Consider the following 144179-nt stretch of genomic DNA (forward strand, 5'->3'; position numbering starts at 1 on the left):
TTTGAACAGTTTGAAGATTATCTGTCTAACTGAAATATGTCTCAATATATCTAGAAAACCTAACTAACACGACTACAAGCTTGACTATTATAAATGACTATCTTATTATTATCTTAGTATTTCTTAATTATTCATTACATTTCTAAATGAACTGCACAATCACAATACCTTAATCAAGAGCAGAAATATACACATAATAAAATTGACCTTAAATAAACCAAGATCCATACCAATTCAAAGTATTCACCTCCACAGCAGGAATCATTGACTGGCCAGTCCAACCAAAATCTTCAAAGTGAGTTCCTGGATAGCCAGGGTTGTTACACAGAAAAAAAAAAAAAAAAACTGTCTCAAAAGAAAGAGAAAAGAATGTAGAGCCATTGAGGAAGATACCTAAAGTTGGCCTCTGGCCTCCTTTATACATATTCCTCAACACACACACACACACACAGAGAGAGAGAGAGAGAGAGAGAGAGAGAGAGAGAGAGAGAGAGAAAGAGAGAGACTGTTCAATTGGAACGTCCAGCTTGCCCCTGCATCATCTGAAAAGCTCCATTCCTGTCTCTCTCCAAACCCCACCCACTCAAAGAGTCCTTTCCAATCAAAGGAAAGGCACCAAAAAGCTAGTTTTGCATTCTTGACTGCTACTGTAGCTCCTTCCCTGAAGTTGCCAGCTTCCCAAGCCCCCATCTAAGGTGCTCAGCTTTTGACCACACTTGGGTCCAAACCCAGGTTGCAGCAGACACATTATCACGCCACACCTACAACCTATAAAATCTCCCTGCTGCTGTTTGTGGGTTCAGATTCTCCAGCTTCAATGTCTAGAGAACCTATCCAAGGAGTTGTTTTGCTCAAGTAAACCTGTTGTTACACTTTTTTAATTCGGCTTGATCCTGCTTACTGCATCAATAAAGAAACCTATGATTGGGCCAGGCAGTGGTGGCACACACCTTTAATCCAAGTACTCAGGAGGCAGAGGCAGGCGGATCTCTGTGAGTTCGAGGCCAGCCTACAGAGGGAGTTCCAGAACAGGCTCCAAAGCTATACAAGAAACCTGTCTTTGGGGGAGGGGGGGTAATGATTGGGAGACAGAACAATCTCATTACTAATAATTAAAATTTTAAAATAAACTCTGAATTTAACAAAAGGAAGAAGGGAAGCAGCTGGGCCTCCAGGTTCCACTGTGAGTGTGTGAGAACACAGGCTAGAGTAATCTGAAGCAGTCCTTGGACAATGAAACTTCACCATTTGAACACAGGCAGGCTTTTTATTTTCCTTCTACCCCACATTTCCCAGGAAAGATTACTTATTAACTATCTAAATCAAAACAGGCCTGTTCTTTGAAGGCATTCCTAGCATCTTGACTCAGCCACAGGCATTGATAGCTCCTGTGCCCACGTTTTACCTTATCCCTGGGGCACAGCTCCTGTCCTGATCTTCATGAAGGCTCAGTGGGATCATATTGTCAGGTAACATGGAAGTATTTCCTCTGGGGGCCATGATGTGCCAGGCACTATACTGGCATGTCTGATTTCAGAGATATGAAAACACGCACACCCACTCACATTCTGGTAAATGCCTATGACTTGTCTCTCAGCCCCACCCTAAAGCCATCCCTCTTCCGCTCAGGGACCATTTGGGAGCCAATAAATTTGGTCCTGGCCCCATCAGAGCAGTTACAGGAAATATGCAGACACTTGTGGATAATGGACCTTCTCTGTGAGGCTTGACTTACCCACAGAACCACGAGGGAGAGATTGTTGCCAAGTGGAAAGAATCCCAAGAACAGGAAACGAGACAGGGAGTGTGGCAGGAGGTCAGATACAGGGTGGACAAGCTGCACAGGTGGCGAGGAGAGCTTTAGAGGAAGCATAAGGAACCCCAAAGTACCAGAAAATTCTGCTTAGGCTCTGACCAGCATCTGAAAGAAAGATATAAAAGAAAAAGAAGAAATAGTTACATCTTGCTGAGTCATAACTCAGAAAGACAGAGACACCCAGTTCCAAACTCATGGCAGCTCATGGGGACTGGTTTTGTAATTTTAAAATTACATTTATGTTAGACATAGTGGACCACGCCTTTAATTGCAGCACTCAAGAGTCAGAGGCAGGTAGATTTCTGTGAGCTCAAAGCCAGCCACAGCTACAGTGAGACCCTGTTTCAGAAGTAAATACATAAATAGGAAACAATAAAATTAATGTATCTGTCCGCTTGGTGTGTGTATATGTACGCATACTTGCCGCAGCGCAAGTGTGGCAGCCAAAGCACAGCTCTCAAGAGTCAGTTCTCCCCTCCCCCTCGAGGACCCAGAGGTAGAACCCAGGTCATCACGCTAGGCCCAAGGCACAAAGCACCTTCCCTCAGTGAGCCATTTGAACACAGGTAGGAGCCTGTGAAGGGGACTGCTGGGTGCCTGGATAGAACTCAGGCCCTCCGAGAGTGCAGTCCACCAAGAAGCCTTGGAGGTCACACAGATGAAGCAAGTACATCAATATGTGGAAGACAGAGGTGATAACCAGGGAAAGTCAGGCCCTGGGAGTGCCTGGGGATTATCAACTCAGTTTGGCGTGGAGCGGAGAGAGTAACAGCCTTATCTCCATGAGTCATAATGACACACTAGCTAACTGAAATAGTTATTAGATATTGTATTTCTCGCTAGAGAAACAGAACTTATAGAATGAATATATATAATTTATTATTAATTGTATATGAATCATATATAATGACTTGTATATATAATTTATAGTGGATTATGTATGTGTGTGTGTGTATATATATATAATATATATATATATATTATATATATATGAGTTTTGTGAAAATGGCTTACAAGCTGTAGTTCAACAACTAATCCAACAGTGACTAGTCCAAGAATCCAGTAGTTGCTCGGTCCAGGAGGCTGGATGTCTCAGTTGGTCTTCAGTAAATCCTGGAATCTGGAAGTAGACTCCAATGCCAGTGAAGGAATGGACTTTCTAGCAAGAGTGAAATCAAATAGACAAAAAAAAAGTAAACTTCTTTCTTCCATGCACTTTATACAGAATGCCACCGTAAGGTATAGTCAGCTTAAAGATGGATCTTCCCACTGCAAAGATCCAGATTAGAATTAGGTCTTCCCATGGCAAATGGTTTAATAAGAAAAAGTTCCTCACAGATGTGCCCAGCCATTTGTGTTTTAGTTAAGTCCACGTGTAGAAAGTGGACAGCCAAGAATAGTCCTTTTCTCCTGTTTTTATATCTACCACCTCTCCCAATAGCACTATCACCCCCATCATAAAGATGTATTTGCCATGTGTCCTGACACACAGTTCCTAAAATCCTTGAAACCTCTGGAAGGATGAGTGGCTTTTGCCTTTGAGTGGTGGATGAACGGTGGACGGAGGCCCTCGGCAGCTTCAGAGTGGAGCAACAGCTAGAAGCTTGGCTTACCCCTAAAACTCCAGTGCTTGGGAAGCTACTGCAGGAGACAGGGTGTGGAGGCTGCAGAAGGTCTGAGGCTGGCCTGGGCTACTGTTTTAGTTAGAGTTTCACTTTCTAGAATAAAATAATATGACCAAAATCAGCTTGGAGAGTTAAAGGTTTACTGTGCTTCCACTTCCACATTACTCTTCCCCGCAGAAAGTCGGGGCAGGAACTCAAGCAGTGCAGGAACCTGCAGGCAGGAGCTGATGCAAGGACAGGGAGGGATGCTGTTCCCCTGGCATGCTCAGCCTGCTTTCTTATAGAGCAAAGGACCGCTAACCCAGGGTGGTAACACCCACAATGGGCTAGGTCCTCCCACATCTATTACTAATTAAGAAAATTCCCCACAGGCTTGCCTGCAGCCCAGTCTTATGGAGGCATTTTCTCAGTTGAGGCTCCCTTCTCTCTGATGACTCTAGCTTGTGTCAAACTGACATAAAACTAACCAGCACAGCCGGGCAGTGGGAGTGCATGCTTTTCATGCCTCTAATCCCAGCACTCAAAGGCAGAGGTAGGTGGATCTCTGAGAGTTCAAGGCCAGCTTGGTCTACAGAGCAAGTTCCAAGACAACCAGAGCTATACAGAAAGACCCTGTCTCAAAAAAAAAAAAAAAAAAAAAAAAAAAAAAAAAAAGAAAAGAAAAGAAAGGGAGGGAGGGAGGGAGGGAGAGAAGAAAAAAAACAGTTCAAGGTTTCTCAGCCGTGGGCTCTGTTTAGCTTGGGGATTCACCTTAGCCCCCTGGCATCCATTTTTTTTGCTCCCCCCCCACCCCGGGAGTTGCCCCAGTCCAAACTCCACCTCCAAGGAAGCCTGGCAAATGGTGACCCCCACCCCAGGGAAGGTCAAGACCACTCCCACAGGCTATTTAAACTGCCCCCCAGAGAATGAACACGCAGTCTTCTGGGTTTCCGTGATCTTTCAGTTCTCTGTTCTCTTCTCCATGTTTCCCAGGAAGGGGGACACCCAGGAGTGCTGGCATCCATTAAACCTGGGTTCTTTTCTATTTCGGTCTGATCTGGTTAGATTTGGATTATTGCATTAGCAGATAGGTTTGTCGACCAAGGAAAAATACTTAACAGGCTCCAGTTAAATAAACAATAAATACTTTCTTATTTCAAGAGGAAGAACCAGGGCACAGTCACAATCATACCAAAGCAACACCAAACTCCAACAGTGTGAATAGCTGCACTGTCTGGGATTCGCTCATGATCTTCTGTGCTTCCCCTGAAGGGCTCAGATCACTGCTCTACCCTCCACAGCACAGAGGGCGCTGACTCCGCGTGAGTTTTACATACAATAACAAGACAAAGCTAGAGGTGTGATCTGCCCTGTTAGGAGCCTCCACCCCGTAAGCTGCAGCGGGAAGCAAATGCTGGAACTGAAAACAGCTGCCTCGCAGATCCAACTGATCTTGTTGGTTTCCACAGGAGCAGCGATAGCGGCGGCAGGAACAGTTTTAAGGAAAAGCAGAGCTGGTGGGACACTGGCAGAGCATTCACAGGCAGGTGGCTGATAGTTTGAGGATTTATACCATAGCCGAAAATGTGAAAACCCGCGAAAACAGTGGACAAACACCGCAGGGCCTATAGAAGGCCTCTCTACAGGAGAGTGTTAAAGCCTGACCTGCTCCGGTCCAGGCAACTCAGAATTCAGAGTCTAGAGGCCACTCTGAGCTATCTCTCACAGCAAGAACCACTTACAAGTGATAGAAAAGAAAAGAAAAGAAAAAAGGAAAGAAAAGAAAAGGAAAGGAAAGAAAAGAAAAGAAAAGAAAAGAAAAGAAAAGGAAAGAATGAAAAATTGGAGGGACCCCAGGTCCCAAATCAAATGCACTGCACACCACACAGCGTGTGCAGTGCTAGCTCAGGAGGACCAACCTGGTTAGTCCCATCACGCTTTTAGCTATGGGAAGCCACCAGAGATGAATGTCAGTGAGGGGCTCAACCGTAGCCGTGAAGGCTGTGGTCAACTGACTGGAAGGGGAGAACTCACCACCGAAGCTGCTGATGTGCAGGCAGATAGAATACAGAGCTGTTGTGAAGAAACCTGGTTCCCTAACCCAGGATCCCACATGTCCTCAGCTGGCCCACCTGTGGACGGGAGGGAATGTGGAGAGCCTGGCCAAGTCACGAACACCAAATGTTATGGTAAAAGTAAAACGGCACTGTTGCCCAAGTGGCCGCAGCGGGCAGCAGGCCACAAGGAGCTGCAGTGGTAAAATGCTGTGGTTCCCCAAGTGGCCCATAGGCTACGAGGGCCAGTGGGTCCCAGGCAGGGAGCTGCGTAGTGGGTGAGAGATAGAGACATATCAAGCAGAGAAAGTGGGTGTTTATTTAGTGGGTTATGGAAGGGAAAGGATGTAAAGGGAGAAGGGGAAAGAGCAGAAAGAGGCAGAGAGACAGAAAGAGAAAGGGGGAACGGGGGAGGGAGAAGGGAGAGAGGCAGAAAGGAAGGAACTCAGACTGGAAGTAGAAGGAAGATCCACTTGCCTCTGGATAAGGGAGGGAGTGGGCGGGGCTTGTCTCTTAAAGGGACAGGACAAACCATTACAAGCTCTGTGTGCTGACTCTCATGAAACACTTTCAGATTTCACCACAGTGACACCAGTCTCTTTTTAATTACTGATAATTTCTCAGCTCCACTTTACTGGTAACTATTGTCTCTATAAAGCAGAGGTTTCACTTCAGTGGTACTGGTCTCTTGTTAATCATGACTAATTCTTCAGTCCCAGCTGACCAGAATCACAGCATCTTAATTCAAAATAGCAAACAACCCTAAAAGAGTCTTTAAGCTTCCCTCTGAAATTTAACAAGCCAGGCCTCCATTGTCAGAATTGCCTTCAACACACTTGTCTTCAAAGCACTCAATACTCAATATTTTTTCTAGCCAAAGTTCCAAAGTCCTTCCACAGTCCTCCCCAAAACAACATGGTCAGATCTGTTAAACAATATGCCACAACCCTGGAACAATTTCTGTCTTAGCTGGGGTTTCTGTTGCTGTGATGAAACACCATGACCAAAAGCAGCTTGGGGAGGACAAAGCTTCTTTTATTCACTTCCACAGCATGTCCATCATGGAGGGCAGTCAGGGCAGGAACTCAAACAGGGCAGGAACCTGGAGGCAGGAGCTGATGCAGAGGCCACGGAGGGGCTCTGTTTACTTGCTTGCTCCTCATGGCTTGTTCAGTCTGCTTTCCTTGAGAACCCAAGACCACCAGCCCAGTGATGACCTCACCCACAATGGACTGAGATTTCCCACATCAATCACTAATTAAGAAAATTCCTATAGGCTTGTCTACAGCCTCGTCTTATAGAGGCATTTTCTCAATTGAGGTTCCTTTCTCTTATGACTGTAGCTTATGTCACGTTGACATAAAACTAGTCAGGCCAGGAGGTGGTGGTGCATGCCTTTAATCCTAGCACTTTGGAGGCAGAGGCAGGTGGATCTCTGTAAATTCGAGGCCAGCCTGGTCTACAAGAGCTAGTTCCAGGACAGGACCCAAAGCTAGCACAGCCACTGGATTCTTTTCTTCTTCTTCTTACTTTTCTTCTTTTTTATTTTATTTTTTTTTGTGTGTTTTGCATTTCATTTTGTTTCATTTGTTTTGTTTTCAAGATAGGGTTTTTGTATAACAGCTCTGAAACCTCTTTTGTAGACAAGACTGGCCTGGAATTCATAGAGATCGACCTGCCTCTGCCTCTGCTGGGATTAATGGTATGTACCACCAACACCTGGCTATTAATTACTTTTCTACAGCCATAATAAAACACTATGAGAAAGGCAACTTTTAGAAGGAAGTGTCCATTTGGCCTCGTGGTTCCAGAGGGATAAGTGTCTGTCATGTCAGGGAGTCACTGCAGTAAGCAGCAGGCACGGTGGCAGGAGAAGGAAGCAGAGAGCTCACATCTTAACCCACATACCCAAGGCAGAGAGAGGAAACTTGAAAAGGCTGGAGTTATCAAACTCTCAAAGCCTGTCTCCAGTGCCATACTTCCTCCAACAAGGCCACACCTCCTAAGCATCCCCAAACAGCATTATCAAATGGGGACCAAGCATTCAAATGCCTAAGACTCTGGGAACATCCCATTCCAAACACCACAGCTACATAATAAATTCCAGACTAGCCTGAGCTACCAAGTGAGACCTTGTCTCAAAAACAAAACTGTTAAGTAGTGGTGGTCTCAGCACTCAGGAGGCAGAGGCAGACGGATTGCTGTTGAGTTTGAGGCTAGCCTGGTCTACAGAGTGAGTTCCAGGACAACCAAGGATACACAGAGAAACCCTATCTCAGAAGACAAACAAACAAACAAAACCTCACTGACTGCATAGCTCAGCTGGTAGAGTACTTGTCCAGCGTGCATAAAGCCCCAGGTTCTAACCCTGGAGTCACATATATCAGCAAGTCCATGATCTCCACACTCAGGAGGCCAAGGCAGGAGAATAAGAAGTTCAAGATCAATCTTCGGCTACACAGTAAGTTTAAAGTCAGCTAGACTTGGATATTCATAAAAGTAAAACCAATTCAGGATGGACAAGATGATTTAGCAGGTAAAGGTGCAGGCCAGCAAAGCCCATGACCTGAGTTCAATCTGTGTAAGAAGAGAACAGTCCCTACAAGTTGTCCTCTGCCTTCCACATGCGTCATGCCCCCAAGCACATCACACACGATAAACAATGTCATAACAGTTCAAAGCTCTGCTGTTAGATGGCACCTACAAACTGCCCATCATTCACATTAGCCCTGACTCTCAGCTCTTGCCCAGCTGGTCTGGTCCAACCCTGACCAGCTCTCCCCTCCCAACTCCATTTGGGTACCATTCTGTGGCTGTGATTTGTTAACGACCCTCTTTGTGGAGGGCTTTGTGCTTGGCATTTGTGGTGGTTTAAATTGAAAATATGAGCTGGGCGATGGTGGCACACGCCTTTAATCCCAGCACTTGGGAGGCAGAGGCAGGCGGATCTCTGTGAGTTCAAGACCAGCCTGGTCTACAAGAGCTAGTTCCAAGACAGGCTCCAAAGCCACAGAGAAACCCTGTCTCGAAAAACCAAAAAAAATAAAATAAAATAAAATAAATTGAAAATATGTCTACTGCGGGGTATTGTTTTGAAAGCTTGGTCCCCAGCTTATCGTGCTCCTTGGTAGGCTGTGGTGTTTTTAGTAGCAGCTTCTGGCTCCAGCTTGTCGTGTTTCCTCCTGCACCAGGCTACATGAATAACCCCTTCCCCAACTCCACTACCATGACTAGGTGCTCCACTCTGCCTTCCCAACTGTGAGTGGCTGAACCCCCTGAAACTGTGAGCCAAAGTCTTCTGTCCTCTGGAAGTTGTTTCTGCTGGGCATGTGAGCAGAGCACCAGGATAAGTAACAAAGAGAGTCTGTAAGGCCCGGGGACCAGTGAAATCTGGCCCTTTCCCAACACAAGTCACAGTCTGGACCTCTCGGTGCTGAGATTACACCTGACTTATGTCTCTGGGGATCTGTTTCAGAGCTTTGGGCATGCTAGGTGTGGTGATTTGAATGAAAATGGCCCCCAAAGGCTCATCTATTTAAGTGCATAGTCATCAGGGAGTGGCATTACTTGAGAGGAATTAGGTGTGGCCTTGTTGGCATAGTTATGACGTTGATGGAAAAAGTTTGTCACTAGGGGTGGGCTTTGGAGGTTTCAAAAGCTCAAGCCAGGATCCATGTCTCTCTCATTCCTGCAGATCTGGATGTAGAACTCTGAACTTCTCCAACATCATGTCTGCTTGTGTACCACCATGCTGAAAATGGACTAAACCTCTAAAACTGTAAGCCAGCCCCAATTAAATGCTTTCCATATTAAGATTTACTGTGGTCATGGTCTCTTCACATAAATACAACCTTGACTAAGACACTAGGCAAGCACCCTTCCGGTTGAGCTACGACACTATCAGGTTTGTTTGTTTTTGAGACAAGGTCTCACTTGGCGCCGGAATTTACTATGTAGCTGTGGTGTTTGGAATGGGAATGTCTTAAGCATTTCAATGCTTGGTCCCCACTTGATAGTGTTGTTTGGGGATGCTTAGGAAGTGTGGCCTTGTTGGAAGATACAGAACCCAAATCATAGTCATAAAGTCAGAGATTCACAGAAACAGACCCTGAAATCCGTGATGGGGATCCCCAAACCAGCTTAGGATGGAGAATGTCTGTGGATATTTTATTGGTGGTGGCCACTCCTAAATTTTAAAAAGTCAAGGGAAAAAAATGGAGCACCCCCTATAATCCCAGCACTCTAAAGGAGGAGGTAGAGTATAAGAAATTCAAGGATGGAGTTGGAGATTTGGGTCAGTGCTTAAGAGTATATAGCAAGTTTGAGGCCAGCCTGGTCTACAGAGTGAGTTCTAGGACAGCCAGGGAAACACAGGGAAACTCCAAACACACACATACACAAATAAAAAAAAAAATCAAAGACCAGGGCCAGTAAAGGCTCTTGTAGCCAAGCCTGATGAGAAGAGGGCAATAAGAACTGAAGAACTGACTCCTTCAAGCTGTCTGACAACGCCTGACACACATGCACGCACACACACACACGCTTGCACACATGCACACACTCACACACATACAGACACACACAGGCACATGCACTAAAGAAAGCTAGACTGGTATAAAGGAAGATGTCTTTCATCCCAACACTCAGGGAGGCAAAGGCAAGTGGATCTTTGTAAATTCAGGATCAGGACCAGCCTGGTCTATATGGGATCTAGTCTAGCCGAGACTATTTAGTGAGACCCTGTCTCAAAATAAATGAGTGAAATGAAATAAAAGTAAATTTTAAAATGTAGTTTTAAAAAGTGAAACCACTCTTGAGAAGACTTATTTTTTTAATTGATTGGACAGTGGTGGCGCACACCTTTAACCCAGCACTCAGAAGGCCGAGGCAGGCAGGTGTCTTTGAGTTAGAGGCCAGCCTGGTCTACAGAGTGAGTTCCAGGACAGCCAGGGCTACACAGAGAAACCTGTTGCTTTTTCTACCAGCTTAACAGCCGCACCTGAATCTACTAATATTTTAACTATCGTCTGTGCCCTTAAGCTCAGAACACAGCCTGGTGGGATTTCCAGTACCACCTGTAGGCACCTGCTTAGGCGTAGCTGCCAAATGTAGTTTTAACTAAGTCTCTATCATTCTATTTACCAACAAAGACTCGGGAGTGAGATGTTGGGATGAAAACCTGCTAGATCAGAGAATCTGGGAACAACCAGCTGACCTTCCTTTTTGCCTGAGACCCAGTAAGAGAAGTGTCTCTCCACTTATCCCAAACCAAAAAGACCGCGAATCTCTAAATCCCTCACTCCTCCTCCCTGTGTGTCTCTCTACCCATCCTCCTGGATCCTCCATCCTCTCAATGGCTCATTCCTGTCAGCTAGTCACTGGCTTCACCCCCTGATCCAAGGTGAATTTTATTAATGCTGTCTCAAGAGTTTCACAGTGCGATCAAATACCCAGCAACAGAAACCCTGTCTTAAAACACCAAAAAAAAAAAAAAAAAAAAAAATTTATTGTGTATGTATCTTGAGAGTGCATGTGCCTGCTGAGGTTATAGGTGTCAGGTCCTCCTGAGCTGGAGTTACAGACCATTGTAAATAACCTGATATCTGGTGTGGGTTCTAGGAGCCAAGCTCTTGCTGCACCATCCCTCCAGCCCCAATGCATTTTTAAGTCAAAGACCAAAGGAGAAAAGGTCAAGGAAGATAGTTCAGTTGGTAAATTGTTGGGATTTTTTTTGTTGTTGTTTTTTTTTTTTTTTTGGTTTTTCGAGACAGGGTTTCTCTGTGGTTTTGGAGCCTGTCCTGGCACTAGCTCTTGTAGACCAGGCTGGTCTCGAACTCACAGAGATCCGCCTGCCTCTGCCTCCCAAGTGCTGGGATTAAAGGCGTGCGCCACCACCGCCCGGCCAAAAGTGATTTTGCCATTAGTGGTTGCCAAGAATTAAACTTTTGACCTTTGGTAGGGCAGACAGTGCTCTTAACCACTGAGCTATCTCTCCAGCTCTCAGTTGGTAAATTGTTAACCATGAAATATAAAGTTTTGATTCTGAAAACCTACAATTTTAAAACAACCATCATTAAGCCAGGAGTGGTAGCACACCCCTTTAATCCCAGCACTTGGGAGGCACAGACAGAGGGCAAGTGAATTCCTGTGAGACCCAGGCCAGCCTGGTCTCCATATCTGGCCATGGTTACATAGTGAGACCCTGACTTTTAAAAAGTATAAATAAATAAATAAATAAATAAGCCATTATAGTGACATGATCCCAGCATACATCCCCAGCGATTGTCAAGTTCCACATTGGGGTGGGAGTGGGGAGGCTCGCTTGGGCATGGACCACTAAGGAGCCTGAGGTAGGTGTGCCTAACCTGTGCGCTGTGCTCAGCACGCAGGCCTCCTTACTTCTCCCTGGACCAGGATCATCAGCTGCTATTCCCACCTCTCCCGCCCTTTCCCCAGAGAAAGCTCTCCAGAGCTCAGGTCTGACTTTCTGCATCCCGCTTACACCATTCTGATGATTCCTCCCCCTGCTCCACAGCCTCCCCCTTGTCCCTAAACTTCTTAATGTCTGTGGTCCTGTTCACCATCCCCAGGCCTTTATCCCTCCCTTTGGGCAGCCTGGAATTTCCGTCCCTGTTTCTGAGTCACTCCGAGGTGACTCAAGAGTGACTCATTCCCACAGCCCCTCCCACTTAGACCTACCTCTCCTGGGTGTGGCTCCTGCCGGTTCACTGGCTGCAGTCCTCCTTCTGAACAACTGAAGGGACACTCCGTCTCCATCGTGGGGACCTGGCCTGTAAGGGACCCTCAACAAAAGAGAAGCTAGTCAGTACCAGTTAGACCATAAATGACAGACATCCATTGCAGTGCTGGACAAGAGGGAGCTGAGCTGGTTTCTCTGTCCCCACCCTCAACCCTGTCTCCAGCTACAATCAAGGTTCCCTTCCTGTCTAAATACCCAATACGGCTGGGAACAGTGTGGTCACAGACTGCATTAACAGTGATTAAGATTAGAGGTATTCAATTTTAAGTAGTATACAAATTATGTACCAGGCAGACTCAAAAACACAACTCTCACCTCAAAGGGTATAAGAGACAGTTTATTCTGGAGCTAAATCTGAGTGATCATGGCCCAGGAACACGAATTTAAGCTCCCACAAATTCCATGTTCCGATGTGGTAACAGCCAGGTGAGGTTTTTTATAGGAAGAGAACGAAGCTGTAAATCAAGGCCTTGTTTTAAATTACATCAGGAGAAACATTAAAGCAGATGACTAAGTGAAGTAGAGAAATCTCAGCTGTAGGTTTGGGATGCCATTTGGTGACTCTTGGCCTTTTGGTTGGCAGAAACCAGAGTTCTAAAAGGTGTTCTGGTCTTTTGAGACAAGGTCTCCCTGCATCCCTGACTGGCCTGTAGCCTATGCTGTCCTCTGACTTGGCACACTCTCCTGCTTCTACATCCCAAGTGCTGGGATTACAGGACTGAGCCACTGCATCAAGTTTGCTATCTTTGTTTGTTTGGGGTTTGGTTTTTTTGAGACAAGGTCTCAGTCTTAGTCCAGGCTAGAACCACAGGGGAATGAGGCTTGCTTACAGGTTACTCTCTGACTGTCAGGCTCTCATTTAGCCAACCTTGTTATACAGCCCAGAACCACCTGATTAAGGAAAGGCTCTGACCACAGTGGGCTGGGCCTTCCTACAGCAATCATTAATCAAGACAGATTAATTAATTCCGCAGACTTGTCCATAGGCCAATCTGATGTCAGCAATTCTTCAGATGAGGCTCTCCTCTCAAGTGACACCAGGCTGTGTAAAGTTTACAATTAAGATTCAGTAGGACATTTTATCTCTGAGACTGCACAGCAACAGAGCTGAGAGGTCATAATCGAGACTGCTCCAAGCCGATGAAAAAATTTACTGTCTGACATCACGGGAAAAGAGTGCCACTGCTGTCGTTTGGATTTGGGGATGTGCCAGCTGGGTAAGGAGCCTGTCTAGCGTGTAAGAAACCCTGAGTTTGATCTCCGGCATCACACACACCTGGCTTGTTGTGCACACCTATAATCCCAGCACTTGGAGAGCAGAAGCAGGAGCATCAGGAGGTCAAGGCTGTCAACAATAACCAGCAGGTTTAGAGACAGCCTGGTTTACTCAGACCTTGCTTCAAAAAAAGGGGGTGGAGTAGGGTGGGGTGGGGAGGGGGGCTGGAGAGAAGACTCGGTGGTTAAGGGCAGGTTCCTTGCGAAGGATCAGCCTTCACAGCACCCATACAGGATAACTCACAGCTGTCTCAGTGGGCACCTGGATGTATGTGGCAGACCACACATATGCACTGAAAAAAAAAAGCCCACTACATTTTTAAAAGAAAGAAGAAAAAGCACGCCACCTGCTGCCTCTTACTGTCTTCATCACTCCCCCTGTGTGTGGATACTCAAACATTTCTAACTCCTTAAACAGTCCTTTGGGGGCTGGGGAGAGAGCTGAGGAAGGAAAGTGCTTGTTCTGCAAGCATGAGGACCTGGGTTTGGATCCCCACTGGCCACACAAACCCCAGGAGCTCTCTGCCTAGCCAGTTTGGCAAGATGGAGACTCCAGGCTCAACCCACTAAGAGAGCCTCTGTTTAAAACATAAGATGGAGAGAGAAAGAGAGGAAGACACCTGACATCCATCTCCAGCCTCTGGAGCACACCTCGACGTACAGACACCACATTACACACTGGATGGGGGGGGGCATGCGCACACACACACACTTTTTGGTTTTCTGAAATGCTTTTGAGCTAACACGCTAGTTCATTGACTGTCCCTGTGTAGCTGGCTCTTGGTACCTGATTATAAATCAGAGGTTACAGAACAGCAGCCAGGAGCTGGGGGATCAACCTGGGTTAAGACAGCTGAGCCTGTTCTCCAGGCTTTTGCTGAAGGGAGCTGCAAGGCAGGATGCTGGAGAGGCTCACGGGGTAAGGTTACTGGTGAGTCCAGCCGTGCAGTCTGGTGTCAAGCTGGGGTGGCTGTGAGAAGCCAGAGGCAGGACCAGAACTATAGGTGTCCGGGCAGAGCAAGTGTGTTCAAAAGCAGAGGAGAGACGCCTAGGGAACCCTCTCTGAAATACTGATGTGCCGCCGGGCATAGCTTCAGGGCTCGGGGGAAGCTCAGTATGAGAACACTTGCAGGTACTGAATGATCCCTGGGTTTGATCCCCAGCTTAACAGATGGCTTTTATGTCCCTGCCCCAGGTAGGTACTAACAGAAACAACACCAAGACTGAGGCAGCTTGTAGGTCAGAAATGAGGTCTCCAGAAAAAAGCATCACCTGTGCTTAAGAACCCAAAGGCAGCCCCATGGGAACTGTGATTGCGGGGGTGGGGGAGATGGGGAGTGGAATGTTGCCGGTATAGAATCAGCTTAGGCCATTTTCGGCCCCTTTGATAGTCCCTTTCACACCCCTGGGTCTGACCCAACATCCTTATTTATTACCTGGTGAAATCTTTTGAGATATACTAACAGGCCACCAACTCAAAGGCTAAGAATATCATCAGATAGCTTCTGAGGTTTCACACCGTTGCCGTAAGCTGCCGTTTCTACTGATGTATATTAAAAGTGCCTTGGTTTCTGACTTTCTTTGTTCTATTACTATAAAAGCTTGAGGAAATTGGGCTGCAACGCAGTTGGTAGCATGCTTGCCCAGTGTTCACAAAGTACTGGGTTCTGTCCTCAGCACCACGTAAACTGAGCTCTGTGCTCTGGCACTGGGAAGGTGGAGGAAGGAGGGCTGGTACTTCAAGGCCATCCTCAGCTACACAGGGAGTTTGAGGCCAGCCAGGACCATGTAAAACCCTGTCTCAAATGAATGAATGAATGAATGAATGAATGAAACCATTACCATTGTAACATGGTATCTGAGGTAACTTAAATTTGATTTCTTGAGCCAAGATCGCTCATATTTGTCTGCAGAATAAATTCTCTTTAAACACATGTATTTGTTATGTGTACATGTATGAGCCGTAGCATCTGTCTGTGTTCCACATGACTGCAGGAGCCCTTGGAGGTCAGGAGAGGGTGTTGGACGCCCTGGAGCTGGAATTGTAGGCAGTCGTGAGTTGCCATGTGGGTGCTGAGAAGCAAACCCAGGTCCTCTATGAGAGCAGCCAGTGCTCTTACCCACTGGCCCATCTCTCTAGCTCCACCATAAGTTCTCTTCCTGCTTTATAAGAACTGTTTTGTGTGGACACAGGCTGTGCTTCTGCACTGTCCCAGGAAGCAGCAGATGACCCTCCCACCCAGGCCGCCAGCAGCCCAAGGAATGGCTCTAATTATAGCTCATCTTTAAAGACTTTCTAGTCTTTCATCACAGTCCGCCCTTATACAATGACTTACCAGCCACGTCCTCTGCAGCAACAGGCAAAATGCAAGTGTCTGTTAACAAGGCAATGAGGCACGAGCGAATTACAAAGAAAGGAATAGGCTGGGTTTTTTTTTTTTCAATTTTTATTTTCTTTCTTTTTTTTATTGTTTTTTATTTTTTGGTTTTTCAAGACAGGGTTTCTCTGTGTAGCCCTACCTATCCTGGAACTCACTCTGTAACCCAGACTAGCCTTGAAATCAGTGATCCACCTGCCTCTGCCTCCTGAGTGCTGGGTTAAAGGCCTGTGCTACCACTGCCCAGCTTTATTCACTTCTCGAGAGGAAGGAAAAGACACACACTCCCTAAGTCCTCCAAAGCACCTGGCACAGCAGCTTGCTTCTGAGTGGCCCCTAGGTTAAAATGTTTTCCCTTGTGGTGAGTTTTGAACCTACAGCCCTTGTGTTTGCTAGGTGAGCTTCCGGCCACGGAGCCATACCCTCAGCCTCTGTGTTAGATGCGTTTGTGTTTTTAAGGCACTGAGATAACTTCCCTGATACGCAACACCACAAACGCAGGTCAGAACAGGTTTCCCCTGGAAAAAACTAAAAAGGCAAAAGTGTTTGCTTATCCCATAGCACCAGTGCTCCGGAGACTGAGGCGGGAAGAGAGGCACAAATGAGGGCAGGCTGAGATACTTATAGAGAATCTGTCTCAAAAGTACCACACACAAGAGGTGAAGCATGTAGCTCAGTGGGTAGAGCACTTGACTACTATGCATAAGGACCTGGGTTCGAATCCCAGCACCACTGTTCAAAAGAATAAGAACTCCGGCCTAACATTGCAATTGGGCCGGGTCAATCACGTGGCTAAGGGACCGCCCCTAGGAAGGTGAGCTCACCTTAAGCCTGCTGAAGAGATGGCAGAATAATTAGTCCTGTGGTGAGGTACTGTGCTTTTCCTTCGCAGAATCCCTGCCCCTGTGCGGCCATCTACCCAGCTACACTGTGTGGCTAGTAATCTACCCGGCTATACCTTGTAGCTAGAAGTCTGTCCACTTTTCTGAATTCCTCAGGAAGGCAGGCTTCTCCTTTTCTCCTTTCTATCTCTCTTCTTTTTTTCCCCTATCTCTCTTCTAAACACACTTCCCTAACTTAGGGTTTTCCCTCTTGGGCTTCCTTGCTCTTTCTCTGAAGCCTCCCGCACTGTGTGGCTGCCAGCTTCAGCAGGATAGCTCTTTCCCCTCCATCCTACTCCTGGGTTTTTCTACTAAACCCTAATAAAATTGCCCTTGGGCCTGTGGTGGTAGCAGCAGCAAGACACACCTTTTAATCCCGGCGCTCCAGAGATGTAGGTGGTGTGTGTGCGTGTGAGGGGGGTGTCTCTGTGAGTTCAAGGTCAGCCTCGACTACAGAGCTAGTTTCAGGACAGTCAGGGCTACACAGAGAAATTCTATCTTGAAAAAAGAAAAAAACACTTGCCCTTGGGCTTGGGCTTCCTCTTGAGTCAATTCTTAAATTATTAATCAGACTAAGGACCCCCAAAATCCCAATAATGGTGCAATACTGCACACGTATAATCCTAGCATTCAGGAAGCGGAGGCAGGAAGATCAGGAACCTAAGTGGTCATTTTTGTCTACTTAATCAGGACAGCCTGGACTATGTGACACCCTCTTTCAAAATTTAAAAAAAAAATTCTCAAAAAAAAAAAAGTCTCCATAAAACAAGCTATCGAAAGCTGAAGAGCGCTTGTTGCCACTGCAGGGTCCCTAGCCCTGTTCCTGGCACCTACACAGTGGCTCACAACCATTTGTGACTCCAGTTTCAGAAAATCTAAATCCCTCTTCTGACTTCCAACGGCACCAGGCACACACATGGTGCACGTACATACACTCAAGCAAAACACTCAGACACATAAAATAAAGTAAATAAATCTAAAACAAAGCAGAAGGAAAGAACAAGCCATCCAAAATTCCACCCTACAACTCCTCAGAAGCCTGTATTCACCTCTTGAGCATCTGCCTTTGCCCTGTAATAAACTTCCCCCTGGTGACTTTGTCTCGTCGAATTCCTTCCTTGGTGGCGATGAGGATGAAGACGTACAGGGAAGAACACTCGTCTACTCTGTCTTTGAGATGGGCCAGCTTTCACGCCCTAGTGATATTCCTGCTCTACCCTGTGGTCAACACACGGTCCACAACAGACCACAGGGCTGCATGGTCACCTGTCTGGCTCAGTTACTGAGTCCCTGACCCTCCTCTGAAATGTCCTTTTCTTTGTCCTCTACCACTTCAAAGCCTCCACAAGCCCTTACCCCGGACAGTGTCTCATGGAGCCCAAGCTGGCTACGAACTCACAATACAGCCTGAAGGAAACATTGACTAGATCCTCCAGCTTCTGCTTCCTGAGGGTGGGAATTACAGACATGTTCCAACACATTCAAACTACAGACTTCAATGAGGGGGAAGGAGGAGTATTATTCATGAGTTAAGGTGGAAGAGAGGTAAAGAATTCCAGGAATGGGCTGGATTTTCCCAGAAAAGCTTACTCCACTTCTCTGTCCTTGTACGGCTTTTCTCCTCTGGATGTGGCATGGCATCCTGATGCACGATGGGAAGGGGCACTTTTACAAGGCTAAGGATATGGAGCTGCCATTAGAAAGAAATCTGGGGTAGTTAATGGTCATGTCTGGAAAAAAAAAAAAAAAAACACAATGTTAGCTGGGCTTGGTGGTACATGCCTTTAATCCCAGCACTCGGGAGGAGGCAGAGGCAGGCAGATCTTTGTGAACTCAAGGCCAGCCTGGTCTACAGAGTGAGTTCCAGGACAGCCAGGGCTGCTACACAGAGAAACCCTGTCTCAAAAAAACAAAAAACACAAAACACAAATAAAAAGGAAAGACAAACAAAACAATATTTTCCAGTCAGAGGTGATCAGGTTCCCCAAGATCAGTATTCCAAAACCTCCCCACCTTGTAAAGCTTGTGTTTATGTAAGGGTCCCGATGCATTTCTAGAACTTGACAGAGTAAAGTACTCCTTCCCCCTTTCCTTCACTTTCCTCATACTCCTTTCCAAATTAGTCAGTTAGGAGTACACTGTGAGGTTGAACTTGAGTCAGTGAGGAACAGCCAAGCTGCCCCTTACATTAGGGATAAAAGACAGAGACCGTATTGGCCTGTATACAGAGACGGTATGAGGGTTGCCTGCTCCCTGGGTTTACGTCATGGTACATCCTTCTTCCAAAAGAAACTGTCTTGCCAAGGTACTTTCACTTTGTTATGTAGTTCTTTAAGTGACAGTAAGAGTTTTATTTTCCAGTATCTCTTCAGCCATGTTGGCCCCAGCTGGGTTGGAGTGGAGTCGTCCCATGGTGTCCTGCTTAACTCAGCTCTGAGGCTGCATCGCCCTGAAGCCATGTAGCTTGCCCCTTCCCTATGTCTTCACAGGACAATACAGAGGAAGGCTGAAGCCACAATGTTAAATCCTAAAAACTACACTAAAGAGATGGTGTGGTAGGAGACACCTACAATCCCAGCATTTAGAAGACAGGCCTAGCCAAGCAGTGGCCTTTAATCCCAGCACTCAGGAGGCAGAGGCGGGCAGATCTCCGTGAGTTAGACGCCAGCCTGGGCTACAGAGCAAGATCCAGGACAGGCTCCAAAGCTACAGAGAAACCCTGTCTTGAAGAAAAAAAGAAGATGACAGGCCAACCTGGGCTATAGGGTGAAACTGTCTAAACCACTCACCAACCACACATATGGAGAGTGCTCAGTTGGTAGAGGCTTGCCTGTCATACATGAAGCCCTGAGTTCAGTCCTAGGCTCTATCCCCACTGTCATACAAGCTGAGTGTGATGTTACATGCCTGTTACCCCAGGACGTGGGATGCAGGGGGTCCAGGAGTTCAAAGTCATCTTTAGCTAGGTAGCATGTTGGAGGCCATTTGGGATACGGGCTATATTAGACCCTGTCGCAAAGAAAAAGAAAAGAAAGGGGTGGCAGTAGTGAGATGGCTCAGCAAACAAGACAGCTGGTCTAAGCTGCTCTGCATTGAAAGCCACAATGAAAGAGATGCTTCGTCGGCTTTTCTCCTGGTCCTCATAACAATCCTGCAGTAAGCCGGGCGGTGGTGGCGCACGCATTTAATCCCAGCACTTGGGAGGCAGAGGCAGGCGGATCTCTGTGAGTTCGAGACCAGCCTGGTCTACAAGAGCTAGTTCCAGGACAGGCTCCAAAGCCACAGAGAAACCTTGTCTCGAAAAACCAAAAAAAAAAAAAAAAAAAAAAAAACAATCCTGCAGTAAGATGCTATTGGCTCCTTTTACAGACAAGGAAACCGAGGCGGAAAGATCTTAGGCATTGTGGATGGTATTCAGCAAAGATGGGTTTCAGACTCAGGTTTAAGTCTTCCTGCTGGACATGGTCAAGAGGAAGGGAGTGGGCAGGGGATGTAGCTCACAGAACCCTGGCCTAGCAAGTGTGACGCTGAGGATTTGATCCCCAAGAGGAATTAGGAAGGAAATACAGAAGACTCAGGATTTTATAACTGAGAGAATTCACTCACAATCTCACCCACCCATTCCTTCAACATTTTACTGATGTCATATGCAAAAGGGCTAAGGAACAGAGCTAGAAACCGGTCAGATAGGGCAGGGCCCCAAAACAGCTGTTCTGAGTGGGGACTTACCAGAGGCCACAAACCTGAAGACAGCTCTGGTTCTTGCTTCTTGTTATCTCCTGAAAAAGCACCTCTGCCTAGAGGCTGTAGGGGAATAAATGGCTGAAACTAACCAGGGCCTCTCATGGCTGGGCCAACTGGACTGACCAGCCTACCCCCTCCCTCAGCTTCACTCTGAAAGGTTCCTGGATGGTAGCTCGGAGCTCCCCTGGGGACAACCCCCCTACACCGCCAGCATCATGCAGGAGCTCTGCCCTCTTCCGATCCTAAGCTGCCACTTGTGAATCTGTAATAAACTTAATAAATTTCTTAATAAATAAATTAATAAATAATAAAACTTAATAAATTTCCCAAACCCATCCTTTGTGATCTATGAATTTCGTTCTTTGAATTCTTGAGACAAGAACTCAAACTCCACCGTTTCAGGACACTTTGGTGGCTTTGTAAACTTCAGGGACCACCTTAGCCCTCTTTCCCCCAAGCCTAACTCATCAAGAGAAGGGCTCTCACTGTCTCAAAGTCTCTCCAGTATTTCCATATCAGTACTAAGGGTTCAAATCCTTCAGCAGCTCAGAATTTGGCAGATCTCTAAGTGTTAATCTGGAACTCTCTATGTAGGCCAGGCTGATCTGGAACTCACAGATTCCCCTGTCTCTGTCTCGGCTGGCATTAAAAGCATGTGCCACCACAGCCAGCTGTGCGTACTTGGTGCTCTTGCAAAGGACCCAGTTTCTGTCTGCAGCATCCTCATGGTGTCTCACAGTTCCAGGGATCTGACCTCCTCCTCTGACCTCCAAGGACACCAGGCCCATGGTCCACATATGAGCGTGAGTCAAAGTTCTCATAGTCATAAAACTGTTTGCACCCTCTTTCCTCCTTTCAGGCGTTCAGACAGCACTCTCTGGGTCTTTGGAGAGGTATTGTCAGTGTCACGGGCTGGTCTTCTGTGCAACTGTTGAATATTTGTTTACACTGTGTGAAGATGTGTCACTGTGATTGGCTTAATAAAGAGCTGAACGGCCAATAGCTAAGCAGGAGAGAATAGGCAGGATTTCCTGGGAGAGAGAGAGTGTGCACTGGGAAGAAGTGGGGGGTGGGTATTATATGGAGCAACTGAAGAGGTCAGATGTACAGTACAGAGTAGAGGTAACGAGCCACGTGGCAGACCATAAATTAATAAGAATAGGTTAATTTAAGTTCTAAGAGCTAGTGGGACAAGCCTAAGCTAATGCCACGCTTTCAAAATTAAGAAGTCTCCACGTCGTTATTTGTAAGCTGGCAGTCCCAAGAGAAAGCTTGCTACACTCTAGCTTCAGGATTCTTCACTTCCCAAAACAGGACTTCAGATCCCTCCAGGGTCACCAGTCTCGGGCCTAGAGATGGCTCAGTGGGAAAAGGCACTTGCCACCAAGTCTGATGACCTGATTTCAGTCTCCAAAAGCCAGGGTAGAAGAAGAGAAACATAAAGTTGTCCTCTGGTCTCCACGTGCACAGCATGGCACATGTCCTCTACCATGCATGCACACAGTAAATAAATGTAATTTAATTTTTTTTAAGGAGCACGGGTATCCATAGGTAAGCTTTGGGCTCAAGGTATTTTTATAGCAGGTCCAGAATACTGACCCTCAGGCATCTTTTCCAGAGAAACTAAGAAGTTACAGCTGACCTCATAGTTCATTACAGGTTCAGCCAATCCCAAGCTGGTATTCCATCTGTCTCCTCTCCTCTACTTGGCCCAGTCAGTACTCCATCTTCCTTTAGAACACAGTCCTGGACTCTGCATCTTCTGCCAAAATGAGTTCTCTGCAGTGAAAATGCTCAGGTACCAGGGCTCTAAGAATCCTCCCAGCCACTTCTGTGGTGGGGAGCCATTCAAGCACCAAAGGACACATACAATCTTAATGGAGTCAGGATGACAGAAGAGACATACAAGAATAATGATGATGGCCGGGCGGTGGTGGCGCACGCCTTTAATCCCAGCACTTGGGAGGCAGAGGCAGGCGGATCTCTGTGAGTTCGAGACCAGCCTGATCTACAAGAGCTGGTTCCAGGACAGGCTCCAAAACCACAGAGAAACCCTGTCTCGAAAAACCAAAAGAAAAAAAAAAAAAAAAAAGAATAATGATGATGGAGGCCATGCACTAACTGGAAGCCCGCTGAAGGCAGGGTGTTGGTTTCAGCAGAGAGGGGATGTCTTGTTAGCATAGCAGCTAGCCCAGCTTCTTACCTTGTGTCCAAGGAGTCCATCTCCAAGGAAACAAGCTGTAAATGATTCAAGCTAGAATGTTATTAATGTGAGGACAGGAGGTTTGACTGCAAAATAATTGGCTTTGGTTATTGGCTCAACACACAATACCATGTCAGGAAAACCCACAAAACATACAAAATTACAGGCTGGCAGTGAGCAAGAATAACCTTGTGACTCCTCAAGAACAAGGTTTGTGCCTGTTTCGATCTTTTCCATATCTCAAACTACTAGCTAATTCAACAAATACATGGGGCATAGGTACTGTATGTCAATAATCCCAACAAGTGGGAGATAGAGGCAGGAAGGGACACCATAAAATTTAGTCCAACTTGGTCTGTATAGCAAGTTCTAAGCTGGTTAAAAATACACATGGAGACCTTGTCTCAACAAACAGGGCTGGAGAGACGGTTAAAAAGTTAATAGCAGGGCTGGAGAGATGGCTCAGTGGTTAAGAGCACTGACTGCTCTTCCAGAGGACCCAAGTTCAATTCCCAGCACCCACATGGCAGCTTACAACTGTCTGTAACTCCAGTTCCAAGGGATCCAACACCTCACACAGACATACATGCAGACAAAAACACCAATGTTTATAAATTACAAATAAATAAATTATTAAAAAAAGTTAATAGCAATTGCTCCTCAATCATGAGGACCAAAGTCAGATCTAGGCACCTATGGGACACATTGGGCATCCCAGGCATGTCTGTAATACCACTTCCAACAGGGACAGAGACTGGGGCTTGCTGGCTTCCAACCTACCTGAGAATACAAATCCCTAGGTTCAGGGAGAGACCCTGAAAGGAATAGGTAGGGAGTGATAGACAACATCTGACCCATTCTTGTGGCATCTGCACACAACAGATGCATACACACACACACACACGGTCATACACTCAACACAAATAGGAGATAGATAGATAGATAGATAGATAGATAGATAGATAGATAGATAGACAGACAGACAGATCTACACAAGCAGCAAAAATATTTGAATAATTAAAGAAATTAATGTTGTGGATATTTAATCATGCCATGTAAAGATGTGTCTCATGTCTTCCCTTGCCTGACTAAGGTACCTTGTGATTTCTGGCTACCACATTTAGAATAGACAACTACTACAACATGAATAATAAAAACTCAGAGACAGATATTGGGGTTCAACCTGAATATCAGAAAAACAAAACAGCCAATCACTAGAGAGACCTTTTACCTCTACCAAATCCTGTCTCCATGAATCTTCAGACTCAACACTCCATGAGTTCCTCTCTCCCCTTTATATTCCTCTCTCTGCCCAGTCATACAACTCCTGTCTCCACCTCCCTAGTACTGGGATTAAAGATGTGTGCCTTTAAAGGTGTGAGTTCACCTTTGTGTGAGCTCTGTTTTTCTTTTAGACAGATTCAATCTTGTGTAGCCCAGGGTGGCCTTGAATTCACAGAGATCTGTCTGTCTCTGTCTCCTGAGTCCAGGGATTAAAGGTGTGTGCCACCACTGCTTGACCTGTATAACTGACTAGTATGGCTACTTTGCCCTCTGATCTCCAGGCAAGCTTTATTTATTAAAACACAAATAATATACCATTGTTGTAATGTATTAATAAAAATTGCTGCAGGATCCCCAGGTAGCTTACTACAGGATCCCCACTGTTGGCAGGCAGTGAGCAGGGGGTTCCGAGAGCAGCCAGTCCTAGGCAGGGACTGCGCATGAGACCACATGACAGGTCTTTGAAGGTGGCTGGTCCCTGGCAGCTAGCCATGGGGTGGGGGGGCAAGAGACAGACGAATAGGCACACCATACAGAATGAGGTTGGATATTTATTTAGTGATTATGGAAGGGAAGGGAGAAGGGGAGAAGAACAGAGAGGAGAGAGAGAGAGAGAGAGAGAGAGAGAGAGAGAGAGAGAGAGAGAGAGAGAGAGAAGAGAGATGGAAGCTGCCTCTCCAAGAGGGAGAGGGGAGAGACTAAGCCTGCAAGCAGGAAGGAAGACCTGTCTGCCTCAGCAGATGGGGTAGGGAGTGAATGTGGCTTGTCTCTTAAAGAGACAGAACAATCATTACAACTGTAAACTACTACAGTAGAAGGTTTAGCTTAGTTTGCCTTAATCTTGAAAATCTCCGTGCTTCAGCTTCTCTAGTAGCTGGAATCACAGGTGCATGCCACTGCCTAGCTGTTTGAGTTGCTTTGTATGACCTTTCAATTATTTGTTGATTTGGTTTGAAACAGAGTCTCATGTATCACAGACTTGCATTGAACTCATTATGTAATCAAGGCTGGCTTTCAAACCTTGATTCTCCTGTCTCTGTTACAATAACCTATATCAGAACTCTGTTGGACTCCATAAGGGAAAGAAAACTATTTCTTTCTGGTCAAAATAATAAAAGTCTATGTCTAGCCTGGGTAGAAACATAACATTCCAAGTTATTCAAAACAGAATTGTTAAACCAGTTGGGCCTATTGTTCTTGCTGTGGATTATGCTCATTGTTAATAAAAAGTTGATTGGTTGGTATCTGGGCAGGAAGTTAGGTGGGAAAGCCAAACTGAGAATGATGGGAAGAACAAGGGCAGAGGGCTGGAGAGATGGCTCAGTGGTTAAGAGCATTGCCTGCTCTTCCAGAGGTCCTGAGTTCAATTCCCGGCAACCACATGGTGGCTCACAACCATCTGTAATGAGGTCTGGTGCCCTCTTCTGGCCTACAGATATACACACAGACAGAATATTGTATACATAATAAATAAATATTTTAAAAAAAAAGAACAAGGGCAGAGTCAGGAGAGATGCCTGCCAGGCACAGAAGGAACAGATGAATGTGCCATGCTAATAAAGGTACTGTCACATGGCAGAGCATAAATAAGGAATATGGGTTAATTTAAAATGTAAGAGCTAGTTAGTAATAAGCCTGAGCTATCCACATTCAGCCTCTGAGTCAGTTATTTGGGACTGGGCAGTCAGGACAGAAAACTGCTCTGGCTTTTTGTTTGTTTGTTGACAACTTGATACATACAAGTCAGGGTCATTAGAGAAAAGGGAATCTCAAGTTAGAAAATGACCCAATCAGATTGCCTTTAGGCAAATCTATAAAGCATTTTCTTGTTTGATGACCAGTGTAGGAGGTTCTAGCCAACAAGGGGTAGTCCTGAGTTATATAAGAAAGCAGGCTGAGCTGGGTGGTGGTGTCACATACCTTTAATTCTAGCATTCTGGAAGTGGAGACAGGCAGATCTCTGTGAGTTCTAGGCCAGCCTGGTCTACAAGAGCTAGTTCCAGGACAGGTTCCAAAGCTACAGAGAAACCCTGTCTCATAAAACAAACAAAACAACAAAACAACCACAACAACAACAAAAAAGAAAGAGGCTGGACAAGTCATGGGGAACAAACCACCAAGCAATATTCTTCCAGGCCTCTGCTTCAGCCTTGAGCTCCTGCTGTGACTTCCCTCAGTGTTGGACTGCAATAAAATGAAAGAAATCCTTTCCTCCCCCTACTTGTTTTCAGTCATGGTGTTTATCACAACAATAGAAAGTAACTGTGAGCCCAATGGTAGTGGCATAAACCTTTAATCCCAGCGCTCACAGGCAGAGATAGGTGAATCCCTCAATTTAAGGCCAGCCTGGTCTACAGAGTGAGTTCCAGAATAGCTGGGGCTACACAGAGAAACACTGTCTCAAAATAAAATAAAATAAACAAACGAATTAATAAATAAATAAACTAAGACACTTGCCAATCACCTGGAGGAGACCATGTCACGGGAAGGCTGATTCACATTAAGCCATGCTAAAGAGATGGGAGGAATAATTATCCCACTGCTTTCCAGAAGGCCCTGGTACAGTTGCTACAGAGCTATTAGGAGGTCCCACAGCATAGATGTGGAGATCAGAGGACAATTTGGGGGAGTTGGTTCTCCCCTTCCAACATGTGGGTCCTGGGATTTGAATTTGACTCTTCAGGCTTGGCTGTTGGAGGCTGTATCTACTGCACCATCTCACCAGTCCTTAAATTTTTCTATTAACAATACTAAGGAATCCAAGAGGGGGAATCCCAATTTCCCTGGTTGCACCTCTATTTCCTAAGTGCTGACATCACACTACCACACCTGGCTTCAGATCCTTATATTTTCACATAAGCTCATTTTCTAACATTCTTTTTCTTTATGAGTCTTTTTTTATTGAAAATTTCCACCTCCTCCCCTCCTCCCATTTCCCTCCCCTCCCCACTCTCCCCCTCCCCCTCCCTCTCCAGTCCAAGGAGCAGTCAGGGTTCTCTACCCTATGGGAAGTCCAAGGTCCTCCCTACTCCCCCCAGGTCTAGGAAGGTGAGCATCCAAACAGACTAGGCTCCCACAAAGCCCGTCCATGCAGTAGAATCAGAACCCAGCGCCATTATCCTTGGCTTCTCAGTCAGCCTCCACCGTCAGCCACATTCAGAGAGTCACATGCTCCATCAGTTCCAGTCCAGCTGGCCTTGGTGATCTCCCATTAGATCAGTCCCACCATCTCAGTGGGTGGACGCACCCCTCGCAGTCCTGACTTCCTTGCTCATGTTCTCCCTCCTTCTGCTCCTCATTTGGACCTTGGAGCTCAGTCCAGTGCTCGAAATGTGGGTCTCTGTCTCTATCTCCATCCATCGCCAGATGAAGGTTTCGTTTGGATGGAACTCCTCAGCCTTTTCTAACACACTTTAGGGTAGCCGTACATAGTCCTGTTCCCCGAAGGATCATTCTGTTTAGAATGTAAGGGGTTTTGAATTGTGATTTTGAAGTCTGATATGGGATGTCCTTCTGTATATGTGTTGCTTTTACTGAATAATAAATAAAATAAAGCTATTTTGGCCAATGGCTTAGCAGAGTAAAGATGGGTGGGAAATTGGAACAGAGATATAGAGAGAGTATAGGCAGAGTCAAAGAGCTATCATGTAGCTGCCAAAGGAGAAAGATGCCTGAACATCAGAGCCTTTACCAGTAGATCACGGTCTGTGGTGATACACAGATTAAGAGAAATGGGTTAAGATGTAAGAGTTAGTTAGTAAGAATCCTGAGCTAATAGGTCAAACAGTGCTGCAATTAATATAGTTTCTGATTATTTGGGTCTGGGTGGCCAGGAACAAAAAAGCAGTCTCTGCTTATAGAAGTATAGAAGTCTGGGTTGAAATAGGAAAGGGCTTCGTGAAGAAATTGGCAGCTTACTGAGACAGAGCAAAGTGTTGGTGTGGAGAAAAGGGCACCATCATTCACTCATTTTACAAATCATAATCCAAGGGGCACCGTGAACGTCAAGTGTAATGTTGAACTGTAGGTCTGTAAACAGCAAGGGCATAAATAAATGACACAGGGCAGCCCAGTAGGGGCAGGGACAGGAATATTGTGAAAGAGGTCCTGAGTGCTTCTTGGGAGTTTTTTCAACTTATTGCATTATCAGGTTACAGCTGGGGATGTCTCTTCAATTGTGGGTCCTTGGGCCCTGCCCTCAGAAATTCTGATAGCGCTGATCTAAGAGTGTTCAGGGACATCCAGTATTTATTTCCTGACTTCCCCCCTTCTCTGTCCTTCCTGAAGGTTATCCTGGAGGAAGAATTGATGAACACAGGAGATAGAAACTGGTTAAGTAGGGCAAGCACCCCAAAGAAGCAGGATCAAGAATGTCCTTGCTAGAAGCCAGCAATAGCAGAAGAGTTCCCATTCCTATTTCCTAAGTCTTGTCATGAGCACGCTGCTCAGGGGCTACACTCAGGACCACTGGAACTGAGACGGGGGCTGGACACTACCTGGCTGGGCCAACTGGATTGACCAGCTCATCCCCCATTCCATTCCTTGCCTCAGTTTCCTGATAAGCCCTTTAAAAAGTCACTTCTCTCCCCCCACGGTCAGATGCATGACCCAGCCCTTGGGAGGCAGCCTCAGGCAAATCTCTGTGAGTCAGAGGCCAGCTGGGTCTACCCAGTGAGTTCTAGGACAGCCAAGGGCTACATAATAAGATCCTGAGGTGGGGGAAGAAGTAGGGGCAGGGGAGGTGATTGGAAGAAGCAAGCCAGTGTTCCTTCATGGTTCTGCTTCAATTCCTGCCCCGAGTCCCCTCAGTGATGACTGTGATGCGGAACTGTAGCAAATCCTTTCTTTCCCAAGTTGTTTTCAGTCAAGCAGTTTCATTATAGCAATAGAAAGCAAACCAAAACAGGTAGGTCATCAGGCTATACCTGCTGAGCCATCCTGTAGCCCCTAAGTCTCTCCAGACTTCAATCCAGAACCTCATGCATGTTGGGCAAGAGCTGTATGTCCCAGCTACACCCCAGACCTACAGCGTAGTTTTCTTTCCTTATCCTTTTCTTGTTTCTTTATTTTTTTCAAATTTATTACATTCTATTTAAATTATTTGTTTATTGTATGTGTGTGCTTCTGTGTGCAGGCACATACATATGTGTGTCATTCTGTTGTCCAGGCTTACTGCAATTTCGAGATCCTCATACATCAGTTTTCCTGGTACTAGAATTATAGGTAGCTGTAGCAGCAGGCCACTTGGCTACTTGTTCATTTCCCACTCTCCCAGACCCTCAAAATAGTCACACAGGAACTGTATTAATTAAATCACTGCTTGGCCCAGTAGCTCTAGCTTCTTATGGCTAACTTTTTTTTTTAAGTTTTTTTTTTTAATTTATTTATTATGTATACAGCATTCTGTCTGTGTGTATGCCTGCAGGCCAGAAGAGGGCACCAGACCCCATTATAGATGGTTGTGAGCCACCATGTGGTTGCTGGGAATTGAACTCAGGACCTTTGGAAGAGCAGGCAAAGCTCTTAACCTCTGAGCCATCTCTCCAGCCCTTATTGGCTAACTCTTACATCTTAATTTATCTCCATTAATCTGTGTATCGCCATGTGGCAGTGGCTTACCAGCTAAAGTTCTGGCATCCATCTCTGGTGGTGGTTCCATGGCTTCCTCTCTCTCTCTGTCTTCCTTCTCCCAGCATTCAGCCTAGCTTTCCCTAAATTTTGCCCTGCTATAGGTTCAAAGCAGTTTCTTTATTCATTAATGGTAACCACAGCACACAGAGGGGACTCCCACATCAGGTAGCAGCATGTTCAACCTTCTGTGTGTGTGTGTGTGTGTGTGTGTGTGTGTGTGTGTGTATTGTTGTGTTTGAGACAGGGTCTCATCTCTCCCAGCCTTTAACTCCCTATGTAGCCAAGGAGAATTTTTTTGAAGAATGAAGGAAGGCAAAGAAGCCTGAAAGGGCAGGACTAGCCTTGAACTCTGAAAAGGTGGTCACAACACCACAACTTCCTGCTCCACCCAGACTGACCCTTGTCTCCCTGGCAATCTTCCCTTCAGTTCTAGGGAGGGGGAGCAGTGTCTTCCCAGTGAAAGGTGACCTCATCTACCTCCTTCACCCGACCCCACCCAGGCTCCTTCCCTAGGCCTCGAAACACACTGGACTCACCAATCTCGAAACAAGAACTATACCCTCACTCTGAGACCCCTCGACTAACCACCTCTAGCCCCTACTTGTTTGTTCTTGTTCCTTTCTCCTCCTTTTCTCACCCCTCCTCCTCTTTTTCTTTTAGACAGGCACTGAGCTCGTGTAAATAAACCCATACATAGATACACATATACACACATAATAAAAATAAAACAAAATGGCCAGGAGGTACACACCTTTAATATCAGCACTCAGTTGAGAGACAGAGGAAGGCAGATCTCTGTGGGTTTGAGGCCAGCCTGGTCTACATATTGAGTTCCAGGCCAGCCAGATCTATAAGGATGAAGCCCTATTTCAGAAAATAAAATAGGGGCTGAGAGAGGGCTCAGGAGTTAGAGCACTGGCCACTCTTCCAGAGCCAGGGCTTGATTCCCAGCATCCATATGGTGCCTCACAAACTGTCTATAACTCCAGTTCTAGGGGAACTGAAGGTATTTTCTGGCCAAGGCAGGCACCAGGCACCCATATAGGCAAAACATCCATATACATAAAATAAAAAGTTAAAAATAATAAAATAAACCAAAAACAGAAAGAGAAGGAAAGACTGAGAACATCGCTCAGTGGGTGAAGCAATTGCTCTAGAAACACAAAGAATCGAGTTTCGATCCACAGATGCACAGAGAAGCTGGACGTGGTAGAATGGATCTGGAATTGAAGGAGAATTCCTTCAGAAGCTCAGATAACCTGCTATATGTAAATAATGAGAGAGTAAATAATGAGAAAAATTAACTCAAATGATATGGAGGATGAGGGCTGATGCTTTAAGGTGTCCTATGACCTTCACAAGGATGCTGTGGTACACACATGCCTGCACTCACACACACAAATATATATGTGCACACACAGAAACATTTAAAAACTTGTCTTATAATCCTTCATAACCATATTGAGTCTAATATTAATCTAGTCATTATGTATTTACTTTATTAGAAAAAAATTGTTCCTTGAAATGTGGTTTCTCTGTAGAGCCCTTGCTATTCTGGAACTTGTTTTGTAGACCAGGCTGGCCTTGAACACACAAAGGCCTCCTCCCTCTGCCTCTGGAGTGCTGGGATTAAAGGCATACACCCCCACTGTCTGATTTGGAAAGATTTTAAAAGCTAGACATGGTGGCTATGCTTACAAATTCCAGCATGAGGGAAGCTAAAACAGGAGGATTTCCTTGAGTTCACATAACCGGTCAGGGAGCTTAGGCAACAGAGTGAGACTCTGACTCAACAAAACAAAAAGGGAAAATGAAACTGTAGGTTTAGTGCTGAGAGGGTGTGGGCCAGAGGATTTGAAACTCAAGGTCATCCTCACACAGAGCGAGTTCAGCCTCGACTTGGAGCAAGTTAGACGGCAGCCTGGACCCAGCGACAAAGCAGCTCAATGAAATGAAACAAAGACTGCTGAGCCCGATGAGATGGCTCAGTGAGGAAGAGTACTTGCTTTACAGTCATGTGGAGTGAGTTCAAATCCCCAGCACACACGTAAAAAGCTGGGCACACCTGTGTGTGTCTGTAATCTCAGCAGAGACAAACAGATTCCAAGAACTTTCTGGCCATCAGCCTAGCCAACATTGAACTTTTTAGCTCAGTGAGTCTCAGTGCAGGGAAGTCTCCATATGCATACCCACACACTCATGTAAACCACACCATGAAAGACCCCTGGAAGGGACCTTCCCTCAGGTGGAGACCCCGGACCCACAGACCAGGCCGAGACCACGAGTCGGATGCAAACTGCAAGAGGTTTATTAAGTAGACACAGGTACCTGCGGGCGGCAAAGTCTTTCGGAGGACTTGCGCGCCTGCAGACTGGGAGGAGGACTTTTTATAGGAAAGAGGGCAGCAAAAAGCAATTTACAGAAGCAGAAGCGTGGTTATCAGAATGAGGCGGGGGGCATGAATGGTTTTCTGAAGTCATCCTGCTTTGTAGATGTCCTATCTTATAGATATCCTGTTTTCCTCTCACGAGAGCAGGCTAGCTGCTGATCCTGAGAATCTTTCAAGCAAACAGGACGTTCTCCCGGGGAGCCTGCTAGCTGCGGGTTCTGAGGAGGGGGTCTGTAGGATCTTTCACACCACACACATAGCAAAAATACAATAGTAAGAATTGAAAGCCTAATTTTATTTTTTTGAGACAGAGTCTCATTATATAGCTCTAGCTGTCCTGGAACTTGCTATGTAGATTAGGCTGGCCTCAAATCCACAGAGATCTCCCTGACTCTGCCTCCTGAGTGCTGGGATTAAAGGTGTGTATCACCACTCCTGGTAAAAATTAAACATTTTATGAGATCAAGAAAGTAGAAAAGCTCCTTGCTATGGGTACAGTTTCCCTGTCCTGTAGCTACTCTCAAATAATCACTCAAAGGCTTATATTAAATATAAATGCTCAGCTAATAGCTTGTTACTAGCTAACTTTTACACTTTAACCCATATTTCTTTCTTTTTTTCCTAAACATTTGTTTATTTATTGTATATACAGTGTTCTGCCCATATGTTTGCCTACAGGCCAGAAAGGGGCACCAGATCTCAGTACTAATGGCTGTGAGTCACCATGTGGGTGCTGGGAATTGAACTCAAGAACTCTGGAAGAGCAGCCAGTGCTCTTAACCGCTGATTCATTTCTCCAGCCCTACCTATGTGTCCTATGCTTTGTCATGTGGCTCATGGCTTATTACCTCATTTTCTACACATTCTGCTTCCTCGGTGGCTGGTGTCTCCCCTGACTCCGTACTTCTTCCCACCGTTCTCTGTTTGGCTTTCCCGCCTAACTTTATCCTGTTCAGCTATTGGCATTTAATAATCAGTTTGCTTATTAAACCAATTATAGCAACATATATTCACACAGTGTACAACAGGATTATTCCACCACATCTTGCCAGAGGAAATCTACATGGGTGTGAAGGGATCCAGAGAATAAATAATAAAGCACCAAAGCAAAAATTATATCACAGTTTCAGAAAGTAAGGAATTAGAACTGGAGAGATGGCTTACAGGTTAAGACAGCTTTATTACTCTTCCAGAAGACCTGAGGTTGTTTCCTGGTATCCATACTGGGTGGCTCATAACCTCCTGTAACTCCAGCTCCAGGGGATCTGACACACACACACACACACAAAAAAAAAAAAAAATCTAGTAAAACATTTTGAGTAAAAGAAAAGAAGTGCTGGTGAGACTGCCCAACTGTTAAGACTGCTCAACAGTCCACGTCTGGTTGCTTTCAGATCAAAATGTAGTCAGCACTATCTGCCTGCAAGCTGCCACGCTCCCCATCATGATGATAATGGACTGAACCTCTGAACTCTAAGCTGCCACCTCAATTAAATGTTTTCTTTTGTAAGAATTGCCGTGGTGTCTCTTCACAGCAACAGAAACCTTAAACTAAGACAACCACTTTTAAAAGTTTCCTATCCTGGATCAACTGAATAATAATTCCTTCCCACGATCACTTGACCACACACTGAAAACTGGAAGGGTACAGAGTAGATCGGCATGGCCACTACTAGTATTTTGAACAGCGTTTATTTAGTATTTTGGACAATGTTTCATGTAGCCTGGGTTGACCTTAAACTCACTCAAGGTCATCAAGTGAAGATGATCTTGAACCAATCCTCTTGCCTCCATCTCCAGAATGCCGTGATTCTGGGCCTCTATCCCACTCAGCTTGCAAAGCGCTTTTAAACAGTGCTACCCTGACTCATAATGTACTTGAGGCGCAGAGCACAGAAGTTCAAAATGATGGGTGTGTAGTTCGGGACTGTTAGAAACACGCATGGAACCTCTGAGCTCTTTTTGCCTTTGTTAGCTGTACTGTTCTTAGATTTTTATTTAAGATTAAAAAAATCTGTGTATAAGGGTTGCCGCCATGTATGTGCCTACAGAGGCCACAGTGGGGGCATCAGATTCTCTGGAATTGGAGTTAGAGGTGGCTGCGAGCTGCCATGTAGGTACTGGAACTGAATACTGATCCTCTATACAAGCAGTGTTTTTAACCGTTAGGCATCTTCCCAATCCTTATTTAAGATTTTAAAAGTTTTATGTGTATAAATGTTTTGCCTGAATGTATATATGTGCGCAGCTATGTACCTAGGATAGAAGAGGATGTCAGATCATCTGGAACTGGAGTTACACAGACAATTGGGAGCCACTAAGTGGGTTTTGAGAATAAAATCCAGGTCCTCTGGAAGAGTAGCAAATGCTTTAAAACTATCTTTCTAGTCCCTTATGGGTTTTTTTTTCATTGTTTGTTTTTGTCATTGTTGTTTTTGGATTTTTAAGACAGGGTTTCTCTGTGTAACAACTTTGGCTGTCCTGAAATTCTTTGTAGACCAGGCTGGCCTTGAACTCAAAGACCCACATGCCTCCGCCTCCCAAATGCTGGGACTGAAGGCATTCACCACTACTGCCCAGTTTTCTTTTATAGTTTTTAATAACCCATCAGGTTCAGTTTGTGTTGTCCATATACTTCTAGGTGTGGGGCCATCCCCTGGAACTCGGTTGACCTACTGGGAGCCACACCCTTAAAGAAAACTGACTCTCCTTCCTGGAGAGCCATCAACTGTCCTTAGCTCCTCAATGAGGGGTGGAGCTTATGAATCTCTTTTTCTCCCTGCTGGAATGATGCCTGACTTGATCTTGGGCTGGCAATAACACCTGCGGGGGTTCCTGAGTGCACTACTACCGTCACAGTGAGGTTTCACTCCTGGCCTCTGACACTCTCTACCCTGCTCTGCAATCTTAGCTCTGTTCTCAGATTAAGACTTATTTTAAAGATGTGTGTGTGTGTGTGTGTGTGTGTGGCAGGGGGAATGAGTTTGGGTGCCCACAGAGGCCAGGAGTCAGAGTTCCTGGAACTGGAGTTACAGTGGTTGCCACCAGATTTGGGGGCTAGGAGCCAAGCTCAGGTCTTACTGCAAGCGCCATTTCTTTAGTCTCTTATTTATTTCTATTAAATAATGTGTATATTCATGTGTTTGAGTGTGGGTACATGAGCACAGGTGTCCATGAAAGTCAGAGGCATCAGATCCCCCAGAAGCCGGCATTCTGAGTGGTTGTGACTCACCCATACAGGTGACAGGAACCAACGGGTCCTCTGCAAGAGCAGTATACACTCAACCTGAGCCATCTCTTCAGGCCCTCTTATATTATTATATGTGGGGTCAAGACGATGGCTCAGTGGGTAAACCACTTGCCATCAAGTGTGAGTGGCAGAGTTCCAATCTCCAGAAACCCAAAAGTGGAGATGGGAATCCCCAGAGCAAACTGACTAGCAAGACTAGACATATCGGTGATCTCTGGGGTTTGATGGAGAGTCCTTGCCTCAATAAATAAGATAGAGGTGCCAATGAAGGAGATTCCTGACATTAACCTTTGGCCTCCACACACGTGTGCAACCACATCATACAAACATGCATATGTACACATGGGTGCCACAAATACATGTGAAATAAATGCAAAAAAAAAAAAAGTATTACAAACTTTGACCAATTATCTCTAGCTGATTACTAACTACAGCCCAAGGTGATAAGAAAAGGCAACAAGCAGGAAGCGTCCAAATAGACCTGTCCTGCCATCTCATGGTCTCACGGCATTCCAGAGTGGAAAGGCCCCTTTCTGTTTGTACCACCTCTGATAAGGATCCCATTCATCTGGGCTCCAGGTGATTTAATCCACTCACACATCACTATATATCCTGGTGAAGGAAGGGGGTTCTGTGGTCCCTGCACCCAGATGAGTCTACCAGGAAGATGAAAACATGAAAAACATCACACACAGCTTGGGCGAGCTGAGCAGACAGGATTCGCTAAGGATCAGGGAATATGAATTTGAACTTGAATTATCTGATCTCCCAATAAACAGAAAGGAGAGCAGGTGCAGCGGCCCAGAGGAAGAAATTAACACAGGACAATAAGGCAGAGTTAGGATACTGGAAAACACATCTGGCCTTACAGTTAACTACAGCCCACCCTACAGGTCACAGGAGCTGGCTGTTGGTTTTTTTAAGTTTCAATTTATGTGTGTATGTGTATGCCATAGGTGTTCAGGTGCTTGTGGAAGAGATCCCCAGGAACTGGAGTTGCAAAGAGTTCGCGAGGAGCCAGACCTGGGAGTTGTGAACTCATCTTGGCTCCTCTGGATCACCAAGCACTCTTTATATCAATTGATTGAGGCTTTTTATTGTTTTTGCTATACATTTTTTCCCACTCTCCTTCTTCCCTCCCCTCTACTCTACCCCTGCCCCCCACGCTTCCAATTTAGTCAGTTCTTTTTTGCCTTCCTAAGTGGATCCATTATGTCTCTTAGGGTTCTCTTTGTTGTCTAAGACCAAGCACTCTTAGCCACAAGCCAGTACCCTTGGTGCTTGTTTTTTGGTTTTTCGAGAAGGGGTTTCTCTGGCTGTCCTGGAACTAGCTCTTGTAGACCAGGCTGGCCTCGAACTCACAGAGATTTGCCTGCCTCTGCCTCCTGAGGGCTGGGATTAAAGAGATGCACCACCACCACGTGGCTCTTTTCCTTTTTAAAAAAGTACTTTTAAGACAGCTCCTTATGAGGTTGGCTGGCCTGGAACTTGCTAAGTAGATATTTTCTTCTTTAACAAATGTAGTTTTACTTATGTATGTGCAGGTGCCTGTAGAGGTCAGAAGAGGTCATCGGCTCTCTGGGAACTAAAATTACAGGTGGTTGTAGACCGTCTGATGTGGGCGCTCAGTACTGCTGAGCCATCTCGCCAGTTCTGCTTTTAACGCAGGATCTCATGTGGCCCTAGTTAGGCTGAACACAGGTAAATCTGACTGGCCTTGAACCCACAACTGTGTTGACTCAGCCTCTTGAGTGTTGAGATTATAGGCGGGAGCCACTGTGCCCTAACACTATGGGTTTTCTTGCTACAGGGCAGTTTTATTGTGGCATAGCTGACTTCTGACAAGCATATTCAGCAATGCGAGGAGCTGCAATCACAGAGAATATTCCCACATCTCCCAAGTTCTCCATAGACAATCTAGCTCCCCAGCCTCAGCTGCTGTAATTGCCTGTGTGATTTTTGTCCATATAATTTCATACTTTAGGACTCATGGACACTTTTCCCCAATCTTTTTTTTTTTTTTTTTGTAACAGGGTTTTACAATGTGGCCTTGGCTGTCCTGGAACCCTACATAGACTAGGCTGACCCTGAACTCAGATCTGCTTCTGCCTCCCAAGTGCTGGAACTAAAGGCTTGCAGCGCTATGTCTTCCCCCCAGTCTTAACATCTTACAGCCTTTATTTGAATCTCACTAGTATCTGACTGCTTGCTTTAAAGAGCACAACTGGGCGACCGAGGAACATAGGTTAGCTTGGGAAAGCCTTGTCACCGCTGGACAGACGAGAGACCAAGGACGGACAAGGGAAGAACAGTGTAAATAGGTAATTGTTTTTCTAACGGCATTTCCCACATGGCAGCAAGGCAAATAAATGATTTTACTTATATTATTTTTTCGAGGTAGGATCAGGCCTAGAATCTCATGCTGGCGCATGAGAATGGAGGGTGGAGGACAACGTTTGGAGTTCAGTTCGTTCTCTCCCTCCCACGTGGATCCTGCTCCAGTTACCTGGTCCAGGCCTTGAGCTCCTCCTGCCTCCATTTTCTCAGAGCTGAACTTAGCACCACCCTGAGGAGGCTGGGCTGTATAGTTTGTTTTGAACTTAAAGGCCCAACCTCTGACTGTATTTGATAAAACCTCACAACCATAGTCATGACCCAGTCTAATCTTACCGGAATAAGAAGTTTCTTACGCTCATTTTCTTACTTTTGCCCAATTGAAAACAATGAAATCACTGCCAGAGAACTGATGGTCATCCCTTGGAGGGCAGACAAAGCTGCATATTTGCTTCCATGAGCGAGACTAGCTAACCCTTCAACACAATGTCTTGTCTTTCCATGTTTCTTTTCCTTAGCAATATTCATGTCCACAACGCTGAGTTCCATCAGGGCTTTTCCGTGTACTCGGAGCACACCCCACCTCCAGCTCCCGTCCCATCCTCTTCCTAGTTTCCCATTTTCATGTCCATTTTTTTTTTCATACTTACTGGTTTCCTTTTCGGAGGTGTTGCTTTTGTTGGCCACCCTAACTGTTCCAGAGTTTTTACAGGACTGCCTAAAAACTGATGCAAATTTATATAAAATCATCATTCACTCAGGAGACGTAGTGAGCATTCTTAAGAGCTGCTAGCCTGATTTTCACAGCTCAAGAAGTTCAGGGATTGGACTGAGACCCAGAATCCCTGGTCAATAATTTAAAAATGCGTAGAAAGGCTCTTGCCCACTAACAGGCATCGTTGCTGGGCAGGCCAACTGCAAACCCTGCTCTACCTTGGTAATCCCTATTTTTGTTTAGCTTGGGCCTTTCTCCATCAGTGTGGGAATTCCATAAACGAAATGGGAGCATTTCTGGTGATCTAGTCCTCATTTAAATCTAAGTTAGGTGGGGGTGTGATGGACGTTGCCTGTAATGTCAGAACTTGGGAGGTGGGAGAAGGCAGAAGGATCTGGAGTTCAAGGTCATCCTCAGCTACTTAAGCAAAGCAATTCACAGACAGGCTTAGCTATATGAGGTTCTATCTCAAAACAACCCTCAAATTAAAAAACAAAACAAAAAAAACCCTGGTTTATTTCTCAGAATTTACAGCTATATACAGTTTCTTGGGTAGATAGGGGGTGATCGCATTCATATTTCCTCAAATTGAACCTTTTAATATTCTTTAAAACAGGCATATCTTAAATCATATTCTATAAAATATTGTTACAAACAGGGTCCTTCCTCTGCTAGATAGTTTACACGCTAAATTTTGGTACTGTACCTTTTCTTCTCCTCTATTGGTAGGCCCTTTTAAAAAGTCACAGAAGCCAAGGCAACGCTTGAATCAGGTCAGTCAGTGGAGGGGTGGGCAGATTCGGAAAATCGCCAAAGCAAGCAGTACTCTGGAACCCAATTTCAGTAAACTTAGTTGGGAACTTGGTCCAATTTCAAGTGGACAAGGACAAAATTAAGTACCAAAAGCGAACAAGTAAGAGCGGAGGCTCAGCAAGGTTAAGCCAGTTGTCCAAGGTTACACCGAGCATATCAGAAGCAGAATCCCAGGGCTGAACACATCTTGACTCCAGGGCGCGATCTATTCTACCTACGCCACGCCACCACTGACACGTGGTCAGGGGTAGTCTCAAGTATTTGTTGAATTAGTAAAGCCTGAAAAGAAAGTTGACTGTAAGAAGCCTGGGAGAGGTCGGGGGAAAAGACATACACGTGTACACACATACACACAAACACACACCCCACACCGAAAACCAGACCACGAGCAGAAAGCAAACCCGCCCCGAAGCCCACCAAGTTTTCCCGGCAGCGCATTCTGGCGGGCGGGAGCCCAGGAACCCAGCCTTCAGCCGGGGTAGCCGTCTAGGCCTGGGCCGTGGTCTCCCCGCGGGACCCCCGGGGCACGGGAGCCCCGGAGAGGCCCGTCCGCCCGCCTGCCTTTCCCTTCCGAGTCCCGGGCTCTAAAGAAGCACGCAAACACATGTCCCCCAGCGGTCCGCGATGGCCCGGCAGCCGCGCGCCCGGGCGCTGGGGAGCCACCTTCGGGGCGTTTCGCGTCCTCGTCCTCCCCACGCGCAGCGTGGCGGGCCGCGGCCGGGCTCGGGTGCTGCGGGGCCGCGGCCGCGTCGCCGCCGAGCACGGTCGCCCGCCGGCCGCGGGGCCTCGGGGCGGCGAGAGGCGGGGCGGGCGTGCGGGCGGAAGGAGGCGGAAGAGGAGGAAGAGGAGAAGGAGGCGGCGGCCCGAGAGACGGGCGGGGGGCGGGCCGGGGGAGGGGACGAGCGGGATTTGCGGACGCCGCGCCGCTGCCGGGAGCCGGCGGGGGCCCAAGAGTGACCGAGTCACGGCGGGCGCCGGCGGAGCCGCGGCCGCGTCGGACCCGCCTCCTGGAGGAGCTCAGCCCCGGCCAGGCCCGGCCCCATTCCCGCCCCGCGCCGCCTCCCCGCCGCCGCCGCCGCCGCCGCCGCGGGAGCGCTCCCCTGCCCACCCCGCCCCCGCGGCCGAGCCCGGGAGTCGAGTGGGAGTCGGCCGGCTGGGCGCGGGCAGCGCCGGGAGCCCGCGGTGGGGGCACACTGCAGCCGGGAGCCCGGGAGGGGCCGCGCCGCCAGCGTCTGAACTAGGATGTCCCGACATGAAGGTGAGAGCCGAGCCCCCGCCCCCACCGCCTGGGCCTCGGCCTACCCCGCCCGGGGTCCGGGCGCTACCGAGGGCAGCGGGCTACCGGCGGGGACGCGGCCCGGGCCCGAGTCGCGGGACTCGGGGCCCCGAGGCGACCGGAGCCCGAAGAGCGAGCGAGAGCGGGAGCGGCGGCCGCTACCGTGGCTTGCGGCGGCGGCCCTGAGCTGGGCCTGGAGCCGGAGGCGGGGCGGCCGGGCGGCCGGAGGCTTTGCACTGTCATGGGGCGGGAGAGGGGGAGGGGAGGCGGCGGGGCCCGTTACCGGCGGGAGCCTGGCTCTCGGGACGCATACCGGACGCCGAGGCCTGGCCGGCCGGGCCGAGGGGGAACCGCGGGGCCCCGGCGCGGCCTAGCTGCGGCGGCTCCCGGAAGAGCCCGGCGCGGGTGGCCGCGCCGGGTCGCGGGCTTGCGGCCGTGGCAGGGGAGCGGGTCCGGGCCCGGCGGACGCGTCCGGTGTCCTGGAGACCGCGGGTGAGCGGCGGTCCCGCTTGAGGGCCGCCGGCGGGAAGGCGCCGCGGCTCGGGCAGCTCTCCCTGACTGGAGCTCGCTCGGCCTCGCGGTAGGCCTCGGCGCGTCCCTGGGCTCGGGTAAGCCAAGTTCCCGGGGCGGATCCAGCCCGACCGCGGCGAGCAAACTCCCTGCTCCGTCACCCGGTCGGAGCGGAACTCGCTCCCGGCCGGCCCCGGGCCCTCGCCCGCGTGCGCTGCCCACCGTAGCAGCCTTACGGTCGGGGGGCATTTGGATTTCCGCGCTGCCCCGTGGAAACACGCTAGGGTTCTGTGGCTGCGTGTCAGGCCACTCAGGTCTCGGTCCCACGGTACAAAGGCACGAGTGTTGTAAGGCCGACGGACGGGCGATGAACTGGTGAAAAATAAGTTAACTTGAATTTACTACCATATGGTTTAGGAAGGGGGAGGGGGCTGTGTGCTCTTTGTTTCACTTCAGCAGGTTTTGCTTTAAAAAGTAGTCACCCGACTTGGTGAAAAGTTTATTTCACTACGGTTAATGGAAGCTTGTAGAAGTGACTTGAAAGTACGGTGTCCTTTAGATTCTCAAGTCCTGGGGAGGTGTTCGGGAGTGGAGAAAGTTTGTGGAGGATTGTAGGGTGTGCTTTACCCAGGGAAGGGCATTCTTAGGGAAATACAGACCGAGGATTTCCTAGGTTGTAAAACTCTGATTAACATATATTTCGTGTGAGTTTTAGAATTTGCATTCCTAATGGCAAGATTGAGATTAACTCTGAACATTTTATGTTCACGGATTCTGTGTAAAAAAAAAATAAAAGGGAAGAGACTTCTTGTCTCATTTTTGATTACTAACTGTTCAAGTGTTGGGGTAGCAGGGTAATTATTTTAGCCTCAGTCAGAAACAGAGAAATATTTGGAACTCTACCTGTTAACCCATTTTGTATGCTTAATGGGAATATGTTTCTTATCGCTGCAGTTTGAAAAAAGTTGTAATTAAGGTCAATAATCAATTCCGTTTGGAGATGTTAAGGTTAGCCTTAAATTGCAGCAGTAGGTGTATTGACCACCTTCAAGACAAAATGAAGGTTAGCATTGGCTGCTGTCTCTAACTCAGGAACTAGATTAAAATAACAGAATCCCAGTCTAGGGAGATGGGTCTCTGAGATCTTTGCCCCTCACCTTAAGGAAGCATCCAGATCCAGAATATTCATAATGAGCAATAGCCTGGAAAAAAGAGTCCTTTACCCTCAGATAGTGTACTAGAGTCATTAAAATGGCTTAGGTAGATATAATATCCTTCAATAAAAGACACACTGCAATTTAAGCCTGCCTTTCCCTGTTTGGGCCTGGAAAAGGTGCTTTTATAACACCTGTGTTGCCTTTTAGTTACTTGACATCTTGAAACTTGCAACACCTTTTTTGGCAACTTAATGCCAGATGTTTCCTAAATGGATGTTGAGGATATTGTACAGTGTTTAACACGTGATTTTATATTTCTATAATACATTAGTTAAATTTATTACTTTATTTACTTGAGCCAGGGTCTCACTAAGTAGCTCTAGTTGGCCTGGCCATAAATTGTGCTTGCCTCTGCCTTCCAAGGACTGTGGTTAAAGTTGTACACCAACAGACAGTTGTAGTCTAAGGCTCTAGTCTTCGGCCTAATGCAGGAATGATAGTTTTTTGAGAGATTTCTCTGTTTTGTATATTTCAGGCAGTGATTATTTTCATCAGGAGGCATTTGACATATCAGCAAATAGAGGTTATAATCCCAGGTTTTCACTTACATTTTTCTCAGCTTTGAAAACGCTGTTTGTTTTTTTCCAGCTTGCTTTGTTTGTTTATTTTTCCAAGGCAGGGTTTCTCTGTGTAGCCCTGACTGTCCTGGAACTTGCTTTGTAGATCAGGTTGGCCTCAAACTCAGAGATCTGCCTGACTCTGCCTCCTGGGTGCTGGGATTAAAAGTGTGTGTCACACTGTCTGGCCTCAGCTTTGTTTTTGAGACAGAATCATGATACCAATTTTTGGTTAACCTGAATTTACTATGTGCATTAGACTGGCCTCACACTCAAAACCACTCCCTCTATCCACCTCCCTCCAGTGCCATCATACCTAGCCTAGCATTTTTTAGTGGTCTGGTTTTTGAGCTCTTTAATCAATCTGCCCTCCAAATTCTCTGCAGTTTTTCCTCAGGAGTGTGACCCAGAACTAATGTAGTGTAGTACAGGGCAGAGCCGCGCTGTCTCTGTTGCTCTTGTCTTGCTTCTCCAGGCTTCTGTGCACAAGGAGTTTGCTACTTTGTCTTCTCTCGGCTCTAACCAATGGCTCTGTAGTATACAGATGATGATGTTTTGGACTACACAGCCCCAAGATGAACACCTGTCAAGAACAAGCACTGGACTGCTCTAAGAAAAATGGAGGCAGCCAAGGACAGCAAGAAACGGTCTAGGCCAGGGTTAGCATACTTTCTCCAAAGTGAAGGCCCAGGTAGAAAACACTGTATGTAGGCTGAGCCAGCTATGAGATCTGTCACTTCCACAGTGGTCATTTGAAAACCAGCTAATCAAGTGCTTGTGGCCATCTTCCAATTAAAACCTTATTTATGGACACTGACATTTGAATTTCATATAATTTTCATGTGTCATGAAATATGATTCTTTGAAACTCTGCCACCACCACCATTTAAAAACCTAAAAGCCATTCTTAGCTAGTACGGCCAGTCAAGAACTGGTGGTGGCCACAATTCATCTAAGTATTGGAGTTTGCCTGACTCTGCCCTTCATAGAGGTTTAGAGTTGGGCAGCCTGGAACTGTAGTGAGACTGTACCCTTGATATGCCAGTATTTCCACTGGGCCATGAGCAAGTGCGGGATTGAGCCAGCTCCAGCACCTCGTGAGGCAGTACCACAGAGATGGGAGAAAGAAATGTGTCTGTGGAGGTAGTTCCTATTTGCTATGTGACTTTCCTGAAGAGGATTGCAAGGCCTTTTTTCATTTCATTTTGAAATGTGTTTGTCATGTTAGCAGACATTTCCCAGGTACCAGCACCCAGTCACTATAGATGTTCTTTATATCAACAATCTCTAGTTCCATTTCTTACACACCAAACCCAGTCATTTTCTGTTTTTTCTGTTTAGCTTTTAAAATGTCTCTGCTGGGGCTGTAGCTCTTTTGTAGAGCACATGCTGCTGTTGTGGTCTCTTCCTTCTTGTTCTTTTTGAGACAGGGCCTTAGGTGTCTCTGGCTGGCTTTGACAGTGCTGTGACCAAGAGTGACCTTGAGCTCTTGATTTCTTCCTTCCACTTGCCTGCTTATGAGCCGTCAGATTAATGGAGTGTTAGGACTTGAACTCAGAGCTTCAGACTCTGGGTAAGCATTGACCAGCTAAGCTCCATCCCTGGCTTTGCAGTTCGTGGTTAACCTGCATCATAAAGCTCTGGATTCACCACCAAAAGAAAATAAAAGTCAGCTATGGTGTTACCTGGCTCTTAGCCCTAGTAGCTCGTCCGGTAAGGCTGGAGGAGCCTTTGAGCCTAGGAATTTAATGCCAGCCAGTTCTTTCAAAAGACAACAAAGCATTAAGGCTCATGCCTGTATTTCCAGCACCCTGTCAGGAAGCTGAGGCAGGGTTTAGAAGTCCAGGCCATCCCGTGTCACACACACACTATCTTAATGTCATGTTTTGCTAAACAGCATATTTGAAATGTATGCTATTAAGAGTTTATAAAAGTCAGGAAATAGCTTTGTAAATAAAAACCTGTCAGATTACTCAGCTCATTAGCTCAGTTATGAGTGTTGTAGTTGAGTGTGTGGACTAACAGATAGCTCTAAATCCTTGGACTATTTGCTTACTGTGTAAGTGCACTGTTAGGTACCAAGGAATGTGGGGAATAAGGAAACGGCCTTTCCCTTTAAGCTTGGTAGGAGAGGTGCTTTGTAGACAGTTTCCCAAGTGAGCACTGCCTGAGGTGGGCCCGAAGAAAGGCAATAAACAAGTGGATGTCAACTGCTTCCCAACTTTGCTCCTGCCTCTTTGGGCCAGTTTTCATTTATTTCTTGTACATGAGTGAGGGTGTGTGTGTGTGTGTTCTCCCCGTCTACTGTATGGATCCTGGGCTCACACTCTGCTCACTGTGCTCAGGTGGCAGGTGCCTTTACTTCCTGACACATCTTACCCTGTTTCCCAATTTTAGAGAGGGAATTTATTTTGATTTTAATATCTTGAGTGGTTTTTTCTCTTCTGTTTTTTTTTTTGTGGGGGGAGGGATGGGGCAAGGGACAGGGTCTCTTGTTGCACAGGCTGTCCTTGAACTCCTGTTCTACCTTTTTACAGGTGTGTTTGTTACTATATGTACCCACTTTCAAATACTTTTAAAGTTTGTTCTCTGATACTGTTTATTAAAAAGATATTGCGTGTATTTCTTTGTTTAGGAAGTGGGGTGGCACATACCCCAGTGTGCCTGTGGTCGTCAGAGCACAGCTCTCAGAAATGGGTTCTCCATCACCTTCCCAGGAGTCCCGGGCTTTGCACTCAGATTGTTGGGTTTGGTACAAGCATTTTATTTAGCTCTGCTACTGGCAGCCTGGCTACTGTGAAGTTTTCTGAGACAGGATCTCATGCAGTCTTTGTTTCCACCCCTAAGGCTGAGATGACAGGTGTGCGCCATCATGCTGTGTTTATGCGGTGCTGGGGATCAAACATGGACCCTCACGTATGCTAGACAAGCAGTCTACCAATAGAGCCACAAACCCAGCCCTTTCCTGTGCTGCTCTTGGCAAGAGGTAAAATTGTTAGAGGCGTCAAGTAGAAAGAAATCTGTTCCTTATATTTATTAATTTCCTTGGTTGTTTTGCGGTGCTAAGGATGGAACCTAGAGCCTCCTGCATTCTGAACAAGGGAATTACCACCTCGGCCCTTCTTATTCTGTCCCAGGCAGGCCTTGAACATGTGCTCCTCCTGCTTCACCTTCCATTGTAGCTGGGGTTGCAGGCCTGTGCCGCAAGGCTGTCTTTTTCTGGTTTCTAATCCACCAGCTTTTTGAAGATTTTTACTTGTGTAATAACAATGAATATAGATAGGACAGGTGACAAATTATTTGTTTCTCAGAAACACCTAATACTGTTAGCTTCCACAGTATGAAGCACAGACTGTAGGGGACGTCAGTCAAGTTAGTATCAGTTTATGTTATGTTTGTGCAGCACTGGGGATTGAACCCGGGACTCGTGTACTCATGCTGTAAGGGCTCTGCTGTGGATAACAGCCCTGGCCCTCAACTTTGGTTTTCTGAGACAGGATCACCTGTTGCCCTAACTGGGCTCAATCAAACTTGATTTGTAACTGAGGTTGACCTTGAACTCCTGATCTTCCTGCCTCTGCCTCCCAAGTGCTAGGAGTTTGTGTCATTATACCTAGCAACTTTTTTATTGGCAAAAATTATGTATTAACTTTTTATCATGTACAACATGTTTAAATGTGTGTGTTGTAGAGTGTTACAACTTTTAGAAAGTTGTGCTCATTTGTATATTTTTATTTTCAAAAAATAAAACTAAATAGCACTAAACACATATAAAGACAGAGTGAATTGAAATATCATTTTTTCAGAATTTGATTTTTTTTTTTTCAGAATTCTCAAGCCACACTTGATAATTGACATGCAGTTTTATTTCCTACTGAAAAGATGTGTGCCATCATGTCTTGGTTATGTTCAAAGATCGTGATAGGCTGGGCGTTGGTGGCGCACACCTTTAATCCCAGGCAGAGGCAGGCGGATCTCTGTGAGTTCGAGGCCAGCCTGGTCTACAAGAGCTAGTTCCAGGACAGGCACCAAAGCTACAGACACTTGAGTTCCAATAAACCATAGATTGTATTTACTTTTGACTTTTGCTTCTTTTTTTGCTATGTGTCTGGCCTAGAACTCATTTTGTAGCCAAGGTTAACCTTGAACTTGTGATCCTCCTGCCTTTTTTCTGAGAGTTGCAATTGTGGGCATAGCCATCAAGCTCAGCTTCTTTTTCTGTAAACAATAGATAAGAAGAACATAAATTTGTGAGAAAACACATTGTATTTTAATTTCTTTTTTTTTTAAATATTTATTTATTTATTATGTATACAATATTCTGTCTGTGTGTATGTCTGCAGGCCAGAAGAGGGCACCAGACCTCATTACAGATGGTTGGGAGCCACCATGTGGTTGGTGGGAATTGAACTCAGGACCTTTGGAAGAGCAGGCAATGCTCTTAACCACTGAGCCATCTCTACAGCCCCTGTATTTTAATTTCTAAGTTCTTCATATGAAGTTCAACTTGTTCTAAAATAGTACTTCCCCCCCCCCCCCCCCGCTTTGTTTGTTTGTTTTTAAGAGGCAGGGTTTCTCTGTGTAACTTTGGAGCTGTCACGGAACTTCCTAGTAGACTAGGCTGGCCTTGAACTCACAGAGATCCTCTTCCAAGTTCTGGGATTAGAGGCGCGCCACCATTGCCTGGCGTGCTTCTTGTTTTCATTCTTGGGATTTTACATTGCTTGGCATTAGGCTGTGTGTGCACTCAGAAGGCTGAAGCAGACAGATCAGGCAATTTCTGGCCAACTTAAGCTACGTGAGACCCTGTTTGAAAAAAAAAAAAGCATAAGAACCATAACCAACCAATTAACAATAATTTTGTAATTAGAAAGGAAGCTTTGTCATAGTGCAAACTTAGGAACTTTTTGATCAAGCACATCCATCCATTTGTCTTACATCCTTGTAGAAAGAAGCCTGTGTTTATGAATGTGACTTCATTTTCATAGCATCTGCTTTATAATATCTGTTATGTGCCTGAAGCTACCATATTGGTTTGGGTGGGTTGGTTGGTTGGTTGGTTGGTTGGTTGGTTGGTTGGTTGGTTGGTTTTTCACAATAGGGCTTCTCTGTATAACAGTCTTGACTGTCATGAAACTTGCTTTGTAGACCAGGCTAGCCTTGAACCTGCCTCTGCCTCCCTGAGTGGTGGGTTTAAAGGCATTCTTCAATGCCCCCACTCCCACCCTGCCATTGTTCCTTTTTAAAAATTTTCTATACACTGTCTTTTGCCTGCATGCATGTCTGTGTAGTACATACGTAAGCCAGAAGAGGGCAGTGTGTCCCCTGGAACTGGAGTTACAGGTGCTGTCATGTGGGTGATGGGAATCAAACCTAGGTGTCCTCTTTTTTTAAATTGTTGTTACCTTTTAATCCCCGACTGTCTGAATCAACAGCTGCAACACCGCCACTATCAGAAGCGGTTACTCTTTCAAAGCTTACGAAGGGAACTTAAGATTCGAGGTTTGAGGTGGAATTCTGCTCAGAGAGACTGAATAGCAAGAAGCTCCCTTCCTCTTCTCGCCTCTCCAGAAGCCCTCAAGCCCTCCTACTCTCCTTACCCCTCCTTAAAATCCCTTCTCCACCTGGCTTCTCCCTACTACTTCCTGTCAGCTACTGCTGACGCAGCCTCCTGACTGCAAGTGAATTTTATTTAATCAAACACATCTTTGCAGCATTAAACAAATGTTCCAGAACATAAATAAAAGTAACACACCTTAAAATAATATTCTACAACACTTAGATCTTCTGGAAGAGTAGCCAGTGTTTTTAACCACTGAACCATTTTATTTATTTTTCCCGTCTTGTTTCTAAACAGAGTTTGATGTGGCCCAGACTGACCTCAAACAAACTGTGTTGTCAAGGCTAGCCTTGAACCCCTGACCCTTCTACCTCTACCTCCTGAGTGCTGGGATTTCAGGTGGGTGCCACCATGCCTAACTCCACATGTTTAAGTATACAGAGTTCAGTGTAGGAGGAGGAGCGGACCGTGTCCTGCAGCCCAGCTAGCTTACACCCGAAATATCCACACAGAAATTGTATTAATTAAATTATTGCCTGGCCCATTATATCTAGCCTGTTCTTGGCCAACTCTCACATCCTGATCTAAGCCATTTCTACCAATTTGTGTAACACCATGAGGTCGTAGCTTACCAGGAAAGATTCTAACCAGCGTCAGTCTCAGGCAGGAGATTCATGGCGTCTGCCACACTGCCCTTCTTTCTCCCACATTCAGTTCTCTTTTCCACGCCTACCTAAGCTCTTCCCTATCAAAAGGGCAAGGCAGTTTCTTTATTCAACCAGTGAAAGCAACACAAATACAGAAGGACCTTCTATACCGGTTCAGCAATTTTTAAATGTGTCCGTTGCGATATTTTGGCCATGTACAGTACATTGGAGCGGTAGAATAAAGCAGACAGTTTCCAAGGCTTAGGTTGTACCTAAGAAAAATTACTTGGGAAGGACATGAATGGTCAAAAAGCACAGGGTACTCTTGGGATTGTGAGGACAGGAGAGGACACCAGACAGGTATTGGCATAGGAGAGAGCGTGGCTCTGTAACTTGGCAGTGATTATGATTATATAGCTGCAACAACAGAAGACCACCACCAGCCTGGTGCAGTGTCCTGAGACGCAGACAGCAGGAGGCAGCTCAGTGTCTGGTGCGCTTAGAAAGAGGTGAATTGCTTTGCGTGGCGTCCTGTGGTGCCATCCCTAAGTGGTTTGTGGCCCTCCCAGTGCCTCTTGGTGGGGGCTACAGCCGAGAGAATTGTTTTGAGTTTGTTAGAATAGAGCTTGGTGCAACCCTCAGTAATGCAAAATTGTCTCATCTTGTCTTTGGCTATGGTGCCCACCAGCGGTCCCACCAGACTTTGCCAGAGGTCACAGAATGTGGGGAGAAAGTATGGATGGATATGGACTCTTGAAATTTATCCTGTCACTAGAGAGGGATAGCCTGAAATGACAAGGTGGGTCAGGTATGTCACTTTGGGCTAGGAGGAACAGTGACTGAGTTCTTCACATTTGGCCTAATTAGGTTTGCACATTATCTTCCGCTGAAGTGTGTGTGTGTGTGTGTGTGTGTGTGTTTCTTTACATCTTACACTGAGCTGGCATGAACTGTACCCTTTTTTAGTAGCCGAAGGATTTTCATTTAGAAAAATCACTTTTTTTGTCTGTTATTTTTTGGTTTGGTTTGGTTTGGTTTAGAGACAACATCTCGCTTTGTAGCCCAGGCTGATCTGGAACTAACTATGGATGATGGCTCAGGCAGGCTTCAAGTTCACAGTTAGTCCTCTTGCCTCAGCCTTCGAATTGCTGGAGTTACAGTCATGAGCCATTAGGCTTGACTGAGAATCTTTTTCAAGTGCTAAGTTCAGGCTAGGGAGCTGGTTCAGTGGATAAAATACCTGCTAATAAGCATGCATGCGACCTGTATTTGGGTCCCCAATACCCACTAAAAGCCTGTAACTTAACCTTTTGGTTATGACTTGTTTATTGTTCCTTTAAAGACCGATATGGTGCCATCTCTACCTGGGAAGCTAAGGAACCCTCCAGGAGCATCTCCAGATACTTCACACGCCATGTGTACTTTTGGGCCTCCCCTCCCTTTGCTAGGTGGAATAGTATTACCCTTGAATTGTACTACCACCAGTGCCTGGCTCCTGAGAGCTCCCTGTGAGTTATTATTAGATTTGTTAGAGTTTATCTAAAATAACCAAGACTCCTTAAAAACAACCTCTCCTGTTTTTACTTGGGGATACCTATTAACTAACAGGAAAGGGGAATTGTGGTAAAGAGGACCAGGAACTTTCTTAGAGGAGGAATGAACAAACTACATAGAGCAAAAACAGTCGAGGGGAGCGGAGTCCTGGGGCGTGGCCTGGGATGGCACTGGGTTACATTTTGTTTCTCCTCTGCTTCTGGTTTCAGGTTAACTCTGCACTAATTGTACTGTGTATTTGAATTTGCTAGTCCTTTTAGTTGTTTCTTCGCTGATTATTTATGGAGCACCTACCCTGGTGCCACTCAAAGGCATCCAGTGCTTGCCACAACTTGTATGTGGGTCCTTGCTAGAAGATGGTACTATTCAGTGGGTCTGAAACACATGTTTGGACAGTAAATGCTTTCCTATTGGGCTCTCTTCCAGTGTGCTGGAATTAATCTTGAAGTTTGTATTTTACGACAAGGTAGTTAAACCATGTAAGTATTTTACTATTTTGTCAACAGTTGCATGAGCCTTCCTCCTTTAAGTTTACTTTCATTTACATTTCTAGTCTGATTCTGCCCAGCAGTCCATTTCTTTCCTTTCCAGTATTTAACTGCGGTGCATTCTGAGGTCTCGGTGCACGTTTGCGTGTGTGAAAGTATGTTAGATTATTCCTCATAGGTTTGTAATTATTGTTGATGCTTAGTGAGGAAAGAGCTCAAGGGATTAAATGTTTAATTTTGTGTTGAAAGCACTTAGTTTTTGCATTATAGGCTTTGTACAGTCTGTTGCTTATGTAACTCACAACTGCTGGGCTGAGCAGCTAGACCCTACTTCTGTCCTTGGTCCACCAGTGCCCCCATGCCTGGCAGTGCCTGGCAGTGCTGCAATTGGGATGCTCTCTGAGGAGCTAAGGACATTGAAGGAAAGCAGACGTGCACTGTGTAAGGGTTGATGTGGACGTGTCTTTTTTTTTCTGGCTTGATGGTGGAAAGGAAGCAGGTAGTCTTCATGTTCAGATACCCTGCTGATCAGCTGGCCTTTACAGGTTCTGATAGTGTTTCATATGATGTTTGTGTGGCTGTAGTTAGGAATAGACATAGTAGTGGCACAGGTCAGAAGAGGGACTGGTTGATGCATATATGTCTCTGTTGATAACCTAAGCTGGCCTCAAATTTAGCAGCAATTCTCTTGCCTCAACTTCCCAAGTGCTGGAATTATATTTGTATGATGTCACATGTGTACTTAAATTCTCTGGTAGCTACATTTAAATGAGATGCTATTAATTTTAATAAGTTAATAATACCCTAATATTATAATATGCTTCTCCTCAACATCAGAATTATGCAATATTTTTGTTTCGCATTTGTTTTAAGACCTGATTTTAGGGGGTGGAGAGATGATGGCTCAACAGTTAAGATAGACTCCATGGGGGCACCAGGTAGGCATGTGGTGCACATGTATACATGCAGATGAAACACATACACATAAAATAAGAATAAATCTTTAGCTGGTGGTAGTGGCCCATGCCTTTAATCCCGGTGCTAGGGGAGCATAGGCAGGTGATCTCTGTTAGTTCAAGGGCAGCCTAGCATACAGAGTGAATTCCAGGACAGCCAGGACTGTTACACCGAGAACACACACTGAGAAACACTGTCTCAAAAAACCAAAATAAGTAAGTAAATAAATCTTTAAACCAAAGACCCCAGTTTCATATCTTTCAGGCTAGTCTCAAATTCATTGGTAGCCAAAAATGACCTTGAACTCCGGATCCTCCTACATCCCCATGCCAAATTTGTGAGTGTTTGTTTCATCACATTTTGCTTTAAAATTATTATTAATATAATAATTAATTATTATTAAAAATTATTGATTGGTTTGGTTTGTTGGTACAGCTGGAAAATTGAACTCAGGACTTCTGTGCGGTCCAGGCAAATAGTCCACTACTGAACGACATCTCCAGCCGTTAATAAGATATTTTACATTTGTTTATTAAGTCTTAAATCTGTTGGGCATTTTATGTATCATGTTTTATTGCTGCCTTTTCATCAGCAGTACTACATCTCAGCGGAGTTCACCTGTAGATTCGTGCAGAGATTTGCGAGTTCGTTGACTCTTCATCCTATCCATAAGTGTACTTTTGTAGATTGCCTTCTGCTCATTGGGCCATTTAGTAACATTCTGGATTTTTCTTTTTTTTATTAAAAATGTTTTTAACCTGCATTAGCAAACATAGCCATCTTGGCAGTAGAAACTAAATCTTCGTGCGTTTCTTGAGGCAGTCTTACTGTGAGCCTCTGCTGGCCTTGAATTCGCTGGTTCCTCCAACCCAACTCTAAGGGATACGGGCAGGAGCTACCCTGTTGTTTTGTTTTAATTATAATCCATTTGATCACCTAAGGTCGGAAGGGTAAGGAGTTTGGAGTGAATGTTAATGTGTTGGTGGAGTTTTAATGCGTCTGCTCTGAGCGTGTGTAGCTGTGAAAGTTGTGCTACTCGGGACAAGTTCCAAGGCTCAGAGGTGCTGAGTTGTGTCTGATGGAGGCGACCTCTCTAGGTTTGGTAATTGATTGCCTATTTCTTTTCTTTTTCCTTTTTTTAAAGACAGAGTTTCTATATAATCCTTGCTGCCGTGGAACTCTGTATAAACCAAGTTACCCCAAACTCACAGAGATTCCACCTGTCCTTGGCTCCCACCTGGCTGCAGATACTACATTATAAAGAGATCTGATCTCAAGTAGCTGTCCTGTTGGGTTTTGTTTGTTTGTTTTAAAAAAAGACTTGCTTGCTGTCAACCACAGACCCTGCCTATACCCGTGCTCAGGTAGAGCTCACTAGAGCACTGTGACAGATAGCTCTGGTGCTTATCTGGGTGGCAGAGGACCGTCCTCTCCTTTCACCACAGGGCTGCTGGAGATTGAACTCAGGCCATCCTCCTTGGTGGCTAGTGCCTTAACACTGGGTCGTCCCACTGCTCCTCATCTGTTGAAACTTGATGTTTTCTGCCTTTGTTTCACTGAAGAAACGGTTCTGCCAAGCGGCTGGTATTTCCCAGATTCCTCCTTTTCGGTTCTGCCCCATCAGGTGACTGGAGCATCCTGTGTTTACTACATTTGTTTTCACTAGTGTAAGATACTACATTGCTCAGTTGTGATTTAAGTACTACCAGTATGGGCATCACTAACTGGGCATGTCATCTAAAAAGTGCACCCCCAGGAATCATGAAGTTAAGCTTGGGGTAGTGGTGGTGGCGCACGCCTTTAATCCCAGCACTTGGGAAGCAGAGGCAGGCTGATCTGCGTAGTTTGAGGCCAGCCTGGTCTACATAGTCATTTCCAAGACAGCCACAGCTATATAGATAGACCCTGTCTCTTCTTCCTCCTACCCCCGCCACCAAGTAATCATGCTATTAAATTAAATAAAAATAAAAAAACCCAAGAAACACAAATAAAAAAGCCACCCACCTACCTTAGTGATTTTCTGTGGGGTTGGATTTGCACTATCTGGGACAGTTGTAGCCCTGAAATGCAAGGTGGATGCTTGGTTGTAAAATTCGCTGAAAAGTTAGATTTTTAACTCTGCCTACATTTGTCTACTAGAGGAGAATTTGTAGAATGGGCCCAGTCTGTATTTTAACAAGTTTCTGCTTGGACCAAAAATGAACTGAAGTATTTAAATGGGGCATGATTATTGCTGGTGACAGACACACATGGTCCGGGGATCATTTGCCAACTAAAAATAAAGCCATTGGCCCTGGTTTTATTCTTTTTGCATCACTGTTGTATTGTCACCTGAGAAGGGGAGAAAGGTATAGCTCACCACTGTCTGTTCACCCGTGCTGCGAGCAGTTATTGACTTCATGTTTGGTGTCAGTCTGTTCTGAACAAAACAGAAGAGGATCTTACTATTCCCATAACGTTCAGACTGTGTCAGAAGTTCATAGGCCAAATGAGCCCATTCTGGTTTTGTAAATAAAGTTTTATTGGGAAACAGTCACATCTGGCCATTATATGTTATCTCAGCTGCATTTGTACTATAATAGCACAGTTGAGTAGTTCTGTCAACCACTGGAGAGATTTACTATCTGGTTCTTTAAAAAAAAAAATCATAGGTTTCTGCAATAAACCATAAAAGAATAAATATACAGTAGCATTTGGAGGTGGCAGAAAACCCAGAAAGCAGGTTAAGGAAATAGAACTCCTTGTAAATAAGGGTACCAGAGAGGGCCTGTCTGAAGATGGGGCTTTTAAAGAGAAGTCTGAATTAATGAGGACATGGAAAGGAAAGGGAGTAAAGGGAATACAGCAAGGCCTACAGGTCCTGAAACTTGGATGCTTTTAGAAAGGCCTGGTGGCTGGAAGGCAGTGATTGCCATAGGAAAGGGGAGGAAAGGAGGTTGGCACACCCTTCTGTCATGTCCCTCCTGGGGACAGTTTAATTGGAAGTGTTTTAGAAATGTATTTCTGTAGCTCTGCAGCCGAAGGGGTCTTCTGTGAATGGACGGCAGAGGCTGGGGTTGTCCACTGCTGTTCTTCACATAAATATCTCCCAGAAACCTTTGCAAAGTGTCACCCACATATATCATTTTAAGTCTGATTTTTTTTTCCTTTCTTTTTTTTTTTTTTTTTTAAACTCATCCCCAGTGTGTCTTATACTTAGCTGGTTTTTTTTTCCTAGAAGGTGGAAGAATTGGTGGAAAACGTATCTTCCTTAGTTAAATGTTGAGCCCTTGAGCCTAGAATTGGGTTGTCTTCCAAGATCTCCTGAGTAAATTGGAAGCATGGGGACCATGGGAGAGAGTTGAAGGCGAGGGGAGAGGCAGGGAGGAGAGCAGAGAAAAATGTAGAGCTCAATAAAATAAAACTCTCTAACCCTAAGTCAAGAAGGAGCAGAGCCACTTCTGTGGGCTCCACAATTGTTGAGATAGATAATTGTGGTTTTGATTGGTATTTTATTTATTACTAATAATTTATAGTATTTTTCTTGTATCTTTTGGCCATTTGTATATGCTCTTTTGAAAAATAGCTACTTATGACATTTGCTCACTTTAAATTAAATTTTTTTCCTATTCTATTTAGTTCATGTCATGTCTGGTTTAAGAACGTTAAATGCATTTTCAGCTTATCTCTATATTCTGTGTTTACCTTGCTGTGATAAAGTTATTTTAGTTTGAAAAAAATTGGATTGTCTTCATTAACTTTCAATGAGGAAACAAACATATTTTTACATTGTGAGTCAGTAGTCATGGAATCACATGCATCAGTCTGTCCCAAGCAAGAGTTTTACAAAGTAGCACTTACTGGCCCTTTGAAAAATGTGTGGTTTTCTTCCTTCTGTTTCATTAAAAGGAAAAATACTGTTGTGACCTTCTAGATTGATTTCCCATTCTACTCAGGATGTGTCTTGCTAGTTGAGAACCTGCCCTCTGCTGTCCAGTCCCAAGCATTGGGTCCTCAGGTAGAGGCTCTGGTGATGGGCATCAAGTTACAGAGGAAGTTTTTACACTAGAGGGGTGGGTGGGATGGCAGAAGCAGGAAGGGCCACAGATGTAAAAGAAGATGGCTGGGGTCTGCCGGGGATAATGAAAAGTGTCAAAGCTAACTGACTAGACTAAGGTGTTGTTCATTAGAGAGTGTATTTCCCAAAGGGTGTCATTTCAGTTCAAGACACAAAGAGATTCTGTGGTTGTTTTTTGTTTGTTTTGTTTTTCGAGACAGGGTTTCTCTGTGTAGCTCTGGCTGTCCTGGAACTCACTCTGTAGGCCAGGCTGGCCTCAGAGATCCTCTTCCTCTACCTTCTGAGTGTTGGGATCAAAGGCTTGTGCCACATCCCCACCCCCTGCTTGAAATTCTGAGTTTTGTTTTTTTTTTTTTAATATTTATATATTATGTATACAGTATTGTGTCTGCTTGTATGCCTGCAGGCCAGAAGAGGGCACCAGACCTCATTACAGATGGTTGTGAGCCACCATGTGGTTGCTGGGAATTGAACTCAGGACCTTTGGATGAGCAGGCAATGCTCTTAACCACTGAGCCATCTCTCCAGCCCCGAAATTTTGTGTTTTTATAGGAAGAGTTGGCTACAGAAAGAGGAGATAGCTGGCCAGTGAGACCAGTGTCTCAAACTGAGTGCCTCAGTAAGTAGGAGTGAAGCGTATTACAGGCATTGATGGACTTGCCTAAGGTTCCAAAGGGGAAGTGGAACAAGGACTCCCTTATTCAGACTTCTGGTTCTCTTCTGTAAAGAGGGATGGTCGTGGGAGCCTCTCTGAGGATTGCTGTGGGATGAAATGCTGATGTAAGTAAGGTCTGTGAATTCGAGAGCACAGCAGGAATGAAAGGTGGCTCTGTCTTTATCATGGGAGAAATGGAGGTGGGAGCAAGGTGGATAAAAGTGCAGGATTCCAGGTGCCACTTAAGGACACTTTTGTCCCAAAAGTTTTAAGTAAACCACACATGGTGACACACAGCTGTAATCCCAGCAGTCAGGGAGATTGAGGCGGAGTATTGAGAGTTCCAAGTCAACCTGGGCTGATATAAAAACTAAACAGACAGGTTCCAGTGAAAAGTGGCAAGTATTAGAAAGATTTGTGTGGTAGCATGTGAGGGATTGATAGGAGCCTTTGACAAGGATATTGCTTAAAGGCTTTTTGCTAAAATGAGCTTGAAATAAAAAGGCCTGATTTATCAGCGGCAGGAGGAACACAAAGAAAAAGGTGACAGGATTGAGTCTCATTGTAAGAGAGCAAGAGACAGACACAGGGTGCTGGGAGAACAGCAGATTCTTCTAGCAAATTGGGAACATAAGGACGTGGGGGGGGACCATGTTCAGCTTTTGACATTTTGAATTAAAGGTGGTAGTGGTCTGGACATCTGGTAGGAATCAGAGATTGGGAAATCCACACACTGCTCAGAGAAGAGACATCAGGACTGGAGGTTAGCATTTTATAGGCTTCTTCACCAAAGCCTAGGGATTGGCACTTTCTCAGGAAGAAAGCACAGGATTTTGTATTTAACAGCAAGGTACAGAGCTCAAGGACAAAGGGGTTAACTTAGAAGCTGACTTGTGTGGCAGCACCTGTCCTTCAAGTATTTGTTGGTGGACTTGCCCGTTTTCTTTACCCAGGGTTCTTGGCAGTGGAGATGGCAGACAGGAAGGGAAGAAACTGAAAATCATCAAGTATCTGTTCGGCCTGAGAATTTCACATGTGTTGACCCATTTAATTGTCATGTCAGTCATAATTTTATGCCTATTTTTATTACAATTTTATTTTCGTGTGTGTGAGTGTGTGTGCACGCACATTTGTGTGTGCACACATGCATGGCACAGCACATTTATGGAGTGAAAACCTGCACTCATGCAAAAATAAATCAATAAAGCCAAAATAACTCAGCAAATTCTGTGTTATAGATTAGGAAGCTGAAGGCTTCTTTGTCCTCAGTCACATGAATAAGAAATGCTTAAAAAAAATAGCCAGAATTTTGGACCAAATTTTATCAGAAACTGAAGCCGATGTCCGTTTCTGTTTAATTTGGAGGTCAGCAAACTTCTGTGTTTGGGCAGCTAGTGCATTTGGCTTTGTGGGCCACAGAGTCTAATTTATGGCTGCCCCACTCTGTGACTGTGTAATGAAAGCAACCACCGATGATTACAGAAGCAGATGAACACGCCTGTGAGAGCCAGTTAATCTTAGGGCACTGAAATTTGAATTTTGTATAATTTCCAAGCTTGTTAAATACTACATTTTTTAAATCTAGCCTGTCTTGTGGGTTGAACCTGAAGGCTGGAAATGGTAAACAAGCCCTCTGTCACACCCATAGCCATAAATATTATTCTTTTTAAAGCTTCCTAGTCATTTAAAAATATAAATACCATTGTTAACAGGCCAAATGAAAACAGATGTCAGGCCACATTGGTCCACAGGCTGAAGTTTGATGATCCTTGCTTCCTTATGTCTGTGAGTTGTTAGGTCTCAGACTCTATCAGACAGCTGAGGTGCCTATTAACATCAAAGCTGATGCTGGCTGCCTGGCTGCCAGGTTCTCCCTGCATCCCTCAGTCCTTGCCTGTTACAGGGTCTTCTCGGCGGGCATGTCCCCAACCCCTTCTCCAGCCCATGAATTGGGCTGAGCTGACCTTCCCCCAGCTGCTTCCTGGCCATTTTGGCTACACTGGCCCTTTTTTTTGGGGGGGGGGGGGGGTTGATGCTGTCCTAGGTTCCTCTCTGTTTCTCTTCCCTCCTGCCTCTGCTCACGTGGCCCAGCTCAGTTGGCTGGTCATGTTCACCCTGAACTCTCCAGATGCCTCTGTGTTTGTCTATGCTCACCCTCATATCTACTGTTCTTTACTTTATATCTACAATAAACCTTCTCCACCATGCCTAGAGCAGTCATGTCCTCTTTTTATTTCTTTTTTTCATTCAGGAATGTTTGGCAAGATTATACGGATAATAACCTCATATATCCCTGGTGCCCATGGAGCTCAGAAGAGGGTGTCAGAATCCCTGGAATTGGGAGTAATGGCTGATTGTGTGAGCTGCCACGGGGGTACTAGGAACCAAGCCTAGGTCCTCTCTGAGAGCATTGAGCACTCTTAACTAGTGTACCAACTCTCCAGCTCCCACCCACTACTGTTGCAAGGAACCACTTGTTCATCCCTGCTGCTCACAACCGAAATAATCACACAGAAACTATATTAATTAAATCACTGCTTGGCCCATTAGCTCTAGCTTCTTATTGGCTAACTCTTACATCTTAATTTAACCCATCTATTAATCTGTATATCACGAGGTCGTGGCCTACCAGCAAAGTTTCAGTACGTCTATTTCAGGCAGCGGGTCCATGGTATCTCCCTGACTCCGCCCTGCTTTCTCCCAGCATTCAGTCCAGTCCTCTCCACCTACCTAAGTTCTGCCCTATCAACAGGCCAAGGCAGTTTCTCTATTCATTTATGGTAACCACAGCACACAGAGGGGACTCCCACATCACACTACTTTTTCTAAGACAAAGTTTTGTTAGGTATCCCAGAACTTGAGGTCCTCCTGCCTCCCAAGTGTTAAAATTATGGCAGAAACCACCATGCCTTCTGTCTTTGTTCACTCTGTGGAAATATGCTTGCTAGCTAGGCTTTGGGGGCCTCCAGCCTTCTAAGATAAGACAAGTAATGCTGGGTAGCAGGAATCGCCAGCTCATGTCTAACAGAGGAGAGAAAAGATAGGCCCTCTAAGTTTTGTGATGAATGTCTGAGGGCATCCCGTAAAGAATAATAGCTGTTATATAAACAGGTATGGACATGGATGGGTTTGGTAATTGATTAGGCATGAGGCTTCTGGACGGAGTTGAAAGTTGGGGTTTCTAGCTTGAGTTAAATGCATAAGCGCACGATTGAAGGTAGCAGCAGTGAACACTGAAGAGGAGAGTGAGCCCGTTTAGCTTTGTCTGCAGCAGTAGATCTGCCCACCCAGGGTGGCAGACCTTGTGGACTAAGAAGACAACGAGACTGGGTCACTAAGCTCTGGGGAATTCTCAAGACTGAAGGTACAGGACAGTGACGAAAAGAACCTGGAGAGAGCTTGGTGCTGAGTAAGGAAGGCGGGTTTTGTCCACTTGACACAAGCTAGAGTCATTTGGGAAGAAGGAACGTCAATTGAAAAGATGCCCCCAATGGGATGGTCTGTAGGCAAGCTTGTGAGGCATTTCCTTGATTAATGATTGGTATGGGAGGGCCTGGCTAAGTAGAGGCAGTGCCACCCCTGGGTGGGTAGTTTTGTATGGTATAAGATTGGTCTTTTATTGTTGTCCTTTGGTTTATTGTGGCCCAGTTTTCTAGACCTTTTATTTAGGTGGCAAGGGGTCTCTGTAGAAGACCATGCAGAGCCGTACAGGCTGAGCTCTAGCTATGGGAATTAGTTTATTTCAGTCATTTTCTGTGGTAAAATCAAAGGTAGAGTAATGGAGGATTTGGTTTTATAGGAAAACAGTTGTTGCTGCAGCCTCTGTCTCTCCCTTTGCCACCCCCCCTTCCAGCTGTGGTCCAGAAGGGCTGAATCACCACCAGTTAGTTACCAAGTAAGAGCTAGAATTCAGATCTCATGACTCAACTCTAGACCATATTCTTCTTCCATGCTGCTGGCATGAGAGGCCAGAAATCCCGGCAGGAGCTATGGTCAGTTCATAGATGGACGGAGGAAAGGCTACCATAGCGGTTAGAGCTTTTCTGCTCATGGCTGAAGTTTCTGCTCAGTTCTGAACAGTGAAGTTCTAAGTGAGACTTGAATGACTTGCCTGGCTTCACGTCCCAGTTTGACCACTGACTATGATGTAGGGTAAGTTACTTAGGTCTCTGTATATCATTTAGTGAAATGGGTATAATTCTTAGCAGCCTTGGCATGATCGTATGTGGTGGTTATTGTAGATGAAATTAACAGCCCTGGTTGTCGTGGAACTAGCTCTGTAGATCAGGCTAGCCTCGAGCTCAGAGATCCACCTGCCTCTGCCACCCAAGTGCTGGGGTTAAAAGGTGTGTGCCACTACCACCTGGCTGTAAAACACATTTTAAGATGCATATACCTTTATGGAATGGCTCATAGAGCTAATGACTGTATATAGTACTGCTTTACATATTTTTGTGGTTCACAACGTACTGAATATGTCTTATTTGAGGCAAACTGGGATGGAATGCTTTGTTAGTAATAGAATCAGAAATTACACAATAAAAATTAGACAACAGGATATTCATGGACTTGCTAAACTTACAGATAGCTAATTATCAGGTATAAAGAACTCAAGGTACAATATAATACGGTTTCATGGAAGGTTACAAATAGTGTGTGAGTTGTGACTACACTGCACTGAGTTTTAAATTAAAGATAAATATACAAATGCACTATATAGAAGAATGGTTAAAAACTATCTTTTTACCCTTGAGCAGTCAGATTATTGTACTAGAGCATGATGTTATAATTACTACCTGGAACCAAGCAAGTATAAAATAGTTTATTGACAAAAAATAGTACCTTTTATTCCAGCTCTCTTTGTATCATCAATGGTTAACAGCATTTCCATTGCACTTTGAGCATCATCAGATAGCTTTTCTTCACCTTCTAGCCAAGGGATATCTACAGATACAAATATAAGTAAAATTGTTTGACTTTCCCTTGGGAATCCACGCTTGGGTATGTCTTACTTTCCGCAAATCTTGGAGAAGTTGACACCCATAATCTAGGTGTATCTTACTTTGTTTTGAATGTCTCTTTTTCTCATGCCCCTCTGTCTCCTTAACTTTAAATATAAATACCTTTATTAGGGTACTATATTTTATTTATTATTAGTATCTTCGTGTGCCAGAGGATGCCTTTAAGGAATAGCTTTTCTTCTTCCTCTTTGGGATCTGACAGGTTGCTAAGCTTACATAGCAAGTGCTTTCATCCAGAACCATCTTGCTGGCTCCTTCAGACAGTCCTGCTAAGCCTGGCGGATCTAGAGCTCTACTAGAATGGTCTGGCCTTGAGTTTATAGGTGTCCCACCACACCCTGGTACACTTCCTTTCCCAAGATAGTGCTCCTGGAGGGCCCAGAGGTGGTGGTGCAGGCCTTTAATCACAGCATTTGAGAGGCAGAGGCAGTTGGACTCTGAGTTCAAGACCAGTTTGATCTACAATAAGTTCCAAGACAACCATGGCTACACAGAGAAACCCTGTTGGAGAGGGGACAAGAATTATTTTGTTCCTGTCCCTAAGAGGTTTGCATTCTAATGGTCAGGAGTACAAGACACACTCCTGGGTGTACCTATGGGAGTTGTGAATGGGTCTCTTCAGTCTGGTATGTAGAATAGAAGCAGGTAAGGCTCTCTAGGCCAGGGAGCATGAGGAGACAAGGATGGAGAAGAACAGTTACGCTAAAGAAGTACGGTGGTGAGGTGCACCAGGCCTATACTAGGCTAGCACACCAAATCAGTGGCTTTTTCCATTGGATTCAGAAATGCTTTGTTAGAACATCACTGTAGGCTTTGTCTTTCCCTTCATTGTATATGATTTAAAGACTTCCTCATGGGCATGAGAGATGTGTTTGGATATTGAAGGAAGAAGTCTTTACTGGTTGAGTAGTTCAGTGTTGATTCTGTAAATGGTCCACCTAGAGACAAGAGAGGACTACTTGAAGTGACTGTTACTTCTCTCTGTTGTCAGTTTTATAGTGTTTTATGTTTTTGAGAAAGGGTTTCACTATGTAGCCCTGGCTAGCCTGGAACTCAACGCAGTCGCTCAGAGACTGTTCCTCTTGCTTTCCTAGGTTTTTAGATGTGTACTGCTCCACATTTTTTTAATTGACAAATTAACTTATATTTAATATATTCTCTTTTTTCCCCCTCAAGACAGGGTTTCTCTTGGCCATCCTGGAACTTTTTACTATAGACCAGGCTGGCCTCAGACTCACAGAGATCCCCCTGCCCCTGCCTCCCAAGTGCTGGGGCTAAAGGCGTGTGCCACCACTGGCCTGCAATATATTCTTTGCTGTATTCCACGTCTTTAGCCGTAGCATTTTTTCCTTTTTTGGTGGTGAGGGCTTGGCAGTGCTGATAAAGAAGTTGATAGACTTGTGGGTCAAATTTCAGGCCTGGGGTATGAACTTGACATACACACCCAGATCTTTTGCTAGTGCAAGTCTGTGTATGTTGTAGTGGATGTGTGTCTGGTGTGGGTGTCATTCCTCAGATAACTTAATTTTGGAGACGCTGAACCTGGAACTCACCAATTTGCCTAGAGTGGCTGGCCAACAATTCTTTGAGGTAATGTGTGTTGTTGTTATTTTGTTTTGTGATCTTTGGCTTGGTTTGGTTTTGAGTGTCTGTCAGATTGGCCTCCCAGCTGGCTGCAGTCCTCTTGCTGCTTCTTCCCAAGTGCTGGCATTACAGGGGTGAGGCACTACTAAATGATTTCTTTGCTAGTGTTACACACATTTGGGCTTGTATTTTACCTATTCTTTCATCCTCTATAATTCTTTAAATGGTACCTGGTTTCAGAGGCTTATTTTTGGGAAGGATATTATATAGGTTCTGAATATTCTATGATACTTTTTTAAAAAAATATTTATTTATTTATTTATTATGTATACGACATTCTGTCTGTGTGTATGCCTGCAGGCCAGAAGAGGGCACCAGACCCCATTACAGATGGTTGTGAGCCACCATGTGGTTGCTGGGAATTGAATTCAGGACCTCTGGAAGAGCAGGCAATGCTCTTAACTCTGAGCCATCTCTTCAGCCCTCTATGATACTTCTTTTTTTTTTTTTTAATATGTATTTATTTATTATGTATGCAATATTCTGTCTGTATGTATGTCTGCAGGTCAGAAGAGGGCACCAGACCTCATTACAGATGGTTGTGAGCCACCATGTGGTTGCTGGGAATTGAACTCAGGACCTTTAGAAGAGCAGGCAATGCTCTTAACCACTGAGCCATCTCTGCAGCCCCCTCTATGATACTTCTTATATCACATTGAGAGATCCATAATGTCTGGTTGCCTGAGTGGGTCAGATGGCCCGCTGCCCTCCTCTGGTGGTCACCTATGTGAACCTCTTGGAGCCATTCTTTCATAGTGATAGTTGGGTTTCTTAATCATTTTTCTGTAATAAATTTTCTGGAATTTTTCTATAAATAAATCTTACTCTCATTAAAAAAATAATGAAAAACTATACCATAAAAGAAAATTGATGTTGTATAAAGTCATTCTGGGCTAGAGAGGTGGCTCAGCTGTTAAAAGCACTTCTTGCTCTTCAGGGTACCTGAGTTCCCAGCACTCCTGTGATGCAGCTTGTGTCTGTAATTGCAACTCCAGGGGATCCAGCTTCCTCTTGCTTCTGTGGGCACCCAAACACAGAGACACAGGAATAAAAATAATGTAGTTCATGATATTAATGCTCAGGGGCTGGGGTGTAGTCAGAAGTAGAAAGAATACCTGCCAAACATTCAAGAGGCCCTGGGTTTGATCCTCAGCTCCCTCTACAAATACCCCAGGAGTGTGTGCTCTGAAATAAATAAGCATTCTATTACCAGTCATGAGCTACAGCAGTTGCTGTCAGCATTGTTTGTATTGACCAACTCAAGGTAACGTTCCAAACTGTTGGATTGCTGGTGTTAAAACATGCAGAAGTACTTATTAGCTGCATGTAAAAAATGGAGTTAGTTACTTATGTTTTAAAAATTATAGTTTTTTTCCCTTTTGGTACATTTGGAAGTATATGTGACAGGTGGAAAGTTCAGTTGTCATCTCATAGCAGGTATTAGACTGCCTGGCAGCCACTTCCAAATAAATACTAAAGCAAGAAACACTGCCAGCCATGCTTCCATAGCACCTGTTAGGAGCTAGTACCACCCACGTCAGTAACCACCAGTCAAGTGCACAAAGTAAGATAGGAAATAGAGTGACTTTATAAACAAATGTTTGAGTAGAGCTTAAAAAAATCTATTTGGTACTATTATTTTATACCTTAAAATCTTAAGAGACTCCTTAATTTTTTAATTATGTATATATGGGGAGATTTTTCGCTTTGTTTACCAACTGGCACACGTGGAGGTTAAAGGATAATATGCAGAAGTTGGTTCTCCTACTATATGGGTTCCATATATCCTTACCTACCAAGCCATCGCTAGTGTGTGTGTCTGTATGTGTGTGTGTGTGCATGCGTGCATGCAGTAGCACACATGTGAAGATTAGAGAGCAGCTTACATGTGTTGTAACTCATGCTGATGGGCTTGACTGCGGCTCCTTTGCTTGTTGAGCTATCTCACCAGATCCCAACTTTTATTTTTGGTATTTCTTTCTTGGTGTGCGCTTGTTTGTGTGTGTATATACGCACACACATGTACATGGCACGTGAGTAAAGGTCAGAATACAGTGTTCTAGGGTCCATTCTCCATTTTTATCATGTGGCTCTGGAGATCAAATTCAGGTCAGGACTAACAAGTCCCTTACCTGCTGAGCCACTTTGCCAGTTCTGGATTTTGTTGTTTGCTCTGATTTTTGAGACAAATGTTCATGTAGCCAAGACTGGCCTAGAACTCTTGACCCTTCTGCTCCTACCTTCCAAGAACTGGGATTACACCTTGCTGAGTTTGCATTTAGGATTTCTTTATGCCTAAAAAACTAGCATCATGTTTGAGAGGTTTGTTTCTTTCTTTCTTTTTTCTTTTCTTCTTTCTCTCTTTATTTCTTGGGTTTTCAAGACAGGATTACTTTATGTAGCCCTGGCTGTCTTGGAGCTCAGTCTGTAGACCAGGCAGGCATGCTTCTGCCTCCCAAGTGCTGGGATTGTAGGTGTGTGCTATCACCGCCCAGTGGTTTGTTTTTAATTAAGACAGAAAAGGCAGGACAGCAACTGAGGGAATGGTTTGCAGAAGGCATCTATGTAGGAGGTGGGAAGGTGGAAGACATGAGAGGGTCTGGAGTATGGGGGATGAATCACAAGACACGAGACCTTTGTGCTGGAAGCAGAAGTGTGAGGGAACGTATAGGAGAATCGTTGAATTGTGTGGTCTGTTCCTGTAGAAAACATTTAGAATTGGATGACACTTCAATATTAGTTTGCAGAATTATTTGACTTTAATCTGTAGCATAAAATACATTTTATGGTGCCTATAAAATAAACACATAATAAAAGTAGAAATTATAAAATAATAACCGTATTTACATATGGTCTGAATATCTTCAACCAATTCCATTTTAAAGAAGTTCTACAGAGGCAGGCGGATCTCTGTGAGTTCGAGACCAGCCTGGTCTACAAGAGCTAGTTCCAGGACAGTTTCCAAAACCACAGAGAAACCCTGTCTCAAAAAACCAAAAAAAAAGAAAACCAAAAAAAAAAAAAGAAGAAGAAGAAGTTCTAATTGAGACCAGGCATGGTGGTATGTTCTTTGAATCCCAGTAGAAGCAGGTGGATCTCTGTGACTTCAAGGCCAGCTGGATCCACATGATAAGTTCCATCCTAACCAGAGCTGTATAGTAAGACTCTGCCGCTAAACATAAATAAGTGCCATGTGTGCAGATATTAACCAACACAAAGCAGAAAAACCATGTCTATTAAAGATTTTTTTTTAAGTTCTGATTGAGGTCCACTAAACTAAGCAGCTCTTAACCTATTTTGAAGCCAGTGCTTCATTTATTTTTGCAACGTATTTAGTACCTGTTGATTGTTGAAAAACAGTTAACTTACCTCTTTAATGTAGTCTCTTTTTTTTTTTTTTTTTTTTTGGTTTTTCGAGACAGGGTTTCTCTGTGGTTTTGGAGCCTGTCCTGGAACTAGCTCTTGTAGACCAGGCTGGTCTCGAACTCACAGAGATCCGCCTGCCTCTGCCTCCCGAGTGCTGGGATTAAAGGCGTGCGCCACCACCGCCCGGCTTTAATGTAGTCTTTTTAACTACATTAGACATTACAGTGAAATAGATAAGTATCTCCATCTACTTAAAATAAACTACTCTGGATTTAAAAGATTGAGAAGTCATTCTATTTTACAGAGTATGGAAATGGGCTACTGAGGCCAAAGGATCTTGGAAATTTAGGGGTAGGCTAGCAGGCCTACATCGTCAGACCCCGTGTTTAAAAGTAAAAAGTAGAACAAAAAAAAAAAGAGCTAAAAAGATTCATAGAGGTGCAGATACCAGAATGGAAATTCATAGAAAAATAAAGCATTTGTAGATTGTAAATTTTAAAATGGCTCAGTGGATAAAGTGATTGCCTTGTAAGCATGAGGCCCTCAGTTTGTTCTCCGGCACTCACATAAAAGCAAGATGCAGCAGTGTACACCTGGAAGGGTTATCAGGATCATTAGCCAGGCAGATCCTGGGGCCTTGCTAGTCTAGCCATATCAGTATGAACTCTAGGTCCAGTGAGAGACTCCATCTCAAAAAATAAAGTGGAATATACCTTTAATTCCAACACATGGGAGGGCAGAGATAGGCAGATCTCTTGAGTTTGAGGTCAGCCTGGTCTACACAGTGAGTTCTATGATAGGGATATGTAGGCTGTCTCCAAAACAGACAAGCAATGAGGTGAGCCAGACAGTGATGGCGCACACCTTTAATCTCAGCACTCCAGAGGCAGAGGCAAGCAGATCTTGATGAGTTCCAGGACAGCCTGGTCTACAAAAGAAGTTCCAGGACAGCCAGAGTTGTAACACCAAGAAACCATGTCTCACAAAATCAAAGTAAATGAATGAATGCATGAATGAATGAATGAGCCATCTCTAGCACCTCATGTTTAGATAATTGCTAAAGTTTTAGTTTTGTTGTGTATTTATTTTAGCCATCTTTTCCTCCCCCAGATTTATTTTCTTTTATATGTATGTTTTGCCTAAGCGTGTGTGTGTGTGTGTGTGTGTGTGTGTGTACCGTGTGTGTGGGTACCTCGTATCCAGTGAAGCAGGCATAAGCTCCCTCAGAGCTAGAGTAATGAATGGTTGTATATTACCGTATGAGTGCTAGGAACTGGATGGATCCTGTCCTCTGAAGAGTAGCCATTGTTTTAACTGCTGAGCCATCTCTCCAGCTCCATGTTCCTTTCTTGAGCCAGATTGAAGTGAGTCTGTGTTTCCTTCTACCTGGTTCAGTTTCAGTGATCTTTTAACCCTTGGACATTTTGAGGTGAAAATACCATCACAGCTGGATTAAAATGAATTCATCAGCCTCTACTGAGAATCCACTTTAGAAAGCACTGAGGTGGGAAAGGCATAGGGGAGCAAGCACAGGATGCTGTGTCACACCTAAAGAAACCCGATGGAAACTTAACCCCCTTTAAATGTGCCTCCCCAGTGACTTAGAAAATTACAGAAAACATACTCATCTACACAAAATACAAATAATTTAAAAAAAAAAAAAGAATCTGTAGCAGAAGACAGAGGAGGAGTTCATGGGGCTGCTATCCAAACTTGAGAAGGACCGGAAGGGATCAGGAAGATGATCCTAATTCAGTTAGAATACAAACCTTGGAGGATCCTGGATGGCTTTGGCATTCTCATTGACAGCTCCTATGCATCTTGGCGGGTTTGGGTTTTTGTTGGGGGTTTCACTATGTAGCTTTGACTGGCCTGGAACTCACAGAGACCCACGTTTGCTGCTCCTCAGGCATGTGCCTGCACACCCAAACCTTGTTTCTGAAAAAGAGACATTAGCAAAACAAAAGCTGAAGGCTTCAGGACCTCCTCACAGATTCTAGTAGAATTTCCCAGAAATGATTTTTTTAAAAGACATTTGCAGAAGAATCCCAGTGTTGAGGCTGTGGATGTGCTTATGCTGAGGCTGGTCTTTGAATCTGATTTTCACCTTCCTGACAGCTCCCTCTCCTCCACAGCAAGAGAAAGAAATCTGCATGGTAGGAAGAAGATACTGTAGAGAAGTAAAACTCAACTCCCTTATTCTAGGCAGACCTGTGATGCAGATTCACATACCCAAAGAGAACTCTAACACATGCTCGATAGTAGGAAAACTCCCCTGAGCTTCTCTGTCTTCACAAGAGGTGAGCCTTACGAGTGAGAGCAAGGCAAGGGGAGCTGTCTGCACAGGACCTTGCCGTGGAAATGGATGGGCAAGTGAAAGTGTGGCAGGTTTCTAACCGTGAGACAGTGGAAAAAGAAGTGTTGGCAGAGGTTTCTGTCCCACCCAGTCCTGGTCATTCCCAAAGAAACACAGAGTTCTCCTACATTAATTATAAACTGGTTTACCTATTAGCTTATTCTTTCTTGTTAATTAACTCTTACATCTTACATTAGTCCATAATTCTTGTCTGTGTTAGCCACGTGGCTTGGTACCTTTTATCATCAAGGCATTCTCATCTTGCTTCCTCTGCATCTGGGTGACGACTGCAGACTGAGCCTTTCTTCTTCCCAGAATTCTCCTGTGCTGGTTGCCCCCCTCCCCTAAGCCTATACTTCCTGTCTGGCACTGGCTAATTGGCCTTCATTAAATCAATACAAGTGACAAATCTTTACAGGGTACAAGACCATTGTCCCACAGCAAAGAAGTTTTTGGCTTATGGGGTAAGCCTACAGTGTGGTTTTAACCTGTGGGAGGTGCTGGAGATGGTTGTACCAGTGGGGCCCTTTGGGGAGCAGGTAAGCCGAGAGTGTCTTAACCCAGCACAAGTTCAGTTGAGATGCATAGGACCTGTAGTCTATGTTCCACTTTACTCTTCATACCTGGGCTGTCGGTTGAGATTTTCATGAGTCTCGACTGATCTTTTTATAAATATGTCTTGCATTGGAAAGAATGTCTAGAGGGCATGTACTTAAAAGAGAAGAATAAGCTGGGTGTGTTGGAAGACAGCCTGATCTACATAGTGAGTTTTTTAAAAAGGAAAGAAAAAATTAAAGGGCGCAACGGATAAAACATCCATGGATCTAAGTGCTTGCATTAATAGATAGATCCCCTCACAAGCATCTTCACAGTCTTAAACAACTTCTTGCTCTCTGCAGCTTCACAGTACTTACCACTTCCAAGCTAAGCCACCTTTGCCTGGTTGGGAAATGTGGAGCAGACAGCCTCAACCCCCACCCTTCCAAAGAGAAAAGGGACAGTTACCCTGTTAGATGCCAGTCCTGGGAGAAGGAAGCACAGCACAGTTCCTCCTTGGGAACTCCTTAATCTTTGAAGTCCTTTCATAAGGACCTTGGAAGCTCAGGCCCCAACACTCAGTATTTGGCTGGACTGGAGTTTGGCTGGACTGTCATTGGTTGAATGTGTAGGCTGTAGTCAGAAGGTGACTGTTCACGGTGGCCCACTTCCAGCTCCCAGGTCAAAGCAGGACACTTCCTTGGGGCAAACAGAGTCCTCTGTCCTAGAGGGAGCATGGAGACTTCATCAGTGAACAGGGAAGACTAGCCAAGTCCAGATAAGAAACTAGCTCTGTGTCACATTCTCTGAGTTCCATTCTATGTTCAGGTTAAAGACAAAATATATACTATATGTACACACACGTACTGTGTAGTCACTTTTTAAATTCTTTATTTTGAGTTAATTCTAATGATGTATAGTTATAAAAATAGTGCACCAGGATCTCCTAGTAACTAAACAGTAATACAGTATTAAAACTGTACGCAGCTGGGCATGGCAGCTCACACCTTTAATCCCAGAAGGCAAAATACATTAAACTAACAAATAAATACACCCTCTGCTCCTAGAAGAAATAAATACAGCATTAGATTCCTAGAAGCTGGTTAGAACCTTTTAATAAAGGATTATTCTATAACTTTGTTTTGTGTCAGTTCTTATTGAAATAGAAGTCATTACAATTCTATATTATAAATATATCGATCATAACAAATAAACGTGTCAGATTTACCAAAGCCAACAGCACCCTAACTCATGCCTAAGTTGTTTTCTACATGTGTTAGGAACACTGACAGTGCTTCATTTTTGCTCATGAGGGTTGCTTTAGCGCACAAGATTTTTTTCCTTTTTTTCCTTTTTTTTTTCCCAAGACAGGGTTTCTGTGTAACTACCCTGGCTGTCTTGGACACTTCTCTGTAGACCAGGCTAGACTCAAATTAATAGAGATCCGCCTGCCTCCGGAGTTCCAATATTAGAGGCATATTCTGCTGCCACTGTCCTGGCACTAGCTCTTGTAGACCAGACTGGCCTCAAACTCACACAGATCTGCCTGCCTCTGCTTCCCTAGTGCTGGGTTTAAAGGTGGCCACCGCCCAGCCCCCCACAAATGACTTTTTTTTAATTGATATTTATTGAGCTCTACATTTTTCTCTGCTCCCCTCCTTGCTCCTCCCCTTCCCCCATCAACCCTCCCCCAAGATCCCCATGCTCCCAATTTACTCAGGAGATCGTGTCTTTTTCTACTTTCTACTTCCCATGTAGATTAGATCTATGTAAGCCTCTCTTAGTGTCCTTATTGTTGTCTAAGTTCTCTGGGATTGTGGTTTGTAGGCTGGTTTTCTTTGCATTATGTTTAAAAACCACCTATGAGTGAGTACATGTGGTAATTGTCTTTCTGTGTCTGGGTTGCCTCACTCAAAATAATGTTTTCTAGCTCCATCCATTTTCCTACAAAATTCAAGATGTCATTATCTTTTTCTGCTGTGTAGTACTCCAGTGTGTAAATGTACCACATTTTCCTTATCCATTCTTTGGTCGAGGGGCATTTAAGATGTTTCCAGGTTCTGGCTATGACAAACAAAGCTGCTATGAACATAGTTGAACACATGTCCTTGTGGTACGATTGAGCATCCTTTGGATATATACCCAAAAGTGGTATTACTGGATCTTGAGGAAGGTTATTTCCTAATTTTCTGAGAAATCGCCACACTGACATCTGAAGGGGTTGTACCAGCTTGCATTCCCACCCCACCAGCAATGCAGAAGTGTTCCCTTTCCCCCACAACCTCTCCAGTAAAAGTTGTCATCAGTGTTTCTGATCTTGGCCATTCTTTTTTTTTAATTTTTTTATTATTATTTATTTATTTTATATTCTTTTTTAATTAAAATTTCCACCTGCTCCCTGTTTCCCATTTCCCTCCCCCTCCTCCCACATATTGCCCCCTCCCCCCACTCCCCTCTCCCTATCCCCACTCCTCTTCTCCTCCCCCCACTCCATTCCCCCTCCCTCTCAATACTGAAGAGCAGACCAAATTCCCTGCCCTGCGGGAAGACCAAGGTCCTCCCACTTCTATCTAGGTCCAGGAAGGTGAGCATCCAAACAGGCTAAGCTCCCACAAAGCCAGTTCATGTATTAGGATCGAAACCTAGTGCCATTGTCCTTGGCTTCTCATCAGCCTTCATTGTCCGCCATGTTCAGAGAGTCCAGCTTCAACCCATGCTTATTCAGTCCCAGTCCAGCTGGCCTTGGTGGGCTCCCAATAGATCAGTTCCACAGTCACAGTGGGTGGGTGCACCCCTCGTGGTCCTGACTTCCTTGCTCATTTTCTCCCTCCTTCTGCTCCTCATTTGGACCTTAAGAGCTCAGACCGTTGCTCCAAATGATCTTGGCCATTCTTACAGGTGTAAGATGGAATCTTAGAGTTGTTTTGATTTGCATTTCTCTGATGACTAAGGATATTGAACATTTCCTTAAGTGTCTTTCAGCCATTTTAGATTCCTCTGTTGAGAGTTCTCTGTTTAGGTCATTTTTTTTTTTTTTATTGGATTGTGTGTTCTTTAGATGTCCAATTTTTTGAGTTCTTTGTATATTTTGGAGAGCAGACCTCTGTCTGATGTGAGGTTAGTTAAGATCTTTTCCCATTCAGTAGGCTGTCGTTTTGTCTTGTTGACCGTGTCCTTTGCTTTACAGAAGCTTTTCAGTTTCAGGAGGTCCCATTTATTAATTGTTTCTCTTAGTTTCTGTGCTGCTGGGGTTATATTTAGGAAGTGGTTCCCTGTGCCAATGTGTTCAAGTGTACTTCCCACTTTCTCTTTTATAAGGTTCAGTATGACTGGCTTTATTATGTTGAGGCCTTTGATCCATTTGGACTTGAGTTTTGTGCATGGTGATAGATATGGGTCTACTTTCATTCTTCTACATGTTGATATCCAGCTATGCCAGCACCACTTGTTAAATATGCTTTCTTTTTTCCATTTGATATTTTTTTGTTTCCTTGTCAAAGATCAGGTGTTCGAAGATGTGTGGATTGATATCCGGGTCTTCTATTCGGTTCCATTGGTCCTCCTGTCTGTTCTTACGCCAATACCAGGCTGTTTTCAGTACTGTAGCTCTGTAGTGGAGTTTGAAGTCAGAGATTGTGATGCCTCCAGAACTTATTTTTTTATTTTATTTATTTATTTATTTATTTATTTGGTTTTTCGAGACAGGGTTTCTCTGTGGTTTTGGAGCCTGTCCTGGAACTCGCTCTTGTAGACCAGGCTGGTCTCGAACTCCCAGAGATTCCAGAACTTATTTTATTGTACAGGATTGTTTTTGGCTATCCTGGGTTTTTTGCTTTTCCATATGAAGTTAAGTACTGTTCTTTCGAGGTCTTTGAAGAATTTTGATGGGCATTGCATTGAATCTGTACAAATGACTTTTTAAAAAGAATTCATGGCACTTAATCTAGACTGGAGAGTATCCTCACGTGCATTGTGAAAGAAGAAACAAGGAGGACAGAACACCCCTCAAACTCCTCTTGCAATTTTGTAAGCTACTCCAAACGTCTTGTGTCATTGACTGTGAAAGTAGTGCCAGTGATGATACATCCACATTCATGTATGTGTGCACGTGCATACTCATAGAGAAAGCCAGCCTGAGCTAGGACGCCCACCATGGTAAGCTGCAGTAGTTAGCAGAATGGAGTGTAGAGGAGACGTTTAGGGTACAGATAATGTCTGTTGCTGAGTCTAGACCACACGTTTTTTTCAGACACGTTCACCAGTAAAGATGCAGCTCCATTTCTGATACAAGTCTGTTCTGTATGCTACACTCCAGTAAACATTATACTAATACCATGGCCCCAGGATCTGGGTGATGTCCATCACTTGAGTCCAGACTTGGGTTTCTGCCTTCTTGCTTGTTTCTTGGTGCTGAGGACTGAGGGTAGGATCTCCCATGTTCTGGATAAAGTGCTCTGCTACTGAGCTCCATCTTCCGACCCTCTGAGTTAAACTGTGAATCTGCTCCTGAGAGGAATTACCACCTCATGTGACTGACATCTGCCATTTCACTGTCTTCCTGGTGGTTTTCATTTCTGCTCCTTCAGATGGGATCTGATTTCTACCTCTTGCACCATTACTCAACTCTCTGTTACTCTTTGGGTTTCTGTAGTTCTGAAGAAAGTGTCAAGTCCTACAGGAAATAATCATTCTCAGATATAAATGCCTACTTTTCTCATACTGAATGGTGACTTTTTCTAGGTGGAGAGCTTCAATTTGGAGTCTTGGCATCCATGTACATTACCTTTTAGTGTTTAGTGGTCATATCAAAAACGCCAGATTTTTTTATTTTTATTTATTGCCTTTGTTTTGTTGAGACAGGGTTTTGCAGTACTGTGTGTTTTGCAGGCTGGACCCAAACTTATATGATCCTCCTATCTCAGCCTTCTGGGTACAGGAACTGTAGGCATGCATCACCATGCCCGTCTGGGATTCTTGATCTCTGTGTGAAGCCTTTACTCAATTCCCTATCTCTTTCCTGGAAGCTGATAGAATGTTCTTTTATCCACAGAGTTGAGTGCTCAGCGGATGCCTTTCCTTCCTTCCCTCCCTTCACACCCCCCTCTCTTTTTTTTTTTGGTTTTTCGAGACAGGGTTTCTCTGTGGTTTTGGAGCCTATCCTGGAACTAGCTCTTGTAGACCAGGCTGGTCTCGAACTCACAGAGATCCACCTGCCTCTGCCTCCCGAGTGCTGGGATTAAAGGCGTGCGCCACCACCGCCCGGCTACCCCCTCTCTTTCTTAATACTTATTTTTTAATTCCTGGGTGGGAGTGTAGGTGCTGGTGGAGACCAGAAGAGGACGTCATATTCCCTGGAATTGGAGTTATAGGAGGTTGTGAGCTGCCTGAGCTGGATGCTGGGAACTGGGCTTGGGTCCTCTAGAAGAGCAGCCAGTAACTGCTGAGCCATCTCTCCAGCTCCAAGGGCTCGCAGTTTGTGTTCTCTATTCTGGGAAGGTTTCTTACACTACTCCATTGGTTATTTTCTCTATTCCAGTAGTTTCCACTATTGGAATTCCTGGACCAGACTTCAGTTTGGCATTTTGTTTTGTTTTTCAAGATCAGGTTTCACTCTGTGGTCCTGGCTGTCCTAGAACTTGCTCTGTAGAACAGACTGGCCTCAAACTCACAGAGATCCGCCTACCTCTGCCTCCTGAGTGTTGGGATTAAAGGTGTTTTATTCTCTCTCCTTCCCTTTTCCCTGTGACTGAGTCCCTATCTTAACTATAGTCACACACCTTATTCCTTAGTCTGTGACACTTTGAGCTCCCTTTATATTCTTTAGTGAACGAGCTGTTTTCTGCTTAAGTACAATATAATTTTGGAGAAACAGCTTAAAATCAACTGTCTCAGAAAGTTCTGCCTGTCTCTCCCTTTGATTGGTTGCCCTGGTTGGAGATCACCTCACTATGCCAATGCAGGCATTTTGTTGGGTGTCTCTTAAATTGAGTTCCTTTATGTTTCCTGTTTCCAGGACAAGGATTCAGCTTTTTTTCCATTCTCCCGATTCCACTGTCTAGTTTTAAAGTCTGTGGCATTTCATTCTCTTTATCCTTGTGAAATTTTTATTCTCCCAATTCTATTACAAAATTTTAAGAGTTTCAAAAAGGAGGAAGATTAAGTTTTTGAGACCATTCTAGATCTTATTTTCACAAAATTGTGTTTTATAGTCTCAGCTAACATTGTCCATTATCCTAAGAGTCTGAGGCATAGTCCATTAGTCCTTAAGTGACACTGAGGAACTGAATCTAAGTAATTGACACCTGGCCTAGGGAATTGGAATCTCAGTTACATCTAGAGTAAGGAAGTTTCTTTCATTTTTCATCCTCCTTGGTTGACCTTTTCTCTTTGTCAGCATTGACTCTTACCTGATGTTGTTCCTGCTATTTTTCATTGTGATGCTCCAGTGTCTGGTTTCAGCGTTCTGAAACTTGACTTATGTAGACCAACTGGGCTGGCCTGGATCCTGAGTACCAGGACTATAGGCGCATCCCCCCCCAACATCTCACCATCTCCCACGTCTCTTTGATATGCTCCCATAATCATTTTCTGGGTCATTCACTGTAGATGTAGGTGTCTCGGGTTCATGTTCAATCCCAGGGATGATCCGTGTCTTCAGGAAGCCCAGGTTCCTCCTTATGGAGGTGCTGTTTGAATGCCAAGAGCTGCAGGGCTTGCCCAGTGTGCTCATTACTAGCTCTCACTAGGCCCACTTAGCTACCAATGGGTTTACCTTGCTATTATTACTTAGGACAGTGTAGAGCAGTGGTCCTCAGCCTTCCTAATGCTTCAGTCCTTTAATTCGGGACTTTAATCTCATGTTGTGGTGATGCCCCATCCATAAAATTATTTTTATCCCTACTTTATTAGGAATCATGATATAAATATCTGTTTTCTGGTGGTGATCTCTGTGAAAGGGTCGTTCGATGCTCCAGGGGGTTGTGACCATAGGTTGAGAGACTCTGGTATAGAGGTTTCTGTCGCTGTGAAAAGGAGAATGTTGGCCTTACTTTTAGGATAAAATGAGTTCAGGGTCCTTCTAGGACACACACAGTTGGTACTTTGCCTTCTGAGATGGCTGGTGGGAAGAGTGCTGGGCTCCTCTGCTACTCACCTCTTCCTGTCTTCTCTCCTCTAGACCTCCCATTGACAGAATAGAAATGAGAAAGCAGCAGCCTAAGGAGTCTGGATAACTGCACAGGGTTTCCCAACTTTGGTATCCTAAGCATTCGAGCCTCCACTCAAGGAGGGAAGGGGTGTTTAGTAACAGAATCTGCCAGGTAGTTTTATACCCACCCCATTGTTACAATTGTGAATACCCTTACCTTGTCCGATGGTATGGAAGATCCAGAAGGGTGGGCTTGGTGCTGAGAAAACATAGTCCTGGCAGGAGCCTGTACCTACTTTATGTCAAGTGGCCTTGAGGCAAGAGAGAATCCTGTTGTGCCTATGCCGCCCTTCAATGTGGAGAGATTATCCCACTTGGCTGTCTAGCCCCATGTGCTGCGATTACAGATGTATGCCATAACCTACTGCTTGGTTGTCTATTATGGTCTTGGTTATCCTGGAACTCACTCGGTAGACCGCCTAGTCTCAAACTCAAGAGATCCACTTGCCTCTGCTTCCTGAACGCTGGCATGGCACTTCATGGTTTGTTTCTTTTTACTTGGTGTAGAAAGTAAAGACGAGTGAAGCAGTTTTGTCATGCTGTGTATATCAGTCATGCCTAGTACTGTCCAGAACTGCTATTGGTTCCATCACTTTGAACTCAGTGAGGAAACTGGAGCCAACAATAGAATGTTGAAGATGGGGTTTGGGAGGACTTGATGGATTTCAGATGGGTTAGCCTAGAAGAGGAGAAAGTGGTTGACTTGGTGTGCATGGTGGTTTGGTTTTTGGTTTTTGATTTTTTAAGGTTTATTTATTATGTATACAGTGCTCTGTCTGCATGTATGCTGGCAGGCCAGAAGAGGGCATCAGATCTCACTGTAGATGGTTGTGAGCCACCATGTGGTTGGTTGCTGGGAATTGAACTCAGGACCTCTGGAAGAACAGGCAGTGCCCTTAACCATTGAGCCATCTCTCCAGCCTGCATGGTGAGTTTTATAACTGTTGTATGTGTAGAGAACATGGAGGGAAGGACCTTGGCATCGTGGTTCAGTGTTTTGTGGAGAATGCTTCATAGAGTCATGGCAGAGTGAGGCTGCATTGAGTAAAATGTCTCCTAACATAGACCTAGGGAAAACATTCAGACACAGTAGGAGATACTGTCATTTGCCATTCTTAACCAGGATTGGTCACAAATGTATATGCAGACATTTGAGCTCAAATAGCATTAAAAGAACGGTAACTGGAGGTTTCTCTCCCTCCTGCCCGTTCTCAAATAACCTCTCTGAGGCTTAATTAATATTAATTATAACTGGCTGGCCTATTAGCTCAGGCTTATTATTAACTAGCTCTTGCAACTTAAATTAACCCATTTCTGTTATTCTATATTTTACCACAAGGCTCGTGACTTGTTAACTAACATCTTGCTTCCTCTTTAGCTGCTGGCATCTCCCTGACTCTGCCTTCTTTTTCCCTATATCCTTGTTTGCATTTCCCACCTAGCTATATTCTGACCTACTATTGGCCATTGGTAATAAAACATATTCACAGCATATAGAGGGACACATCATTTCCCCTTTTCTGTTTAATCAAAAAAGGTTTTAGCTTTAACATAGTAAAATTACATATAACAAAAGAGTAATCAAGCAAGAATTACAGTTACAATAGTCTATTTGTATTTGGCAAAATTAAAGAAAATATTCTATCATTCTATCTTTGTGAGTCTAAAAGTTTTATATCTAATTTATCATTTATCATAACTAAGGAAAACTAGCTATCTGTCTTCAACTCCATCAAAGACCCCAGAAGGATATAATATTACCTAAGTAAACAGGAAGTACATTGTAAGTAACTTCCAAAACTCTAGAATTGACAGAGATAATCTGATTGTCTTGACAGTCACTCAGAGTTTAACAGAGTTGAATTCTTTGTTTGAGAAGACAGAAATTAGAAAGGTTATATATTTGGAAATTATGTTGTTTGATATTCTGCAGTGATCTGAAAGGGTGAGTCCAGATGAGAAAGCTCTAGATAAAGAAGATGGCAAAGTTTGAAAGACTGTAATAGACATCAGTTTACAAACAGCTGAGAAAATCCTGCCCTGTTTGAACTGACAGAATGTGCTTAGGAAGAGCTAGCCCGTTTTGATGGTCTCACCCTGTGAAAAGACATAAGCATCTACCTGGAGGAATTCTTACCTGGGATGATGGTACAGGTCTTTAATCCCAGCTGTTCCGGAGGCTGAGGTAGGAAGATTGTGAGTTCATGGCCTACCTAGGTCCGAGTGTTTGTACATAATGGACTTGATCATGTCCACCACCCCCACCGACCTCCCTGCCCCCATGTCTTCCTCTTCTAATGCTGCTTTAGTGAACCGGTTTTCTCAAGAGCAGATGTGATGTAATAGCTCCTCTCAAAACCAGCCTCAGAGTTTCCCCTTTGCTGCAGCTCCCTGATGCATGCACATAAAGAAGGTAATATTTTCAAAAATAGAACCTCTGAAATAGTTTCTCCTGTTGTAAGATATATGTATTGTTTATTTTATTTTTATTACAGTTTTTATTTCCTGGAACTAGCTCCTGTAGATCAGGCTGGCCTTGAACTCACAGAGAAACCCTATCTTGAAAAAACAAACAAAAAAACTCTTGCTTTTCTTCCTGAGGACCTGAGTTTGATTTTCAGTACCCATGTCAGGGGGCTTACAACCACCTGTTACTCTAACTGCAGGGATCTGGTAAGTTCTAGACATTGGGTGTGCATGCACACACACGTACACATGATTGACAATAATAAAAATCTTGAAAACCGGGTTGGAGAGATATATCATAGGTTAAGAACATTGATTGCTCTTCTAGACATCCTAAGTTCAATTCCCAGCAACTATGTGGTGGCTCACAACCATCTATAATAAGATGCTTGCAGGCAGACAGAACACTGCAAAATAAATAAATAAATAAATAAATTTTTTATGGGTCTTAAACGTGAGAATAACTGGTTTAAAAAACACAGTTTTATTTTTTCTTGTGTCTTTTGGGGAGGAGAGGTTGTGTAGTGGTGGGAGTAGCGGCCAAGCAGTTTATTAATTAACCAATGAAAGCAACAGATAGATACAAGACCCACCTCCATCATTAGCCAAGGTTGAGATGGCTTCTTTGGATCCTGTCCTGGAACTCACTGTGTAGACCAGGCTGGCCTCGAACTCATAGAGATTCACCAGCCTCTGCCTTCCAAGTGCTGGGATTAAAGGTGTGCGCCACAACCGGCTTCTGGCCTTGAACTTGTGATCCTCCCTGTGATCCTCCGGCCTCAGCCTCCTTCAGCAAATCCTGCTGGCTTGCACCACCACAACCGACATATCTTTAATATTTGCATATGGAATAGTATACATATGCCCAGAGAGGACAGAAGAGCATTGGATGTCATGGAGCCCCTGGAACTGGTTCAAGGCAGTTGTGAGCCACCTCATGTGGATGCTGGGAAATGAACTTGGGGTTGCCTAAAGAACAAGAAGTGTTTTTAACCATAACTATTTCTCCACCCTTGTTTCATTTTGTTAAATTACATTTGGGGTATGTGTGTATGTGTGTGCTAGTGTGTGTGTGTGTACAAGTGCACATTTGTATATGATAGGTATTGGGGTGCACAGCACCTAGCTCCACAGAGGCAAGACAGATTTCTCTTCCACTGCTCTATCTTTAGTACTTTGAATATATTTCATGACATGTAAGTCACTGTGACAGAATACCTGACAGCAGCTTGAGGGGAGTGTGGTAGTTGAAATGAGAATGGCACCGTGGACTCATGTGTTTGCCTACTTGGCCTCCAGTTGGTGAACTGCTTGGAAGGATTAGGAGGTGTTGCCTTATTGGAAGAGGTACTAAGACTCTGAAACTATAAGCCCCCAGTTTGATGCTTTTGTTTATAAGTGTTGCCTTGGATGCTGGGTGGTGGTGCATCTCTGTGGCCCCAACAAATAGGCAGAAGGCAGGTGGATTTCTATGAGTTTTGAAGCCAGCCAAGGCTACACAGAGAAGCCCTGTCTTACAGGGAGGAGTGGGGTGTTGCCTTGGTAATGGTGTCTCTTCACAGCAATAGAACAGTGACTAATTGGTTGTGTTGTTTTAAACACCTGCCAGTAAGGGCTGAGTTACTCCTGTAGCTACTTGTCTCTCTAGCCCTTAATGTAGAACTTTTGCTAGGTGTAAATTGATAGTTTTATTATATTTAGTAACTAATGAGATTAAGCATCTCTTCCTGTAGTAGTTGGCTTTGTTGTTCATTGTAGTGCCTGATGACAATGGTCCAGTTTACTATTGGCTACTTTTTATTGATAGGTAAGAGTTTCTAACATATTCTAAATACCAAACTTTTGCCCATTACATTGTATATAACGAGTATGGAGCCTTTCATTCACTCTAGAGCTTTAGGGCATTAAGAAAAGGGTTGGTTTTAATGTAGTTGAATTCACATGTTGTTGTTTGGACCATGTGTGGGAGAGATGGATAGTTAACAGAGTATTCCTCCTCCTAGCTCAGGATGTCCTCTCTCTACAGCCCAGCTTGGTGTCCCCTTGCAGTCTTCCTCTCATGTCTGCCTTCCAGCCTCTGGTCCTATAGTGCCTTCTTGGGGAAAGAAGAAAATTTTTTCTTTCACAGTGATCTTTAGCTGGGGTACTTAGGTTTTCAGAACCCTGGTTCCTCCTCCCACCGCTCTGTACTGACCTTACCTTCATGTTCTTCAATACATGTATTTGTTATTGGACTTTTTGTTCTGTTCCATGGCTTGATTTGTCTATCTCCCCCGCCTTCCTGTGTATTTATGTGGTTTATGTGTACGTAGTCTTTGGATGTGTACTGATGCTTATGCACATATATGTAGAAACCAGAGGTCAGCTTTGGGCAGCTTCTTATCTCTTCCTTAGTTTTTGAGTCAGGATTCCTTGCTGAACCTGCAGCTCACTGATTGGCTGGCTATCTAGCAAATCCCAGGGATCCTGGTACTGAGTGTGCACCACTGCACCCAGTTTTTTCCTGGGTCCTCATGCATCTGCAGTCAGTACTTAACTAAGCCTGCTCCCCAGCACCTAACATTTTTTTAAATTGTTTTATCCTTTAATGCCTTTGAATACATTTTTATTAATTTGCTTCATAAAGGGTTTCCTGTCTTTGATTAGATTTATTCATAGGCTTCCCCCACCCCAATGGCCTGTCTTTTATTGTGGCCCTGAGTACATTCACATTGTTGTCATGACCATTATCCTTCTCCAGAATTTTCCCATCATCCCAAACTGGAGCTCTACCCAGTAGACATATGTTGTAAGAGAGGGCCTGCTTGTTTGTCCCGGCCGCCCGGCTAGCTTAGCCCCAAAATAACCACACAGAAAATGTATTAATTAAAACACTGCTTGGCCATTAGCTTTTAATGGCTAACTCTTACATATTAGTTTAACCCATCTCCATTAATCTTTGTATTGCCACGTGGCTGTGGCTTACTGGAGATTCTAACCAGCGTCCATCTCAGGCAGAGGATCCATGGCTTCTCTCTGACTCTGCTTTCTTCCTCCCAGAATTCAGTTGTTTTCTCCGCCTGCGTAAGTTCCACACTATCAGCTAGACCAAGGCAGTTTCTTTATTCATTAACCAATGAAAGCAACACACAAACAGAAGGAACTCCTACACCAGACATACATTCCTGGTCCCCCTTTTCTTTAGCCCTTGATAACCAATATTCTATTTTTTCTGTGAACTTAACTAGTCTAGGTAGAATCATAAATTGCTTTAAAAGAATAGTGTGCCTTTCTATTTTGGAGTGAAGAAATATTGATATATTGTTAAACTGCCTTTTCCTTTTTGGGGGGAGAGGTTGAGACTGGGTTTGTTTGTGTAGCCCTGGCTGTCCTGGAACTCACTTTATAGACCAGACTGGCCTCAAACTTGGAGATCCACCTGCCTCTGCCTCGAGTGCTGGGATGAAGGGCGTGCACCACCACTGCCCGGTGCCTTATCTAACTCACTGGCCTAGTACTTCATTTTGAATTTAGCTATATATGAGCTTTCTGCACAAACAAGTGTATCATATGTTAAATAAAAGGCGTTTTCTTCTATTAAGCCTGCCTGTTGACTTTTCAATTTAAATTTGTTTTTTTTTTGTTTGTTTGTTTTTTTGTTTGTTTGTTTTTCGAGACAGGGTTTCTCTGTGGCTTTGGAGCCTGTCCTGGAACTAGCTCTGTAGACCAGGCTGGTCTCGAACCCACAGAGATCCGCCTGCCTCTGCCTCCCAAGTGCTGGGATTAAAGGCGTGCGCCACCATCTCCAGGCTTCAATTTAAATTTTTAAGAAGTTTTAACTCTAATCATTTGATTTATTCATAGATCTACTGTCTGCCTCTTGGAGTGCCCCAGCTCCCCTTCCCTCCTTTCTCTCTTTAGGCAAGGTCTCAATCTGTAGCCCTGGCTGGTCTGGAACTCCCTATGTAGACCAGGCTGGCCTCACACTCACAGAGGTCTTCCTGCCTCTGTTCCCCATGTGCCACCTTTACTCTCCCTTTGAGCATATTAAGAATTGTAGTGGCAGCTGGGTGGCAGTGGCACATGCCTTAATCCCGGTACCTGGGAGACTGAGGTTCGTGAATTCAGTGAGCTTAGACTACATAGTGAGGCATTATCTGAAAACCAAAAACTGAAGAATTAATATTTAAGTGTTTGATAATCTGTTTCTGATACAAACTTATAGTCTAGTTATGGTATTTCTTTGTGTGTATTATTGTTTAAAATGTACTTAGTCCTTGGGATTTTATACCTGCCAGGTGTTTGGCATTTCTGAGCCATTTGGCAAAAACTGGGCTGTGATCCTGTAAGAGTGTTTTGTACTTACACCTTTTCTGCGGCCATACGGTACTTTTATTTAAGAGGAGCTTTTACATTTCTTGAACTATTTGAAGCTTCCTTCCAGACAGTATCTCTCCATGTAGCCCTGCCTGACCTAAACTCCCTCTTGACAAAGCCATCTTTAAGTATCCTGCCCTCCTCCTGTCCTTGCTGCCTGAGTGCTGCCACCACAGACACTGGCGGTCATCCTCCTAGGCCGTTCGCGCGCCGCTGGTTCCGCTGTTTCACTGTCTTCTGGCTGCTAACCGGAGGTGCTGCTTCTTGTTTTATAGGTGTCAGCTGTGATGCATGTTTAAAAGGAAACTTTCGAGGTCGCAGATACAAGTGTTTAATTTGCTACGATTACGATCTTTGTGCATCTTGTTATGAAAGCGGGGCAACAACAACAAGGCATACAACTGACCACCCGATGCAGTGCATATTAACAAGGGTAGATTTTGGTAAGTTCATAATGAAAATTTTCATTATCATCTAAGGGTTTTATATGGATATGAAAAAGCAAAACAGCCTGAAACTATCCCCATTAGCAAATCCAAGGGTTGAGGTCCATTCAAAATAAAATCATCTTTTCTATGTCTTTCTGTCTCTTAGTTCCAATTTGCTTAAGAAACCCTTTGAAAAATTGCACAACTGGTGAGGAATGAGATAGAGTGCCTCTAGAAACAAGCAGTGACATCAGGCTGACTGCTGTTGTTGATGGTATGCAAGTGCCTTTGAGAGTGCGCTGTCAGTAATCAGGAGGAAAAGCTCTCCGCTTCACACTGTAATTCCTGAGTGAGCCAGCACGCTTGTAGTTGTCTTTTTGATAGAGCTTCCTGATGGGCATGAAGTGCTGTCTCAAGTGGTTTTCATCTGTACGCCTCTAAAGCTAATGATCTAAGCATTTTTTCCTAATATTTATTAGACATGTGTATATTATATATGTTAGATGCATGTGTGTGTATGTATGTATGTATTAGATACATGTTCTTTATCAGATGGATGATTTGGGAAAGCTTAATCCCGTTCTTTTGTTTTCTCGCTTTCTAGATGCTATATTTTAAAGTCAGAAGTTTTTTTACAGTGCCTAGTTCTTTTTACTTGCTCTGTTCTTCGGTGTCATACAAAGGTCACTGGGATATATGTCTTCTGAGGGTTCCAATTGTATCAGCATTTAGCTCTTTTGTGCACTTAAAATTGATACTTTTTCCTTTTTTGAAATGGGGTCTCACTTGTAGTCAGATTGGCCTCAGCTCACAGAGATCCTCCTGCCTCTGTCTCCCAAGTGCTGGGATTAGAATTAGGTTTTGAACTTGGAGTTGAGAGTCTGCTTCATTTTATATGGGGTATCAGGTTTTTCTGGGGTCATAGAACTATCCAGTATTAGCTTTTTTCTGTTCAGAATAAGTTGACCATAGCAAGGGTTTATGTTTGACTCGCTTGTATGTTTGTATTTATTTTTTTTATTTATTGGTTTTTCAAGACAGGATTTCTCTGTAGACCAGACTGGGCTCAAACTCAGAGATTTGCCTGCCTCTGCATCTCAAGTGCTGGCATTAAAGGAGTGTGCCTCTATATATCTCTGCTCATCATAGTTCTGTGATGTTTGCATTTCCAAAGCTTTGTTGAAAGTTTTGAAATTTCTGAGACTTTCACTTTTATTTCTATTCAGACTTGTTCTGAACATTCTGGGTCCCTTGAGTTTTTCTGAGTTTTAGGAACACTATTCAACTTTTTTAAAAGAAACCAACTGGATTTTGATAGTGGTTATGTTGAGCTTATAGATTTGTCCGAGGAGTATTGTTATTTTGTTACTAAATATAATCTGTGAACATGAAATATCTTTAGGGTTTTCATATCTTTCTATAATTATCAGAATATATTTCTTTTATACCTCTAAGTATTCTTTGACTCTTAAATGAAATTGATTTTATATTTGAATTATTCATTGTAAATGCTATAGAAAAAGTTTTTATATATAAATTGTGTAGCTTGCTATGTTGCTAAATTAACTTATTATATTAATTTAAGATTAGTTCTAGGGATTGGAGAGATGTCTCAGCGGTTAATAGCCCTGACTGCTCTTCCAGAGCTCCTGAGTTTAATTCTCAGCATCCACATGGTAGCTCACAACCATCTGTAGTGGGATCTGATGTCCTCTTCTGTCATAAAGATGTACCTGCAGATAGAGCACTCATACATACAAAATAAATAAATCTTTAAAAAAAAAAGATTAGTTCTAGCCCAGTGGATTATTAGGATCCTGTTTTGTTTTTCTTCCTTTCCATTGAATACCTTCCATTTACTGAAATTAGATCCTTAAGAGAAATACCGAATAGCAGTAGCAAGATTGGAGATGTTGTCCTCTTCGTCAGCTCAGGAAAAGGCATTTAGTGTTTGTTTGCTTGGAGTCTTGTTTTGCTACTGGATGTTTGTTTTGGGCCAGGGTCTCACTATTCAACTTTAAGCTGTCTGGATTTGCTTTGTGGCCTGGACTGGCCTTGAATTGAGCTTCCCCTGCCTGTCTCCAAAGGGCTAAGATTTCAGGCACACGTTATCCTCCTTGGCTTTTTTTCTTTGTAATTCTCCACGACCACAAATCTACCTTGTAAGTCTTATGCAGACACAAACACACATACACGTGTGCACACATGTATATTCACGCATACATACACATACATACATGTCTGAGTGCTATTTTTAGGATAGTTTAAATTTCTTTTAATTAATATTCTTCCCCGCCCCTCTTAGTTTGGGCAGGATCTTCCTATTAGACCAGAGTGGCTTTGAGCTTTAGCTTCCTTCCTTCATTCTCTGCAGTTCTAGGTTAGAATCAGTCGTGAGCCACCATGCCCAGCCCTTCATTCTTTCTTCTCACAGAAGTGAACTTACACTCTTAAAATGGGCTTTTTTCCCCCATGTTAAATCTTTGTAGTAAAGTAGTATAACCTGCTAAAGATAACTGACTTTTCTTTTGTTATCTATCTACTTGATAGATACAGTGATACTTGTAGGTTTTTTTTCCACAGACTCTCTGGTTCATTCTTCAGAGAACTGTTTGGACAGTGAATTGTGCATATTCAAGTTGGCATCCACTAAGAACTGGATGCCTAGGGATGTTTTCTGCTCTGAGAACGCCATATTCTGTAGACCGATAGCTGCAGCTAACAGTTTGTCTATTTATTGGTCATGGTCATCTTTTCTTTCCGAGTTCTTGCATCCTTGTGCATGGTTTACCTTTCTGATTCTTCTGATATTAGTGTTACCACGGTGTATAAAGAAATGAGGAAACCAGGTCGTAGTGGCGCACACCTTTAATTCCAGGAGGCAGAGGTAGATGGATCTCTGTGATTTCAAGGCCAGCCTGGTCTACAGAGTGAGTGCCAGGACAGCTAGGAGTTTTAGATAGAGAAACCCTGTCTCAAAAAACCAAATATATTTGGACGCTGCAGCTTCAGATGTAAGTGTGTATAGAGGGCAAGATTTGTCAGCTTTCTGTCACTGTAATAGATTACCTGAAATGTCACCAGTTTGAAAGACTTATTTCCTTTTCTGACTGTTGAGGTTTTAGCCTGGTTGTTAGACTGTATAGCTTTGGGAGATGGTAGCTTAATCCGTTTTAGCTGGAATAGATGGCAGAGATCTCATGAGAGGTGGAAAAAAAACAGAAAGGGGACTAGGGTCCCAGTGTTCTCTTTAAGAGCACATTCTCAGTGATTTAACTTTTTTTTTTTTTTTTTTAAATTAGTCTCTTTAAGGCTCTGCCACTTCCCCAGGAGTACCACAGGCTAGGGACAAAACCCTCATCCATGGGCTTTGGGGGAACACTTGAAACTGTTGGTGAGAGGGAAACTGTTTGCTCCATTTCCTCTCACTTGATTTGAGACAAGATTTTGGAAGAGTGTGCTGAGTCCCACATGGAAATAAAGGTTTTATAAATGTTAACAGTTATTTGAAACCAGACTTCCCACTATAATCTTATACTCCTAAAAATTTTTAAGCTCCTCATCTACACTCTTTTAATCCCAGAAGAAGCAGGCAGATTGTTCAGTTCCAGGCCAACCAAGGTTACACCATGAGATCCTGCCTCAATTAATTTTAGCTGGGCAGGGGTGGTGCATGCATTTAATCTCAGGAGGCAGAGGCAGGCGGATCTCTGTGAGTTTGAGGCCAGCCTGGTCTACAGAGCGAATTCTAGGACAGGCTCCAAAGCTACAGAGAAACTCTGCCTTGAAAAACCAAAAATTAATTTTAAAGAGCAAACAAAACCTCACCTAACAAGAGAGTAGGGCTATTGGTATTTCAGGCCACGCCTTTCCTTCACACTGTCGTAGTTCTGTATTTGAGAAGAAGCATGGGTATTTCTCAATTCAATTCTATTTTGTTTTTCAGATTTGTACTATGGTGGGGAAGCTTTCTCTGTAGAGCAGCCACAGTCTTTTACTTGTCCCTATTGTGGAAAAATGGGCTACACGGAAACATCTCTTCAAGAACATGTTACTTCTGAACATGCAGAAACATCAACAGAAGTGGTAGGTGACACAGTTGCATGTTATTCCTGTCGTCCACCTCTTAGGATGATGAGCTTCTAGTACAGTTATAACAGTTACCTTCAGGAGCCCTAGGATGCTGCATTTCTCAAGGTAATGTAGGGGTGCCTCGTCACAGGCAGCAGGGGAAGGCTGAAAGGACCCAGACACTTCAAAATGAAAAATGGCAAGCAGACAAGGACTTTTGCTGTGAAGATGTGGAGTAGTGACTGTCTGGGTCACTCTTGTGTGGCCCGTAGACTAGTGCCATTCATTTCATGCCTCTCTCCACAGGCGTGGCTTTTACTACTCTATTGTATCAGCTGTAAATGAATGCGCACATCACCTCTTACCACAGTGTTTTGTTGTGGTGAACCAAACCTTTTCTTTTAATATTTTTGATGGATTTTAGGGGAAGGGTAGGAGCTGGTTCCCTCCATTGTTGTATGTGCTCTGAGTATTGAATTGAGTGAAGGTCTTGAGGCTTGGCAGAGAGTGCCTTGACCCACTGAGCCCCAAACCAGATTATTTTTAAAGTGAATCATGAATTTCAAGAGGAGATCCTTTCATTTTGATAGTGTTAGTGTTTTCTTTTTCTAACTGTCCAATTCATTATTTTACTTTTATTACAGAATTAACTGGGTGTGTCCTCTAGGCCAATTCATACTTTACTATAGGACTTAAGAACCATGCTTTCGAATACTCAGCATCTCTTTGGAATATTGTGGTGCAAGAGGCTCTGTCATTGTAAGCAGTTTCATTGGTAAATGCTCATAGAGTTGAAGTGGCTGGTGAGAGTCTACTGAAGCCAGAATTGGAAGTAGCTTTGGAATCCTTTATTTTTTTTATTCTGACTTTTTCCCTCCAGTCTGGGACTCTGTGTTAAAAAACTAGCCCTTCGCCTTCTTAAGATTCATTTTAAGATCAAGAAAGTTTAATTTTGAGTGTACCGAGAACCCTTTAAAACCAAGTCTCTTGGAGTTAAGTATAATGACTCTTTATGATCATGATAACAGATTTAAAACCTAGCTTCAGTGCACATAGATGTCATAGTGTGTGGGGCTCTGCGTGATGAACTCTCCAGTCAGCATGGACTGTGAGGGTACCTACACGTACATACACACAAATAATAATTTTTTAAAAAAGACAGTAGGGTGAAGAGAGAGATGATGGCTCAGCGCTTAAGAGCACTGGCTACTCTTCCAGAGGATCCAGGTTCAATTCCCAGAATGCACACGGCAACTCAGAGCTATCTGTAACTCCAGTTCCAGGGAATCTGACACCTTCTCACCAATGCACATAAAATAAATTGAAATAAATTTTTTTTAAAAATGCAATAAAGAACACACTTTAGCCCTGTTGTCTCAAGAAACTGCCTATTTTGAATTTGCTCTCCCCAGACGTAAACTTGGCTTAGTTGACCTGTTGAGAGGGCAGTGAAAGAAGTAGTCAAGGGGAGGCTTTGAAAATGTGATGTGGTTTTGAAAAGAATTTGAAGGAGACAGAACAATTCAGACAAAACCAAGATGCATTGTTGAGAAGAAAATAGCAAATAATGATACATCGCACTGGGGAATAGAATTGGATCCTACAGTGCGACCAGGTAGCAGTGAACCTTCACAGCCATTAAGCTGTTCCCCTGGTTCTATGGGGACATTTCAGTTCCTCTACAGAAAAATGACATCTTCTCATTTTCATGGGTGTAGGCACTGTCTGTGTGACCGTGTTTCCAGTGTGATGGTTGCCAGAGGAAGGGTGTACCAGGAAGTAATGGAAGAGAATAAGTGATGTGGAGAAATGGTGCTCTTCTGAACAGACCTTCTCAGAAGGAAGTTTTCCATGACTCTGAGTTTAATCAAATATGAGAGTTCAGTTCAGGTATTTTCTCAAGAAATGCCCATTGCTAGAGCAGTATTGGCACATGGTGTCTGCGACTGGGTATGACTAAGTGGCTCCCATGTACCAAGTCACCACAATCAGAAAGGAAGCAGTAGTGTTTCCAAGAATTCCAGTCTAGGGGCCATTTTCAAGTAGTCTGTCTGAGAATGGTAAGAGGATGCCTTCTTGCCCAGCTCCCAGAGTGTGCTCCATCTCCCCATCCTGCTGCAGCCTGCTTCAGAGGAAGCCACATTTATGCTGGGTCACATAGGCAGTTTAAAAATGTTTAGTATTGGCTGGTCAGTGGTGGCGCACGCCTTTAATCCCAGCACTCGGGAGGCAGAGGCAGGCGGATCTCTGTGATTTCGAGGCCAGCCTGGTCTAGAAGAGATAGTTCCAGGACAGGAACCAAAAAGCACGGAGAAACCCTGTCTCGAAAAATCAAAAAAAAAAAAAAAAAAAAGTTTAGTATTTCTCTGTGTGCGCAGTGTGTTGTACGCAGGGAGGCCAGAGGACAGCCTTGGAGTTGTTCTCTCATTTCTCACTCGTTCTGGGGGTCCAGCTCGGGTTGCCAGTCTTGCGCAACAAACACTTTTACCCACTGAGCTATCTCACCAGCCCCAGATAGGCAGTTTTTTTTAAAATAGATTTTTTATTTAAAAATGAATAGAATGCATAAGAAATTTATTTCCTTCCTTCTGTTGGGTTTGGTTTTTCAAGACAGGGTTTCTCCATATAACAGCCCTGGCTGTCCTGGAATTCACTCTATAGACCAGGCTGGCCAACTGAGGTCCACCTTTCTATAACCTCCTACCCCCACCCCCTCCCCACCACCCCACCCCACCACCCCACCCCCCGTGCTGGGGCTAAATGTGTGTACTACTACACATTTGAAGAAATTCCTTAGCCGGGCGGTGGTGGCACACGCCTTTAATCCCAGCACTTGGGAGGCAGAGGCAGGCGGATCTCTGTGAGTTCGAGACCAGCCTGGTCTACAAAGAGCTAGTTCCAGGACAGGCTCCAAAGCCACAAAGAAACCCTGTCTCGAAAAACAAAAAAGAAAAAAAAAAAAAAAAAGAAATTCCTTATGAAGGCTGAGAGGAAACACATTATATTTTTTTGAGAATAGGTTTTTGCTACCTCAGACTCATAGGTAAGTCACCAGTGAGCCCAGAAATTCAGCTTTCTCCACCTCCCAGCACTAGAATTACAAGCGTGTGCCCAGTATGGGCTCTTGGGATTAAACTCAAATCCTGTGATTGGAAAGCAGGCACTTTACTGACTTGCTGTCTTCTCAGGCCCCTACACTACCTACTTTAGGTGTTTTCCAAAGGGCAGAGAGCCTATGTTGGGGGAGGGCGACTCCTACATTCGGTAGCGGCATACTATCTGCATGTGGAACGATGGCTTTGAAAGTCATTGAACAGCATGTGTTGAGATGTGCACCAATTGGTTACTTGTTGGTAATCATGCCAGAGACCACATAGAAACAGCAGTCTTTGTGAGGCCTTTCTTCCTTTAGTAAAGGCTCTCAAGAGGGCACAGATAAAAAGCAGGATGGACAAGAGGGTGACAAGCTGAACCAGAAGAAAATAACCCTGACAATAGCAGAGACTGAAAGAATAGCAAGGATATTTGTGATGAGAGTGGTTTGGATTATATCAAGAACGTTTGGCTTTTTCCAAGGAGATAGAAGTTTTAAATACCATAGTTTGTTTGAGCTGTTATTTGCCAAACTTACCCAGCCATAAGACCTGGGATTCTTGTTCAGAAACACAGGTCTACATCTTCCCAATCTTTCTCAAATGCCTAGGGGAAAAGCATTTTCAACAAGTACTCCAGGTGTAGTAGGAGTGGTGAGCCGCTTCCTGCCTCCCAGCTCCCGGCCACCGGCTAGCTTTACCCAAAATAATTACATGGAAACTGTATTCTTTTAAACACTGCCTGGCCCATTAGTTTCAGCCTCTTATTGGCTAATTCTCACATCTTGCTTTAACCTATATTTAGTAATCTGTATAGCACCACGAGGTGGTGGCTTACCGGGAAATATCTTAACTTGAGTCCATCTTGGAGAGGAGAGCTATAGCGTCTGCCTCACTGCCTTCTTCCTCCCAGCATCCTGTTCTGTTTACTCTGCCTACCTAATTTTCTGTCCTATCAAAGGGCCAAGGCAGTTTCTTTAACCAATGAAAGTAACACATAGACAGATGACCCTCCTCCATCACTCCAGGTGATTTATATTCTTAGCCAAATTTAGGAAACACCAATTTAAGCCAATTCAGTAAGTCTTATTGTTGACAAGTTGTTACAATTTTAAACTAATGTGTTATGGAATTTTCATGTATGAATAATAGAAAGTACTATGCTATGTGGCAATGGGAGTATGATAAATATTCATGTTAACAGGCTGTCACATTTTAGAATGAATGGCTTATCCTTTGTGTAGAATTTCCCCATATTGTGAATGAATTAAGTTCCATAATGGAGAAGACCCATTCAAAACGAGCAGTGTTTTTGCAGCCACCTCTGGCTCCCTCCTCTAACTCCTCCCCACTCCATTCCACCCCCTTTCTCTTTCTCTCATCCTATTTTGCTTGTGCTTTCCTATCTTCCTCTCATTTTTTTCTTTACGCCTCAGAAAGTGCAGTTCTACATGACCCTAAGGCCTCAGGCATGCTTAGAGTTTGCTGAGTGTAAAGTGCACAGCGGAACAGATGCCAGACCTCTGTTCCATTAGCTCCGAAGCTTGATTTTCTTTTCCAGTTCTCACTTGTGTTAACTTACAGTAGCCCTAACTTGACAATATTTCCTACTTGGTTCTAAATCTGATCTCTTGATTTTTTTGTGCCAACTTCCAAGCCAAATGACCCTTCCTAGTAAAGGCCTCATCCTCAGTAACTCTTTATCCCAGTCTGTAAGTTAAATGTTTTCAGTTACTTTTCCATGAGTACCTTTAGCCCAGGGGCTCAGTATCATAGCTGCAATAAACCCAAAGATTTTGAGCATAAAACTAAATACACAGTTGTGGGATCATGGTTTTCTTGTTTTTTACATCCCTGTCCCAAAGGTGCTTTCTAGTTTGTAGATTGTCTAATTGGTACACTCTTAGTATATTCAATATTTACTGCCCATTCTTTTTCCCCTTGTGGGAATGTACATTTTTAGAGGAGAGTTCTATCTAACAATAGATACTTAAATATGCTTTAAAGTCCTGAAGCTTCTCCAACTGTCTTAGTATAGTTCATGTCATGGGTTTTATCCAAGGCTAATAAAAGTTGTACCTAATTCTGCTGCTGAATGAAGTTCCAAACCTCTGCTTGTTGTTTAATTTTTAAATAACTGGAATGTGTTGGGGCTGGAAAAATGGCTCAACAGTTGAGTTCTTGCTGCTCTTCCAGAGACTCCAGGTTCAGGATCTGATGTCCTCTTCTGGCCTCTGCAAGAACCCGCACAAGCAGGGCAGGCACACATACACACATGCGCACGCACATTAGAAAATAAATGTTAAAAACAAAACGTAGACTAGGATTCTTGCTTTAAAAAGCATAAACCATTATAAACTTTGAAAAAGTTTATATCAGAGTGAAGCAATTCAGAAAGCAAAGACAAGAGAGTTCAAGGCCAGCCAGGGTACCTAGAAGATCTAAGACTGGCTAGGCGAGACAGAAGCACTTAGAAAGCTGAGGGAGCAGATCCCTGCTAGGACTACCAGAATACAGAATGGCACCAAGTGACCGAATTTCTGCTGAACATTCACAGTTCGTAGACGTGAGAGCAGATGCCACAGCTTTTCTCTTCAAGAGAAAAGTCCTTTATAAAAAGTACTCAGGCTGATGAGAAGCCAAGGACAATGGCACTAGGTTTCGATCCTAATACATGAACTGGCTTTGTGGGAGCTTAGCCTGTTTGGATGCTCACCTTCCTGGACCTAGATAGAAGTGGGAGGACCTTGGTCTTCCCGCAGGGCAGGGAATTTGGTCTGCTCTTCAGTATTGAGAGGGAGGGGGAATGGAGTGGGGGGAGGGGGCAATATGTGGGAGGAGGGGGAGGGAAATGGGAAACGGGGAGGAGGCGGAAATTTTAATTAAAAAAGAATTAAAAAAATTAAAAAAAAAAGGACTCATAGTCTACTGGCTTCTCTCACTTGCCCTTGGGCGCATTCCATCCTGGCCTTCTAATCTCTTTGTAGGCCTCTTCCTTCTGCCTCCTTGTTTTCTCTTGTGAGCATCTTTAGATTTTCTTAGTTACTTTTCAGGCTCAAATAGTAACCAGGACAGCCAGCTGGGCATTAGAGACTGGCTATCAAAGTCAGGCAGACTGGGCTTTTGTTCTAGTCACAGAAGGTGGGAGTTGTATTTGCTTGACTCTAGATGGCCCTTTGGTCCCACAGTCTGCTCTATGTCCCAGCATAGACTTCTCACACACTGTAACCAGGCTGCACAGTCACTGAGGGCACGTGTGCTGGTGAGGTGATTGGTGCACCACTAGGGAAGCACACACCTTGCTTCCCTCTGTCAGGCCTTCTTTCTTGCCTCTTGTTAAGACTTGGAAACTTCTCCTACTTCAGGAATCAGAACAGCTTAAATTAGACCATCATCTGGAAGATAGCAGCCTTTCCTTAATAGTTTCTTCCTCTGTCTTTTATTCATCCTACTCCTTATTCACTAATTGGGATAAAGCTATTTCAAAGGAGTTGTCCCAGGAATCGGTTACAGATTCTCAACTGCTGATTCTGCCCCTCTCTAAGTTCTAGCCCCAAAGCATAACCACTCCTTTCTGTCCCCTCGCCCCCATTTCTAGCTCTTCTCTGGACACTGACCAAAATCCTAGATACCTTCCCCTGGCATTCATCCCTCTTCTGTGAGCATTCCCCACACCATGCGCAGCTGCTTACTGACCCGGTTGCTGAACACGCCTGCTTTCTTGAACCCTAGCTCTAAAGGCATGGCTCCTCCTCTTCTCCATTGCTCCCTCCCCACTGCCGCCAAGATCACCTGCTTGCCTGCCCTGTGGTTTCTCTCTCAAACCAATAAGATGGTCCTCAAGCTTTAGGGGGAGAGAGACTCCTCCCAGCTGTCGCCTCTACCTATGTGCATATTGCTTTATTCTTGCTTGTAACTCTGTCTCTTGCCATAAGGCAAATGAGGAAGTTAATTACTCCTTGAACTTGGCCTAACTTCCACATACAACCCATCCTTCTGGGAAATAATGTACTAGGACAAGCTTCTCTCCCTCCTTTGCCTTGAAGTTGTTTGAGAAATTGGCAGTGCATGTTTGTGCATAATTCCATTATCCATCTTATTCTATACACAGTCTGTAGCTATTGCATGGTTCCCTTTTTTCCTTTTTTCTTTGTTTTTTTTTTGTTTGTTTGTTTATTTTTGTTTTTGGTTTTTCGAGAGTAGGTTTGGAACCTGTCCTGGAACTCACTCTGTAGATCAGGCTGACCTCAAGCTCATAGAGATTCATCTGTCTCTGCTTCCCAAGTGCTAGGATTAAAGGCCTGCACCACCACCACCCAGCTCCCTTTTCTTCCTTTTAAGACAAGATCACTCACTGGCCTGGAACTTGGCAAATAGACTAGACTCGCTGTTCAGGGAATCCCAAGGATCCTTCCATCACTGTGTCCCCAGTCCTCAGCTACATTTAGTCCTCCTGGTTGAAGACTGACCCTTAGGACCACCTTGCTTTTGGAGAAGTGTGCCTTAACTTCTGTCTGGGTAACCGCTCCTGCTGTCCTGGAACTCACAGAGTTCCTCCTGCTTCTGCCTCTGCCTCCTGAGTGCTGTGATTAAAGGCATGCACTGCCATCACCCAGATAAAATAAATTTTTTTTAAAGGTAGAAAAAAATTATCAAACCCGTTTTGTAAGACTTCTAGAATGTCGTTGGTTACCAAGGAAAGACAAAACTTTGAAAAGTTGAAGAATGTGAAAGGTACTTTATATGTTTTTATTTTGTACCAAATTTCAAAAGACAAATACTGCAGTGGCAGATACTGAAAGCACAAATTACCATTCAAGGCTGAATTTAGGTAAAAATGTTTATTTTTAAAGTTTTGAACAGAAACTGTTGGCTAAGCCATGCAAGTGTGTATCAGCCCTGCTGATAGAAGATTGTTCAGACCCTGAGCCGTGGCACTGCAGTTGAGTGACTGCAGTGGCTGCTCAGACCTACAGTGGCCCTTCCACGTTGAATCTTGATCGCGAGCAGTGTCTCCTAGCAACCGTGTAATGATCTTCTCGCCTTATTTCATTACAGATTTGTCCGATATGTGCAGCGTTACCAGGAGGCGATCCTAATCATGTCACAGATGACTTCGCAGCTCATCTGACACTTGAACACAGAGCCCCTAGAGATTTAATATCCTTCCGGAAGGTGGCATGTGAGGGCTTGTTGGTGATGCTGGTGGTTTGATTGTTTTTAAGAATCGTATTCTCAGAGAAAAAGAAACTAATCTTCAAGTTATTTTTATTTACTTGACCTTTTCATAAAAGCGACTTTTTTTTTGCCGGGCAGTGATGGCACAATCCTTTAATGCCAGCACTTCGGAGGCAGAGGCAGGCCGATCTCTGAGTTCGAGGCCAGCCTGGTCTATAAGAGCTAGTTCCAGGATAAGCTCCAAAGCTACAGAGAAACCTTGTCTCAACCCCCTCCCCCCCCGAAAGAAAAAGAAAAAGTGACTTTTGTAGACTCATTCTTCAGCTTTCAGGTTATAATTTGTCTTCTAAATCTGTCATCAACTAGACTTCTATCCACATTCAAAGTGCCTCACCTTTCTGTCCGCCAGACTTCCCTTCCCATTCCATAGTCCAGGCCTGGGTTACTAGGGAGCAAACTGGTGGTGGTTGTTTCCATCTGTAGCTCTGATTCTTGCTCACAGTTGCCAGTTTCCTAATTGGAGATACAACTTCTTAGGGGAAGGTGGACATTAACAGAAAGATGAAGAAGATGGAACAAACCTGAGAAATTAGAAGTCTGAGCCAGCTTAGAGACTAGCAATAAATGTACAGTAGGAGCATTGGAACCTCCCCACCGTGTGCAGAACACACCAAAAGCAGAGGTCTTTGTAGAACTGGTTGACCTCTGACTCACAGATCCACCTGCATCTGCTTCCTAAGCTCTGAGATTTAAAGGCATGTGCCTTCACACCCACCAGGATTTTTTTTTTTTTTAAATAAGAGTGAAAAAATTAGAGCTAGAAATGTGGCTCAGTAGTTAAGAGCACTAGCTAGCTACTCTTAGTGGACTCGTGTTGAAGGAGCAGCGGGGCTGCGTCCCACTGCTAAGCTCCCGGCCACCCAGCTAGCTTTACCCGAATAATTACACGGAAACTGTATTCTTTTAAACACTGCTTGGCCCATTAGCTCCAGCCTCTTATTGGCTAGCTCTTACATATTGACCTAACCCATTTCTAATATTCTGTGTAGCACCACAAGCTGGCTTACCAGGAAAGATCTTAACCTGCGTCTGTCTGGAGTTGGAGAATCATGGCGACTGCCTGACTCGGCTTCTTTCTCCCAGCATTCTGTTCTGTTTACTCCACCCACCTAAGGGTTGGCCTATCAAATGGGCCTAGACAGTTTCGGGTTCAATTTCCAGCATCCACATGGGAGCTTACAACCAGCTGTTACTCTCGACCTCCATAGGCAAGAGACATGCGCATGTACACAGACATCCATGCAGGCAAAACACCCATACATACATGAATTCCCTCCCCAGCCCCTACCCCTGAGACACGGTTTCTCTGTGTAACTGCCCTTGCTGTCCTGGAACTTTGTAGACCAGGCTGGCCTTGAACTCAGAGTTCCACCTGCCTCTACCTCCTGAGTGCTGGGATTAAAGGCATACACCATCACCCAGCTAAAATAAAACTTTTTTTTTTAATATTTATTTATTTATTATGTATACAATATTCTGTCTGTGTGTATGCCTGCAGGCCAGAAGAGGGCACCAGAGCTCCTTACAGATGGTTGTGAGCCACCATGTGGTTGCTGGGAATTGAACTGAGGACCTTTGGAAGAGCAGGCAATGCTCTTAACCTCTGAGCCATCTCTCCAGCCCCAATAAAACTTTTTTAATGATGGGGAAAACATATCAAACCTATTTTTTAAGCCTTCTAGAATGCCTTTGGTTACCAAGGAAAGACAAGATTTTGAAAATTGGAAGAATGTGAAAGGTACTTTATATGGTTTTTTTTTTTGTTTTTTTGTTTTTTGTTTTTTTTTTACCAAATTTCAAAAGACAAATTCTGCAGTGGCAGGTACTGAAAACACGAGGAGTTTTCAGATGCCTCCAGCATCGTGATGTTCTGGTTTTTACCACCAGTGTCTAGAGTGACTGTGGACAGCAGTCATTTCCTCACCGTCGATGGATTTCTTCCTAAAATTGCCATTCCCACCCAACAACCTCTTAGGAGTGGCACTATTGATGGATGAACTTCTGTAGACCCCAGACTCATCCCAAGGGCCAGGAGACCCTGTACATTGAACTGCCTTAGGCAGGGCTGCTCACCCGTTCCTTAAATGACTCCAGAACTAACAGCCAAGAAGCCAGCAAGGAAATTGCCATTATAAAGTTGTTGCTTGCCTCTGGAAATACAAGATTGTTGATTGGTTTTTCGAGACAGAGTTTTTCTCAAACTCAATCTGTACACCAGGCTGGCCTTGAACTCACAGAGATCCTCTATGGTGCTGGGATTAAAGGCATGAGCCACTACTGTCTAGGTTTGGGTTGGGTTGGGTTGTTTTTTTTTGTTTGTTTGTTTGTTTGTTTGTTTGTTTGTTTGTTTTTGACTGCTTTTTGCTACACATGACCTTATGTTTAACTCGCATTCAACTCTTGAGAAGCCTGAGGCTTCTAGAGTCTGCTTGAAGAGTGTCGTGTTAATCTGTATGTTTAATGGTACACCAGTATTTTCTGTTTAGCAGCAGCACTGGGAATAAGTTGACAGAGATTAACGCTGACATAGAAATTAGCTTTCATCTACAGAATTTAGATTATTCAGCTTGTTCTTTTTCATTGTAGAAGATAATGTGTTTCACGAGGTGTTTACTGATACATAAAATTCAACATTAAGGTCGTGTTAGGTATTTGACCAAGTGTCTCTTTTGACCTTGTTCTGGCAGTGTTCCGGCAGTGTTCAGGTCTAGAACCTGGGAGAAAGTTAATGACTTTCAGCATACACAGAATTCATATGTTGCTTTTTTCTATTTGATTGTATTTGTCTTTTTTTTTTTTTTTTTTAACTCCCTTGTCTTCCTGCCTTAGCCTCCTAAGAGTTAGGGTTATACGCATGTACTACCATGCCCCGTTTATACCTATTGCTTTATATTTGAGTATCTTTTTTTTAGGGTTAACGGGCCTCATAGTGTTGAAACTTTTATATTCTAAGATAAAGGTGCTATTTTAAACTGCTTATAATTTAGGAATTCCCAGCTAGCAAGAGCTCAAATGTTTGTTGTCTCTTCTTTTTGTAAAATATTCTTTCCTTAACTGTTGAGTTACGATGAATCGAGTGGTGTTCGGCATGTACGTAGAATGTTTCACCCCGGCCGGGGGCTGGGAGGCCCCCGTGCACGTAGATCAAACATGCACTTTACTAGCAGCTCCACTGGCGGGCTCTCCTCCTCGCAGAGCTCCTACTCTCCCAGCAGTAGGGAAGCCATGGATCCTATAGCTGGTAAGTTGTTTCCACTTCTTAGTGGCAAGGGCAGGCGTGGGGAGCTCCTTTAAAGGTGTTTTATGTGGTGTGTGTTCTCCTTTAGCACTTGGTTCTGTGCTTGCATCCCTCCAAATATTTAAAAGTCTGACCTTTGTAAGTGGGTGTTGTAAGGGAGTCCATGTGCTACGCCTTTCTCTAAGAGGGTAGGGGAGAAGATGACAGAGAAGAAGGTCTCTAGGAAAGATTTCAGAGTGAAGAAGGCCTCCAGAATTCCATCTCAAGGACCAAGGAACTCAGTTGCCTCTTCTTGGAGGAAAGTAGGAATGGGTATCCTGGTTTGAGACCTTTATTGTTGTAGAACATACTAAAAGATGATGCTGCTACAATATGAGCAGCTCCACTAAAACAAGAGTCTGGGCTGAATAGACCAGAGTCAAGCTCTGCGGGTGGGGAGGACTGGCCTTGCAGAACAATGACAAGTGTTCTGGAACAGCAGCATCCAAGGATACTAGCAAGGCAGAAGCCAGAATGTAAGGCCACGCTTAGAAATGTTCTGGGCTCTGGGATTTCACCCTTGTAATTCCTCTGGTTAAATGATCAGAGATGAGTGAATGCTGATGACGGGTACTGGACCCTGTTCTGAGAGCTGGAACTAGAGTAAACAGAGGCTTGACCCTGCATTCATGCTGCTTCTATTAAGAGGTCTTGGAGCCGGGCGGTGGTGGCGCACGCCTTTAATCCCAGCACTTGGGAGGCAGAGGCAGGCGGATCTCTGTGAGTTCGAGACCAGCCTGGTCTACAAGAGCTAGTTCCAGGACAGGCTCCAAAACCACAGAGAAACCCTGTCTCGAAAAACCAAAAAAAAAAAAAAAAAAAAAAAAAAAAAAAGAGGTCTTGGTTATGATTGCACTTGTAGGTGGGTCTTCAGTCTAAATAAGTAGTGTAGGTGTACTTTATGTAATAATGTTCTCCTAAGTTCTGCTCAAAGCAGGCATAATTGTATGTTGTAATTGGGTCCCTGGGTCATGAGTATGTTCCACTGTTCACAGCACTTGATTTTCTCTGCTGAAAGAGTGACGTGTAGCTCTTGGTTTTCCTGAGTCAAGTTGATCAGTTGTCTATATTTCCATTGGCAGAGCTGTTATCTCAGTTATCAGGAGTGAGACGTTCTGCAGGAGGACAGCTTAACTCTTCAGGCCCTTCCGCTTCTCAGTTGCAACAATTGCAGATGCAGCTGCAACTTGAGCGGCAGCATGCACAAGCAGCACGGCAACAACTGGAGACAGCTCGCAACGCAAGCCGGCGCACTAACACAAGCAGCGTCACCACTACAATCACACAGTCCACGGCCACAGCCAACACAGCCAACACAGAGAACAGCCAGCAGGCTCTCCAGAACTCCCAGTTCCTATTAACAAGGTATTTCTTTACTGTCATAGATGGGTTGGAGAAATAAGGTTTCTTTAGCACTGTCCAGTCTAGTAAGCTGTTCCTTTTTATGTATATAAATACATCTGCTTAAAAACTCTACCTTTGGGGGCTGGAGAGATGGCTCAGTGGTTAAGAGCATTGCCTGCTCTTCCAAAGGTCCTCAGTTCAATTCCCAGCAACCACATGGTGGCTCACAATCATCTGTAATGGGGTCTGGTGCCCTTTTCTGGCCTGTAGGCACACATGTAGACAGAATATTGTATACATAATAAATGATAAATAAATAAATAAATACTTTACCTTTGGGCCGGGCAGTGGTGTCTCACGCCTTTAATTCCAGTACTCTGGGAGGCAGAGACAGGCAGATCTCTGTGAATTGGGGGCCAGCCTGATCTAAAAGTGAGTTCCAGGACAGTTAGGGCTGTTACACAGAGAAACCCTGTCTCAAAAAAGAAAAAAAGAAAAAAAAAAAGCTCTGCATTTGATCAGACCTGTTGGACTCTAGTGTCCAAACACCGAGGAGGAGTCGTCCCCAGAGACTCATCTCAGTCACCACAGCCGATGCAAAAGCATGAGGATTTTATTAATTCTGTCATGACAGGGTCCCCCAGCATTCGGGAAGCCGAGGGACCCGGAATAGATGGCACAGGCTACTTTTAAAGGGGCCACAGAAGCAAGGGGGGTTGTTCTTTGACTATTTTGATTGGCTTATTCGAAAGGGCTATTACCAGTAATTGACTGGAGAGCTGTTGCCAGATCAGGTGAGGTAAGAGGTCATTTTGACCCCGTTTCCCAGGGGACTGAACCAAAACATATGTCTATGGGTAATTGTTCAGGAACTGAGTACATGTGTGTGTAGCTGTTGGTCCTTGGTTCCCAGGGGAGGAGGGGAAGCACTATGGCACAGAGGCTGAGAGGATTCAGAATTGTCAAAATGGCTTCAGAATTGTCTTAAAGTCTTACAGACCATTACAACTCACAGTCCTTCAGTAAAAATTCCGTATTTAAATATTTTCCAGGAACATGGAAAACTAATATTTCAGATAAAGAAATATGTTGATCTTTGTGTTGATAAGTTATAGATCATTGTTGAAAATATTTTCCTTTCTTGTACTATACTTAACGGTTAAAACAGTGTTGTTTGTATTAATATGTTCTTTATCAGCTAAGTATATTTTGTAATTAATGTTGTTTGTGATTTTCCGTTAGAGTCTACTTAGATGTATCAGAAAGAACAAAAGAGGGTTAAGGAGATGGCTCAGTGGGTAGAGTGTTTACTGCATCAGCCTGAGAAACTAAGTTCAGATCCCAGCACCCATAAAAAGTAGTATGTGTCTGTTATCCCAGCCCCAGGAGGTCGAAGGATCCTGGGGTGCTCACTGACCACCAGTCTAGGCAGTTGGGGAGCTTCAGATCTAATTGAGAAACCTTGTCTTGAAGAGTAAGGTAGAGAGCAGTAGAGATGCCCAGTGCCAACTTCGCCTTCACAAACTGAACAGTTGTAATGCATACACATACATACCACATATACGGATATGTACAAGAACAAAAGCATTCATAATATGGAGGGGTTTTTTTTTTTTTTTTTTTTTTTTTTGGTTTTTTTCGAGACAGGGTTTTTGTGTGGTTTTGGAGCCTGTCCTGGAACTAGCTCTTGTAGACCAGGCTGGTCTCAAACTCACAGAGATCCGCCTGCCTCTGCCTCCCGAGTGCTGGGATTAAAGGCGTGCGCCACCACCGCCCGGCTGGAGGTTTTCTTTTAGGACTTCCCAAAGTTAGATTTAAATTCTTAAAGTTAGTACCCCAAATTAACTTTTAAAAATGGCTTATCAGGGTATCAGTAATACTCAGTACATACAGTGAAATCTCATTACACTGACTGAAGTTTTGTGCTTCTAAAGCTGCAGTGGAGAGTTGGGATGGGGCTTTATTACAGAGTGCTTGCCGAGCGTGCACAGTGCTGCAGTCTGTAATCGGAGCACTGGCCTCGAATGCCAACGTGCAGAAAGGTCAAGGATGGCTTCCCACATTGTGAGTTGATGGCCAGTCTGGAACACTACCAAAGGGACTAGAGAGGCAACTCAGAAAGCCTTGCTGCTCTTTTTGAGCACTTGGGTATAAATCTTTTTACTGCATGAAAACCAGTACATGAAAAACTTAATTTGGGATTATCTTGGTAAAAAATGGAGGCAAGAAGATCAGGAGTTCAAGGTCGTCCTCAGCTATCTAATGAGTTTGACTACATGAGAATCAAGTCTATAAACTACAATGTGTACGACAATTCTTTGGAACCTTAGAAGAAACTGCTATAATTTCTACTTATTCTTTCATCTCCCACTTAAATCACCTCATAGGTAGGAATACTGTGTAGACATAGAATGACAAGTGTTTGGGGACCCCTGGCTGAGAGCTCCAACTTTGGTACTTAATACATTTAGCCTTTAGACAGGTCACTTCTTATCTTCAGAAACTCAGCTTTATCATCAGTGTCCCACCCAGGAGTCCAACCATTTATGAGAGGATTATTAAAAATACTGATCATTGTCTTTCATTGTGGATTTAAGGAGGCCTTTGCAGGGAGGTGTTTGTCCTAAGGTGAGCAAGTGCTGTCTCCCACCAGACTGTGAGTGGCGCCTTCCTACAGAGATTGGACAACAGCAGTGCTTTTGGGGTCTCACCGCCTGAAACACACCTGCCTGCCAGTGTGTGTCTTCCTGAGAGTTGGTTGTTCTCTGAGTGGAATAGCTTGCCAGGAAAAGGAAGTCTTCCAGCCAGGTGTACTCTGAAGGCTGAAGCCAGAGGATAATGAAAAGTCAAAAGGATACTGCCCTATCTTGGGGGGCCAGGGAGTGTCTTTTAAAAACCCAAACTACTCAGTGGGTTTAGTCTGAGTTTTTTTTCTGTATTTTTTTAAAAATTTACCTGAGCATACATGGGCATCTTCTTAGTGCTGCCTTTAGACTCAAGCCGTACCTTCTGGAAGCTGTGTGATTCCTAATGCCCTGCAACTTGCACACTGTCTTCCCTTACCGCCTCCTTCCGCCCTCTTCTAAAGCAGTACGTGGTCTAGGCTGGCCTTGAACTCTTATTCATTCCTTGGCTTCCAGGAACTGGGTAGGGTAAAATATGCCTATAATCTCAGCATTCTTTCTTTTTCCCCCGTTTTTTTTTGAGACAGGGTTTCTCTGTGTAGCTTTGGAGCCTATCCTGGAACTAGCTCTTGTAGACTAGGCTGGCCGCGAACTCACAGAGATCCGCCTGCCTCTGCCTCTGAAATACTGGGATTAAAGGCGCACCACTACCGCCCAGCAATCCCAGCATTCTGAAGGTAAAGGCAGGAAAATAAAGAATTCAGGATAATCCTTGGTAACATAGTAGTTAGAGGCCAAATTCGAGTTTATTTGTTGTTTGGAATTTGAGATATTAGCATATGTAATCTTGAACCGGGAAAGCACCTGCAGCATCTGCAGGGGTGTCTGCTCTATGGGCGGATTCCATGTGATGTGTGCATTTTATCCTGGAACTGACTGTAGGGACACAGTGTTTTCCAGGGAGGTCAAAGATAGTTGACATGTTAAGAATTGGTCGAGTGTTTGAGACAGGATTCTATCTCTTGATAATGACCAGCTAGTTTAGCTAACCCTAGTTTGAAGATCTTAAGTTGAACAGTTTTTTTTGAGTCTCAAACAAAACTGACTTGTAGATTTTTATCTGCCCCTCAAGAATTAGGCTTTATTTTCTTTTCTTTTTCTTTTTCTTTTTTTTTTCTTTTTTTTGCTACTTCCTCAAAGTTGAAACAGTATTGAGTTTGAATGCTTTCCCACAGCCAAGGCTTCTCTTGACGTCCCTAGTTCGTTTGACACTATGTCTGCTCTCTCCCTGTATCTCTGTTACAGATTAGACTTCTAGATCCCTCCCCACACAGACCAAAGCTTTTCCAAAGCTGAGAACATAGGAAACAAGTGCTATACTTTGACAGTCGGGTTGGGAATGTGTAGCCGTCACTCAGGTTCCAGTCTGCTGGTACTCCCTGTGACGTTCTTAAAGTTCTCCTTTCAGCTTGGTTTTCGTGGCATTGGGGTAACTGCCCCCACATACTTTATCCCCTTTGAGCTCTGTAGTTTAGCTTTTCCCTTATCTGAGCCACAGATCTCATCATTCCCTGGTGGTGTTTAACTGAGACTTTGAGCATGTTAGCTAATCTCTGCTTGAGTTTCCGCTTCCTGTAAAATGATAAATACCAACTGCTGGGGCCAGAGTGATGTACAAAGAGCCCAGAGTTGGGCATGCTGTCAGTCACAGTGTGTACTTCCTCTGTGATGTGGGGTGCCCTACAGACAGCAGGAGCGGGTGCCAGTGGGCAAGCTGCCCAGGGGACAGTATGAGCTCGCCTGTGCTCTTAGGAAGGAGTGCCTGTCATGTGTGTGTCCTCGGCCCTCACTGCCCAATCCTCTCTGCTCTGCTTGCTTTTCTTGGCACTGAAACTGGAGAATAAGATATCAATGCTGACGCTAAGCAAATTTTCCCATAGTTGTTTGGGGTTTTTTGTGTTTGGATTTTTTTTGTTTGTTTTTCAAGCCAGGGTTTCTCTGTAACTTTATGGAGCCTGTCCTGGAACTCACTTTGTAGACCAGGCTGACCTAGAGCTCATAGAGATCTGCCTGCCTGTCTCTCGAGTGCTGGGATTAAAGGCCTCCGCCACCACTGCCTGGCCCCACGGGTAAAATAAGATTAGGATATCTTTAATGGATCTTCCCAAGCATAGGGTCTGTCAGAAGCAGATTTATTTGTTTTCAGAGAGGTTTCCATCAGGCTTTTCTCCAGAGGTAGACTAGACTGTCGGCTGGTTTTTATTTCTGTGTTTGCTTGAACCCATTGAGCACAGATTTGCAAGCCAGGAGGAACATGACTTCCACAGTGGGGGATCTATCTACACATGACTGAGACCAGAACGTTTGCTCATTCCATGCAAACTGTAGAACTTGGCCTCACCATGTGTTAGTCTTTGACTTTACCAATACAGTCTTTCTTCTTACCTGTACAGGTTGAATGATCCCAAAATGTCTGAAGCAGAGCGCCAGTCCATGGAAAGCGAGCGTGCAGACCGCAGCCTGTTTGTCCAGGAGCTCCTTCTGTCCACATTAGTGCGTGAAGAGAGCTCGTCCTCAGATGAGGACGAGCGGGGGGAGATGGCAGATTTTGGTGCTATGGGCTGTGTAGATATTATGCCTTTAGATGTTGCTTTAGAAAACCTAAATTTAAAAGAGAGTAATAAAGGAAATGAGCCTCCACCACCTCCTCTTTGATGACCTCCCCACTCGCAGACAATGTCCTCTGTGCTGTATTTGCCAATGAAAGTGGACAACAGCTATCCTGGGTTTGTTTGGTGATTGTAATTTCAGGTCTGTCACTCTTGTTACATTGTGTACATTCAAAAGGAAGAAAGAAAATATATATGATAATCATTTCCACTTAACTAATTTTTACTTCTAGCAGGTAAATGTAGGTAGCAGTGCAGGGTGATCTCTGCTTCCTGTACCTTGACATGCAAAAGGCTCTCCTAATACTCCACATCCAAACTGAAGAGGAAATTGAAATCTCTAATGAAGCTGCTGTGTGTATTTATGAATATTAATGAATAAAAACTGCTTGGATGGTTTACCTAACTACTGCATGAGGTTTTTTGCAGCGTGCATGAGTTTCAGTGACCTTGTTATTTAAGAAAAATTAAATACAAGGAGTAAAACTTAAGAAATAAAATTTAAAAAAATAAAGTACAAAGCCCAAAGCTTTTCCAACATTATTCAGTGGTTACAGGGCAGAGTAGCTTTTGAATAATTTCTGCCTGACTCACCCTTATACATGTGCCTCCTATGCACAAAGCCAGCTCTGCAGTGAAACCTGGGGGTCCTAGCCAGGTGTGGCACTTGGCTGTGTGACTGTCCTGTTGCCTGTTAACCATCTTGTTCCTGTGGAGCCCAGCCTGTCTAGTTCGTCAGTAGAAGACAACAGTGAAGGCGGGTGTGCTGCAGGGCATCTCTGTGCCCTTTAAACAGATATCATTTGTGTTTGTTGGAAGTTTTTACTTTTTGTGGTTGTTTAAAATTTTTTGATTGTTAAATATGTTCATTCAGGTGTAGATGAATTTCATTTATTCACTATTCAGCAAAGTTAACCTGGATTATGTTGTCATGTTTTTAAGAATCTCACATTCTCAATCATACTTTGTGTTATTTATGTATTTGTAGTTTGCCGAGACAGATCAGTATCAGGGGAGCCCTGAGGACTTGCCTTCCCAGGTTTTGTCAACCAAATTCTTAATCCTAATTTTAGCACCTTTTATTTATTGGGTTTTTTTTTCCTGGCATAAAAAGTAAAGCCTTTTAATTGAATCATGCCACCTATATGCCTATTATTAATCCTGTGTGTAAAAAAAAAAAAAAAAATAGAGCCTTCTTGGGTTGTTAGGGGTTTGGAGGATGGGTGCTTTTTATTTCAGTTTTCACACTAGCTCCAGAAAGGGACAGCGCGTCTGAGGATGGGGGCAGTTTTTGCAATGTAAATTTAGAACTTTTAAAAAAGGTGCACAGCTTCTGATAAATTTCAGACTATACTTAACCTAATCATGTCTGGCTCCAGTCCTCTTCCCTGGGAGCCCTTCTTTCTGTTGCTCTCCTCTCTCTCCGCCATCTTGTCCCTCTCTGTTTCTTCATGACAAGCATACAGACTTGAACCCCTGGGTGTTCTCAAGAACTGTGAAGTCCATGTTCATCCAAATGTACCAAAAACCAGAAGTCACCCTACGTGTCTAAGAAACTGTTGCTTCTCCTCGGACACTTGAGACTCCGCTGGCTGCACATCCAGTAGCTGTCTTCGTTGGTCTCGGGATGGGATGTTTTGAAGGGAAAGCCTTGTGCCAGGCTTCTGTTATACTAGAAGTCGGGTCTAGTAGGATTTTCTCTTCTCATTGGTTGTTGAGGAGCTTGAGAAGTCCGTTTCCCCGCTGTGGTCATTTCAGGAGCACCTGCACATCACTCACATTCAATAAAGCGTTTTCAAGACTGTTGGCCACTTGATTTCTTTGGTGTTGAATTAAGCTAACCATTATTCAGAGGTTTGGTTTTTTTTAACATCTCGAATGCAGTATTTTTTATTTTATTTTTAGTTTTTTACGTTTTGTGCTAACCGTAGAGATTCTGGTTTGGGTGTGAGAAAGAGTTACTAACTGCTGGTTGTGTACTCACCCTTTTCTGCACAAATTCTGGGAAAACCTAAAATCTTCCTTTTTTCAGCTTGGTTCTAGGGAACAGCTAAAAGGTTTTTTGGGGCAGTTTAATTTAGAAGGTGGATTTACCCTTCAGAAGGCCTAGCAGTTCGTAAGGTTTCATCTCATGTAGAATATTGTATATTAATTATTTTTATCAGATATTTTCCAAATACCTCACCTCATCCTGTATGTAACCAATAATAATGTATTATTTTAGGATAGAAAGACACATATTATCAATATAAAATATATTTAAGCCCTTGGAATTCTCGTGTCCTTTTTCTTTAGTTCCTGAATCCCCATGTTATTGCATGTAGTACTTGACTAAACAGGTTGCATCATTCTGCAGGAAGGGACCAGATCCCGTTTTGAGAGCTCTTCGCTGTGAGTTTGGAGTGTCCATGAGATAAATGTAGTCCTCCTACAGTTTACTTCACTTCCTGTTTGGAATTAATTCTGCTCAAGATGTCCTAGAAGGAGCTTAATTTTATGATTTGTAAAAACCAAAAATATGTAGACTTCAGAGTGTGTCTGTCGTGTCCTTGTGCCTTTGTGTGGTTTGCAGGGTGGACTGCAGTGCATTGAGACTCCCACTTCACCCTGAACGCTTGGACCTTGTGAAGGGACCCTGTGGGCAACCATAGGGAGTGTAGAACTTGGAGCATGGTGTTGACTCTTCTCATGGTTTCGGTTCTTTTTCTCATCGACTTTCCTAAAATTATTCAACTCTAAGGAGTAGAGGACAAGTAGAAATGGCTACAGCAGTGGAATCTAGCGTCTGTAGGTGGCTCTGCATAAGATACAATTCTGTGTTGGCTGCAGTGGAATCTAGCGTCTGTAGGTGGCTCTGCATAAGATACAATTCTGTGCTGGCTGCAGTGGAATCTAGCATCTGTAGGTGGCATTGCAACTTTGTTTTCACTTTAATTTACAGGATTAGGACCTAGACTTGCTAAACCAAATACTCAGGTGGTGGTTGGTTTGGTTTTGGATTAGTTGGGTGGTTTCATTTGTTTCTTGGAATGCATCTTGTTTCCTTTTGTTTGGAGATAGGGTTAGATGTAACTCACAAAGTAGCGGAGGACTTTGAGAGGCATTCTCTGTAGATCAGGCTGGCCTCAAACTCAGAGATCTACTTGCCTCTGTCTCCACCCCCTCAGTGTTGGGATTAAACCACACTGGCCAAAGTAATGGATTCTTCTGTAAGAAATACTCAGTGACCTCCAAATATAGTTTGGGATAGCCTGTGCCTTCTCAGCCCTTCATTTTCCCCTCTTGATATTTAAGTATGGCATTTTCTTTAGTAGCTAATAGGTTTTTAAAGGTCACCAAGCCTCTGGGTCTTCTGATCTGTGGAAAGAAGAGTTGAGTTCTCTGGCTAGGTCCTAGCTCGTTCCCAGGAGAAAGCTGGATATGACGCAGAGTCCACTCTGCATTGTTCCTGCTGAGAAAGGCAGACATCAGGCCTTCATAGTCCTGCTTAAGGCAATAAAGAAGTGAAGGTAGATGGAGACTGGGGTGGTATGGATAGAAGAGGGTAAAGTAGGAGAAAGGGTTAGTGGTCATGTTGGAGACTGAAGCCTTGGGACTTTTGGAGTGGGATCTCGGCAGTGGCAGGGGCTCACTGTAAAGATGTCACCTGTGATTGGCATCTGATGCAGGTGTTCAGCTCTGCAGCTCAGGTGTGCAGTAAGACATCCCTAGTATGATGGAGAGCATCAGCCCTAATAGTTCTCAAACATGTATCCACTCTGTGCAGGGAAAAAGCCTGAAACTGTCCTCCATATTGGTTTTAACGAAACAGTCCTGCCTGGGCCACAACATGCACCCACCTTGTTTTAGTTAGATTTTTTGAGACACCCTCCCAAAGTAAGCCAGGACTCTACACCCCCTTGCAAAAATCATTAATGCTTGTAGAAAGTAATGGTTGTGCCTGGTCTCAGCTTCATGCTCCAAGATGGGACATGGGGGAATGTTAAGCAGCTCAGAAATAGCCTTGTGTCCAGCTGAGTGGGGAAGTTAGGATAGAGTACAAGACTGCAGCCACACTCTGGTTAGGTGTGGCAGTGTGGGACTGGCATTAAACAGCCCCATTAGGTTATGGCTTTTCTGTTTTGCTTTCAGAACAGTGTAAAAATCTAATTTCTTTTTTATGTTGGCCACAGACATGATAAGTACCTTTCCGTCTTTGTCCTAAAACCTTGGTTCCTCCAGCTGAAGTCCTCCCCCAGTCCATCCACAGCTTAGCAGTCACACTAAGGAATACTTTTGCAAACATACTATGCTTCAGAGGCCAGCGAATCTCTAGCCTGGTCTACATAGTTCCAGGTAGGTCAGGGCCACATGGTGAGGCCCTATGTTAGGTGATGAAAATTTGTTAACAGTCTGCCTCCCAGAATGACCTCTACACATGAGGTGTTTGGGTGGGTAGTGGTTTGATTGGTTTTCTTAACTACTGCAATGATTTGGTTGGAAGGATCCATTGAGTCTGATTTTGTGCCCCAGTAGCTCCTGATTCTGCAGATGGTGGGCAAGTGTTTTATGAGCCGTGCTCAGTCTCATGCACATAATCTGAGGTTGCTTCCTTCAGGCCTGGGCGGTGGCTATTCTAAGAAATCTTCTGTTCACAAGGAGCAGCGTCTCCAGACTTTCCCTAGCAAGCAATGGCATGACTCCCCTGTGTGCATGAGCCACCCTTCCACGCCATCTGTGCATGTCCTTGACAGTGGGGTGGGCCGGAGACACAGTGCTGTGTGCTGTCTACAGCAATGGGGACCTCTCTACTGGAGCCTTCACCCTAGTGGGAGTCACGTTTGATTTTTTTATTTTGGTTGTTTGGTTTAGTTTTGGTTTTCCGGTGTTTTTTGTTTGATTGGTTGCTTTTGCTTTTCCAAGCAGGGTTTCTCTGAGCCCTGGCCTTCCTCTATAGACCAGGCTGGCCTCAACCAGGATACACCTGGTTCTGCTAAAGACATGTTCCACCACCCAGCTAAAGTCAAGACTCTTGACATCAACACAGAAAAGTTCAGGACAAACCAGTATGAAGCAAAGTTGGAGTTTATTATACAGTTTAACAGATTTGTAGACTTGAAAAGAGCAGGGCACATGCAGATACAGGTGTGAGACACCCAACAAATCCAAGCATTACTAAAGAATTCACCCTATTTTTTATATATGATAGTGATTCTAGAGGTGCCTTTGATAGGATTATAGACTGGTAAAACCATAAGTCACAAGAGGGTTAAGACATGTCTTTTTTTTTTTTTTAATGGTTTTTCAAGACAGTTTCTCTTTGTTAGCCCTGGCTGTCCTGGAACTCTGTAGTCCAGGCTGGCCTTGAACTCGGAGCTCTGCCTCTCTCTGCCTTCTGACTGCTAGGATTAAAGGTGTGTGCCACCATTGCCCAGTTTATGATATGTCTTTTACTATAAATGAATTTCTTGTGACATTTCTAGAAAATTACAGGTTCACAGCTGGGAAAGGAAAGGGCTACTCTTTGTATATGCCTTAGCTCTACATTCTAACTCTCTATTCTAACACACTTATGAGTTTTTGAGACAGGGTTTCTCAAGGTTTGGGGCCTTCCTGAAACTTGCTCTGTAGACCAGGCTGGCCTCAAACTCAGAGATCCACCTACCTCTGCCTCCCGAGTGCTGGGATTCTTAGCATATTTATTTGTAACATATATAAAAGGAACATTGTCACTGTATCCTGACCTGTGTAGCCCTGGCTGTTTGGAACCTGGCCTGGTAAGAGTGACATGGAGCTGCCACCAGCAATGGGTCTATCCGTGCAGATAGGGTTTCCTTTTGAGACAGTCTCACGTATCCTAGGCTGGCCTTGAACTTGCTGTGTAGCCCAAGGATGACCTGGTCCTCCTCCCGAGTGCACCACAGTGCCAGATGCCAGGTTTATGTGGTGCCAGGGGTAGAACCAGAGCTTTGTGCATGCTAGGCAAGCACTCTACCATCTGAGCTGCATCCCCACCCTATCCACCACGTTCTGTTACCTGTACCTCTTCTGGTCCTCGGGCTTTCCTTGAAGCAGGTTCGGAACTCTCCCAGAGGTAAGACTGCAATCTTCCTGCAGTGGAGTGGATGTGACCAAGGAAGGAGCACACCTGTGCCCAGGAAGTAAGTGAGGACACGGATTCTTAACACCTGCTAGCACTGAGAGCCACTTTGCCCAGGAGAGCCTTCAGGAAGGCAAGATGATAACTTCATTAACAAAGGCCCCCAGTTCAGCAGTTCAGTTTTTCTTGTGGGTTTTTTTTTTGTTTGTTTTTTTGTTTTGTTTTTGTGACAAGGTTTCTCTGTAGCTTTGAAGCCTGTCCTGGAACTAGCTCTTGTAGATCAGGCTGGCCTCGAACTCACAGAGATCCGCCTGCCTCTGCCTCCCGAGTGCTGGGATTAAAGGCGTGCGCCACCACCGCCCAGTTTGTGATTTTTTTTTTTTTTGAAACACGATCTTACAGTGTAGCACAATCGGGGTTCCCTTGTATGTTTCAGAAGGGGGGGAAAGGGGGAATGGGAGGTGGTGGTGGGGAAGAGGCAGAAATCTTTAATAATTAAATTAATTAATAAAAAATAAAATATGAAAAAAAAGAAGGGGGGGAGGTTCCATGTCACGTGGTTGATGAGAAGTCCATAGCATGGGCTGTAATCAAGCTGTCACTGATTCCTAGGGGAAGTGGGCATGTATCCATCACCTAAGGTGTGGAGCCCATCACCAGTAGCCTTATGTCTTATATCAGTACCTTATGTCTGGGATCAGAGCCTAGACAATCCGCTCTGAAGGAGGAAGGAGGCACAGCTGCAGAAGGCAGGGCCTGAGCAATGTCGGGTCTGGGTTCTAGCAGTGTGATTTTCACTGGTACATGTGATTGGCCCCAACCCCACCTCAGACTCGGTAGGGTACTTGTCCAGCAGCAGCCCTGGGGTCAGACTCTGCGCATGGCTGTTTTATGTTGCCCTCAGCCTGTGCAACATCAGACAGAGGTGGGTTGGGCTAAATAATGACTCCATTAATCCTATAATTTCTAGAACAGTAAAGCAAATAATTGCTTTCCACAGCCTAGTACACTGTTGGGAGGGGGACGCTATCAGCATAATTACAGCCATTTTGGGCAGAATTTCAGGCACCATTTGGTGAAGTACTCAGTGTTTAGATGCTTTAAATCTTATGACCAGACGTTAGCAGGTGCTGCTCGGGATGGAACTCGGCTGGAGAGGTTATGGACAATGATGGTGTCAACACAAGCAGTGGTGGCACATGCCTTTAATCCCAGCACCCAGGCAGGCCGATCTCTGTGAGTTCAAGGCCAGCCTCATCTATAGAGCTAGTTCCAGGACAGCCAGGTCTATGCACAGAAACCTTGTCTCGGAACACAAAACAAAAAATAAAAACAACAAAAGTGTTCCTCACCTCAATAGAGATAAAAGGCGGTTATTCTGGAACTAAATATGAGTGGCTACAGCGCAGGAACGCAGGCTCGGGTCACTTCAAATCACATGTTCCACAGTGTTACAGCAGTTACAGAACGCTACATCTTCCTGCATGCACCTCCCAAGGGCTGGGAATCCCGGCGTGCACCATGTCTGGTACACACAGTGCTGAGGGGGACACTGAGTTTTGTATGTGATAGGCAAACATTCTACCAGTGAACCCCAACCCCGAGTCCCCTGGAAGCGTTCCAAAAGGCCCCATTTTACAACATAGGTTAGGTGACCACCTCTGGTATGTGAGGTGCAACTCCACATGTCTCATGACATGAGTGAATGTGGCCATAGTCTGGTCTGATGAGTCTTGGTAGAGGAACCCGATTCTCTGTGGCGAAGGCAAGCTCAAACAGTCTTGGTCCCTGAGGTGCTTCTCGCCTGTCTCCCCATCCTTTGGGAACCTGTGGTGAGGCCCTTTCTCCTTCGCATCCCTGGCCTAAAAACGCCTGGCACTTGCCCTTCAGCCCCCCTTGAAGTGTCTGTAGCTCTCCGGAGTCTGTGATAACCCTGGGCAGCAGTTGAATGCCAACTTGCAGGCCTGGGGACACCAAGAGCTGGCACCATGCTGATTTGGGCTCTGAGCCCCATCTTGGAAAGTGTCACTAACCAACAATGGCACTGGTGTCCCCATGGCTCTGATAACCACCACACCGTTGGCTTGAAAAGGCTTTACACTGCCTGGTGGTTGCGCTGATGGCATGTGCCTTTAATCCCAGCACTCAGGAAGCAGAGGCAGGCAGATCTCCGTGAGTCCAAGGCCAGCCTCGTCTACAAAGCTAGTTCCAGGACAAGTAGGGCTGTTACACAAAGCAACCATCTCGAAAAATGAAAAAAAGAAAAGAAAAGAAACTTTAGTTGGGATAAAAACAAGAAATAGACACTCCCACATCTAAGGGGTTCCCAGGAAGTGTGACTCTAGTCTAAGGAAAGTCTCTGGCCTGTAACCTGGAGTAACAGGCAGTTCTAGAAAACAGGATTCTCTCTGATGTTCTCTCTGACCTCTTCAAAATGCACATATGAAGCCAGGCGGTGGTGGCGCACGCCTTTAATCCCAGCACTTGGGAGGCAGAGGCAGGTGAATCTCTGTGAGTTCGAGACCAGTCTGGTGTACAAGAGCTAGTTCCAGGACAGGCTCCAAAGCCACAGAGAAACCCTGTCTCAAAAAACCAAAAAAAAAAAAAAAAAAAAATGCACATATGTATGTGTGTGTGTGCCTGTATATAAGCATGTTTCTGTGCTTGTATGTGTGTGCATGTGTATATATGTTTGCGTGTACATCTGTGTATTTATATTGATGTATGTGCCTGTGTGTATCTGTGTATTTTATATTCATGCACATATGTGCATGTGTGTGCGCACGCCCCCCCAAGCATGTGGAAGCCAGAGGTTCACATAGTTTATCTTGTTCTATCTCTATCATCCTTTCTTTTTATTTATTTGGAAGCTGTCTCTCACTGAACCTGGAGCTCACCGATTTGTCTAGACTAACTTTTTGTTTTTGAGACAGGATCTCTTTCTTTCTACCCCTGGTTTAGCCTGAAATTCCTTGTGTAGATCAGGCTGGCCTCAAATTCACAGAGATCCAGCTACCTCTGCCTCTTGAGTGATAGGGGTTAAAAGCATGCACCACCATGCTTGGTCCCATGCCTGGCTTTCTATGTGACTGATGGATCGAACACAATGTTTATATGGCTTCGGCCCTTCCATTCAAAGTGAATCTGAGGGATGGAGAGATGGCTCAGTGGCTAAGAGCATTGATCACTCTCACAAAGGACCCAAGTTCAATCCCCTGTGCCCACCTGGTGGTTCACAACCGTCTGTACCTCTATTTCTGGAGATACAATGCCTTCCATGGGCACGAGGCATATACATAGTGCACAGATATATAGACAAAATGTCCATACACATAAATTAACTTAATAAAGGTGGGTGGGAGGCGTGTTCCAAACCCAGGCAGAAAGCACCAAGCTATCCTAGCTGCTCTTGACAAGGAAGTGGCCTGGTGTTGAACCCCAGTCCTTTTTGCAGTTTGCTCAGTGCTGAGGCGCAAGACCCAGGAAGGGCCGCTCCTTTTAGACAAGACAAGCACTGCATCTCCGACCGAAACTTAAGATGTGTTATCTTACTTCATACTTTCGATGAACCTGGTATCACATCATTTTTGAAAGAATGTATCTAAGGTCCAGGGAGGTCAAAGAGTCTGTCCCGGTTGCTGTCTGAGGCACAGAGGGCTGTTTCCCAGAAGGGTGAGCATAAATTTGGGAGATTAAACAGGATGAAGTTCAAAGATGTGGCCACATGGGGGCAGTGTATCAACGTGAGCTAGACAAGCAACCTCGTCCTGCTTCTGGCTTTGGAAGCCAGTGGGCAGCAGGTGGGTCTTCCCATCGAAGCCATGTTACAGATCTCCCTGGATATAGGAGCTATTGGGCTTCTGCAGCAGACTGCCTGGTTTCGGTGCCACTACTGCCCTTTACCGGCTTGTGGTCTAAGAAGGCACCTCTCCTGCTTCCTCTCTGTCCCTTTCTCGTCCTCCAGTGATGATGACCTGTGAGCAGTGAGCTACAGCTCACAGGTCCATCAGAAGGGAACTGCAGATGGAGGTGGTTCATTGTTAACAGTTACCAAGTGCTGGGGAGGTGGCTCATCAGTTAAGGGCACTGGCTGCTCTTCCAGAGTACCTGGGTTCATTTCCCAGCTCCCACGGGAAGACAGTTCGCAGCGGTCTGTAACTCCAGTTGCAGGGGATGCGACACCCTCACACAGACACACAGGTGCATCCACGCAAGACACCATTGCACATAAAACAAAAATCAATCTTTAAAAAGTTAACTAATTAAAAATTTTAAAAAAAACAGCAAGCAGTTCTACTCCAACAGAGCCATCCAGAGAAATCAAGAGTGGACGGTAATAAGCCAAGCACAGCTATCTATGTGAGGTCACCAAGTTATAAAACATGAAACCTAAGGAGAAAGGATGCAGCAGCGAGCAACGGTGGATCTTGGCAATGATCCCTCCCAGCCTTCCCCTCTGAGCCTATGACCCCGGAACACGAAGCTTACAAAGCATTTGAAGGTGATTGCACACAGGCTCCTCCTAGTTGATATTATTAATTAAAAACAGGAAGGGGGCTGGGGAGATGACTCAGCAGATGAGCGGGTGTTCTGTTTCTCCAGAAGACCCATCACCCACACACAGGTTGACAACCATCTGCCACAGAGAGCCTGTCTTGAAAAACCAAAAGAGGGGGAAGAAAAAAAAAAAGCAGGGGGGTGGTGGCGCACACTTATAATCTCAGCATAGGAGACAGAGACAGACAGACCTCTCTGAGTCTGAGGCCAGCCTGGTCTACACAGTGTTCCAGGCAGTCAGGTCTACATAGTGAGACCCTGTCTTGAAAAAAAAAAATGAAAAACATCCTCATAGCATTTATTTGTATCACTTCCCGTGCTGTGCACTGCTCAGCACCCGGAAGCCATGACCATGGGGTCTTCCTGACAGGGTTTCTCTGTGTAACAACCCTGGCTGTCCTAGAACTCGCTCTGTAGACCAGGCTGGCCTCAGACTCAAAGAGATTCACCTGCCTCTGCCTCCCGAGTGCTGGGTTAAAGGTGTGCGCCACCACTGCCTGACACATCTTTTTTTTTTTTTTTTTTTTTTTTGGTTTTTCGAGACAGGGTTTCTCTGTGGTTTTGGAGCCTGTCCTGGAACTAGCTCTTGTAGACCAGGCTGGTCTCGAACTCACAGAGATCCGTCTGCCTCTGCCTCCTGAGTGCTGGGATTAAAGGCGTGCGCCACCACCTCCCGGCCACTGACACATCTTTAAGGAAGGCATTGTGGTACCATTTTACAGACAGGGGAGAAGAGAGACCAGCCTTGAGAGGTGAGCCATGGCCTAGGACAAGTGTCCAACAGATGCTTCTAGAATTTCCCTGTGGATGGACTCTGGTGCTCAGGTTCAGAGTGCTTCAGGTGTTGTGAAGTAAGCCCACCAGAGACAAGCACTATTTTTTTTTTCTTCTAATATTTCAAGACAGGGTTTCTCTGTGTAGCCCTGGATGTCCTGGAACTCATTCTGTAGACCAGGCTGGCCTCGAACTCACAGAGATCTGCCTGCCTGTGCCTCCCAGAGAGACCAGATACTCTTAAAGCCAAAAAGAAAGTCTTTACCTGGGGGGTGGCTGCCTCGGGGAAAGAAAAAAAAAAAAAGAAGGCCGTTATTGCTGGCTGGCCACTGAACAGAGAACTCACCCAAATCCCGCAGCCCTGGGCCTTAGGGCTCATTGTCTTTTATGAACAAAAACTACATTCTGCTTGTTTCCCTTCAGTTATCAGGAAGCAGAATTACAGAAGACAAAGAGCAAGGAACTTTAGGAACTTTTTACTCAGGGACAATCCTGAAATTATGGAGTAGGTCTTTTTCCCCCCCCATTTTGGCCGTTGTTAGGGCCTCCATGCTGGGTTCTAACATGGCCAGTCCTGCTGCTGTCTGGGGACCTGTTCCTCTGGAAAGCCACCATTAGGATAGCCACTTCACACCCATGACACTGTCTGATTCTGCTACAGCCCCCAGCCCTGGTCACTATGTGACAGTCTCTGCAGCCTGGACTGTCCTCAGCGTTCTAGGTTTGTCCGTGTCCCAACAGAAGGAAAGCAGAGCTGAGAGAGGAGAGGAGAGAGCAGGCCCTCAGGAAGGAGCCTCTGAACCTGCCAGGATGTTGGCAGTTAACACTGGGTTCTGGGTTTAGGTTCAGGGGAGGGGCTGGCGCATATAGCTGAGGACCTGAGTTTAGTTCCCAGCAGCCCCTTCGGCGCCCCCTAAAAGCCTGTCACTCCAGCTTCAGGGGATCCAGGGCCCTATGCCCACCTCCACTCACGTGTCCATCTCCACATACTTTCGAATAATCAAAGCCAAAATCCTTGTTCCGGGATCATCTGGCCAACAACAAGCCCTTTTCCCTTCTCGGTGGAAGAAAACAAAAACAAAAAACAAAAACCCTACCTTTTCCCTTATTTGTGGAGTAACAATAGAGACATAAGCATAGCTGAACCAGACCTGCATAAGGACAATGGCGACTCTCTCCAGTAGCCACAGCAGACGAGGCAATGTCTACATCTGATTTTTAATACAACACAGTAAAAGAAGCTGTTTGCAGGTTAAGTTTGCAAATGAAAATGATGGCAGGCAGGTCCAGGGTGCTGCAAGCTGCAAGCTTGTGGAGAGAGATGTGGTTCTCAGATAGCGGTGTCTGGAGTGGAAGACAGTGAAGGACACATGCCAGGGAGACCGAGGAGCCCGGCAGGCACCAGGGCAGGAGGCTCTGGAATATATGAATATTCCAGACTGACTTCCCGGCCTGTGGGAGCAGAACCCAATCCTCTACAGGGCACAGCTGGGGCCTCAAGCTGGTGGGGTGCAGAGGACATCCCGACTGGGAGGCCGCAATGCTCTCTTAGCTCAGTGCCGGGGGCCTGGGCCTGGTAGGGGAGGGCAGCGACCCGAGACCCCATACCCGTCGCGGCTTCTCTTAATGAGCCCCACTAGGAGCTCCAGCTGTCAATCATCCCTCCTGGCAGAGTTCAGTGAGTCTGCAGCCTTTATCTAAGGAAAAGTCTGAAACAAGTGCTGGGATTGAAGACATGCACCACCATTGCCCGGTCCATGTCCTTCTTATACACAAAATGCATTCACTCCTTCCCAGAGTGGACCAAGGTCTCTTTGACCGTGAGATCAAAGTCCCATCTCCATCAGATCTGAATGGGAGCCTGGGGTTCAACTTCAACTCCGCAGGCAGCTCTCTCTGGAGTAAGATCTCTTCCCCTACCTGGTGAGACTGACACACATCTCAGCTGGTACATGTTCCATTCAAAACCTAGGGAGACAGGTGAAGGGAACCCTTCATCCACAGAAATTCTCCAATCCAGCTGACTAAACAATGGAGTCCCTTGATTAAATCTGGACACCTGGGAATAATTTTCTGTGAGTTTTGGCTGCACCCTCAGGTTCTTGGTTCTGCCTCAGAGCACAGCTTCCTGTGACATGCGTGGCATTACATGTTTGCATCTGAGCAGCTACCGCTATACACTTCCTTATGATGAAATTTGGAGGAGTCCAACTGACAGTGCCTTTTTTTCTTCCTTCTTTCTCTCCTTCTTTTTTCCTTCCTATCTTTTTCTTTCTCTTGTGTGTGTGTGTTTTGAGAAGGTCTCATGATGTAGTCTAGACTGCTCTTGAATTTTCAACAATCCTCCTGCCTCAGCCTCCCAAGTGCTGGGGTTACAGCCATGAGTCAGCACACACTCGGTTTTGTTTTGTGAGCCGCGTCTCCTTCAGCCCTGGCTGGCACTGGCTCTGCTCATTCAGTAGGCTTAGTTCCCTTTCCGTTGCTGTGATAACACCACAGCCAAGGCAGCTCGCAGGGGTTTCCAGTTACACAGGGGGAAGAGCCTACCACGGCAGGAAATCCTGGCACCAGCGACACACAGCGGCAAGAACATCTGGGAGCTCATATCTTGAACCATAAGCACCAAGCAAAGAGCGAACTGGAAATGGCGAGTCTTTGAAACCTTACAACCCAGCAAGGCAACGCTGTCTAAGCTTCCCCCAAGCAGCTGAGGACCAACAGAGGACCATACGTTAAAATGCCTGAGCCATGAGGTATGTGGTGGCGCACACCTTTAATCCTAGCCCTGGGGAGGCAGAGGCAGGCAGAGCTCTAAGTTTGAGGCCAGCTTGATCTACACAGCAAGTTCCTGGATAGTCATGGCTACAAAGAGAAACTTGTCTCAAACAAACCATACCTAAACAAAAAAATAAAATAAAAAAATAAAATAAAAGGAAAACAATGCTTGAATCTGCAAGGGACATTCTGACTTTTCCTTTTTGTTTTTTTGAAATAGGGTCTCATTGTGTAGCTCTCACTATGGCTAGCCTGGAACTCACAGAAACACAGCTCTGCCTCCCAAGTGTTGAGTTTAAAAGTGTGCGCCACTGTGCCTGGCAGGACACTCTTGCTCAAACCACAATAATAGTTCTCTCAAAAACTACATTTTCTGTCTATCTCGCTGAGGCCGGCAGCTGTGCCTACATTTCATCTGTAATCAGCCCATCTTCACTTGGAGCTGTGACTAGGGTACAAGCTCTAAATTTCATGGATGTTCTATTGTTTCCTTATAGTAGGCATCCTTAGTCCATTGAAAAACATGCGTGAGGCCAGGCATAGTGGTGCCTTTTCATCCCAGTGCTTGAGAGGTAGAGGGAGGTGGAACTCTGTGAGTCTGGGGGCAGCCTGATCTGCATATCGAGTTCCAGGCCAGCCAGGGCTACAGACAAACAGACAGACAGCAAGGAGCTGCACTATGGAATGCCGCAGGTGCTTCTCGGGAAGTTGAACATGTCACATCTAACTTGAGCTGGCTTAGCTCCCTTAGCCTGGCCTGCCTTCCACATCCACAGAGCTCTCGAGATTGCTCAGTTAGGCAAAGACTTACACTGACGTGTTGAACTTTTTCTCAGTGCTGGAGTATAACACACACCCAATTACTCTGGTGTATAGTGAGGCAGAGTACTGTGACAGAGGGGACATAGTGGGGTAGAGATGCTCACCTCAGGGCAGTCAGAAACCAAAAATGGCAGAATGGGGCTAGGACAAGCTATAGTCCCCAAGGATATGACTTCAGTGACCTACTTCCTCCAGAGAGTTTTCAGAATAGAGCCATCAGGCAAACCTTCAACACACCAGCCTGTAGTATCATTTCATAGTCAAACCATGACTGTAGTTACGGCCTATTGCTGGATACTTCTTCATAGTATGTATTTTTAAGCAATATGTTTGTATGCTGGGCATGGTGGTGCGTGTCTTTAATCCCAGCATTTAAAAGACATAGGCAGACATATCTCTATGAGTTTCAGACCAGCGTGGTCTACATAGTGAGATCTAAGACAGCCAGGGTCACATAGTGAGACTCTGTCTCAGAAAAGCAAAACAACAATAAGAACAAACCAACACAACTACATACAAATAAAAAGGAAAACCCATGTTTCTAGGACTGGGGAGATGACTTACAGGTTATGAGCACTTGCTGCTCTTACAGAGGACCCTGGTTAGACTCCTAGTACCCACATAATGTCTCACAACATCTATAACTGCAGTTCCAGAACATCCATGGCCCTCTCCTGGCCTCTGTGAGCACTGCACACATGTGGTGCACATACCTGCCCGCACGCATGCACATAAAATACAATTAAAAACAACAACAACAAAACGCTCCCAAGGCTTTTCCTTTCCCTTTTCCCTCTTACTGCATTTTCCCTCCTCCTATTTTTTTTTAATATTTATTTATTTATTATGTATACAATATTCTGTCTGTATGTATGCCTGCAGACCAGAAGAGGGCACCAGACCCCATTATAGATGGTTGTCAGCCACCATGTGGTTGCTGGGAATTGAACTCAGGACCTTTGGAAGAGCAGGCAATGCTCTTAACCTCCGAGCCATCTCTCCAGCCTCCCCTCCTCCTATTTTTTAAATTTTAACTTTTTCTAAAGTTTCAGAGACAAGAATCTCAGATAGTCCAGGCTGGCCTCAGACTTGTTTTGTAGTCGAGAATTTCTGAACTTCTGCCTCCACCTCCAGGGTACTGGGATTATAGCCTTGCACCGCCCTGCCCAAATGCCCAGGCTTATGAGCTCTAGGAATCTGCATCTCGGCAAGCTCTCTACCAGCTAAGCCCAGGCATGGCTCCCCCCTCTACAAGGTGTGTGTCAAAGTGTAATCACCATTGCTGGTGGTATTAGAGTCTTATGGGAAATGGAAAGTTTATAAACAAATGTTTTAATTATTTATTAATTCATTAATTTGAGACATACTGTCACCTAGCCAAACTAGGCTCAGACTTGCTACATAGCCAAGGATGTCCTTGAACTTCTGATCCTCCTGCCTCCCCACCCAAGTTTCAGGACCACAGGTGTGTACCACACCCAGTTTGGATTAGTACTTTAGAAAACTAACAGAGAGATCCTTCCTTTTCTCTCCCATCACTTCTGCCACAGAGGACACAGTGTTCCTCCCCTGCTGGAGGCCATAAAAGCACTGTCTAGAAAGCAGCGAACAACTGTAATGTGATCTTTTATTATTTTGGCTTTTTGAGGGAGGGGCCCACCTCCCTCAAACTAAGCTTCCAGGTTTAGGTTAGTTATGAATGTTCAGCCTTAGCTTGGCTTGTTTCCCGCCAGCTTTTCTTAACTTACGCCATCGCGACTACCTTTTGCCCCTGATGTCCTCTTCATCACGCCTCCTCGTCCTCGTTTCTCCTTATATTAATACTCTGTCAGCTGCACCTGTCCTTGCTCCTGCCTCGCTATTGGCCATTCAGCTCTTTATTAGACCATCAGGTGTTCTAGATAGGCAAAGAATCACAGCTTCACAGAGTTAAACAAATGCAGCATAAACCAAAGTCAGACACCTTAAAATAATATTCCTCAGCAACACTTACAGATATCAATTAGCCAGTCTTTCTCTCTCTCTCTCTCTCTCTCTCTCTCTCTCTCTCTCTCTCTCTCTCTCTCTCTCTCTCTTTCTCTCTCTCTCTGTGTGTGTGTGTGTTCTGTCTCCATGTATGCCTGAAGGCCAGAAGAGGGCGTCAGATGTCAGATCTCATTACAGATGGTTGTGAGTCACCATGTGGTTGCTGGGAATTGAACTCAGGACCTTTGGAAGAGCAGGCAATGTTCTTAAACTCTGAGCCATCTTTCCAGTCCCAATTGGCCAGTTTCTTGATCATGAACTTTTCATCCTTTAGAACTGTATTGTTCAGGGTTCTCTACAGTCACAGAACTTATAGAATGAATATACACACACACACACACACACACATAAGGGAATTTATTGGGGTGACTTACACGCTGCACTCCAACAATGGCTAGCTATGAATGGAAAGTCCAAGAATCTAGGATCTACTCAGTCCCACAAGGCTGGGTGTCTCAGCTATTCTGCTGGAATCTTGGAGAAGGAGGGGATAGACAAGCAGGAAAAGAACACCCCTCCTGATTAAGGTATGTGTCATCCTGCCTCAGGATCAGATCAAAGGCATGTTGTCATCCTGCCTTAAAGTCCAGATCACAAGTGTGCCCTCCACTTCTAGATTATAGCTCATTCCAGATACAGTCAAGTTGACCACCAGGAATAGCCATCATAAGAAGTACAAGAAAATAATTTCTTCTGCCTATAAATGACTCAGTCTTGCGCCTTCACTATAGCAACATAAATGAAAAGAGACACCTTTATACATTACCACGACTCCACGCAGTGACTCAGCAGCAACGCTTCCCTCAGGTCACAGACTGCGCACGCATGGCCCTCAATAAGGGGTCGTTCTGCCTTCCTGCCATGAGCAGATTTTTCTCTTTGAATTGTGTGTGTGTGAGGGGGGGTGCACATGAGACTGCAGGTGCCAGAGCTTAGAAGGACGCAGCAGATACCCTGGAGCTGGAGTTCCAGGCGGCTGAGCCATCTGACCTGAGCGCTGGAAACAACTGGAGCTGGGCAAGAGCAGTGCGTACTCTTAACCGCTGAGATGTCTCTGCCCCCAAACGAGAGACTTTCAGGGGACTTTCCATGGCCAAGCTGGGCTCCTCCCTCTTCTAGTATCTGTATTGTCTAACAAATCCTTTAATTCCACCTGCTTCTGTGAGCATAACTTCTATAGCAGAATAGGAATGGTTTCTTCAAGACCCTACGAGGCGGACTCACTCCCCAGCTTACAACACCGGGCATTTAGACTATCTTCACATTTTATTTATTTATTTAGTTAGTTAGTTAGTTATTTAGTTATTTATTTATTTAGTTATTTTTAAAAATTTATTTATTCTGTATTTAGTGTTCTGCCTGCAAGTATCCCTGCAGGCCAGAAGAGAGCACCAGATCTCATTACAGATGGTTGTGAGCACATGTGGGTGCCTAGTGTGCACAGAGGTCCAAAGAAGCATCTGATTCCCCTGGAACTAGAGCCATGGACAGTTGTGATTGGCCATGTGGGTGTTGGGAACTGGACCCTGAACCTCTGCAAGAGCAATAAGTTCTCTTAACTGCTGAGTTACCTCTCCAGTCCAAAGAGAAGGAAACAAAAACAGGGAGGAGAGGAGGAGGTGGAGAGCAAAGAAATTTGTAGATTCATAGAAATCTAGATGAGTGTTGCTTTATAAAAAATAATAGCACCTAATTCATTGGATTCTTTAAAACCCACATAAGGGCTTAGAGAGATGGCTCAGCAATTAAGAGCACTTACTGCTCTTGGAGAGGATCAGAGTTCAATTCCTAGCACCCACATAAACTGTAATCCCAGTTGCAAGGAATCCAACTCTCTCTTCTGGCTTCTACAGGGACTACATGTCATGACGCACAGCCATACACTGAGGCAAAACACGCACAGACGTTTAAACAACACATAAGGGGCTGGAGAGATGGCTCAGCGGTTAAGAGCATTGCCTGCTCTTCCAAAGGTCCTGAGTTCAATTCCCAGCAACCGCATGGTGGCTCACAACCATCTGTAATGAACTCTGGTGCCCTCTTCTGGCCTGCAGGCATACACACAGAACATTGTATACATAATAAATAAATAAATATTTAAAAAAAGTTACTCCTATTTATAAAAAAAAACCACATAACTAAATGCTAAGTAAGTGCAAGGAATCCTAAGATAATCAATTTAGACTTCCTTAAGTCTGGAGAACTAACAAAGGGAGCTACTGGGAAGAAGACAATGTGTATGTATCTTCCACACTGGAGGACAGAGACAATGAAAGATGGCTAGTTTTGTGTGTCATTTGACACAGGCTAGAGTCATCAGAGGAAGGAGCCTCCACTGAGGAAATGCCTCCTTCAGATGCAGCAGTAAGGCGTTTTCTCAGTTAGTGATCAATAGGGGCCAGTCCATGGTGGGTGGTGCCATCCCTGGGCTGCTGGACCTGGGTTCTAAGAAGGTGAGCTGAGCAAGCCAAGGGAAGCAAGCCAGGAAGCAGCTCCCTTCCATGGCCTCTGCATCAGCTCCTGCCACCAGAATCCTGTCCTGTTTGAGCTTTGGTCCTGACTTCCTTCAGTGATGAACAACAATGCTGAAGTGTAAGCCAAATAAATTCTTTCCTTCCCAACATGCTTCATGGCCATGGTGTTTTGTTACAGTAATAGAGATCCTCAGTAAGACACCACTTTTAAAAGACTTTACTATTTTTTAAATTTCTTTTAGTTTTATTTTATTGTGTGTATGTTTTCTGTATACCATCTGCATGTCCAGTGACCATGGAGTCAAATTAGGTCATGGAATCCTCTGGAATAGAAGTTATAGATGGTTGTTGATATGAGATGCTCCTCTGTATGCTGTGAATATGGTTATTACCATTGGTTAATACAGAAACTATATTGACTGCTGTCAGGGCAGAATAGAGATAGGTGGGAAGCCCAAGCAGAGATAGAGGAGGAAAGAAGACAGAGTCAGAGAGATGCCATGTAGCTCCAGAAGGAGAAAGACACCCAGAACTTCACCTGTAAGCCACAGCCTCAAGGTGATACATAGATTAATAGAAATGGGATAGGGGCTGGAGAGATGGCTCAGTGGTTAAGAGCACCACCTGCTCTTCCAAAGGTCCTGAGTTCAGTTTCCAGCAACCACATGGTGGCTCACAACCATCTGTAATGAGATATGGTGCCCTCTTCTGGCCTGTAGGCAGACACAATACTGTATACATAATAAATAAATCTTTTTAAAAAATAGAAATGGGATAATTTAAGATATAAGAGCTAGCTAGGACTATGCCTGAGCCATTGGCCAAACAGTGTTGTAATTAATATGTTTCTGTGTGATAACTCGGGTCGGGTAACCGGGAAACCAAAGCAGAGTCTCCTTTACAGGTTGTAAGCTGGGGTAACCATGCCAGTGCTGAGGTGTGGTCCTGGTTCTCTGGAAGAGCAAAAGTGCTCTGAATCACTAAGATGCCTCTCCAGCCTCATTATTTTAAAAGAACAAAAACAGAAATGGCATCTCATAGAGATTTTCTTTTTTCCTTTTTCTTTTAGTTTTTTGAGGCAGGGTTTCTCTGTAGCTTTGGAGCCTGTCCTGGAACTAGCTCTTGTAGACCAGGCTGGCCTCGAACTCTCAGAGATCCACCTGCCTCTGCCTCCCGAGTGCTGGGATTAAAGGCGTGCGCCACCACCGCCCGGCTCATAGAGATTTTCATTTGTCTTTTTATTACATACGTGAGAATTATTACATACGTGAGGATTACTACATACATGTGGATTATTACATGCGTGAGGATTACTACATATGTGAGGATTATTACATACGTGAGGATTAGAGAACAACTTGCCAGAGTCAGCTCTGTCCGTCAACCTTCTGGGTCCTGGAACTCAAAGTCTAGTCTCCTGGCTTGTCTTTAAGCCCCTTCCCCGCTGAACCACCCTGCTTACCCTGTGCTTCTCATCTCTGCGAACTGCTTACACTTGGGAGTCCTCCTTGAACGTCTGCTCATTTGTTTTGCTCATATTTCTTTCGAGTTTAGTGTTAGTATTCAGGCATCTGCGCTGGCCTGCCTGTGGGATCTGGACAGGGTCCTCAGCTGCAGCCGCTGAGAGCACCTCCTGTGCACCTTCGCTACTTCCCAGATGGGCCTTGCCCACCTCCCATCTCTTTCTCTCTCTTTCCCTCTCTCCCTTTCTCCTTTCTCTCGCTCCCTCTTTCCTCTCTCCCTCCCCCTCTCTCCCCCACCACCCTTGTGTCCAGAGACAGGTCTCTGCCCACTCTCAGCCACCTTCTCAGTCCCCTTTTCTAGTCCCCCTCCCTCTTCCAATAAACCTCCCACGTGAGCCCTGTTGTATGGCATGACTCCTTCCGGCTATTTTTTAAATGATAACATTTAGGTTTCTCACTTCTTACTGATCTGTGCAGTTCTCTTGTTTACACAGCTTTTATCCTGGGATTGGTGAGTTGGCTTAGTAGTTAGGAGCGCTTGTTGAGGTGGACGCGGGGAGGTAGAGGCAGGCGGATCTCTGCAGTGAGTTCCAAGACAGCCAGGGCAGCAAGGTGGAACCCTGTCTGGGAACAAAAAGCCCACTGGCGGCTACAGGGGAATAATGAAGTTGTGACTGTTCCTCTTCCTCCCCACTTCTTCTTTTCTTCCCTTCCCTTCTCTCCAGAGGCAAATAGTCATTAATTTTATTTCTCCAATTACCATTTATTTCTATATTTTAAAATATTCAGTCTGCCATCTCTTGACACTAGGTCTTACTTATTATTCATTCACTATTCACCAACTCCCCATGGATGAGAACATTTGCTCTCCAATCCAGCCTGCTCTTGCTCCCTTACCTCTAAATACAGCACAGTGTTTGCCAGTTCCACGGTCAATGTTTCCACTATGGCACTCAGCAACACTGTTCATAGCTAAGCAGGTTTGGCTTGTTTTGAGGTAGGTCTCAATATGTAACTTTGTAGCCCAATTTGTCATTACCTTTTCTTTTTAAACATTTATTTGTCTGTGTCCATGTGTGTGGGTGTGCAAACCATGGTGCAAGCCTGGAGGTCAGAGGACAACGTGGGGATCCAACTCCAACTTGTCAGCAATTGTCCTTACCCACTGAGCCCAACAAACTTCTGGCTCAGTCTCCTGAAACCATGCCTTGTCACTCAGCCTACATTTCCTGTTTTGTTTTGTTTTGAAACAAGGTCTCTCTCTATAGGCCTGACTGTCCTGAAACCCGCTCTGTAGACCAGGCTGACCTCAAACTCACAGAGATCCTCCTGCCTCTGCCTCCCAAATGCTGGGATTAAAGCAGTCTGTGACCACAACCCAGCTTCTGCCTTTCTTTTTTACAGAACCTCTTGCGTTTGTCTTTAGTTTCTACAGTCTCTACCCAGCCCTCCCCCCAAGTACTTCAGACACTGCATATAAGGCCTTTTAGTTTCTAGTCTCTACCGAGGCCCCCCAGGACTTCAGACACTATACAATGCCTTTTAGTTTCTAGAGAACAAGCTTCCATCCCATTGTTCTTTTTCCAAAACATCCAGGGAGATTTCCGGTCTCCTCTCCTGCACCCTCTGAAGTAGCTAATTTTTCTTTCTATTTTGTGGGGGGTAGGAGGGTCTTTATTTGTTTTTCTTTCTTTAGAGACAGGATCTCAGTAGAGAAGGCGGGCCTCAGCTCTTCATTCTCCTGCCTGCATTTCCTAAGGGCTGGGATTACAAGCATGCGCCTCTGTGCTTGGCAAGCCGGTTAATGTCTCTCTCTGACTCACAGTCATGTCTGAGAAAGAATCTATGCTGCTGTTGTTTGGTTGGCTCAGGCTTTTTTCTTATTTTTTTTTTTATTTTCTGTAAAGTTTAATTATATTCTTAAGTTTTGTATACACCTGGTTTAGAGTTTGGCCTGGGTTTGAGTGAGCTCTTGGATTAAAAAGCATCCTGGGGTTGGAAGATGTAGTCCTGTTAGTAAAGCCCTTGGTGGGCGAGCATGAAGATCTGAGTTCCAGCCTCCAGCGTCTGCAGTGAAAAGCCTGTGGTCCCAGTGACAAGATCTCTGGAACTGCTAGCCAGTCCAGCTGAATTGATATATATATTTTAAAAAGGGGCTGGACAGGGTGGCACGTTTTAAACTCAGCGCTCGGGAGGCTGAGGCAGGTGAATCTCTGAGTTCAAAGCCAGACTGGTCTACATTGTGAAACCCTACCTAACAAAATAGGTAGGGAATGATTAAAGAAGACCCCTGATATCAATGTCTGGTCTTCAGATGCATCCACACACATGTGCAAACATACCAATACTTGCAGATATGCACATGCAAAGTAATAAAATGTAAAAGCATCATACCTGAGGCTCTGAGTTACACCTCAGAAAGGAAAGCATCGTCACCTGAAACTGGATCAGCGCATCTCTCCCTACAATGCATCTCCATCTCTTCCAGCTCTCAATGTTAGCTTCTAAATCCTAATGTCAGGCCGGGGTGTCACTCAGTTCACAGAGTGCTCCCTGCTATTCCCAAAGCCCTGGGTTTGGTCCCTAGCACCATGGAAAATAAAACAAACAAATCCAGATGTGGTGGTCAATGCCTGTCATCCCAGATTGGGAAGGGAGAGACAGGGGATCAGGAGGGCAAGATCATTATTTGTTGTATCATGAGTTTAGGCCAGCCTGGGCTAAATGAGAAAGTTGTGTCTTATTAATAAATAAATAAAATACCAAGGTAGGTGTGATGGTGCATGCCTATAATCTAGTAATTGAGAGGCTAAGACAGAGTATTGTTGTGAGTTCAAGGCTAGTCTAATTAAAACAAAAACAAAAACCAACAAAAAATAGAGTTTAAAAGGAAAGAAAATCAACAACAAACCAAAATCAAACAAAATTAAACACCATCATCTTGTAACTTTTTTTTTTTCTTGGTTTTTCGAGACAGGGTTTCTCTGTGGTTTTGGAGCCTGTCCTGGAACTAGCTCTTGTAGACCAGGCTGGTCTCGAACTCACAGAGATCTGCCTGCCTCTGCCTCCCAAGTGCTGGGATTAAAGGCGTGTGCCACCACCGCCCGGCTTCATCTTGTAACTTAATGAACACAGTATTTGTTAGTATTCAGGCATCTGTGCTGGCCTGCCCTTGTGGTCTTGACAGGATGTGTCCACTAAGAGCGCCTCCTGTGCACATTCGCTACACTTCCTTTTAAAAGGGGGGCCTGACCACCTAGCTCTCTTTTCTCTCTCCCCTTACCCCTCTTCCACCACTCTTGTCCCAAGGAACTGTTCTCTGCCCCTCTCTTCTGCCCCCTTCTCTCTGTTCTTCCAATAAACCTCCCATGTGAGCCTGTTGCACGGTACGACTTCTTGGCATTTTTAAAATTACAGCATTGGTTCCCTGTCCGGGAAAAGCTCTCCTGGCGCTTCCTCCTGCCCTCTGGCTATCTAAGGTACACCAGGACCCTGGAACCAGGTCCACATACAACAGTCTCGCTTCTCCAGCTAACCGGTACCATGGGAGAGCCCCCTCTTTTCCTCTGGCCATTTCCACGAGTGAAGACACGTCTCTCAAGCGTGGTTTCTCGCCTTTTGTCCTCGTTGATCCCCGGTACTAAGCAATCCCGGCTTTCCCCGTTCGGAGTTCCTGGCCCCTCTTCTGTGTTTGACGAATCACTGAGGCAGCCTGTGCCCTCTCGAAACCAACCCTCTCTGAGTTCCTGGGACCCTAGGAATTACAGACCCTTGGGTCTCACTTGTCTGCCTCACTCGTCGGAACTTTGGCATCATTTATACCTGCAGCTTTTACAGTCAGAGCCGGATTTAAGGGCTTCTAAACTCGTAGATCTGGCCCAAATATCCGTAGCTATTGCTTTCTGATCTGTTCTCTTCCACCCGCAATAAATCTGCTTTAGTGTTCACTTTTCATTCAATATCAACAACTGAGTCTCTGGCAGGGTTATCCACCTCTGACCTGGATGTGAGGCTTCCTTTCTCGGGCACAGTCCTCTCCTCCCCTTCTGGCTTTTCTCAAAGTCCTAGTGCCAGGTGACTGTTTCTCTCAGGCTCAGAGCCCTTGGCCTCTGTCCTCCTGTGACGACATACTGAAACAGCTTGTGCCCACTCAGTCTGATTCTCCCTGGATCCCTGGGATGCCAGTGTATTCAGGCCTCGGATCTTCTTTCTCTAGCTCACTCGTGCCCACTCAGTCTTCCTCTTCTTCATCTCCTCTCTCCCAGTGGGATGTCTTTTGGAGACTGACAACTCCTTTCAAATCAAATCTAGCTTCAGTATTCCTTGGACCAGACAGTCAGGGAACAGAGAAAGAATTTTCCGCTTTCTTTTTTCTTTTTTTCATTGCTCCGAAACCTGCTTGTCTGTCTGCTCTCCCTCTCTAAATGTCCTGTTTGCTGCAGCGTGCGGGTCAGATGGAGAAGTCAGCTTCCTCTCGCTCAGCACACACCGTCCTTCCTTTCTTCTCATTTACTCCCCTCCCGTTTTCATCTGGCCCTCGTGATCTTTCCCCTGTCACTATTCCTTGCCTTCTCAGGAGACAGCCTTTACTAGTTCGCTACAAATTTGTTGTTTCTCTTTTTACTATTGATTGTCCTCAATAGTCAACCACCTGCGCCTTCTAGAAAATCGGCTAGGAAGAGGCTGTCCAGGCGCCGCTGTGGCGATGGGAAAAGGAGTAGGTGCTTTAAGTTCTTGGGAGCTTCAGACAGTCGACTCGGATCCGCCTCGAACAGCATTTGCCAGCTCCAAGTGGTGCCTGATGGTTCCACAGGGTCTGGACAGTGAAGTGAAACAGCCAGATACCCCAGGGTGTGGCCAGCACCCCAGCATTCTCAAGTCCCCCAAAGACTGTGAAGCCCCAGGTCAGCATGGAGCAGTCTTGGGAACAGGGCATCATCATCCCCGCCTCATCTGCTACTCCTTTCTAACTCCTCACCTTTTTATAATAAACAAAAGGGAGGAGCGTTAGTACTCAGGCATCTGCACTGGCCTGCCCTTGGGGTCCTAACAGGATATGTCTTCAGCGGCAGCCACTGAGAGCACCCGCTGTGCACGTTCATTCATTTCCTTATAAAAGGTGGTCCAGGATGGAGAGATGGTTCAGTGGTTAAGAGCACTAACTGCCCTCCCAGAGGTCCTGAGTTCAATACCCAGCATCCGATATGGCGGCTCACAACTGTCTCAGTTCCAGGGGTCCTGGCACCTATGACAAGAACACCTAAAGAAAACCAAAAAAGAATCAAAGGTGAGCCTGTCGGCTTGCTTGTTTTTCTTTCCCTCTCTTCCCCCCACTCTTGTTCCCAGGGACCAGTCTCTGGCCTCCTCTTCTGCCCCCTTCTCTCTCCTCTTTCATGTGAGCCTTGTTGCACGGTACGACTTCTCTTTGCGATTTTTTTTAATTGCAACAGTATTTCTGAAACAGTTAATTACAGTCTCGTTAAGGTTATTATGCTCAGGTTATTATTATCAATGACCTTGGCATTTTCTCCTCCGAGATTAAAATGAGACTTTAAGTCCGTATCCCCCATAGTTATGGAGCATCAGGTCACTGCAGCAGCGACACATGCAAAGGTCCTCAGACTTTAGTGCTCATGTGTACAAAACTGCGTGTCCACACCCAGAGCTGATATCCAAACAGGGCTCAGCTGGGCTCCTCTCACCCTTCCCTCCCCTTAGTAGCAGAGTGCTTGCCTTTTACGCAGGAATTGTTGGCAGTGAAAATTGAGTCATGAATTGTAACTCATGTTGGACTTTAGATCCTTTTTCGGCTTCTGGGCCTTAGTTTCCTTCCTGCCTTCATTCCTTCCTTTCCTCCTTAATTAATTAATTTATATTTTTGGTTTTCCAAGACAAGGTTTCTCTATATAGCAGTCCTGGCTGTCCTGGAACTTGCTCTATAGACCAAACTGGCCTCAAACTCACAGACAGCCTGCCTCTGCTTCCCTAGTGCTGGGATTAAAGGCATGTACCACTACCTCCGGACCTTAATTTATTTTTTCGGCAGGGTCTTCCTAGGCTGGCTTGATCTTTTGTTGAGCATCTCACCCCTGCCTCCCACGTGCTGGTGTTCAAGGCTGATGCCTGGCTGAGATATCTCCTTAGCTCCCCGACTCCAGCCCTGTGTCCTGTGGCCTCATTGATCAGGTGACTGGGAAGGCTATGGAAGCCAGCTAGCCCTCTCAGCACCTAAGAGAGGACTCTAATGGTCCTCCTGATGTGTACGAGTAGAGTGGGGTGGTATGACTGATATCCATGTCTGACCTTCACTTGCAGCTGCACACGTGTGCAAACACGTGGGATCAGTGCACACCGCATTCCAGTAGACAGCCCTGGCGGTAGGTGTGTTCCCATCTGAGGTCTGGACACAACATGCTGTGTGGTGTTAGCTTCAGGCCTCAGCCTTCCTGAGGATGCACTGCATAGTTCGGCCTAGTGGCTCTTGATCCTGCCTGCTCATTAGAATCACCTATTGGTTCTAGGGTCTAATTCTGGAGGTTCTGAGCTGGTAGGTCTGAGGGGCCCACACAACTTGTCTTAAAATGTCCCTCCCTGGGGCTGGAGAGATGGCTCAGAGGTTAAGAGCACTGCCTGCTCTTCCAGAGGTGCTGAGTTCAATTCCCAGCAACCACATGGTGGCTCACAACCATCTGTAATGAGATCTGATGCCTTCTTCTGGCATGCAAGCATACATGGAAGGAACGTTGTATACATAATAAATAAATAAATATTTTTTTAAAATGTCCCTCCCCACCTTTTTTTTAAAAACAGGTCTTATATATCTCAGCTGGCCTCAAAATCATCACATACCAGAGGATGACCTTGAACTCTTCTTGATCCTTCTGCTTCTGCTCCCCGAGTGTTGAGACTGCAGGCGTGAACAGCACCTCCTGTGCTGGCAGTGGAACCCAGGGCTTTGTGCATGCTAGGAAAGCATGCTGCTTGCAGAGCCACATTCCCACACACCCCTGACAGTGTTTCCTGAATGATTCTCACATGCAGCCTAGACCAAACGACGCGCTAGGCAATCTGGAAGCCCTCTGTCAATGCTAGGAATAGTCTATAGATTGCTGGGCATTGCTAGGCCACAGGCACAGATGGTGGCACCAGCTGGGCTGTGCCACCGTGGCAGTTCTGGGCCCCCCATCTCCAGCAGGACTCTCTCTCCAGCCCACCCAAGGACCCGCTGGCAGAGATGAGAGTGACTCGGGTCAAGACTGTGCACTTGGCAGGGGGCCACGCCCTGATCCATGAGACACATGGGGTGGCTACATGGCGGGAGCATGGATGGCCAGGGCCAGCTGTCTGGGGGGCTGCTCTGCATGGAGGTATTTGCAGATGCCTTAGGGGAATGATGACTTCCACCCAGGAAGAGCTGCATCTTCAAAAGTGTGTTTTTGATTTTGTGTGTGTGTTTAAGGTTTAAACTCCTTTAAAGAAAAATAACACATGATCATTATAAAAAGTGCAGAGCAAGATAAGAAAAAGACAACAGAAAAGCGCAAGTTATTTAGCGTGCCACAATAATCCTTGTTGACACCAGAACACCGTCACGCATGGTTGATGTGGGGCATTCTGTGGGGGACTCGCTTAGCAGATCTGCTCACTGTGCAAACATCAGAGTGCGTTTGCACAAAGGTGATTACGACATCTGTCACAAGGCAGTAATCTTATGGGATCACTGTCATACAGTCTACACTGAATTGAAATGTCATTCTGTGGCCAATAGCCATTTCCAAACATGTGTGTTCTTATCCTGGCAGCTGTCAAGAGACTGTTTCTGGGCAGGTGAAAGCAAAATATTTATCGCTCCTTGGCATCTTCACAGAACACCGGGAGGTGAGGAAACTGACAAGAACCCTGCCCATCGGCTCATGCTGAAGTCCTGTTCCAAGTCTGTCCGGCGCTGATGTTGGACAACCAGCCACAATCAGCGGGATAACCCTTGTCTCAGCTAGAATGTCTATCGCTGCAACAAAACACCATGACCAAAAAGCAAGTGGGGAAGGAAAGAGTTACTTTGTTTACACTTCAGCATTGCTGTTCATCACTGAAGGAAGGCAGGGCAGGAACCCAAACAGGGCGGGGTCCTGGAGGCAGGAGCTGGTGCAGAGGCCATGGAGGGTGCTGCTTACTATCTTGGTTCTCCTGGTTTGTTCAACCTGCTTTCTTATAGAACCCAAGAGCAGCAGCCCAGGGATGGCACCACACACCATGGGCTGGGCCCTCTCCCGTTGTTCACGGAAAAAATGCTTCACAGCTGGATCTTATGGAGGCATTTTCTCAGCTTAGGCTCCTCCCTCTCCGATGACTCCAGCTTGTGTCAAATTGACAAAACCAGCCAATACACCCCCCATGGTGACAACTGGCCCCAGAGAGAGTTGTCAGGCTTCATGAAACCTCCCCCTCCCTCCCTCTCTGTGTTTTGTGTGTGTGTGTGTGTGTGTACATGTATTTATGTGTATGAGTGTTTTGCTTACATATATGTATGTGTCCCATGTATGTGCCTGGTGCCCAAGGAGATCAAAAGAGAGCATCGAATCCCCTGGGAGCGGAGTTACAGTTGTGAGCCACCAGCTGGGTACGAATTGAACCTGCTGGTTCTCTGCAAGAGTGACATTAACCAATAAGCCAACCCTCCAGCCCCATGAAACATGTATTGACCTTTTCCAAAACACGTAAAGTGGAATCGCCAGTGGCGAGCCAGGAAGGAAACTTTTCTTTTCCATAGGACATTGTAGAAACAATGATCATCTCAACAGTGTTTTATTCCATTTATCTATTTACTGTCTATCTGTTCTGGATTCATGCAGCCAGGTGTGCATGCCACAGCACCCATGGGAAGCCAGGAGACAACCTTAGGGAGTCGGTGCTCTCCTCACACCAGGTGGGACCAGGAATCAAGCTCAGGTCATCAGGCTTGACAGCAAGTGCCTTTACCTGCTGAGCATCTCACCTGCCTGCACAGAGCACTTTAAGATAAAACGCTATTGGGTGGCACAAGCCTGTGGTCTCAGCACTCAGAAAAGTCGAGAGAATTTGAGTTGGAGACCAGGCTGGGATATATAGTGAACCATTGTTTTAATCATTCAATGAATCAATGTCAAAACATTTACATATAGGGAATTTCTGAATGTTCAAATGCCTGGATTCAGTAATTTTTCTTTTCTTTTTTGAGACAGGGGCTTAAGTATCTCAGGGTGGTCTCAAATCTTCTTCTTAGCTGAGGATGACCTTGAACTTTTTATCTTCCTGCTTCCACCTCCTGAACGCGGGGATTCTGGGCAGGTCTCACCACACCCAGTTTACACGATGCTAGGGTTGGAACCTAGCGTATTATGTGTAACCCCTCTACTGGCAGAGCTACATGCAAGGCCCCCAGTGATCCCATTTTAAGGAACCTGTCCCAGGGAGATAGAAGTTTAGTAGATTTGTTCATAAAGGTTCACTGGGACACTATTCAGAAGCATGGAAATCGCCAGGAAAAACAGCTTGAATGTATAGTGTGTGACTTCAGGAACTTGGTCAGATAAATATGTTACAGTATGTTTAATGGCACGCAAAAATATCTAATATATATACATACATAGCAAATAAAAGGCAAATCTGAGATCATTTGGTAAAGTTTGCAAAATAAATCCTTATAAAGAATCCCACCACTCATGAGGTAGAGGCAGGCAGGATCTCTGAGTTGGTGGCCAGTCTGGTCTATAGATCAAGTTCCAGGTGAGCCAGGGCCACACAGAGAAACCCTGTCTCGAAAAAACAAAAACACCAGCCAGGCGGTGGTGGCACATGCCTTTAATCCCAGTACTTGGGAGGCAGAGGCAGGCGGATCTCTGTGAGTTCGAGATCAGCCTGGTCTACAAGAGCTAGTTCCAGGACAGGCTCCAAAACCACAGAGAAACCCTGTCTCGAAAAACAAAAAAAAACACCAACAAGCCTCGCCCTAGGTTCGATCCTCAGCAGCAGCACAGAGAGAATGAAACAAAACGTAATTTCTCACCACCTAACAGCAGGCGCAGGGGGGAGTTGAGTCTCTCCGGATTGTAGTGTCTATTTGGGAGGGCCTGAGTTCCCTCGGGGACCTGCCTTGCTGTAGAGACAGATGAGCTACCCATGTTATAGAGAGGTCTGTCCAAGTGTTCAAGTTCTGAAATATTGGCTTCAGATAAGTGCTCAAAACTCACGATGCCAGGTCTAGTCAGTGCATGGCACAGCTCCCATGGCTGACGAGGAGGTGGGGCTCCCTTGTGAGCCCCAGCTGTGCTTACCAACAATTAGTGACAGTACTGGGCTATGATGGGGAGGTAGGGAACAGGGTGGAGGAGGAACAGCCAAGGGCAACAATGCCAGTTCTTATCTGCAGTGCTTAAGGTTGCCCAGATGTTATAGTTCAATCTGTTTCTGTTGTTTGAAATATTGTTCATTCTGAATACATACTACTTTTTAAAAGTATTTTTTGTTTGTTTGTGACAGGGTTTTTCTGTGTAACCCTGGCTATCCTGGAACTTGCTCTGTAGACCAGGCTGGTCACAAACTCTTAGCTCCACCTGCCTTTGCTTCCCAAGTGCTGGGATTAAAGATATGTACTACCACCACCTGGCTATTTTTTTTTAATTCTTAAGATAAAGTCAGTATTGGGCATAGCGGTGCACCTTGGGAATTTCCACTCTCAGGAGGTAGAGGCAGCAGGATCAGAAGTTTAAAGCTGTCTTCAGTTATTAGTTCATAGCAAGCTGGAGACTAGCCTAGGCTGCATGAGACCCTGTATCAAAAAGGCAAAAGATACAGCTGGGAACGCCGCTCAGCTGGTAGAGCACCTGTCCAATATCCGTGACGCTCTGGGCTCCATCCCCAGCATTGCATGAAACCCTGTACTCTCCGGGAGGAAGAGGCAGGAGGACCAGAAGTTCAAGGTCATTCTTAGTTACATAGACTATGAGACCAGCCTGGGATACATGAGGCCCCATCTAAAAAAATTTTTAAAAAAATTAAAATGAATCCAGCCAGGTGGTGGTGGCACACGCCTTTAATCCCAGCACTCGGGAGGCAGAGGCAGGCGGATCTCTGTGAGTTTGAGGTCAGTCTGGTCTACAGAGCAAGTGCCAGGACAGGCTCTAAAGCTACACAGAGAAACCGTGTCTCAAAAAAAGAAATCTATCTGGGGGTTCTAGCTCAGCCAGGAAACATTTGCCTAGCATGTGCAAGCCCTGGGTTGGGTCCTCTGAACCACATGCAAAACAAAGCAAACTCAGAAGATCTTACTCATGTACAAAGCAGGAAGAATTCCACATGCCTACCTCTGTGGAGCCACCTGAAGGTGTGTTGTCCAATCATACAGCCGTAAGCGTCGCCGGTTTCCTAACAGCATGCAGCTGGCTTGAGACCTTTGGTTGTCCCGAGAAGTGTGGTCATGAATTACTTCGAGAAAAAGCCACTTTGACTTCAGGTTTAGTGTCATTAATTGGTTTGGGTGCTTTGACAAGGTCTCACTCTCTAGCTTCGGTTGGCCAGGAATTTGTGGCAATTCTCCTGCCTCAACCTCCCAAATGCTGAGTGCATTGTATGAGTCATTGCATCTGTCTCACTAAAAGGCCTAAATGACATAGCACACCCCATTGTCCGTAGGCGTGGCAGTGCTGGGGGCATATGCAGGGCTTCTGCTGGAGGGGCTTCTTGAGCAGTTTGTTCCTTGTTTCTTTTCTTTTTATAAATGGTTTCATTACATTTATTTACCTATTCATTTGTGTATGTGTGGGCACATGCATGTTACCATGCCTATGGAGGTCAGAGGATAAACTGCTGGAGTTGGCTCTCTCTTTCTACCACGTAGATTCCAGGAATTGAGCTCAGAGTGTTAAACTTGGCAACAAGCACCTTTTATCTACTAATCCATCTTATTGTTCCCCTTTTTTATTTTTAACTTACGACTTGTTTATTTATATGGGTGCATAGGCATGTGTGCCACAGCTCGGTGTGGAAGCCGGAGACTCCGTGTACCAGTCAGTACTCTTCCTTCTCCTTGTGGGTCCTGGAATCGAACTTAGGCTGTCAGCCTTGGCAGCAAGCACCTTTATCCACTGAGTGATCCCCCCATCTTTTATTTTACTTTATTTTTATTTATTTATTTTCACCTTTCAAGGATTTCTTCTGTCTAGCTCTGACTGTTCTGGAACTCTCTCTGTAGACTAGGCTGCCCTTGAACTCACAGAGATCCACCTGCCTCTACCTCCTTAGTGCTGGGGTTAGAGATGTGCACCATCACTGCCCAGTAGTCTTTTGTTTTATTTTGGTTTTTTGAGACAGGGTTTCTTTGTAGCTTTGGAGCCTGTTCTGGAACTCACTCTGTAGATCAGGCTGGCCTCGAACTCACAGAGATCTGCTTGTCTCTCTGCCTCTCAAGTGCTGGGATTGATGGAGTGCACCACCACTGCCTGGCCCTTGCCCAATAGTCTTTTAATAAGACTCTAATCTTGGATGATATTTTTAAAAAGTAAAGTGTTTTGTTTTCTTTCTTTGTTTAGAAAGATTTGATCTATGGCAGCCTTGGCTTGCTTGGATCTGGCTGTGTAGACCAGTCTGGCCTTGAGAACTTGCAGCAATTCTCCTGCCTCCCTAGTGCTGGGATTACATGTATGAGTTACTGCACCTCGCTGGATTCTTATTTTGTTGACTGAATAGCTAAAGATTTACTTACCTAAAGTGCCAGCTTGTGTTCATGCCCTTTGTGCGTCAGAGGGACTGAGGGGAAAGAGTGCCCATAAAACCACAGACAACAGGGATGAAGCAACCTCTGTCGAAAGCAACCAGAATCTGATGAGTGTCTGTCTTGCTGTTGTCTAAGATACCATGATTTGGGCTAGAGAGATGGCTCAGTGGTTAAGAGCACTGGATGCTCTTACAGAGGACCTGAGTTCAATTTACAGCACCCACATGCAACCCTATGTGACTTCAGTTCCAGGAGAGTCAACACTTCCTGACTTGCATGGGCACATGATGCATGCATGCATGTATGTATGTATATACATATATATTTGCATGTATGTATATATATACATATATACATATACACAAGCAAAACATTCATGCACATAAAATAAATCTTTAGAAAAGCTATAAGTTACAAGCTATAAGTATAGTGTTCATGTAGGAGCTCTCTGAGACCTAAAAGTTATTTTAGGGTTTTCTGTGGAAGGGCTGGCAAGATGGCTCAGTGGGTAAGAGCATTCCCTCTGCAAGCCTGAGGTCTTGCAGTTTGAATCTCCATAGTCAGGTTTGACTGGGCATCTTTGAAATGCATCATTGGGAGGCGCAAGGAGGTGAATCTGGAGAGCTCACTGAAACAGCAAGCTCTGGTTCAGTAAGAGACTGTCTCAAGATGGAGCATGACAGGAAAACAGCAGTCCTCCTGCTCTGGCCTCAGGCACACCCACACACTCATGTGCACACACCACTCATAACACACACACACACACACCCCTGTGGAGTACAGGTATTAGGAAACAGGTTGTTCGCTATACTTTCATTGTTTCTTTGTGTAGATAAGGTATAGGCAAAACAAATTTACATTTTCATATTTCTATACACTTTGCTTTTTTTTTAAAATACATTTATACTCTGTATAATAATTCTGGCTGTCCCGGAATTCACTGAGATCCACCTGCCTCTGCCTCCTGAGTGCTGGGATTAAAGGCGTGCACCACCACCGCACGGTGTACACATTTTTGTTTTTTACTCAAAGGGCCGTTGTCAGGCACCATGTGTGCCCCTCCTGCAATGACTTCTTGCCACCAGTTATATATAGCACACCAGCTCCTAAGCCACTTTTGGGTGACTTGCCATCTTTTGTTGTCACAAGAAGTGTGGCCTTGAATTGCCTGGATTGTGTGCCATTTGTTAGCTCTGCCAGTGACTCATGGGGACAGATTCCTAGAAACAACATTGCTAAATCAAAGGGTAAAGGCAGGTTCAATTCTGACAGCTATTGCCAATTTCCCTCCAGAGAGATGATGTCATTTTGAACTCCACGAACAATGTGTGTGTGAGAGCCTGCATCCTCACAGCTCCTGGTGTCAACGTTTGGAATTCTGCCAATCTGATAGTAAGACAAAACGCTATCTCTGTGTGATTTTAATTTGTACATCTTCTATTATGTCAAGAGTCAAGCATCTTGGCCATTTATCACCCATTATCTATGTTCAGATCGTCAACTTATACAACATGAAGACCCGGGGCTGGGGAGATGTCTCAGTGGGTGAAAGAGCATGGGGACCTGAGTTTGGATCTCCAAGGGAGGTGACAGGCTGCTCCCTGCAGCTTGCTAATTGGAACTTGCTGCAGTAAACTGCTGCCTTAGAAACTAAGACTGTATGTAACTCAGCGGAACAGCGTTTGCCTATTGCCTAGCATGAGTGAGGTCCTAGGATTGCATACATGTGCAGTGGGGGGGGGGAATGCATGCCTAAGGGGCTGGAGAGATGGTTTTGCAGTTAGAAGCACTTGCTACTCCTGTAGAGGACTGGGTTTGGTTCCCAGCACCCATATGGTGTCTCACCACTTTGAACTCCAGTTCAAAGGGATTCAATACAATACTCCTTTCTGATTTCTGAGAGCCGTGCTTGCGTGTACAGGGTGCACAGACATACACATGATACAGCAAGCAAAATGCACATAAAATAAGAAACCTTTTTTTTAAAAGGAAAGAAACAATTTTAGATTTCAACGTAACTCAGTTGGTAGAGTGCCTAGCAGGCATGAAGCCCTGGGCTCAGTTCCCAACACCTTAAAGATAAATAAACAAACAAAAACAAGCAAGGTGGATGCAGGAGAATCAAAGTCCAATGGCATTCTTCTCTACATATGGAGATCAAGACCAGCCTAGGTTACAACTGGGGTGTGTGTGTGTGTGTGTGTGTGTGTGTGTGTGAGAGAGAGAGAGAGAGAGAGAGAGAGAGAGAGAGAGACATGACATCAAGTGAGTACTCAGAGTAAACTGGACCTGGCAGCCCTCAAGTTCCCTGAGCCCAACAACAGGTCATTAGAAAGTTTAGTAGTGAGCCAGGAATGGTGCTGCACAGATAGAAGGCTCTAGAGTAGAATGCTAGCCTGGGCTACATAACAAACCCTGTCTCAAAAGAAAGGAAACAGCAGTCAAAAAAGGGTGGGGGCTGAGAAGCAACCCCCAGTAAGGAGAGCTGCAGACAGGGCATCTTCATTATTTTTGCTGCATAGGGAAATAAGAAGCGAAAAGTGAAAATATGTACAGAATAGGCAGGCCTCTGTGAGTTCGAGGCTAGCCTGGTCTACAGACGGAGTTCCAGGACAGTCAGGGCTACACAAATATATGTGTGTGTATTTGTGTGTGTGCATGCCTATGTGTGCATGTGTACACACACACACACACACACACACACAGTAATAAAGGCAGCAGCTAACAGCTTAATTAAAGATGTAAAAGGAAGAAGCAAAGGCCAGAGACAGCCTTGGAAAGGAACACCCTGACATCCGCAAGCCTTTTTGGCACACAGCGCGTCGGAGCCAATGTTTTCAGCTCACCAGTCTCAGGCTTTCTCTCCGAACTCTGCTGCCACGTGGAAGTCTTCACAGTCAGTGCAGAAATCAAAGAGCATGACTCATGTTCTAATTTGCCTTCTTCCTCTGTGATAAACACCATAACCAAAAGCAACCTGGAGAGGAAATGGTTTAATTCACTTCCAGTTCATCACGAAGGGAAGTCAGGACAGGAGCTCAAAGCAGGAACCTGGAGACAGGAACAGGAGAGGCTGCAGCAGGGACTCTGCTTACTGCTTGCTCCCCATGGCTTCCTCGTCCACTTTCTCACCCACCTCTATCCAGGACCACCTGTGCAGGGGTGGCACCGTGTGCAGCGGGCTGGGCCCTCCACATCAGTCATCAATCTAGAAAATACCACACAGGCATGCCTAGAACCAATCTGATGACATTTACTCTGTAGAGGCTCCCCTTTCCCAGATGACCCCAGCCCGTGTCAAGTTGACTAGTGTAGAGAGCCGTGTGGAGTCACACCTGATGGCTATGTGTAGAGAGCTGCGTGGAGTCGCACCTGATGGTGCTGGCTCCCACCCTCCGCGATCCCGAAAGCGAGTGCTCTCTGTGGTAATCAACTCCTAATATCAACTAGGCCTGACTTATGCTATTATCACGCAATGATTGTCAGCTGCTTGCATATGTGTGGACCTATGAGCAGTACCCACCTGGCAATCCGGGATTGGTAGCCCATGCCTACTTAAGGGCTGGGAGAGGTTTGCCCTGGGAGAGAGGAAAAGAGAGAGGAGAGAGGGAGAGTGAATGAGTGAGAGAGAGGGAGAGAGAGATAACTGTAAAAAGGTCCTGAATAAAACTGCAGCAGGAAGAGCTCCGGTGTGTCGCGTGTCATCCTTGCGGGACGAGGTAGAGCCGCAACAGACTAACACAGCCTGTTTCCACAAAACCCTATCTGCAGTAGTCACTGAGTGGACCTGGCCTGTGAACTTTAGCTTAGCAGCCTCTGGGATAAATGGACAAGAAGAAATGGGGAAAGAGTGGGTATCTTTGTAGTGACCGTCACTGACTACATGAGTGTATCCTCGCTCCTCCACCCCACAGTGACAGCAAGATGTGGGATTTGGCTTAGCAGGTGTTTGCTGTACATGTGAGAGGACCTGAGTTTGAACCCCCAGAATTCATGTAAAAACTGGACATGCTGTCTCAGTATCTAATCCCCATACTCTTGTAGGGAGACAGAGGTGGGAACAGGAGTCCTCAGAAGCTTTTGGGCCAGCTAGCCTGGTAGAAGAAGAGGAGAAACACCGAGTCCTTGTCCAAATCAAGGTGGGGATAAGGTGG

General features: G+C 44.9%; 1 protein-coding gene across 2 annotated transcripts; it reads left to right on the forward strand.

The window, feature by feature from the left end:
- The first annotated feature begins 40005 nt into the window (after positions 1-40005).
- Kcmf1 (potassium channel modulatory factor 1) lies at positions 40006-108518 on the forward strand. Of its 2 annotated transcripts, none has more exons than XM_057785837.1 (7): positions 40006-40389; positions 83838-84005; positions 87937-88076; positions 96212-96313; positions 99458-99632; positions 100751-101033; positions 106090-108518. In XM_057785837.1, exons 1-7 carry the CDS (start codon positions 40374-40376, stop codon positions 106349-106351), a joined length of 1146 nt encoding a protein of 381 aa, XP_057641820.1. In that variant the 5' UTR covers positions 40006-40373; the 3' UTR covers positions 106352-108518. The 2 variants fall into 2 exon arrangements, with proteins under 2 accessions (XP_057641820.1, XP_057641825.1); XM_057785842.1 differs by lacking the exon at positions 40006-40389 and adding an exon at positions 40743-41015.
- Positions 108519-144179: the final 35661 nt, after the last annotated feature.

This window comes from Chionomys nivalis, chromosome 1 (assembly GCF_950005125.1).
Source record: "Chionomys nivalis chromosome 1, mChiNiv1.1, whole genome shotgun sequence".
Lineage (NCBI taxonomy): Eukaryota > Metazoa > Chordata > Mammalia > Rodentia > Cricetidae > Chionomys > Chionomys nivalis.

Bases quoted from the DNA above. Each gene is read 5' to 3' on its own strand.
- Kcmf1 (XM_057785837.1), top strand. The intron at 84,006-87,936 runs GTAAGTTCATAA...TTTGTTTTTCAG, and splicing joins ATTAACAAGGGTAGATTTTG to ATTTGTACTATGGTGGGGAA. The intron at 96,314-99,457 runs ATATCCTTCCGG...CTGTTGAGTTAC, and splicing joins ACAGAGCCCCTAGAGATTTA to GATGAATCGAGTGGTGTTCG.